The sequence below is a fragment of the Anomalospiza imberbis genome, chromosome 17 (assembly GCF_031753505.1).
Source record: "Anomalospiza imberbis isolate Cuckoo-Finch-1a 21T00152 chromosome 17, ASM3175350v1, whole genome shotgun sequence".
In the NCBI taxonomy this organism is placed as follows: domain Eukaryota; kingdom Metazoa; phylum Chordata; class Aves; order Passeriformes; family Viduidae; genus Anomalospiza; species Anomalospiza imberbis.
The window spans coordinates 4,371,324-4,515,502 of record NC_089697.1 but is presented as its reverse complement, the minus strand read 5'-3'; the positions used below and the strand labels follow the sequence as shown (position 1 = coordinate 4,515,502).

The 144,179-nt window shown below is 41.8% G+C and overlaps 2 long non-coding RNA genes across 4 annotated transcripts; both read right to left on the bottom strand.

Moving 5' to 3' along the window:
• Nucleotides 1-31,734: 31,734 nt before the first annotated feature.
• Nucleotides 31,735-106,857, bottom strand: LOC137484006 (uncharacterized). 3 transcript variants are annotated; one of them, XR_011004710.1, is made up of 6 exons: nt 106,616-106,857; nt 101,342-101,383; nt 71,772-71,947; nt 71,494-71,657; nt 70,646-70,692; nt 31,735-31,936 (listed from the first exon to the last, which is right to left on the bottom strand). It is a non-coding gene; the product is annotated as an uncharacterized lncRNA (long non-coding RNA). The 3 variants fall into 3 exon arrangements; XR_011004708.1 differs by lacking the exon at nt 31,735-31,936 and adding an exon at nt 69,108-69,733; XR_011004709.1 differs by lacking the exons at nt 31,735-31,936; nt 71,772-71,947 and adding an exon at nt 69,108-69,733 and having other exon boundaries at nt 106,616-106,856.
• Nucleotides 106,858-122,035: 15,178 nt separating this feature from the next.
• Nucleotides 122,036-125,959, bottom strand: LOC137484436 (uncharacterized). Its single transcript, XR_011004862.1, has 3 exons — nt 125,222-125,959; nt 124,310-124,424; nt 122,036-122,372 (listed from the first exon to the last, which is right to left on the bottom strand). It is a non-coding gene; the product is annotated as an uncharacterized lncRNA (long non-coding RNA).
• Nucleotides 125,960-144,179: the final 18,220 nt, after the last annotated feature.

Below are 144,179 nucleotides of genomic sequence, written 5' to 3'. Positions count from 1 at the left end.
GCCAAAAAAAACGTATAACTAATGGTTTATGAGCAAAAGATCCAGAGGCAGATAGAGGCACCAGGGCCTACTGTGACACAGACTCATGAGGAGATACTTTGGTTTGCCAGGATAATTTGCTTACAGTTGTAACATCTGGTACAGAAGGTTTTGAAAGAGATTCATGAATTGGAAAGAGGAGAAATGATGTCCTGCCTCTGATTTAAACTGCACTGTGAATTGGAAATAATCCATTGGAGTCAATGGAGATAACCTGGCACAAAACCATCCTCAATGCAAGCAGAACCAGAGCCAGAGAGCATCAACATACAGAGTTTTACTGTCTTTCTTTATCCATCCCATGGGAACGTTGGCAATACATCGGGTTGGCTCTGCTGTTTCCATGTACAAATGTCATTTCACCCCTATGGCACTGTCCAGCAGCCCCCATTCCCTTTAATTCCTCCCTGAGTGTTCTGAGAGGGTCAGACAGTGGCATGATAGAGGATGCCAACACTGCACTCCATACCTTTTGTCAATTACTGCCTCTCCTTCTCCCTTTGGGAATGGTTCTCCAGCCTGCTAGCTGGTTATGTTGAGCTGGTCTCCAGCAGAACAACCACCTCACACCTTTCTTCCCAGCCTTTCCTCCTTGTTGGCAAGAATCAAGTGTCATTCCTAGATGAAAGGCCCCAAAAGACTCTTTTCTTTTAAGATTTAAAAAAACACCCAGCCTTTAAAAACCCAACTCAGTGGGGTCTTTTTGTTGAAAGAGCTGATATCCTTAGAAGAGAAAGCTTCGTATCTTAGGGTTTTTTCAGCTTACCTTAGATTCATGGACTACTGCTAAGAAATCTGGCAAACATGTCTAAGAAAAGCAAGTCCACACATCCCATGTGGGTCCTTTGAGTGGCATTTCTAAAGGGGGGCAGTGCTGCCTATGAGTAAAAATTTGGGAAATTTGAAAGGGCTTTCTTTGTAACTACTGCTTGTGAACTGATGTTGTTCAGCCACCAGCAGAATGCTCTGTCCTCAACTTGAGGACAAACCCTTCCTGCACTGGTAGCTGTGCCAGATCCAGACTGGGACCAGCAAACCTTTTAGCTGAGAAGCCACTGAGCTGTCTCAGACTGACCCTGGCCAGACTCCCCATGACAAGACCAAGAGAAAAAGCTCTTCAAATCATTAACAGCATCCCTCTACATCCTTCAGGCTCCCAGTCCCCGTCCTCTCCTTCTTCCAGTTTAGACAGTGGGTTTCAGTGCCCTGTTTCCCTGCTATTTTCCCTGCCTGTGCTCCCTCTTTGCTGTTGCTTCCTCCCTTCTTCCTTGCCCAAAGACCTGTTTTGTCACCACTTTTCATACTCTGTTTTCCTTTTATATCTGTTGACTGCCTCAGATGTTATTAATTCTGTTAATAAAGATGGGAGACACAGGCAGCGAGGGAGATAATAATAGAAATAATATAAATAGATCAAACTTTCACCCTACACACTTCAAATTATGGGAACCTAAAAGCAAGGCAGTAGTTAAGGGCCTCAGCCACTTGTATTGGCAAACCCGTCTTTCATAAGCATGCAATTTAGATTTAATAATATGCTTAATGAATGGTAATTAAAAACAAATTGCAATTAAAACACTATTTAATGAGGTTTAACAGTGATGTGATAGATATGTATCTATCACCAAGTTCAACTTCAATAAATATTTTCTTAATAACAAACTGGCATTTAATTAGTATGGGAAAAATGTTGCTGCTAAATCTAAATTAAATTAAAATATACTTAGAGCACTTACCCACTTAATAGTATGTGTTAATAAAAAATATTTAAAAGGCTTTTCTTTTCTTAAAGGAATTTAACTGATTGCAGCATGTGAAGGCATGATCCAGCCCTACACAGAAACACTTTGTTGATTTAAGAGTTTCCCAATGCACAATAACTATATTAGGCCATGTAAATGAACAAACACCCTGGCTACAATTTGAGTAAGATTTAACAAATGTGACATTTTACAAAGTCACACTCAAAATTCCCACCGCACCTTCCCACTAACCTTTCCATGTCATTTTATGATCCCATTATCATAAATATCTGAGCACCTGCCAAAAATTTTTAAATAGAAATAAAGTGTTTTCTTTCTTCCTGCAGATATAAGGTTTAAATATTTCATAGATCATTATTTGTTTAGTGAGAGAGGGCAGGAGAAAAAGTTTAGTACTTTGAGCTTAGCATATGTCAACTATTTTGTTTGAAACTGAGGTTTGTGAAATCTTTATTTCTCATAAAAGGTATTTAAGTAGCTTAAACCCTGATCCTATCTGTCTCCTGTGCTCCCAAGGCTCCTTATAGTGGCTGATACTTTAATTGCTCCAGCACTCATTATGATTTGGACTAAATTCAAATAGAACATTTTATAGGGAAAAGAGAGCTTTTAGGAGAACACAATATTTTTTTGAAGAAAACATGGACCCTTAATACATTCAATATTTTTGATCAACTGATTGGAACCAGGAATGATTGGGGAAACACAAAATATAATCTGCAGTAGTATTTTATAACTCTTTTTTTAAACTATTGTTTACTGAGTATTTCAGGACAGAAACTGGGGAAAACCCCAAACCAAAATGCTTTGCCCACAGATATGACCAGGACTCCTTCTGTGTCTTCACAAAACTACCACAAGGGGTCTGGCTCATGAAAAAGACACAACAGTACAGCAGAGTTAAAATATAAACACAAACGGTTCCTTAAGGCAAAAAAAAAAAAAACCCAAAACTTCTCAATCTTCCACTTTGCAGATATTTTGTACATACTGGCACTGCTTTATAGCAACAGATGGGGCATGTACAGATGTGTTTCCTATTACCACTGACACTGTGATGCACCTATTTGCAGACAGAAACAGGCACACTATTAAATGTAATTTAAATAAAAGTAGGAAAATTCATTGGGACAATATTTGCCATGAATTCACTATAACTTCCTTTTCTTCTTTTCTATTGGAAAGGACTTGCAGGAACTAGATATTAGAGATACTATTTTAGCCCTTAGCTCTGTTCCTCTTGAAGACAACATCAAGAACAGGAGATGATAATCATAAACCTGGTCTCTCTGGACAGCTTCCCATTTAATCCCACCAGCAGCTGCTTGGCTCAAGCCTCTTCTTTTTCCTTACATATCACAAACACACTAGAATGAGGAGAACCAGTTTTAAATTTCAGTTATTTTCTATTGGACTGAAACTGCCAATCTTGGTTTTTAAGTGACTGGTGCAATGCTGCACAGTATTATTTTAAAAAACAAAAAAACAAGCCAAAAAAAAACCCAAAAACAGATAAGCAATGTGAGAACAAGTTACTAAATATAGGATATAATCATATGCAACACATAAACAGAGAGAAATAATGTACATACCCAGCCAACCCATGATTGGTCCTGAAAGCTTGGAAATATTAGTGCAGAATATGAAGGATGTTTTCCTGGCATGTTCCAGCTTCAGATATGATGAAGATACCACTTAGCATTAAACAGTGCTCCTGTGTTTCCAGTTTTCAAGCATTTGACAATTCCTTGCTAAATGTGACATCCTGTATGAAACAAATGACTTGATTAAGGACTTATTAACATTGAAACAGAACTGCCTTCATGAATGATGACAGGTCCTACGGTACATGTCACACTGCATCAGAGCTGAAGGCAAAGATACTGTCCTTCCTTCAGAAAAATGCAACTATTTAGTTAGGGAAATACCCATTCCACAGCAGTAGGCACAGAGGGAGCCTGGTTCCAGCAGGCAGGACAAATTCACATCCAGTTTCCAGTCCAGTGTTTCCTAGTGCACAGTGGAGGCTGTTGCACACCTTGCCACACTCCTAATTGGATGGAACAAAAAATATTTAAATTGAATAAAAATCTGAGCACCCTACAAATTTAATAGTTCACAGAACCACAGAATTGTTAGGGTTGGACATCAGCCAATGCCCATGCCAGGGCTGGCTAAGCTGGAGTGGGTTACACAGGAATGGGTCCAGGTGGGTTAAACTGTTGTGCTTGGAAGAAGAAAATCTTCCTCCACTTTCTTCATTTAAACTCGTCTCAGAAGACAGAAAGACTCAACAGGGACATCAGAAAAATGATTTATGATATAGACTATTCTATAATGATGGAAATGTCTCAGTATTACGCCCAGTTTTGACAGCTAAGGGTCCTGCTACCATAGAACCCACAGCCCAGTGTCACCTGTCCCCAGACATTCCAGGACACCTCCCTGTCAGACAAACTGAGGGATTGCCCTCTGAAAAGTCTGGGAGAAATTTGTGAGGTTTTGCCTATGTTACAGCAACTATGACGGCTCAGATAAAACTGGAAGTCAATCAGATTTGTCTTCCTAATCTCTTGAACACTTTTAAACATTCCACTTGAGACACCAGGAAAGAAAAAGAGGATGGGAAGCACAGAATCAGTTCTAAAGACTAATTGTTTAGGGTTGGCAGGACTGTGACAAACATGACAAACTCTGACAAACGTCCCTGTCAGCCAGGAGAGATGCTGCTCGTCCCAAGGGGAGAGCCACTACCATTGCTGATGCTACCAAATATCTAGACAGTCAGGAACTACCCCTCCTCCCTCAAGTATTTCCTACCAAAAAATGGCAGTGAGAAGCTGATAAAGATGGTGCTTTAACACCCTCAGCTTGTGGCCAGCAGTCTGGCATCTCTGGTGATGCTCAGCTCAGGCTGAGACAAACAGGAGGCCCATGCCAAGATGCTTTGCAGTCAGTGGCCTGTTGCCAGAGTGTCATTTTTCACAGAAGGGACACAATACCAGGAAATCTGGCTGAGAATGAATAAAAATGTCATCTGTGTTCGCTCCACTTCAAGGGCTCGTGCAGTATTGTTCTCCTCATGTGTAATAAAATTCCAATTGATCCAGGAGACAGATCAAAAGATGTTTCTCTGGGACCTATTGGTCAGTCTTCCAACCTTGACAAGGAACTTGCATCAAACCATTACATTTTATAGCAGTGATTAAAAAGGGTTCATTTTTTTTCATGAGCTGGGGCTGGTTTATTTTTTGCCTACTGGAAATTTGTCTCTTCTTTCACCCAGCAAAAAAGCACAAGACTGAGACAATGAGACAGCATGGAAAAGAAATACGCTTAGCAGAAATAGCAAACCAACAGATTTGCACATTGCTGGAGATACAAAAGGAAAGATGATTGAGAAAAGGCTGCAAAGCCAAAAAAGCACTGACAAGATTTATCTGCCATCTGCAAAAAAGAAAGGAACAAACAGAAATAAACACACGCATGAGAAGGCAAAAAGAATGAACAGGGGTTTATTATCATGGGGGACCTTTCAGTGACTGAACTTGAAAGACTTTGCTGAAACAGAGACATGGTTTTTGAAAGGGTTTATGTAATAATTTCTGTCTTCACTGGCTGTATATGCACGGTGTGACAACCTCAACTTGGGCTCTATCCTGGTAAAACCATGCAAGAGGTACCAAGGAGCACAAATATCATGGCTACTTTTGATGTGTTTCCCTAGAGGGAGGTCTCCGTGTTTTTCTGGCCCTTTGCACATCACCTGCACGTGGTGGAAGGACAAAGTTGGGTTAGTCAATTGTGTGAGGTAAAGAGGATCCTTTTATTTTTACCTGGTTAGGCTGAATTCACCACTTCTTGAGAGCTGTTCAGCCTCCTCACCTCTTAAAGACAGCCATGGATATTGGAGGTATTGAGTAACACACAGAAAATCCCTGACAAATGGGCTCTGCCAGCTGGTACTAATGGGAAACAGTAGCAGGGAGCTGGGAAAAGGGTAAAGCTCCCTTTGCCATCCCAGTGCATTCCTGCCAACAGCTCCTGATATGATCTGATTCTAAACACACCCCTCAAGACTAGATTTTCATGCTTGGAGAGAGATGAGGAACAGCTGACAAGTCTCTGTGAGCCATCATAGTGAAGAAACTGTAAAATAACAGATACAGCAAAACAGAAGCTGGCAGCAGAGGAGAGCATGCACTCCTCACCCATTCCTGAGCAGGGAACAGAAGTAATGGATATTTAAAATAAGGAGCTTTTCTCATTTTCCCATGAGAGGGTTCTCCATCCTCACTAGTGAGTTGGACGTGAGCAATAAAAATTTGTGTCTCAAAAAATAATGAAAACAAGATTAATAATAATTTCAGAGAATTCCAAAGAAGACCTTTGTGTTTTCAAATCTGAAGAATGCCCCAAGGTATCTATGCTCCATAAGCCAACCCCGAACATGACTTGGTAACCCCTGACTTCAAAAAAATCAGTACAGATTGTCCCACCTGCCACAGCCATTGGGATTCTCCTAATGCATGTGAATGGAGCTGCAGGAAAGATATCCCAGCCATAACTGTATTCAGTACCAGCTTGCTCTGTGACCTGAAGATTTACCTGGCTGCAGCTTGGGAGAGGAACAGCACAACAGCAGAGCTGGATTCATCCAAGGTGCACTGCACAAGGCATACATGTGATACATCACTTAAACAGGGGCTGCAGAAAGAAGTTACCATAAACTTTCCATTCCAAAGCACTAAAATCTTACATTTGCTTATTAAATTTCAGCTGGGGCCCCAGGCAATTGAACAGAACACAAGTCTAGCTACTGCATTTTGCTTTACTTACTGCTACTGACATGCAGCCGTAATTCACAGGGAGAAATCACACAGCTTAGGACTCTAATCTTGGCTAACCATCCCTTCCACCTCTGGCTGTTGGGCTAAAAATTATGGAATATCTAAAGTTTTTTTTTTTTTTTTTTTTTTTTTTTTTTTTTTTTTGCCTTCATTTTCTTTTAAGAGCGTTATGGGATTGTGGAACAAAAGAAGAATGGCATATCCTCTGTTTAAGAGCCCCTGATTCAAAGACCAGTTGAGACAATGGCAGGATCCTCATGTACTTGTAGGCGTTTCAGAATAACCCAAGGATTCCAGTTGGAAAGCCAGGACTCTCAGGGGCCTGCTGGGGATCTTTGTTCCCCGCTGCTTGCTGGTGCTCTCAGATGGCTGCAAATACAGAGAAGTGGAAGGACTGAGCCTGGAGAAATCCCTCAGCAGCCTGAAGCTCAGAGTGGCAGCATCTCTGAGTTGTACATGCAAGGAGCTGGGTGCTGCTTTAGGGCTCTGCTCCTGTGTGAATGCTGCAAAGTGGGGTCTGAGCTGATAAAACCTGTTGGAGTTGTGGTTCCTGCTCTTTGGCTGTCATTTTAATGGCAAAGACTTTGAAGCCCTTACCCGTTCTTGTGAGGTGTTTCTATAATGCTCAGCAAAGCAAAGAAGGATGAATTTCTGTAAAGTTCTATAGAAATCTGATCCCCCCATAAACTAGGCTTCAGGGCCTCAAGGAATTGCCAAGCACAAAGTGCTCAAAACCTGTCAGGTTACAGAAAGGCTTGAAATTGTCTTGAAAATCCTGAAAAATTATTAAGAAATACAGAAGATTTTTTAATGTGTTTTTCGATTTTGGAGCCTAGGACATAATAACCACATTATATTTTAAGCTTTCTTCCACCACGTCATGAAGACCAGAAACATGTGGGTTTGCACCTCTCTAGAGAAGCAATATATTTTTGGTATAATAAAAGTGTGAGTTCAAAAAAATAGCACAACTACAACTGCTCAGGCTTTAGGAAAACCCCCTGCATTTCTGGAAAGGTTCACAGTAAGATTCACAGTAATGCCACCAGGCTTGGTACCTCCATACTCTTCCTCCAAGGTCAAGTCTCCACTCACAGCTGTGGATCCTCTTCCCTCAGGCAGCACAAGAGTAAAGGGGTGTAAGGAGTGGCAAGGGGAGACCAACAACTTTGTAAAATATGTGGTGAACAATCAGGACAGTAACACCACTCAGCTGTTGTGGCAACCCCCTGAACTATGCTGGATAATTAATATATTAGCAATTCTTCAGAATCTGCTAATCCTAAAGGTTTATTCCATGGTCAAACCCAGAAACAGCCCAACTCAAATAAAAACCAGGAGCAGCAGATGCTGGAGTCAAGCAGCAATAGAGCAAAGAGCCTGTGCTCAGCCCTGCTGCAGAGATGCACACACGCTTGGAAAGTTATGCTTGGGGTTAAATATTTTACTGGATTGAGACCAGCTGAATTCTGTAGTTAGTTTATTGTTATCATTACTACCATCATCATTACTACTGAGCAGGGAACAGTTCATCTTAGAGCTGGCTAATCTTTTTCAAAATAATCTTTTCAAGTAATTTATCCAGAATTTAGTGGCATTTACACTTCTCAAGCTAATGATTCAAAAGGGTTGATGATTCAATCAGTGGCTATCCGATTTGTTATGACAAAGCCGAGCAGGTCTAATAACTCCTTTGGTTTTGGTAATCTACAGCACCTTAGAAACACCAAATGATGGAGCAGAATGTGCAACAAGTAAACACTGGCAGGAATATTTGGATACGCAGAGCAGAAGAAGGAGGGGAGTTTAGGCATTCCAATCTTGTTTGTTTTCAAACACAATGTTCCTGCTTTAAAGAGAGGGTTAAGAGCAGATGTTGACATTCAAAACCATTTTTCTTATTTAAAATACTAATACGGAATAATATTACAACATTCAAAACCATTTTTCTTATTTAAAATACTAATACGGAATAATATTACAACAGATGAGAGGATGGTGCTCCTCTAGAGAGATTTATCCTTTTCTTTTTTAAAACCAACGGGCATTTCAGATGTTCAGGAACTGTGACTGTAACACATCTGTATTTTTATTTAATTACCCTTTTCCTAAATGAGGTTACAGCATGGCATGTGGTGTCTTTCAAACCAGACACCTGTAGTCAGAATTAGAAACTTCACAACTACCTCCCCTTAAGTTCCCAGGGGTTGAGGGGGTGGTGGGGAATTGTTCAGCTCAGACATGGGGAAAGCTGGCAACCTCATCAGCAGCGTTATCAAGGCCTCTGCAGATCTGAATGGCTTTCCTGTCTGCATATTTTTATATGTATGTATATGTATTTATTTATTCATTCATTTTATTTTAAGGCTAGTTCCAACAGGAAAAAGGTAATAGAACAGTGAGAATTTCCTGTGACAGTATAACCAAAAAAAAAAAAAAGAAAAAGTAGCCCATTAAATAAAATAAACCTAGACAAAGCTTTATGTGAAAATTAAATAAGGCTGAGGTACCCCAGGTGCAGTATGGGTCAACTGTCCTTCCTACAGCTCAGGGCTGGAAGAATGCCCAGCTTTTGTAAAAGGTCCCAGAGCTACAGAGAAGGCTCAAGATGTTGACTGGCCTTGGGCTATGCACTTGGCTGCTGCAGAGGCAGCGACCTTTGTTCCCGACACAGGGCCAGGATTAAATAAAAAAATCTTTTTTTTTTTTTTTTTTCACCAGAGTTCTCTCTTCTCACAGGAAGAACTGCTTAGCAGTCTGGATTTGCAGCCTGACATTTTGGCTTCTGATTTTTTTTTTTCCAAAGGCAAAACCATTGTTTGTTCTGGTTTCACGTGGCTGGCGGCTTCAGGAGATTCTGAGCTGGGATGCAGTTGCAGAGGGTGCTGCAAAGCCCCACCAGGGTGCATTTTTCCTGCCCTACACAGTCCAAGGTACAGGGCACTCCTTGTGCAATGCCAGCCTTCTCCATGGAGCACCTCAACAAGATAAAAGGAACGGAATCAGATGTGGATCAATGACATTCCCCTGTCTCTTCTCACAAACTCCAACTTGCTTTCTGAAAGTCCCCAGCAGTGATTTCTGAACAGAGTGGGTAGAAGACCCAGAAGTAGAATTGCATAATGCTGGTCCTACCACTTATAATCTTGCTTTTTAATCCTTGCCCTTCATTTCAGTGGTTGATGGAGCAATGGAAAGGGCCTGTGAAAGAGATGTGGAGTAGGGGTGGGAATTCTCTCCACCACATTTTTTCCCAAGGAAGTAAAACCCACCAACTTTCTCCAGGACCAATGCTTGCTCAGTGTTGCAGGGGCAACAACAAACACAGTGCTATTAATACTTGCTTTTTTAATTATTATTATTTCATATTACCACAGCATCTGTGGATTCTCTTTGTGGGGCAGTAACCCATGGTGGCAGACACCATGCAAAGCCAGCACAAACGGGTGGTTCTGAACCAGGGAGCCTTCACAGCAAGCCAAAATCTGGCAGCTGATGTTCCAGACCAGGGACACCACCTCTGCTCACACAGCCATCAGAGCTCATCACACCAACAGCCCCACTGCTCTTACAGCCAGCTAAGAAAAAGAGGTTTTGAGGACAAACTGGGAAGAGAGTGATGCAGCTGCCTTAACAGCACAGGGAAACGTGTGAGGGTGCTTTCAGATTTTAATAGCTGGAGAACACAGAGTGGCACAGTGGGCTGATCAGAGGCCAAAACTGGCATCCTAACCACAAAACAAAAATACTGTATTGGGTGGAAATAGGTCCCCTTCCTGGGGGGAAAACCAAATAGATTATGTTTGATATGACCAAGAGCAGGCAGTTGCAAGAGAGATGCAGCAAGAGGGGTGACAGGCAGGAGAGGCAAGTGAATTTTTTTTTGGAGCATAAAGAACATATGTGAACAGGGTGAGATTGGATTTGCCAGGGCCACAATTAGCAATGTGGTACCATTGATTGAGGAGCACAGTCATGACAGCCTGGGCAAGCATATGAGCCAGGAGGGGGGACAGAAATGGCAATATTTTAGAGGGGCTACACAGAAACAAGTGGCCAGAGTTCGACACTGCCTGCAGGTATGAACCCAGAGACAGGAGTCAAACACCCACAGGCAGGTCTGAGCGACAGGCAGGACCATAATATTATCCATGTTGCTTGAGAGATCTAGGGGGAAAAGTCTTGTTTGGGGCATGTTGAGCATTAGCTGATAGCTGGTCTTCTTCAGGGAGACATTGTGGGGGCACAGGAACACCACAGAAGTGGGACTCACATGGTGTAAGTAGGTTGTCTCTGTGGCATCAGCACAAGGGCAGAACCTGAATTTGGGTTTGCAGAGAAAATTATCAAAAGATACGGAGTAGAAAATTAAGGGGCAATGACCAAAAGTGAATCCCTTTCAGCCCCCAAGAGACATTAGGACCTGTTCTGAACTCTGCTCTCCTTACACAGAGCCAAACTGCTCCCTCCTGGGAAGGCCCATCTCTAGTGCTTGGAAAAGTACTTCCAAGAAAGTAGCTGTGCTCTCCCCAGCCTCCATGCCCTCCCTTGACAGATGAAATTAAGTAGTGGAAAACAGGATGACTTCTCCAATAAACATGATTTTACAGCACAAGCCTCATCACTCATCCTTCAGCACTTATTATAATAAGAGTATTTTTGTTGTTTTAAATGGGGAAAACAAACAAAAGAATCCATTCCACAAAACATGTCCCTCTCCTTCAGCCACAGAAACACTCCTAAAACACAAAGTTTGGAGCTTGTGGCTTGAGAACTCCCTTTCATGTCAGTACCCACATTGAAGCCTTGGCAGGGCAAAGCACCTGAACCAGTGCCCACTCTCTGCTGTCACCCCAAATTTCCTCCCCCTGCCCTCTTCCTAAACATTGCCTCACCCTCAAAAAGTCCCCTGTGGAGAAAGAAGCCCAAATTCAACTTTGGCTTTATGTAAATTAAAAAGCAGAGTATTTGTCTGCTCCCTCAGCCACCATCAATCAGCCCTTTCTGAGGCTGCAGGAGTCTCAGTGACGTACAAGAAGCGATTCTGAGGTTGGTGCTGGAGGAGGATGTTGCAGGTGCCAAAACAGACGTGGTGTGGTACCTGCAATTACCAGCTACCTGGTGCTCCAATTCCTGCAATGTTTTGGCAACAGATACTGTGTCCAGTTCCACTTCAAAGCTGCCTCTGTGCTTTCAGAATCACGGTTAAGTGCTCTCTTTAATTACTGTGTGTTTCCTGTATGTTTTTAATCATCATCATTAAAGGATTGAACACAACCCACTGAAATGCTGAAGTGTAAGCATGAGTGATTATTCCAACGTCTTTGCTGGTTTCAGGTAATGATCACATTATATATTTAAAGCTGCTCCTTGGTTGATATAGTCTGTTTTAAGATCATGTTATCCTGGGCATTTCTAGTTAAGGGCAACTAAAGGTTAAGGTCTGTAGGGGAGGGGGAACCCTGTTTTAAAATTATTTTAAAGGCTTTTAGCTATTTAAAGTCAATGTCTGTGACTTGTTAAGAATCAGCAAAGATGAAGACATCTGCCTTATGCTATTCCTGAGTAAACAGATCTGCTGCAGAACTAGAAGACAGCCTAAAGTTGAAATTTCAGTTTAATTTATGGTAGACATACCACTGGAATTTCTCAGTGTAGAACAGTGATGTTAGTTTTAATCAAGCTAACACGGGTTAGAAGCACTCCAACACAGCAGCCCAACACTCACAGTTGTGCTAATATTTGCCCTAGTTTTCAAAAAACAAGTGGGAGAGGAAGGGAAGAGCTTGTCATTAAGGCATGGCTTTGAAAGGGCCTCTAAGGCCATCGGTCAGTCCCCACTGACCAATCCTCCCACGCAAGGACAGTGTCCTTTGTTGGCCTCCTCAACCCCTTCTCCCATAAACAAAGTATAGGAGGAGCAGCTTTTCCCATTTGATTTTGTAGCTCCTGATGATATTTTTGGCCACTCAGCTGACAAGGCCAGGCTGTGCAAAGATAAATAATCCAGAGCTCACCTTCAGCTCACCTACCTGGCATCACAGCCATGTGCAGCCACCCAAACATCCACGTTTTCTTGTTCTGGGACTATCCCAAATTTTACTATTCCAAATCTGATTCATCTGTCCTTCAGCAGCCTCCCAAATCTTTAGAAAAGGCTTGAGGGATCAAACACATGAAAAGGGTACCCAAGTGCTTTCTGATGGATAATAAATATCTGTATACATCACTCAATGCACAGCAAGGATGGTTGTGAGACAGATTGGCTGCTTTTCCTTTAACTGTTACATAAAAGATGTCACATTTGCCATGGATGCAAGCAGGAATGTCTGGCTCTGTGTGTCTAACCCTAAGTTAAAACCTTCCTGAGCAAAGCTGTTTGAATTGTTTTCAACAAGAGGCACGAATTGTTTGGGGTTTGTTGTTTGACTACTATCTTGTTTGTGTTTTAAAAAGTATTTTTCCTTGATTTCCAGTGAAATACCAAACATGGAAAATAATTGTTGACATGGTTTTAAAACCTCGTGACTTTTTTCTTTAATTTATTTTTCTTAGTAAAATATAAAGGAACTCTCTGGCCACTGGAAAGTTTGAAATAAATATAATATTTGCAAAATATCTTCTGAAAAAAAATTTTCAGATCATTCCCGTTTATCCTTGCCTCTGATGTGGAGTTCTTGGGTGACCACGTGACACAATTTTCTGTGCCACCATTCCCTATTTGTCGAGATAATAGGAATTTTAGTCTCCAAATAAGTGATTCTTCCTCAGAAAAGTGACAGTTCATCAGATTGAAGGTTATTGCAAAAATATATCAGCTTTGAATAATTACAGCATTTGTGGGAAATATTTCTCCAGTTCAAGATGGAGATTCCAGTGAAAAAAAACAAACAAAAAGCACTCAATCAACTTTATCACAATAGTGAAAATAAAACCCCCAAAACAGGCTATTTCAAAATATAGCAAGGCTTTGTTTTTCATCATCTCTGGCAGAAATATCAGGCCAAGTTTTGACCAGGGTTGTAAAGGTGGATTTTCATTGAAAGCGCACCAACACCGCCCACCAGTCGTGCCCAAAACATCCAATATGTAAATGAAAATCATTAGGCATGGACTGCAAGCAGGCTGACTCCCACTTCCATGGGTGCAGTCCAAGGCATGTCCCAGACTGCTGCACAAAGCTGGCAGCAGCACACAGAGCTCCATCCACCCCACTGCCCATCCGCCATCTGTGCCCACAGGTGGGGACGGGAAGAAAGGCAGGCTCCACCCTGTTCCCAAAGGATGGGTTCAACCTTTTCCCCCAAGTGAAAAGAGCTCAGCCAGGCTCACAGTCCTCAATTCATAAGTGTTCATCTATGAAATCGGATTCCCACCCCTCTCCACTAAGAATCTGCTATTTCAACGGAGCACAAGATGTCAGGATTTTTGCCAACATGAGCACAGCTGTCAAAATCTCATCCTTGGAAAGAATCCCAGATAGACACATGTTTTACCCCAGCCAAAATGGTCAAACTTTGCAGAGAAACATTCAGAGAGGAAAAAGGTTCCATATTGTCGCTGCGATAGCTTGGGATTGCTCACAGCCAGACAACTGGGATGTGGTGTTTTAATAGCTGAACCATTAAAAGCAACAGGCATCTTGCTATTGACAGCAATAAGAACAGATTCAGTGCCTTTGGCACAAGATTATCAAAAACAGCATTGCAGGAAAGGAAATAAGCTTGTTTGAATTTGGGAGACAACAAATAAAGGGGAAAATATGCTTGCAATTTTCTATTTCTCTAGCATGTTTTTCTAAATAACTTCAGCACTTTTGCTTGGTGTTTCCAAATGGACTCTGAGGAGTGTTGGGTTTATGTTGTCCTTGGATTCATGTCCTTTCAAGCCCACCTGGAAATCCAAGCCTAAGAGAACAATTTCTATCCAGCTTGAACAGAGCAAGATTCCCAACCCCCTGAGCAGGGGCACATCGACCTATTTCTTCTGATTTGAGATGTGAGGAGAAGAAATGACTTTGCTTAGGTCACAGGTAGGGGCAGTGGCCAAGCCAGCAGAGGCCCAGCAATGCCCTGATGCTTCCTGCAAACGAGACCTGCACGTGTTGCCTTTCTTAGCCTGGCCCAAGCAGCCCAGAGGCAAGAGGTGAATTCCTACAGCTGAAGGGGTGGGGAGGGGAGGTGGCATCAGGAACAGCAACCATTATCCTCTTTACTGGAAAACGTGTATCTGAATGGCCAAATTTACTAGCTGTTCAAGATCTTTATGAGATTTATGAGGCTCAAGAAAAAAATTTATTAGAAAGACATAAAACTTCAGTGGTTTGAAATGGAAATGTTTGCAAAGGACTTGGGATCAGCTGGTTTCAATTGCAGGCCTGTCTGAAGCAGGGAGGGCTTCACTTCAGGGCTGAGGACCTCAAATCTCTCCTGACCTGACCCTCCCAAGACAGCTAGAGATTAAAGCTGCTTGGAGAGCCAATGCTCCATCATAGGGAGGAGCTGTGGTACCCCAGATAAAGGAAACACACAGATAATGGAAATGATGAGGAGCACATGGCAGAGACACTCAAATCTTCTTGTGCAAACCAGCCCAGTCCTGCAGGGTCAGTCCTGAGCTCAAGCTAATGGTACCTAGTGAATCTAAACTGCTCCCTGATCCTGCTCCACCTCACCTGGGCACTCCTCATCCTGCAGGGCTTATTAAATGGCAGGGAAAGCTAAACCTGAGCCATCCTTCTTCATTTACACCCTGCTGGGAGCAGTACAGCCTGATCTCCTGCCATGCAGAGCTCCAGGGAGCACAGCCAGGGACACCTGCATAGCTTGGCCTTTCATCCCCAGCATAGCACTGGTTCTCAGCAAAGGCACAAACCTCTCTGCACCCTGCTTCTTCTTCACCTCTGCTCCCTCCGGGTCTGACACAGGACACAGCACATTGCCCCAGACAGCCTCTGCTTTCACAGAGGCAACCCCAAATTCTAAACTCCATGAAGAAATCTCCGCACCGAATTTGACCCAGCACAAAACAGAAACTGAATTCCCCTCCAAGCATAACAGACAGGACAACAAAACATTTGGAAAATATTGGTTTTACCATATCAGAAGGCCGAAACCACATTACACATATCTCTTAATGAGGGTAATAAGCTTTAACTTAACAGCCTCTGAACTGAGCTCATCATCCACTTAGAGCAATCCTCCCTCCAGTGCCTTGTAGGGCACGCTGGGATCGGTTAGCCAACATTTCACACCTTTGCATTTGCCAGCATTTGTTTCTGGCTCCTAAACAAACACAAAACACGCTGAAGATTTCCAAAGGGTATCCAGAGGGGGTCGAGAGTCAGTGCAGATGCTGCTGCTGAGCTTATTGCAGTGCTCACCCCCCTCCTCACCTTACAGGATGCTTAATGACAACGGGCTTCTGTGGGATTCGCACCTAGCAGCTCACAACTGTTCTGCTGAAAGGTGCATGGGGTTCTTCCCGCGTCTCTCCTCCCCCTGAATTACCAGAGAATATTTCCCTTCCTTCTTCCTCTTGCTTTATCTGCTGTCCTGCAGACCAGGTGTGCAGCTGCCTGCCTCACCTGGCTGGCAGATACTCACTGGAAACAGCCAGGCAGTTCCCAGTTCATAATCCTCTTCCCTGGGACTGCCTTCAATCCTGTCTAATTCAACACCCCAAATGCTACATTCTAATACATAGGACAGTTCCTTTATGCAAAGCCTGCAGACCACAAGGACAGCAGTGCTGTTGGTTAAGGATTTCCCCAGCAGATCAGCTCAGCTGCCTGAGCTCCTGCCTCCCAACAGGCTCACGCTCAGCAGTGCCACATCACAAAATGCACTTGTCCACATTCAGTGTTGCTGTCAGAAGAGGCAGAGTTTCACGTATTCCTGCTCACTCATGTATGTCTCAAGAAGTGATTTTTGGCTCACTTTCTCTAGCTTGCAAATTACTTACAGCACTTACTTCTGCACTGGTGTTTAGAAAATCATCTTGATCTGTTTCAGACATCCAACTTCATAGCTTGTCCTGATAGCATCTCCCAGGTGGAAAGTCCACAAATTCACTTTGCTTTCTAAAAAGACAAATTTACCTTTTAGAATGAACATCAGCTTTATCTTTGTGTGATCTCTTATCAGACAAGCATGGTTATGAGCCTTTTCTGGCCCTGAAACCAGTTTATTCAGGTAGTTTCACCGAGCAATTAGGTTTTGAAACACAGAAACAAACTTCACAGTCTACATATAGCAGTAGTTAAGAGCATCTCACAGGCTGAGCCAATGCTTTTTTGATTAAGATTTCTATAGAAATGGGCAAACATATCTCCTCTAAAACGTATTGCTTCAAAATCTGTAAGTTTTGATAGGGAAATGCAGATTTGTGGCATTTCCTAGCTCACAATACACTGGGTTATATTTTCTGCCATCAACAGCGTCAATGCAAGCTATTGTCTAGAAGGAAAGACAACTCTGGCTCTCACCTCCAGCTCAGTGCAGGACACAAAGTATTTGCTGCTCACTCTCCAGAGATGCAGCTCAGTGTACATCAGGCTGTAGCTGGGGTACTGATGTAGTTTCTCCAAAAAGGTAAATGACTTAGGGCTACTTGCCAAGGCATTCTCTCTCCCCAGGACTCCCATCCCCTTTTCCTTGTCTGTGATTTCAGAAGGAAAGTTTGATGTTACTCACACAGTGTTACAATTAGCTAAGTTGTCTGTAATGCACTGAACTGTGAACTGCTTCTCATCACACAAATCCTAAAATTAATCAAGGTTCACTCCCCTGTGTCCATAAGTGGCCATCCCATGGTCTGAGAAGGTTATCACCAACTTTTTTTTTTTCATTTCCTCAGTAATATGGAAACAGGTTTTAATTTCTTCCTTTCCACATTTCACTAGGTTCAGATTTCTTAGATCAATTCTTTACATGAACATATTTCAGCCAGCAGGTTGCTTTCTAACCCTCCACGCTGATTATTGACCACAGCACCAGGCTTGATCCATGACAGGTCCTGCACAACTGCTCACCTGAGACATGCAGGGCTGCTCAGTTCCTGGCTTACAAGAGCTGTAGCTACACTTGGAAGGAGAGTTTCAATAAATCACAGGCAACTACCGACTAGAGCAAATTAATTTGTCTTCTTTTCTGTGAATTTCCATAAAAAGAAAACTAACACTGATATGAACAAAGTGGAAAAGGGATGTAACTAGAGAAGTTTTTGTCCTTGAACTCATTAATATTTCCCAGTGAAAACACTCACACTATTTTCACTGTAGTACTATCCAGCCTATCAAAAGTGTTCAATGTGAACTTCTGTTTTTTACTCAAATATGCTTTTATGTTGTTTCAGCATTAAAAAATTAGAGTGCATTATAAAGCATGTGTGCATATTTATGCCTACCTGACTATAAATGATCAATAACTTCTTTATTTTTCAAATACTGCGTTCATGAACAGTGATGTACTCAGCTGCATGAAAGACATTGCACTTCATATTTTTAGAAAGTTAATGCACTTCTATAATCAAATTTAGCCTTTTTAAGCTGTTCTGTATTTGCCTGTGTATTTTTCAGACCCTTGACTAAATGCCCATACTTTATCCACAAACCTGAGTAATTATGAACACTGAAATAAGAAATAAGAAAGGGATCAACCAACTTCAAACCCTTTCTTAGTATTTGGTAACAGACAGCGTTGTTAATATTATCTCCAGTATTATTCTTTCTCCCTTTATCTCCATCTCAGAAGGATTTGCAGCTCAGGTCACTGTAATATATTGCACTCTAACACGTTGTGCCTGAAATTTCCAGTAAGGCACACGGCTCTTCTTGGCTTTCTACAGGCATCAACTACTATGTCTTTCAGGCCTGTCTTTAAATCTCAGCCTTTAATACTGCTGGATATCACAGCACAGATATAGATTTACTACTATAGGTCTCTTTAACCAACTGAAAATAAAGCATGACAATATGGCATTGCCACTTTGGGGGATAGGCTGCTACAAAGGAGATGTATGAGGCCTTGTAATTGATTGTTTGAAGAACACCAGGACATAGAGGGAGAAAAAATAAGAGGGGAAGAGAAAGAGGGACTGATTTGTAAATGTAGACAGATACTTCTTCAGATATCATTCAGGGGATATCTGGTTTTACTGGTCAGATATAGTTTGTCTAATGTGACTTCAAAATCATTGTTCGCCCCTTAAAATACCATGGTTGTATGAGACAAGATATGAGTCTCTAAGAGGCTGGCAGGGTGAAGAGAGGATGAGAAGGAGGGAGACAGAAAGTCAACAGATCAATAAAAGCACTTTAGGATAATGGCTCTACCTTGAGCAGACCAGGTCTGGATTCCAGGCCAGCCCCAGCACTGCCAGGAAATGTGGGTTTGCTTGAGTGAAATGTTGAATTCACAGCATTATGGCAGAAGGTGAGGTTCTGGCTCTGCCCCATCCTGTTCCAGGGGTGTGTTCCCCTTCCTGCTCATCCTTGAGCTCAGGCAGTGTCCTGAGTGTGGTCAGCAGGAACAGAATCAGGGAGCCCGTGGGTTTGCAGATTTTTGGAAAGACAGTAAAAGAAAGCACTAGGACAGAGGGCAGTGAAAGGTTGGGGCACAAAGGTATAAGAATATTGTTTGCCTTTCCCAGATTTTTAGCTTTTTTTCATGAGAATTTTCATGGAGACAACAAAGAGCCTGAGTCAGGTCAGAAATGATGTTCCAGGAGTCAGGTCCAAGATACTGCATCTGGGCACCACCTCCAAGAGACTTCCCAACTTGATGGAATTTTATTACAGTAAGGGCCCCATCTACTGCCAAAAATTTGCAGTGAATCAAACTACATATTAAAATATCTTTTCTTTCATTGAAAGACTTTGATTAAATAACTCCCAACCATTCCACTGCACTTTTCATCTTTCACTGTCATCCCCACAAGTGAAAGAACATCCATGAGCAACAGCCAGTTTCACCATGTTGCAACTGAGCACATTCATGATGCACAAGTCAGAAAAGGCTGCCCATGGGCCAGGAAAAACAAAAAGTCATGCAAAGTTTACCTTCTTACTGTACCACCTGAACTTAAAAACCTTCCATGCAGCACAAAGATTTGGGTTGCTTAGGAGTTTGTAACAAAATACGTGAAACCCGTAATCTTATGACTGTGGCACAAAATAAAGTGTTGGAAGCAGAAGAACTGAGACCTGAGTAGAAGAAAAAATACTTGTTTCAAACAGAACAGAATATTTATGCTAACAGAGGTGGTGAACTGTGTGGGCAGGTCATGCTCAAGGTTTAATTTACACAGTTTAAGCTACTTTTGGCCTGATGGAATATTTTAGAAGCTATCCATATTTTTCAGGGGAACCTCTTCTCCCATTAGTTCAATAAAAATAGTCACACAAGTGGATGGCTGTATAGGCTGATACCCAGAATTTCTGCTAGGTGCCAGCACTTCTGCAGGAAGTACCTGAATTCACTGCAAGGTGCAAGAGCCTGGCAGGAAGCAAATGGTGAATTCCTGCTGCAGAACTGCCTGTGCAGCCGCCCCCACACCACCCTCCCCAAAAGAAATCAGCAGCTCTGTTTCTCAAGACCAGGTAAGGGAAGAACAACAAAATGAGGAGAAACTGTAATAAGAGAAACATCAAAGATTGTTTCTTTTTAATTATCCTTTCTTAGTATCTCTGCTCATCAGCTGGAATTCCCTGTTGTTTTTTAAAGAAAATAACACAGTGAGAGTTTACATGCTGACCCACCTCACTCTGACTAATTGCTGAAACTGGCCATAAATTGTCCATTTTGTGACACGCTGAATAGCCTCATTTATTCTGGAGGGCACACATCTGTTTTTGTGTGCACACAACACACGTGCACACTTACACAAACACACCCCTCTGTCCCGCGGCAGGGCCGCCCGGGGCCGGGGACGGCCAGTGTACAGTTTCAGCCCCATATTGAGATTTGGCTGGTGGTGAGGTCCCTGAGGCTGAAGAGAAATAAAGTTCTCAGAAGGGAAATGGCATGTAAACATGGCTCTTAGATTCCTTTGCATGGAAAATGTTCCCTTCAGACAAAGCCGGTGAAGGAATCACATGAGGAAGGCTGGAAGCAAGCTGCTTGCAACAAGGTGGAGGGAAATACTACAAATGCATCTGTGCTTCCTCCAGTGATAGATTCCCACCAGCCTGGACAGCCAGCAAGAGGAGAGCACAGCCAGCCAGGGGAAGGCATGGTGCTGAGCCCAGAAATGGCTGTTCAGACCCGTGGTTCATCTTTCTGACATGAAAAAAATTGCACTTTGTACATATATCAACATACTGTAAGCTTTAATGAAGAAAAGTTCTAACCAGCCAGTCTAGCTTCTTTTTTCCCCTCTCATAAAGCTGAGCAACATGAAAGTAATACTTTCATCATGGTTGCTCCAACTGCTTTAGATGTAACAGTCAATAAATAAGCTATTTCATTTTAATCAGCACTCTCTCTCATATGCACACGTCTCAACTTGTTGCTCACTTAACACCTAACCTATTTTTTAAAATCAAACTCCACTATTTTTCATCAACACATTAATGACAGACATGGAGGAGGTGGAGGAATTCCTCCCTGTGTGTCATACACATTTCTGATGAACAGCAAGGCAATGGTCTTGGCTCTTGGGCTCAGTGGGGGCAGGAGAAACTTAAACCCTTTCCCAGGGCAATTTGGAGCATTTTCCCCACCTCCACCTTCTCTTCTTCACTGCTCCTGCAGGAGGCAGAGCAAATGGCTCGGAAAACAAGGAGGGATCTACGTGTAAGTGCAAAAATTCATTGGGAAGATGTTCAGATATCTTCACTCAATTCACACAACCCTCCATTAACACAGAAAGGAGAATTTCTCAAGAACTCTGACAGCACAAAACATTCAAGGGGTTTTATGAGGTTTTGTCTTTAGTTTTTGAGAGGATTTTTTTTTTCTTTATTCCTGGTGGGAAAGCTTGCACCTTTAATTCTATAACTAGAAACTAAATAAAATATCAGGGTGTTTTTTTTTTTTTTTTTCTGTCAGGCATAGCAATGGTACTGAATGTATGCAAAGTTTCCACTAAAGGTTTTTGTAACTTAATTTTCCTCCAGAGATTAGAGGAAGCCAGATATTCTGTTTCTTGCTGGAACTTGGCTGGTAGCCACGCTGTGCTCCCTCTCCTTGTCATCCATCCCCAGCCCCCGGCACTGTTAATCAGATGGCTGTATCTTCCCTATATTTCTCCTGTCAAGCTATTAAGGGGATATGGAAGAGAGAAAGAGGAGAATCAGCTGAGATATAAACCAGCCTGGGTCCCAGAGTGCCTCTCCCCCTTCTCAAGGTTGAGCTTGCTGTGTTACTGCACAGCCTCCTGTCAGAGCGGAGGAGAAGCGTGCTTTCCTGCCCCCGGAGTGCATGGCTGAAGTTTGCTTCCCAAATGAAGAGGGAATGCAGAAATTCTTCTGCATAGAGCCATCACAGCCCTGTACAAACACGAAGCTGCAGCACAGAGAGGGAATAAAATAACAGAGGCTGGGCTGTAGGCTGAAGATGTTCTTTCTCGGCCACGCCGTGCCCGTGCTTGCCTGGGGGAAGAGCAGCCTTGACTGAGGCTTTATGGATGTGATAGCAGAGAGTTATCACAACTCCCTGGGGTTTGGCAGCTTCCTTTGCTAGGGAATTCCTGGCACATGCTCAGGGGCGAGTGAAGGTGGTTGGCTGGAGAAAAAGCTTTGTAAGGTTCACAAAGAACCCCCATATCCAAGTCAAGTTTAGGGCTGAAAACACTGATTTTATCACATCGCTCCCTCCTCCTCTGCCTTTGAAGCAGAACACAAATGCTCGTCCAGCACACCCCAGGTCTGTGGAAAGCTTTACCTCCCATTGAAATGTTCCATGGGGACCCCCTATCTTCACTAGGAGACAAAATTAACTCCCCATTTGGGATATCTTAGGACTTTGAAAATATTTGGATCCCAGCATTTTTGGCTGCGTCTACCTCCCATCCTTGTACATATCAATAAATGAGAAAAAAAACTTGGCTGACATGGCTCCCACACATCAGAAACAACAACTATTGCATGATTTTGGCCTAGGCTCTCTCTTTGTAACTAACCAGGTAGCAAATAATCAGGAATACCATGAAAATACTCTGTTTTTCTAGTAATTTGAGATGCTGTGGCCCTGAGACTAGGCCTTGAACTCCAGCAACCAGCTGCACAGAAATTGATCTTATTTTAGGCAAGTCTACTTTGCTGACCAGTTTGATGATTTTAAAAAGCACTTAGGTATTTAAGAGACACTCAGTGATGTAGGGGCTCACCTGAGATGTTTTGGAAAATGCAATTTAGATGTAGAATAAGATTTACTTAGGTGATCCCCGAGTTCCTTTGAAAACAGAATGTTCATGTCTAGATAAATATCTCTGGAAAAGCATGATGGCTCAATGGGTCACTGGACAGATTGTTTTTCTAAACTTATGTTTAACAACACATTGACTTACCAATAGCCAAGTTTCTTATTCAGGCAAAACATTTACTCCTTTCACAAAGACTCTCAGATTAAGAAATGAGAGGACAACTTCTGAGTGCACCTTCTTGATGTGTTTACTCTAGCCATCCTCTGGCTGTGTTTGAGTTCATTTCTTGGTTTTGGACATGCTAATAAAATCAGTCCGTTCTCTTTGGATTTTTGTTTTTTTTGTGGATTTTTTTTTAATCTAAAAAGGGAAAACAAAGGCATTTCTATAAGCAACAGAGCTAGAGAATATTTAACAGATATGCAGCTTGTGTTTCTAGATAAATGTTTGCAAAAAGTCCACATAAAAGGAGGTGAGAAGGAGCACAGGAATGTGTGCCTGAAACAGCAGCACACCTCCACATCAGACATGTGAGGAGGAAAGGTGCCACTGAGCTCTTCTCACATCCTTCTACATTCCAGAGCAGCTCAGCTTTCCTGTTCAAACTCACCTGCTTGAGCCTCCTCCCCAGCCAGGCTGCCCTTGCTGCAACCTTTTGTCTTTCACTCGCCTTTCCTTCCTTTATCTCCGTTCTATAACCATTATCTCCATCAGCATAACTCCTTAAGATACACCTAGACATCATTTGGCCAATGAATGCATTTCACACAACATTAGTCATATTGTACTGTGGATAATTTTTATTATATTGCTGTGCCTCTCCTTGGTGCGTTGTTACAGTTTAATTTGTACATATCCTGCTGCTGATGTAGTGTCACTCAGCTGTAACCAGAGAGAGCATGATGGGTTTGTATTATTGCAACAAATTTTCCCTTAAAAAAACAAGAAAAGAAAAGAAGAGAAAGGAAAAAAAAAAAAAAAAAAAGAGGGAGAGAGAAAAAGAGACAGAAGGAAAAAAAGGCAAAGGAAAGGGGAAGGAAAAAAAATAAGGCTTTTTCTTAAGAGCATATCTGTCTGCTTTCTAGGATTAGTGAACTACAGACAGGCTGTCCTTCAGGGTCAGTGGAGAGACAGATCTCAACTCTGCCCTGCAAAAAAGGATTTAGATTCAGGGTTGCATCTCAGGCACATTGCATAAATAAGTATCTGCTCCAAATTTGTTTTTTGAACCAATTTTCCATAAAGTTCAGGGTAAGGGTTTCATATCTGCAAGAATTTTTCAGACCCAATGCAGCTACTCATCTTTACCAGATGAGCTAATACCAGTTATCTGCTTCCCTTCCAAATGGTGATGCCCATTCTGTGGTTGGTGTTTAATGTTACAGATCAATTTTCAGCCCCAGGCATCAGTTTTACATTTAGATGTGCAGGGCAGCTCTGCTGAAGCCTCTCAATTGTTCTGGGTATTCAGCAGCCCATATCAGCATCTACACAAAGCACTGACCACACTGTTTTCAGTGCATCTGCTCAGTGATAGAGTTTCCCATATGGAAATGTTTTGTAAAAATACAGGATTACTTGGAAAGACACTGGGCTAACCCTGCTGAATATCTGCTTTTCTTCTTCTTAGTTCTCCAGTGTGGAACGTCACTGCTGGTATTTTGGACAGTGACCATAAGGTCATAGGACTGAGAGACTGAGACTCCCCCAGCTCTTTGTTTACCTCTGAAAGACAAAACAACTGATAATTTCACCTAATAAGCAAGAGTTGTGTTTAATTCCTTAAAAATGCTAATTTATTTTGAAGCAGCTGAGCATGTCCCACATGTTTGAACCCAGCCTAACAGAATACGTTCCCTTGAGCAATGACATCTCGCTCTTGTCACAGCCAGCCACAGTGTAATCCTTTTTTCACACAACTAGAGCACATACCAGGGACACCTGCATGTACAGGTGGCTTCTCCAGGCAACTCTGACATCTGGGAGGCCAAGGCAGGGACCCTCCTGCTGCCCACAGAGTCCTGTGTAGGTCCCCTGCTTTATTTCAAGGGGAGAAATGAGGTCAGACAGTAGAAGAGTGAAGACTGCTCCCCAGTGTCTGTCACATTCTTCCACACAAGAACAAGCCCAGGCCATGCCAAAATGAGGGTGTTAAAATGGCCATAAGCACTTGGGCCATATAGAAGTTCTTATCATGCTTTGCCCCCGTGAATCAATCCTTTCAATTGAAGTAGATGGGGGATATAATGATGTTTTTATTTGCAATTGCAGCTTTAAATTAGGATCAATAGAAACAGCTACAGCCCTGCCACGCCAACAGTCCTGAATGGTTCATAAGTTTTCAGAAAACACATTTCTAAAATAAACTCATCAATTTTCTCTTAAAAATAAAATATCATAGGAAAAAGACTTAGACCTTAGTGCAAGAGAAAAACTCAAGGAATCTTACTTGATATTTATTTAGCTATCAACCTGTATTTCTGACTTCTTCAGTGTAAAATTGTGTTTAATAAGAAGCTTCTACTATAGAAAACTTTTGCTTGAGTTTTTTTATAGACTCTTCCAAGTAAGGACTCTGTGTAGCAAAACATGCAATGCTTTCATCTTGCACAAACTGTGATTATAAGGAAAAAAAAAAAGACTTTACTAAATTTAAATTTTAACAGTTTTCTAGGCAATTGAGGCTGGTTACCTCAGTTTTAAGAAACCAGTCAAAAAGAGGCATAAGCTTGTATCAAATGAGAGCTTTTCTGAGAATGAAATTGCAACAAAAGAAGCTATTTTTCATGAGTTTCAAATTTCACAGCATATTTCATAGTTGTTGTAGTAGTTGGGGTAATATCTGCTGTGATTTATAGAGGAGCGGCGCTGTAAGAAGCCTCCCTTCTAATTATAACTGGTTATGAGGTACATCACTCATATCAGCCTGAAATTTACTTCCATCTCAAACATGAGCTTTTTTTTTCCCTGTTTATTGCCACAAACTGGCCACAGAAATGCTGATAAAGACATTACAGAAAATGTTATTAACTTAATCCCTTCCTAGCTGAGGTTCCTTCTTTTAACATAAACTTATTTTGAGTCTTTGTTTAGGCGTTGCAATGTGCCAGGCAGCAAACATTATCTCTCTCATGGAAAGTTGTGCAATGAAAGCCTTTCCTGTTCTGTGGGCTCCATTAGGCAGAACTGACTTTGACAGAATGTGCAAAGGAACCTATAAATCCAGTGATTCCCTCCACTTTTACAGGCAGTGTGTGCAAAGGCTTCACACGTAGAGTAGATGTTTCATTTGAATGCAAAACATGCTAAAATTTGTACTGAAAAGCACTTAGGCTTTAAAAACATGCCATAATTCTAAGAAGAAAAATGCCTGACATATCTTTTGGCTGATTTCAAATTCATATATATTTTAAATGATCTATAGAGCCTAAGCTGTGCATTTTATACAAGAGAATGATAACCATTCCCATTCCCCTCCATCTAATCCACGGATGGTCTTGATTTATTAGCCAGTCGTGCATAGTGCACTGCCCCTCCCGAAATTCATGCTGTAATTTTAATTTTTGTTGTTGCTGCTGCTGCTATCTGGATGCAGGGCTTGCCATGAAGTTAGCATGGGCTTACCCTGTAAACATAATTGATGCTATCGAAGATAATGATTTAGGATATCATCCATCTCCAGTACAGCTTGCCATTACGTGACTTGTTCTTGCAGGTATCTGATTTGTATCATAGACGAGCTGGCTTGATTGCTGTTTTGCCATGGAGTAATAGCTCCCTGGTTTCCACTGACATGCTGAGTCTCCCTTGATCACCCAGGTGATCAGTCAACACACGAGTTACTTATGGGTGAAGGGGTGTCTGAAGCCCAAAGATCAAAAGATACGCACAAGGTCTTCTCCAAGCCATTATTCACCTTCTTAAGCATCAGGCAGCTAGTTCAGATTCCTGCCTCCTGCACTGTCCTTAAATAAAGTGATATAACAGTAAGAAACCTGAATTTGAGCCTCTATAAGACACAGAATGAAACATTCAATTTCTACACAAGAAGAGAGAAAAAAGCCCACGTGGGCATGTCTGCCTACATCGGATAAGTAAGGGGTACTCTCATTTAGATATCATTAACAAAAAAAAATCATTTAAGTAATTAGTGGTAGGTGTTTAGAGGTAGAACACTCAAAGTTTGCCAAAACGGTCTCATCAGCTTCCCTGGTAAAAATTCTCAGGTTTTAATTGGCATTTCAAGGAGATATTGTCTCAGCTGTTGTCATCATCTTTACATCCATGCACAAAGAATAGAATTATTGGCAGAAGTTAGGAGCTACTGGACAAAATTGTTAGAAGCCCTCCTAAAATGTAAAGGAAAAGCAGTTCTCAAAACCTTTTTTCTCTATTTCAACCACCCTCAAAACTCAAATGCGTGTATTAATATTTCCAGAAGCTAATTAAAATTATGGTCCTGGATCACCTCTGTGAGATTCACCCCTCTGGGCCAGGTCTTGTGTGACTGTGGGGAATGGGCACCACAGCTCCACAGTCTCCCTCCGTTTTTAAGACCCTGAGAGCCAAATCAACTTGTTGGACGAGTCTGTTGAGCAGATGAGACCTACAGCAGCAAAGAGCCTGTGGTGCCATGCTGCAGCCACAGGATTATTTGTGTGGGTAGAAAGAACAATCTCCCCAGCAGTAATTACCTGGACTCACGTGGGTATCAGCTCAACACCTGCACCACTGAGCTACACCTGTATTTGTCCACCAAGACTGGTTTCTCCACCTCTGTGGTTTTCATGTTACTCTATTAAAGGGAAGGCAACTGAGCAATACACCTCAAAAGGTTTATTTCCTAAAATAATATCATGATTCTGCCACATAGTCACCCTGCCTTTATTTTCAAAAGGAACCAAAATCAAAAGGAGGCAAAAGAAACCAAATCTCGCTGAGTTGCAGGTTTGAAGAGATACTTTGTAAGGTCAAACCCTCAAAGGGCTGCAGTGCAAGTGTAACTCAGTGCACACAATTCCACATATGTTTTCTTCCATATGCAAATAAATGCTATGGATGCACAGCCCACTTGCACGTATCTGCACATGCCAAAGGGATTTACACATGTTAATACTTGGAAAGCAAAGTGAGAATGTATATAAAATGGCATGCACAAAGTGCATTCATCCATGTGCATATCCCTCTGGAGGCAGCACTACTTGGATGTGTTTCTAAGTGGAAAAACAGTTAAAAATTGATATGTCACCCTCTCTCCAAAACCTAATGATTACAGTCTGTTAATTGCACCGCATCTGCTGGAACTTTCAGCAAATAAATTGTGGACCTGATCTATTATCTACAATACCAACAGAAACTGCAAATAATGTTTTAAAGTCTCACATATGCTGAGTGGTTGCAGAAGCAAACTATGCCATGTTGTCCCTACCCTGTCACTTCCCCAAGCAGGTACCATATATTGTGACAAAGCTGCTATAATAACTTTTCTAAATTTTACTTTCTGCAGATGGAGAGAAAGCAGTGAGAGAACATAAAGACTCACATAAAGGAAAAGAACACTTAAAAAATGTTCAAACTATCATGTACAATTAGTCTTAGAGTAGCTCTGCAATACTCTAGGCCATGTCTTGCCATTAGCCTGAGCCAAGATTCCCACAGCCTGGGATTCGCTCGTTGCTTTTGAATGCCCAACAAATAGGTATATGGCAGAGGTTGCTGGGGAAAGAGTCATTTTAGCACAACTATGCCTTGAATTTAGTCTTTAATTGTGGCATCTCTTCTCTTGGTGTGAAATCCATATGGATTTCCTGAATTCCTATGTTTTTTAAGGCATTTGAACACTGGTACAAATAAAGAGAGTGGCTGATGTGCTCTGCCTTGCACAGAGCCCTGAACCACAGCCCCATTTTCCACCACCTCCTGTTCTCTACAAGCATGACCTGGCCTTACCACTGCTGTGGTTTCTCCAATAGAACAATTGAGCCTTGAAGCAAATAACTGATTTTTTCCCCCCACAAGAGCTGCTCTAGCAAACAATGTAAGGTTTGAAAGTCAGGTTGTATCCCCTCTTCCTTGGCTCCCTCAAACCAGTAACAACATCTCCCCAGAGCAAATGGCAATTGTCTGGTGTAAACTGGAGCAGAATTGCCACCTTCTGCTGTGTAACAGGAACAAGAGCTTTGCACTCATTATTATTACTATGAGACCTGAGCATTAGTTAGCTGGCCTCGTTGCACAACTCTAGGCAGACCACTTATCCACCAGAAAGCAAATAACCATTCAGCCTGAAGTTTATGAAACTTCTGGGATTCACAAATGTGTTTCGTGGATTTCTGGCAGTTGTCTGAATGTTCACAAATAATGTGATGCCAGTAATCACAGCAAGTCAAAGCTTGACACTTCTATTCATAAATCAGGAGATGTTTTATTTTTACTGCTTGAACATTTCTGTTCCCAAGCACGATTGGATTTGAACCATCAAGCTGGAGGTGAAAGGACCTTTATTTAATGTATTTGTTTAGGTTTATATGAAATATAAAAAAGTGTCTATGCAGGACTCTAGCCACCTTTACCATATATTAAAAAAATCAGGCCAACTCACACAGACAAAAATAAACTTAGTAACTTTCAAAATGGAAAAAAGGCACAAAAAATGCCTCTTGGGCAGAGACCGCAAATCTTTCTATATAAACCAAAAACTTGCAGACACTGTTTCTCTCATCTCCAGAGCCTGGGACATGAAGGGATGTGTCCCTCAGGTTAGCAGAATTGGGACTCTCCCAGGCCAGGGTGGAAAGAGAGCACTCAGTCATGCTGCTGCTGAGCAGATCTAGCCAGTATTCTCTCCTTTAAACCAGGAGGACTTCAGCCAAAATGCCTCTGTGGCTTGCAGCTGCAGCACTATCACTAGGGAGACAGAGCAATCTATTAAGCAAAGAGGTTCCAAGATCCAAGACTTGATGCCAAGAACTATTTTAACCTCCCCCACAAGCCTGCAGACAAAGGGCAGGTCCTGCAGCACCAGTGGTGACTGCTGGGGGTGGAAACTCCCCCTCAGCACCCCATGGGCACAGAGAGCATCCACCCTGCCCTGTGCTCCCCTCCTCACTGCCTCTGGCCCCCAGCCACCCCTGGCACAGGGATTTCTCCCACTCATACATTGTGAAGTAGTTTCATTCAACCAGTTCCTCCTTCCACAGTCAGAAAAGAGTAAAGTTATCACTCAAAGAGTAGAACATGGAAGAGAAAACCAACCTCTTGACTTTGAAGCCTAAATGAAAATGAATCTATTAGGATTTCTAACACAAGGCAGATGGTCCCTGCTGCTGGTATCAGCCAAGAGCACCATCCACTGTCCCACCTAGCATTCTCTTTCCTTTCAGTCTCCTTTTGGAGTGTGGATAGGTACATGTGGGAAGGCAGGGACAGAGGAGTGAGACATACCTTTATAAAATTGGCTTTTCTCCTCTTATAGTCAGAATGCACAAATCTTTTAGTGACAGCTTGGTCTCTTCAGAGACAGTCCCAGTTCTCCTACAGAAACATCCTTTCCGAAGTAAACACAGAAGTGACAGAGGGTGAGCTTTTACTCTTTTGAAAGCTGCAGAAAGGAAGTGCCCAAAAGGCTGCAAAGAATTGTCACTCTGACATGCTGTAGGTGATATGCAAAACCAAAACACCACTTCTATGTTTTTTCACCCAAAGCTGGAAACTTCTGGAAAAGTTTCTGTTCAATACATTGAGTAGAGGTTTCTCTTGGACAAGGATTGCCAGTAGGAGACAGGTTAAAGGAAGACCAACGAGCCTGTCCCTTCCATCCCTCCTGCCTCTCAGCAAGAGCTGCATCTCATCAGCAGCTGCCAGGAGTGAGGGGAGGCTGCATGCAAGAGAACACTATTCCTGAGGCTTTGCTCTGGCCAGAGTATATTTGGATAAGGATCAGGATCCAGTGCAACAAGGCATGTAGAGCACAGTCAAACTTCCTCCCCTCCAAGCATCAGAAAAGCAACCTGACTGGATTTTCTCCTGGACAGCTCAGCTTTTGAACAGGCCAGTTAATCAAAAGCACCTCCCAACTGCAATTACATCCTGCTGCCTTCTGACACTTGCCACTTCCATAACACCATTTACAGCTCCATTGTTGTAACAGGAAGCCCTGAGGAGGAACTGGCTCCTACAACATGTTGCCATCACATTTTAGCCAAGGCTGAATGTAGCTGCAAATCTCTCTACAAAATACAGAGGAGATCTATTAAATGCATAATTTCCCTGGCACAAAAATGTTATTCTTTTAGCAGGTCTGCTTCTTCCCTGGGATTCTGATGAAGCGTGCTCTGCTATATTATGAAATACACCATGTCTGGGTGTGATACACAGAAAACATCTTTGTTTAACACAGTGTATCTTTTATCATGTCACCTTTCTATTGGATTTCTTTTCTGTGCACTGGAAACACATACTTGTGACAGTTACACTCCTTTACTGGGAAGCTTTGCTGTGTGACCTGCAGTGTCACAGGCAGGACCAGATCCTGCCCAAAAGCACAGGCTGGGCAGCTTGATACAACAGAAAGGAATATGGAGCAAATAAAGAACCAAGAAAAGCAATACTACACTCCTATCCAAGTGGGCTACAGAGGCATTTTCCAGTCTGAAACACAGATCTGCAATAACCAAAAAACCAAAATAAACAGCAACAACGACAAAAAAAACTGAACTGTGATTTCCTGTATGATGCTCATTATTCCCTTTCTAGACACTTACCAGAGTTAGCATGAGAGCTCAAGAAATCTGGGAATACCACCAGCACATCATTTTACTAGGAAGAGGCAACGTGGTAACAGCACAAACCAACCCCACCAGTCTGGAGTACGTCCCTCTCACAACTGTCACTCATAATTTCTTCCAGATCCTTCAGAAACTGCAAAGAGGAACACATGGTAAATAAAACTGCTTGGCAGAGGAGGATTCATTTTTCTGCTTCATTGTGGCCTTCTGCAAACACCTGGCAGGATGAAGTCCCACGAGATACTTGCTCTGATAGCTCCCCACTGCTGCAGTCAGTGTGGTGAACTGGTCCAGCAGAGCTCTACCAAGAGCTGGGTGGTACAGAGAGACTTCTCTCTTTTGGCAGGGGTGAACTGTCAGAGCAGCCCAGCCACTTTGCACAACCTGCCCTATGGCTGCCTTCATTGGAACAGGCAATGCTCCCAATCCCCAACCCTTTATGCATCCTTGTTTCCATCTGCAGCGCTCCCTGAGCAGCTCAGCATCTGGGCATGTCCCCACTTGAGCTAGGCTGCACACCAAGTTCAGCCCAGCTCTGCTTGGACTCCACAAACAGGTGTTCATCTCCCTCAGTGCCTTGCAGGAGCTGCAGGTGTGTACCAAGCGCTCCCAGGTGGGTGTGCTCCTCCCAGAGCCTGCTGCTGGGGCCTCCTCTGAGGCCAAACCACACCACAGAAATGCCACTGCTGCTTCACTGAGTTACTCAGCAGATCCTGAACTCCTGCAGAAATTCTACTCTCAACCAGAGGGCTTCAAATTAACACTTCCCATATCCCAGAAAGATCCTGCTCTTCACTTCTCCTCCTGTCAAAGCCTTGCTGCGTTCAAAGGAAGGGTTCAAGTTTCACTGAGTGAATGGGCAGAGGAAACACCATGATTTTCTTTCATCTCATGATGATGATGCTCACTCAGGGATTCCTGCTACTGCCTTATTTTCTGTAAATAATATAATGTGAAAGATGGGAGACATTATTAAGAAAGATGATGTCACATCTTATGCATCTTTCTGCTTTGAGCAAAGACACGTTATCCTGAACTTCTTTGGCAACATCACAAACCTCCAAAAGGAAGGATGGACTAAAGCTCCTTTTAGAACAGCCTAGAAAAGTCGGTATATTTTTTCTCCTGGATTTTACCTCCAAGTTCCTTGTACTCAAATTGAGCAACCTGAGATGCTGATTGAGGTCCCAAACCCTGGATGAAGTTAGGGGTTGTGGTGACATCATTGTTCACCCTTGACACTTCTGGTATCTGCTTGTGTTTTCTGAGCCTAGTAGCTTAAACCAGTCATGTGTTTTCCCCATGTGGATATTCAGGAGGGAACCAGCATCTGAAAAGCACATTCACCCAGTCCAGAGGCCAACCCAACACTTTGATAGTACAAAGATTGGGTTCAAACCCAAAGTCAGGGCCCAAATTCATTCAGTAGTGGGTGAATTTTTGACTTCCCCCTGCACCTCACTTGCTCCTAAGCAAAGTCCACAGTAGATCACACTTTCAGGAATGCTTTATGGAAAAGTTTCATTAAAGGTAATTCAGGTGCTTCTGGTAAAGACCAGGCAAAGAGCTGAGGCAGGAGGAAGGTGTGTTACAAGCTTCCTTCCCACATCCCTCAGCACGAGGGACTTTCCAAGTCTGATGTTGGATTTCAGATTCATTAAAGCCAGGCAGGAAGAGACGGCTCATATGCACACAGTGCTTTTCCTGCTGATCAATAAGCTTCCTTCCTGCCTGATAACTAAACCACTCATAATATTAACAGTGTTATTTAAGACCTGTAGAAACTCTGATTCAAACAAACCAGAAATATCTTGACCTAGATACAGAGAACAAAACAATATTGAGTAAACTTCGGGATTGCCTGTTCATCTATCATTGCACTTGACATTTTATTGAGGAGTTGGAGCAAAGCTATTTTACCCCAAATGTTCTTACACCAGTGTACTTATTCAGAGAGAAAAATCTTTTGGACACATTCCCCCTCTCAATTTAGATTAAAAGGGGTGCATTTTAGAGTCCATTAATAAGGGACATGAATTGCCCTTTCAACAACTGCAAAGAGCAAACACTATTATATCAGAAAACACAAATGAGGCTCAGCTCTATGTCCTTCTGAGGATAAAAGGAGCATGAGAAAAGAAAGACCACAAAGAGTATTTCCACTAGGTTACAAATGCACAGTCTCAAGAAAGTGACCTGCACTGTAAGAGATGGTCACTGATGCAGAATGGTTCAATAAATGTTTTCACCATTAGGCTGTTGCTCCTTTGGGCTTTAAGTAATGCTGGGCACATTTTGCAGCACCTTTGCAATCAAATCAAGGCCTTGCTTTCCTCAGGATCTGTACCAAAATTCATAGGTTTCCACAAGAAGGCACACCTACACAGCTTGTCTAACATAACCAACTGCAAAGCTCAGGATGACTTGAGCATCCAACCTTCTGTCCAGAGCTGGAGCCTCACTGGACCTCACAGTTTAATCTAGCTTATTTCTGTTTATTCCTTTTATCCATGCAAATTTTGGTGCTTAGCTGTACATGTTTCAGTAGATGAAGCATTTCAAGTGTTTACCTACCTGGAAGACAGTCTGCTTAAAAAGTAGCAAAGAAAAAGAAGGACTTTCAGAAAAGATCAAATACATCATAAGCTTGGCAGACACTGTAGCCCTGAAACAGCAGTTTGAAACTTGCACCATAACAAATCTTCTCCTATACATTATCTCACAGGAAACAACACATGATAAATTCTTAGCACAATGTGATTCCCCTCCTTCCTCCTCCTCCCCACTTCAGAAAGATTTAACATCTAATTCAGCTTTTGACGAGCTGCTTCATCACTGCGGGAATGCTGTTGATCTCTGTCGGAACCCTGCGGCCTTGGACAGAACAAACTGAAAGGGGAAAAAAAAATTTTGGCCGTCTGTAATGATAAATAAATACATTACAGGATACAACTCTGGGGAATGGAGGCTGACACTGACTGAGCACCATGACCTCCACACAACTGCCAAGTCTCCACTGCTTAACAAAAGTCAACTTTTGTTTGCCTTCTCCCCCCTCAATGACAATTTCTTTAAGAGCAAATGCAGGATGGAAAAGGGAAAAAAAATAAAACCAGTAAAAGATAGAGAGCTCCAAACTCTCCTCATCTGCTGCCCAGAGGCATTTTGGATTTGACAGAACAGTATTTTATTTCTTTGGTCTCCTGGAAATTGGGGGAAACCAGTCCATGCTGCATCAGCAGCAGCAGGACAAGGAAGCTGTGCCACAGGGAATGCTCAAATCCCTTTAAATTTTTTTTTGCATTAGGATGTGCCTGCCTTCAGGCTAGTTCTTGGCTCCAATTTGATTTTCTGTCTACTAAAGTCCCACTCACAAAATCAAATATGTATTTCAGCTGTTGGGTCTTCACATTGATGGCAACAATAATTAAGTAGAGAGGAAGCAATTGGTTAGCCCATCAGAGAAGCCACCTCCTCATCCCTCGAAGCCTCACCCACTTGTGTCAGCCTGTTTCCTAGACTCTCCTTTTCCATATCTCTCCAATCTCTTTCCCATTTCTCTCCAATCATGCAGAAAGCTGATACCTGCTGCCACTGCTCCTCATTTTGCAGATGGACAAAGTGATAAACAAAGTGTCATGACAAAGTCAAATCAAAAGCCAGGTAAGGACTGCAAGCATTAACTCTTGTGTCTGCATTGTGCTTTCCATAAGGTATTCCATTTACTCCATGCACTTTATTGGAACCACAGAGGACTCAGCCTGATCACAAGTCCATGGTCAAGCCCTGAAGACCCATCAACACCTTACAGCAAAGGACAGCACAAAAAAACCCTCACTAACTCTGACAAAGCTCACTCCAGCCGAGGAAGAGAAGCTAATCAGCCCCACTGGCTCACTGAGTGATCCATTCCCAGCACAAAGCTGATGTAGCTACACCACTCCTGCAGCCCACACCAGCATCGCTTCCAGAGCTTCACTGCACTGTGCAGAGGCTCCAGCTCACCCCGAGCTGTCTCAGGGATACAAGGCACAGCTTGTTCCAAGAGTTTGTTCTGCTCCCCTCACTCCCCTAAGAGATGTCTCCTGCCAGCTCACCCCGTCTCACTGCCGCCGACACCGGGCTCTATCTTCACAGCTCTGGGCTTGCAGATCATTTAACTCAGCTATTCACCAAAGCACCTATTTAATCCACTCTGCTCACAGTTGCTACTATTAAAATACTTCGTATTTTCAAATGCCCTGTGACTACTTATGCTTCATAATGTCCTTCTTATTTCCCCCGTCGCCTGTCCTTTGTATACACAGCAAAGTGGATAAGGGAGAGATGATTACACTCACCCAAACAGTGGAAGACTCATGATTCAATCCCTTTATCTTCTGTCTCTGGTTGACATTTTTAATTTCTCAATCTATCTTGTTTTGTTCTCCTTAGGTTTAGAGGATTTGAATGGTTCACTTTCAGTTAAGGGTAGGATCTTTCTAACATATCTTTTTATATTTGAATATTCTCCTGAACATTTTCCATTGCTTTAAAATTCCCTCTGAGAGTAACTGGAGAAAAGTAGTTTTCTTCAGCTTCATCAACTCTCTAAGACTGTTCTCCTGGGGAATACTTATTTCACATTAATTATATTTTTGGTTGTCCTTGTAGTTGTTTCCTGCAAGTGTAAATTGAGTGCATTACAGTCTCTGTTAGCAAAAGGCTGTTTAAGGCATTGTGGGGGCTGCACTTACAGACAGATTTCCATAAAATCAGGCAGGACATCTAAGTGGTGTACAAGCGTTCCCCAAACCACCACTGAGCTCATGTCTTGACCTGCCCATCAGAACAAGATTGACACTTTCTAGGAGAGAGTGGATAAGGAGAAAAAATATCAGAAATAACTATGAAATCAAATTTCAAAGCTATACATCCCAAACCTTTCATTGAGTCAAATACACAAAAAACCAAAAAGCGGGACAGAACAGAAACCAGTACAAGTGCAGAGAAGCTCTGCCTCTGATGCAGGTATAACAGAAACATGAGCTCCCCTGTCTCAGTCAACAGTTTTTAATGTGAATTCCTCCCTCCAGAAACCAAAGAACCCTTTGCGATACTCCACAGAGAGTATCATCCCACCACAGACAGCAGCAGCAGAGGGGATGTACTGTGACCTGTGTGTGTAGCTGAGGGGAAATGCAAAGCTTCTGCAGAAGTCAAAGTGGGTGGAAATCAGCTGTGGACATCTGGGTGGACATTATCTGCCAGCACAGTCCTCTCTGCTGGCCTGCTTCTCCCTTGCTGCTGCACTTCTCCACGTGTGCACGCTCTGCCTGTGTGTTTAAACAAAAAGGCTGATAAGGAGTACTTGTCTGTCAGCAGTATCTGAAGCCCACGGCTCTTTGAGAGCATTTGGGTTTACTTGGCGGGTCATGCTGACTCCTTGTGAGCCATTTATCATGACAAAAAACTCCAGAGATTGGCACCACGCCAGGGTCTTCGCTTCTCTTCCCTCCCCCCACCCCTTTCTCCCCTCCTGGGTATTGATGCTACATCAAAACAAACCTCCAGTTCACATAGCAACAGAACATTTTTATATAACCCCTGCACGGGAACGCTGCACAAACCACTGGACAATCCCTTGCAAGCACGTTAGGTAATTCCAGGATATTTTGCTGGTTTTTGTCAAAAACACCCCTGACTAAATGAACTATAAAAAGGGAAGAGGATCTTTTGCACATGGGCCAGATTTGAAACACAACTTGGCACCAAGGACATCAGGGGATTAGGGCACCTATTGGTTCCATGTTCTAAATTTTGCCATTTTCCATCTCACTTGGAATCAAACTTGGGAGTCCAAAGCATTTAAGCCAGTTTTTGCATAATGTAATTGAAAGCAAAGCAGTGCTGGAGGGATCTGCTGAGTCAGGACTTTAATAAGACAAAGACAGAAATTTAGATTTTGGTGGACACTGAAAACTCCCATTGCTATCCAAAGCAGAGATATCTGTACAGATTGTATAGTTAAACAGCTATTAACCAGCCAGGTCATCTTAACTTCACTTCTCTCATCCTGTCACAAAAGGTTAATCTTTTCAATAAGGACATAATAAATATGCTACTTTAAACCTTTTCACAACATGCTTACCACATATTTACTTTGGGTTAATCCCATCTTTCAGGTCTTCCACTACTTTGCTGCAAGGATCACAAAGGGGGGAAATTGAGGATTTTTACTGCTTTCCCCTGATCCCTATCTAGAACAGGACACCAAGACAGGCAAATCAGGACCTACAGTAACATTAGAGCCACTGTTTACCCATTGGTATCTCTTACCTGTGTGCACTGAGCTCAGCTCATCACAAGATCTTGGATTAAGGACAGAGCTTTCCTCCAAACCCTACTGATAGCAATCACTCAAGATTTTTTGCTTGCACTACCAGCATCCCAGGATTTCCTGGGAATTTCAGCAAGTTGCTTGCAGTTCCCAGGATTTAGGACACTGCTGATGACTTTGACTTCTCCTGCTCTTTTCCTCTAGTGTAGTACAGCCTTTTGATCTTTTTCATTAGGTCTAAAGTAAGTCACTGGAAACATTTTGTGGTGAGTAGGTGGAATGGGAAATATCTTCTCTGGACCTTTCCGACCAAACATCTACACCCTGATTGCTTCAGTTGTGGTGCAATGCATCGGTCCAGTGCTCCTGCACCATTTGGAAAAGATAATAGTTAAGGTGTATCTATCTATCTAGGTTATTATACAGTGCACATCATTAAAGGACAATTCATGCAGCAGCTTGAATACAGGTAATGTATGACAAAAATGATGGACTGTAGCTCTAGAGAAATTCTTCTATGCACCATTTTCTTGACTGCAATGGTAGGAGTAGAAGGATGTCTCAATTAAGGCATTCTGTCCCCCATGATCTCTTAATTCCTTTGGATCATTCCCATCTTCACTGTACCCCTTCTCCTCTCTGCATCAGCGAAGATGAGCAGGTCACTCATGCAGCAGCCCAGAGGTTCTCTCCTCACATAAAGCCCATACACAACATGCTGGGCTTTCATGCAGAAAATTATTTAGACATGTGTGTTCCAGTGTCAAACTGGCTCAAAAAATCATCTGAAAGTCTCTAACTAATTTTGCTGCCCCAGGAACACTCATGACTTCATATGGGCTTCAGCTTTTTTGAGTCCTTACTCTAATGCCTTTCAGGTTCAGCAAAGCAGAGCCATACAGGATTGCTAGGAAGTGTTAATGGGCTGCAGTGGCTCTGTAAGCCAGCACTGGCTGGTGAATTATCACACCCCATTGTCACTTCATCAGCTGGCAGCCTGGGACAGCTAGAAAAACACAGGGGCCTCTGTGCTCAAGGTCCTTCACATTGGTGTAGAGTCCAGGAGAGCACCCAAGGCAACTCCACCCTCAGGATCAATGCTAGAGTCCTCAATATGCTGTGTAATCTTCGAGTTTCAAAAGAGAATCTGCTTTTTTTCCCCCAACAACTTGCTCAGTAGTAAACTCATCAACTGCTTTGTCAAATTTGCCTCCACACATATCTTGTCTCAAGCTTTCAAGAAATTCTTGTGCTTTTGTTTCTGGGAAGAAACTTGGAAAGCCTTTTGGGGAACACTCAATTCCTTGCTTTATAGAGAAGAAACAGAACACAACCAGCATCTAAAAGGCTGACCACTACTTTAGGTACATAACACAAGAGCTATGCAGAGAGAAACATCTAGGAGGATATTCAAGGCCCTAAGACAGGTTCTGTGAATCAGCATGAGCAGCTCTCTAAAATGTAAAAATAAGAGAAACCAAATGTATGCAGCCAACTTGGTGAAGCTCCATTGGCAACCAATTATGCCCCGAGCCTTATTTTCAGAAGTGTGTGCATGTAATGGTGTGTGCAAAAATGAACAATCAATAGTGTCCTTCATTTATATGACTTGCCATGATTGCATCCTGCAGGCATGGTAACTGTGCCCCCACCTGAGGGGCTGCAGGAATGGACATGCAGATTTGCTGGTGGGTTCCCATCCTAGCTGCTGGGAACACCTCATTTTAAGGAACCTCAAACCCCAGAGTTGTGTGTGATAGAAGAGGCTCCATATCAGCGAAGGGGTCTGCGTGTGTTACATGGATATAAACACACACGTGAGGGTTTTTATATGTAAACAAACCAACGTGATTCACTTCTTCTGTTGCATTAGTGGTGACAGGGAGGAAGAAGCATCAGCTGAATACTTTGCACATGCTGCTGCTGCTGCTCACAGGATCAGCAAGGACTCCTCTGTGGCCCCCTCCCCACGAGCAGATCTATGAGCAGATCCTCATGGGGACAAAGGAGTGACTCCAGATATGCTCCAGACCAGGGGACAGGCAAGGCAGTGCCTGACTTCACTGAGGAGCTCAGGGAGTGCTGGCAAGGCCAAACAAGCAGGCGTACAACTCTTCTACACAGCAAGAGCATCCCTCAGGGCTCTGCTCTGGTTAAACAAGTACAAGACTTCTGGAGAGTAAAGAAACCTTTTACTTTACCTTATGTTAAAACAAGGATAAAAACCATGCAGAAAACAGACGTTTGCCTCTGACTTTTTTTAGAAAAAGTCCTGCTCACATTCCCAACAAGGAGGAAAGGTTGTCCAGTCCCAGCCAGTGCTGTTTTTGGAATCCCAAATCTCTGTTGAGAGAAGCCCAAAGGTATGATGGGGAGAGTTGAAATTACTGAGTGATGCAGACACAGCTGAGTTGACCTTTTCCTTTTCCCCTGGAACAGGCCAGGAAAAAAGCAAGAAGGAACAAGAAAAATATTTATTGAGTCTACAAATGCTCCCTTTCTCCATGCAATGGAAACCCTTCATGTCATAGTCAGTGAAGAGAGGAGAGAAAACCCTGCAGAGCTATTTCAAGCCACAGCATCTCTGTTCTGGTGATAACTGTTTTGAGGAGGAGCCTGCACACTGGGGGAGTCCAAAGAGAGAGACAGGCACTGGGTGGGTGTCAGGAGCATCAGAAGTGGTGAAAATGGATTGAAAATCACTGCTGACTCCCTCACAGCATAGATTTTGCTGTCTGCTCTGCCCCAGAGTTTCTGTCCTGTGCCCTGCAAACACACACACTTGGCTGGCCTTGACACTGCCCAGGTCACTCAGCTCCTCCTGGGTTTTGATTATTGCCTGGTATTTTTGAGAACAGTGCACAGCACCTTTGTGAAAGAAGTCCCAACAAGCAAAACAAACCTTGTTTATCCAGTTTAACCACTGGATAAAGCCTACACACATTGGATAAATCATTCTACAACCTCTACATGCATTACCAATTAATTATTGAACGGGTATCTATTGCGTGTTTTTAATATGCATAAAAGTAAAGACAATTCCAGTTGCCATGCAACTGGCTGAGGATCATGTAAACATAAATGTAGTACTTTCATTTTCATGAATAATCTTATGTACCTGGAGAGAAAGGCTCAGCAGAGCCACAGACCAGAGCAGAGGAGCAGCATTAAGGTGCAGGGGAATTAACCACTTGGTATCTGTGAGCCCCCTTTTGGGTATTAATTTGATTATCAGTGTAGCAAAAAAGGCCAGGACCCAGGATCCATGGACTAAGGTACAATTGTTTGGCCCCTGGAATTGCATCCTGAGAGATTGACATGGAATATTTATATACAATGCAATCAAGAGAGGTCTTATTGACAATCAGCCATAGCTCAGCATGCAGCTTGATAAGACTTGTAATTATACAGATGAAAAAAGAATTGAAAAAAGATGTATGTGATGATTCCAGCTGATCTCTACTGCTTCACACAGACACCATCAATCTCTGCTTAGTTTGGTTTGAAGTACAGATGGTTCCACTAAGCATCAGAGATTCCAGTACATATCCCAAATAAGATTGCATACTTTCTCTCTCCAGAAATTCACTCAAGAGATGGACTTTAGAAAAACAAAAATTTTTGTGAATTCAGGCAAAATGTGGGTATTATTGCTGTAAATAAGAAAATTGCAAATAATAAAAAAGTTTTTTTTTTTTTTATAAAATAGAATTAAACAATACATTTTTATTTCAGAAAAAACTACATTTAAAGTTGACAAAAAAAATTTTTTTACTTTCTCATTGCATTATTCTTTCAGTTTTCTCTGGAACAAACTACTTCTTGGCATGGTTACAATGAAAAAAAACAAAAAACTATTTGCCAACTGCCTAGACTGAACAACATAAAACCAGCAGAAATATCTCCCACATTTAGAAGCAGCAAGTAAACACATAGTTTCAATTCTATTCCATCTCTTTCTCCAAAACCCTTTCTCCTGTAGCCTAAACAATCTGATTTAGTCATTAGTAAGCCCAAGTCCTGCTTTTAAAGCTAATTTACAAAGTCCTGAGGTTGTTTATTTTCCCTGCTCCACTCCTGCAAAGGCTGCAGGGTGCCTTATTCCCATGAAGACCTGCATCCTTCAGGTGATGTAAATGTTATTCTCTTTATCTGTTTCACAAAGTTTTTTCTTCCACCTCACTTTTCCCTTCCCTGCTGACAGACCTGCCAGGGAACACACCCTCTTAGGTTGTAGTTTAAATTACAGGAGCGAGAACTTGAACCACATTTATGTAACTGATTGATAGGTTTAATTGATATATTTTTTTTCTTAGGATTTTGTTTGTTGCTGGTTTTTATACCTGCATACAATTTATTAGAGTAGGCAGTATAGTCTTAAACACAGCTAATATTACTCCTAAATACACTCAAAAGAAATGTTTGGCATTTAACTTTATAATAAAAGGTATCAATTAGGATCTGTCAATGTTTTCAGTAGTGATATCTAATTACTGTAACTTGCTATAGGCTATCTTGTTAAATTCTAGTTGAATGACTAAGTATTCCTGACAAGTTTAATGCATTATTAAAGGTGTAATTACTTGGTTATTGCTCATGTAATTCTGAGTTAATTACATGACATATAAATTCATCATTTTTATGTTTATTGAACTTTGGTAAATTCAATTTTAGCTTTTGCTTGGTATTTACACCATGACTCTCTTCCACTCATTTTGGACTTAAAGGAGATTGGAGCTGCATTTTCTCAGTACAGCAGGAGAATCCAGGAAGGGGAAAGGATCTACAATCACAAGTCTAGTTTTCCTATCAGTTTTTCATTTTCCTATGCTTTCCTTGCCTGCTGCCATTTAACCACATTGTGGTTTGCTCAGTTTTCAACAGAATAAAATGAGACTACAAGTTTTCAGATGGTGTGAAATGCTGATCCTACTGAAATCAGTGGCAAAGCTCTCACACAGAATAGTGACAGGAGTTTACCTTTGTGAACCTTTGTTCTGGGGGCAGAGAAAGAACCTCCCCAAGGGCACTGGGATATGGGATTTCCTCAGAGCTGGCATCAGCAATCAGATGCTAAAGGGGTGTCTCCAAGAGTCAATCATTGTAATTTCCACTCACAGCACTCAAGAGAAATGTATAAATAAACAATGCATTTGAAATTCCCTTCTTCTGTTCTGCCTCCTCTCAGTATAATGCCTTGTTTCCCACCTTAGATTTGCAAACACAGCCTCTTGTGCTTCACCCAGCTCATACCTCAGCTCTTTGCTCCCAGAGCCCTCACTGTGCTGACCCACAGCAGGTGGGAAAGTAAATGTTGTCCATGCCACGGCTACCAAATAAAAACCTTGACAAGCTCAAGTGCCATCATTATACAGTCAGTGAATCCAAGGTTATAAATCTTGCTTCATTCCCATTTGGAAGAAAGATCTTCAATTAAGCAGAAATTGATTTTCTAATGATTTTTTTTCCTGCTCACGATTGGTAAATTGTTTGAAGCTGTTCCAGCCCAACAACATAGAGGCAGAACAATTATACATGTATCGCAGCTGACAGCAGGACTGATTTTAAGTCAGTGAATTGAATCTAGCCCTTTGATTTTTTGGCAAGAAGAGCACCTTGCAACAATTATGAAGGAAAAAAAAAAAGTTATCCTAGCTAACCTTTGCAACTCTCAAGCCAGTCAGAAAGCAAGGAGGAAATGCAATGGGGCTTGGGAGTTGTTTCTGATCTTATGGAATCCCTCACTACTCTGCAGTGCCTGTAACACTGAAGTTAGTGCAGCTTCCAATTAAATAAATTACTTAAGTAGCTTGTGATGACTGAGATATTAGTGGAGGTTTGAATAAGTTATTTGGCAGATCAAATGTCACATTACTATTGTTGATAATGATACTTAGGAAATTAGGGACCCACAATCACAGTTTTCAAGGCATATCTGAATTTTAGTGTTGATGGAACTCAAAATGGATCAATTCAAAGCCAACTAAGCTTACTTGGAGTTTTTCCATTAATTTCAAAGCTTTCTACACCAAAATTTAAGGCATAGTACTCCTATAAAATAATACTTTCTGTGCACAGAGAACAATCAGAATAGGATTAAAATCCTATTAGATATGAATTAAGCTAATAATTTAAACCTTACTCTGTAATGATATGTTGACAGGCCCTGGTTTACCTTCTAAACTCTCTAGATGCAGTTTTGATCCTACTAATTTTGTTAATAAGGTATAATTAAAAGCGAGATCCTTCCATCTACAGGACAATACTGAGAGCAATTACCCATGTTGTGCTAATAATTAGTGGAGCTCACCTTGACTCACCATCCCTGGAGGGATTTAGAAGCTGTGTGAGGCCATGGTTTTGTGGTGGACTTGGCAGTGCTGGGTTGGTCTTGGTGATCTCAAAGGTATTTTCTAACCTGAATGATTCTATGATTTCATGACACTGCTGTGAAAGGGAAGATACAAGCACAGGACAAAAAGACAAACTGCTCCAGTAGAAGTTAAAATGTCACTGTCAAAGCAACAGACAGCAACCTCAGAAAAATTGAGAATGCAAAGAAGCTGAGAGGCAACATTATTTGTCAAGAAATACAAGAGTCAGTAGCTCACTAGCAGTTTAATCCTTGTTGTAAGTTTGTGGGCATACCAGACTTGAACAAAACCACTGGAGCACAGGCCAGTGCCAAGCCAGCCTGCACCACAATCACAGTCATTTCAAAGCTGGACCATGGTATGTCTCCAGTTTAATCCAGTTTAATCTTTTTCATCTGCAGATGACATTGGCCAGGAGAATCTAAACCTTGCTAGAACGAGTCAGTAAAAGTAGGTGCCACATTTCCTTGAGGCAATCAAAGTAAATCCTATTTTCTATCAGTCTAATAAGGAAAGTTTGGAGATTTTCAGCTTGCATTTCCTAGTATGTTAATTTCATCTTTGCCCACATATTATTCTGCTTGATCTGACCTGAATCTGACTTATTGCATTTCCCAAACTACTTTTCATTCAGCGGTTAATTAAAAGATTTGGTCCCTGACACACTGCTTACAGCCCTTATTGGCACCCATTAGCCCAGCTAGACTAATTCTCCTGAAAAGCAAACCTCCTTATATTCCCAGGGTCAAAAGTTCACAGACAATTCCCTAAATCTTTAACATTCACTATTAGTTCATTATTTGAACTTACTCCGCTGTAAGAGGCTGTATTTAAATGTAGGCATAAAAAGTCATTCAAAAAAGACAGTTTCTCACACAAATTCATCACTTGCCAGTTCCCTCCATCTCTGTCTGTACAACAATAGGACTGTACAGTGCAAAAAATATTAATCTTTTTCAACTTTCCTTTAAGCACTTTTTTGTCTAATATACAACCAACAAAGAAATGTTGTAATTTACACTAAGCAATTAGCACATGTATTGTGCCTCTAAATTACCCCAGCAGTTTGCTTTCCTGTGCACACACCCAGAGCATGGCAGTGCCTTTCAGGCTCATACAGGACTAAAATCCATGCATGGACACCAATATACACTGAAAGCAGCAGCACCTGTGTTCTCATAGTCCCACTGAAATGAAGGGAGTCAAAACTCAAGAGCGGATCTCAGCTGAGGCTGTAAATAAACACACACTCATATCCACACACACAACACCACATTCTCTCACACACATGTATGTGAACACTTATAGACACATTGAAATTCACCCTATTTTAGAGGTAAAAGATAAACCAGAAAACTGAGATTTGGATCTAGGTGATGGAGCCCCCAAAGCCCTGAATTTCTGACAAATCTGGCTCTTGGGCTTAGGTTCAAGCCCATCTTTGCTGTACTGAGATGAAGCTAGAAACAAAGTCACTTGGGCAGGTGTGTGGGAAGGGAAAAAGGCAAAGTTTAATTATTAAAACTATGTGGCTATGCATGCATCCCACTTAAGTTAAGAGGAGTTGTCATTAAACTCAACCTTTCCCCCTTGAACCTGGTGTCTGGAATAGCTCAGACACCAATGATGACCTTATGTATTTCTTTTAATTATTCTGAAGTAACCTCCTCCAGCTCACTACAAGCCCTCAGCTACTTCAAGCAAAGACATTCTAATGATTTCGATTAAATCTTGGCCTCTCCCCAGCAGAGCACAAATTAAAAGCATTACTAGGAGGATACAAGCTTCAGCGCTTGGAAGTGTTATATAAAGAATGGGGAAAGCTGCCAAGAGCTTGTTGTCATTTCATACAGAGTGGGGGATGATTAACCCCTTGGTGGCTTTTCAAACCCTGCCAAGATGACACATCTCACTCCTGGGGGCTTTGCTCCTCATGACCGCCCCCCACATTACACTTTACACCCTTTTCAACTTGGTATTTGGATAATATATTCTTCCAATGAAGCACTGTCATATTTAGGCTCTGAAATGAGCTGTTATACTGACAGAATTTGGAGAAAAGAGCTCTAGCTGGGCTCTACGAATCCCATTCTAGAGGTCTTCTGCCTTGTCCAATCCCTGGCTGCACTTCTACACAAAAATTATCATGGGTAAACCATGATGCATACCTGAAATAAATGCACAAAAATCTTAAGTAAAACAACTGTCTCAAAGTAACTACGAAGAATGGGAGCTAGGCAAACGTGATTTAGATTCTGGTGTCAATATAAGCAACAAATTTATATGTTTACCCTCTCTCCACTTTATTTCCCATTTTCTATCTTGTCAAAATGCAAAAAATGAATCTAAACGATTGAAAAGTACTTTCTGATATTTGGATAAAAAAATTAAAAGATAGATACAAGACCAAACTCTTCCTAGAAGGGAATAATCATCACATCTGTAAAAGCTGCATTACCCAGGCTCCTATATGCAAAAACTACATAAGCCTACAAATTCTGAATCTTCTCCTTTACACATGGCCAGCAGCACTCAGGCAAATGAAAAAAAAACCTCTGAAATAGTAACCATCCATCCACTCCACCCACTTTGCACAGCACTATTTGAGTACCTGGATGCCAGGCAGCAGCTGTTCTGCCCTCTGAGATGCTAAAACCCCCCAATATTCAGACATGCCACAGGCTCTCCCGGGCAATGCAAATTAGGGGGTCACAATTAATTAGTTTCCAGTAAAAACAAAGTGAGAGAAAAGATTTCTATGGTCAAGCTTTTGGTCCAGTATTAAACAATCAGAGAGTGAAAGCAGACCAGCAGAACCTTTTAGGATTAATTTAGAGAATATATTTTGAAAGGTAGGTGAGATGAGACACTGTTCTGGGAGGTGATGCGGGGGAGCTGACACAGCCTTGCAATGTCTCATCCTCCAGATTTATACAAACGAAATCAAGGAAGCACTAAACCAGCAGGGGATTATTATCTCTAGAGATAACTACAGACAGTTTCATTTTAAAAACAATCAGCGTCATCATCACTATGTATTTTCCATTTATTGAAACACAGGAATGTGATGGAATATCCAGCTCCTTCCAGAAGTCAGAGCAACATCCTCCCTGAAGAAAAATTTCCATAAAAAGAATCAACTCACTTCATTTGTTTTTTTTTTTTTTTTTCCTAAATGCTGTGCTGAGCATCTGCTCGCCCCCTGCCTGCATCTTGACATCCCTAGTCCTCACGGGTATTCCTATTTCCACCCAACAGCAGAATACATTGGCTGCTCTTTGGTGTGGTCCAGAGGAGGCCATGAAGATGCTCCATGGGCTGGAATGCCACATCTACAGAGACAGAGAGTTAGGGATGTTCAACCTGGAGAAGAGAAGGCTTCAGATAGCCTTAAAGCACTTTCCAGTGCCTAAAAGTGCTTCAAGAGAGCTGGGGAGGGACTTTGGACAAGGGGCTGGAGCGACAGGACAAGGGGGAAACAGCTTTAAACTGACAGTCTCTATTTAGACTAGATATTAGAAAGGAATCCTTCCCTGTGAGGGTGGAGAGGCCCTGGCACAGGGTGCCCAGAGCAGCTCTGGCTGCTCCTGGATCCCTGGAAGTGTCCAAGGCCAGGTTGGATGGGGCTTGGAGCAGCCTGGGATGGTGGAAGGTATCTGCCCATGGCAGAGGGTTGGAATGAAAAACCCCTAAGGTCCCTTCCCAACCAAATCAGTCTATGATTCCATGATCTTGATTTCGAGGATAAGGATGTAATCACCCAGATCACATAGTTTAAACCTACAGTAGTGGTACAAAACCAGATTTCACCCAGCTGAGAGGTGTGAATATTTCTTTGCACAGGATCTTTCCTTCGCTACCAAAGAGCTTTTCCAGTGTCCCTCCTGGCTTTTCCTTTATCATCCATTTGTTATTTGGCATTGAAAAGGGAGGGAAGAATCTGAAATTCAAAACCTTACTCCAGGTTTTGCAGTGAAAACATGCAGATTGTCAACTTTTTACATGAACACACTTCGTATTTTTCAACTGGCAGTATTTTAAAATTGTTTTTAGAAGTTCCACTATCTCTCAATGGAAGCCCTGAAGCCATGTCAGAAAACAGAAGGACAAGATTGAACGTAACAATAGGAGAGGGCAAAAAGATTATTAACCATGTGTAATAATCACAGCAAAAAATATATGCTTAAATATGTCTCCTTTTTGTTTGATCCCTCATTTTTATCCTCCTGTTGCAATGCACCAATGTTGTTCCTCTGAGCAATTCAGGATGAATATTCCTTAATATAATAAGAAATCCCCAATCAATTAGCATGTCAAATCAAGAAACAATTCCCTACCCCACATCAAAAAGACCCACTCCTACCTTTTGTCAGTAAGTGGGTTGAAATAAAGAGATAGCTGCACGCAAAGCAAGCTGTCATGTCAAACAATACATCCTTCACTCACTTGAGATATAAACACATTAAAATGTGGCAGAAGAAGTGTCAGTCGAACCTGTTTAATGGAATTGGCTAATTGGATAAATTACACTTTGATAATGATGATAAGCATCGAGGAGATATCCTGTCCCATAGTCCTGTGCAGAGCTTGGCTTGCTACTTCCCCCTTTTCACTTGATTACTTGTGTTAGAAAATGCAGTGTAAAACACCTAAAAGTCCCAGGTCTGTTTGACTGAAGGTTTCATCCACAGCCCTTTATGTTACCCAGGATTCTGGAGTTGTAAGAAGCTCAGTAATTTGGGACTGCAGTCGAAATAAGCAGACAGAGTTCTCAAAACATGGTTCCAACACATGATGGGAAACTGAAAAATTACTTGCTCTGAATACACATCATTTTTCATGCACACAAAATTCCTTCTATGAATTCATATTGCTGGAGAACATGTAGGCTGGAATAAATAATATTAACCAGCCTGCCATTAGCATATGGCAGGCACACACTTTGAGAAAACTTTGACACTAAGCAAACATTTAATAATTAGTGTAACTATCCATTAATAGAATTGATATATACATTTAATAATCAGTGTAATTATCCATTTATGGAATTGAAATATTGGTTCTAAAATAATATTTTTTAATAAAGCATTTTTACTAAATAATCTCTCTTCCTTTTACAAGCCAAGTAGAAATTTAACAAATACATCATACAAACTACATATCTTTCACCATCATGCTAATTCACACTCATTAACACTGCAGAGAAATCAGTACGGCATGAATGGGGTTGACTTCCAACTCAGACACGATTCTTGAGCCCAAAGTATGAAGAGCAAGAACATTTGGAGGCATGTATCTCTCGGTTTCACACTCCATTCGCCAGGGTGCAGTCAGCATGGGCAAGCTCCACCTTCCCCTGCCCAGCATCCCCCTCACCCCTGCACTGCTGCACTGCCAGGCCAAGTTTGAAATAACAAAATTCCATGTATTTATTTGCCTTTTACAACAGAAGCCCAAGAAGAACAGCCACCAAGGGAAACTTAAAATGAAACTGCAGCTTAGGGTCTGGAGGCAAGGAAAAATGCTGACCTGGTTGGAAATGAAGAGATTGCACCAGCTTTCTGCTCATATTCTTCATGCCCCAGCCATCCTAAATGACTCTCAATCACAGCGCCATTCAGAACCAGACAACTCCAAATTGTACACAGAGTAAAACATTATGAGGAACAATGTGAATCCTGTTATGGGTCATTGGATTCGTTGTGATTATTAAGATAAACTCTGAAAGACAAAAGCATTCTGCAGAAAAGAGAAAAGGCCACGTGATAATTGATTTAAGATGAAAATTGATCAAGTAGTTTTTATAAGGCATAAAAAGATGGCATTTTCAAAGAGTAATAAAAATTAAAAATATTCATTTCTTATATCCCCTTAAGCCACATGAGGAGTAGTCAGCCAAGATCTCCTTATCAGATGGCTGGCACCATCCAACAGAAGCAGACTTCATTTGCAATTTGATTTGTACAGCACAGGGTTGAAATGAAGGCCAGTGAATTTCTGAACTACTACATTATATGCATCCAGCCTGGAACCCCATTTACCAGAATGTATTTCATGGTCCAAAGTATCTTTTAGTCACACAATATTTGACTAAAAAGTGAATGGTTTTAATGATGTTTACTGCTATTACTTGGTAAAAGTAAAGGGGAAGATGGTTCATTGGTTAATTCAGCCAATTTTATTTTTCCTGCCATTTTGGAAATGTGTAGAATCTCATGCTTGGCAAGGTTCAGGGTCTGGCAGTTCTGCAAGATGCAATCTTTTAAAATCAGGGGCAGGGAGCACAGAAGTTAATGTTTAGAGGGAGCTATCTTATTTGGCTCCTAAGGATTCCTCAAGATGCAAGAAACATCTTGCCTTTCCTCTTCCAGCATCAAAAGCATCTTACACCACTATGTAAGAGCAGATAACCAAGATGAATAAGTTACACATAACACGATGGTCTAAGGAGACCAATATCCATGAAAAAGCAGTTGAATAAACAAAGCCCACATTAAAAACATGACAGTGTTCTAAAGTAAGGGGATTTGTCTTCCTTTCCCTCCTTATTCACATGTGATTTGCTACTGCAGTGTCCAGGAAACACCACCTAGAATAAACTGTCAGACCAAATCTGTTTTTCCTTCCTTCCTTTGGCCAGAGAAGGAACTTTGCTCCTCTTTCAGCCACACATCAGTTGCAGGCTAAAGTGAAGCCTGTTCCTGTTTTCTCAGTTATTCCCCAAAAAAAAATCTCTTAAGTGACTCTTTTTTTGCTCTTGGGTATTTTTTCTCCATCTTCAAACAGGCAAAACAAATTAGTGATCAGACAAGTCAAACAAATTAGTGATCAGACAAGTGATCAGACTTTGAAATGCCTAGAGGTGAGAGGAGGAAACAGGCAAGGGAGAAGTGGGAAAAGAGAAGGATTCAACTCTACAAAATAAACCCTCCTAAGAGGGTTGGGATTTCACTTCCATTGAAAGGGTTGTGCTCAGGTGAGGAATCCCTGGGATGATTTTCCTTTGGGTTCCCAGTGAACAGGTAATATTTCAAGGAAAGACAGGCTGCCTTACTGGTATTCTCAGCCTCTTTCCCATCCCCTCCTGACAGGAGGTGTTTGCAGGGTGCTTTAGAGAAACACAACCACTAATCCAAAAAAACAGTTGGGGAGTGGGAGTGGAAAATTCCTAAATTCTTAACCGTGCAACATGCAGTGTATCAACAGCTTTTGAAAACATCAACAAGCCATGCAGCTCCCAGCACTTTGCAAAACAAATGTACTCAGATATTAAGGCCGCAGAGGTGACTTTGTCAACCAGCAGAAAACATGACAACAGCAAAGCAGGGAATGTGGGGGGAAGTTGTTTGGAATTTTTATTACTGTCAACTATGGAGATGAAAACACAGACAGAACTTGGTATCTACTCCCACAGGAAAATTGCATTCAGCCTGGAAATCTACTTGAAAAGAAATACAACAAATAACAGAAAATGAGCAGGAAAAAACAAAGGCTTTTGAGCCAACTTCTCCATTCCCTATTTGGCACAAGTCTGCAAGGAGGAAAGACAAATTCAAGTTTAAGGTATCTTTTCACCTTCTGTGCTCACGACCAGATCAGCTAAGAACAATTTAGCAGCTTGAGCTAATCCTACCCATGTGTGGTTTAACCCAGACCCTAAAAAGGGAGGTCCTACATCCGTCTAAGTTGGGAGGTGACCTGAATGACCTGCAGAACCCCTTCAATCAGCACTTCGGGGAGCAAAACCAATACGAAAATAAGCTTAATAAAGTATTTTCCTGCCTGAATTACCTCCACTCAGGATTTGAGTGGAGGAAGTGGGAGCTTCCCAAAGGAAGGGCAGGAGAGGGGATGGAGGGGGGCTGTTCCTGTGGGTGCCAGGAACAAGCTGCTGTGTCTCCTGGGTTGCAATGCCATGGGTGCCCTATTCCCTGTGACAATGACACTTCCTAGGGATGCCAGAGGTCAGTGTATCCCTGCCATGCCCCTCTCACACCCTGTCCCTGGAGATACTCATCATCACACAGAATACACACACTGTTCAAACACCAGTCTGGTGAGCTGATTTATGACTCCAAAAACATCACAAAAAAGTGCAGGTGTAATTTCAGGGTTGATTCTGGTACCAGCCCCACCACTACCCACACTTACTGTCCCTCCCACCCGCAGTTGTTAGTGCAAGTATTTCTAAGGAATCACTATGAAATGATACCACAGATAAATAAGCTTCATTAAATGAAAAGAGGTAAGTGGAATGCAGATATTAGACATGATCACTTCAAAGATCTGACTCAGGGATCAGATCCACAAATGACTGTCAGCTCAACCAGGGTGAGGAAAGAGAATTATCAAGATGTCAGTGAGAGTGAGGCCCATGGGGGCCACAACCTCCTTAAACCATCTTCTCTACAAGCATCAGAGCAGCTACCCCAGAGCAGTTTGAGATGGGCTTTTTAGACCTCCCCAAACCCTTCAGTATCCATGCCATTAAGAGGACTTTTAAATCAATCTTCTCCAAAACCCCATTTTCCTCAGTGCTTAAACTGCAGGTCAGCCCAGGAACAAAACCAAGTGGGAACTCTTTGCACACATATTGTTTTAAAGTGGGTGGGGAGAAACCTAAAAGGAATTTCAGTTCTTTGGGGCTAATAATGTTCAAAGGCAAGAGCAGCTTTTTGTATCAGGCTTCCATCTGGGCTGTACCCAGGATTCCCATCTTGAAGTCAATGAACCTTGCAATGTTTTATCTTATAGTCCTCAAAGGCAGTAGCACGTTGAGTATAATCCATTTTATAAATGTACAAAACAAAGGAATATATTTTCCATATGTTTGTCACATGTTTCATTCAAGTCCCTTTGCCAACTCTTAGCACAGCTGATGTGCAGTGGATTTTTAGGGCCTGACCTTGAAAGAGTTGGGTCTTAGCTGTGCATTTCTGTTTAATTTGTGCACACCCACTGCAATTGTTTGTAAGCACTGAGCAACCGTGCCTGAAAATACCTAGTAAGTAAAATCTAGTGAGTATGTAAGTGAAATCCCATCATATAGGATATGCTGTACAACACAGCTAGGAAAGTTTGTTAGTTCTCTTTTATCCTTTTTAAAGAACATATGTACATTGAGTAAGGACTACAGAAACTACCTACAGGGAAAGGAATTCAACATTACAGACACACACGCACCTTGTGTACGCAGCAACGTGGGTTTTATCACCACAGGGTTTGAACTTTCTCCAATTAAACCGTTCCTTTCTTCTCCAAATATAAAAGAAATAAATCTTATTACTTTACATGGATTTATATAGTGTGTGGAAATGAATTCATGTTTTCACTTTTACATTACTGAGTTTCATTCAACTGTGTTCTGACTACAAGTATCTTTTCTGAAACCAAAGCTTGGTGTTTTTTACATAAATTATTTAGCTGATGAATTACAACATATTCAAACAAAAAGTAGTATGTTGTTCCATACAATTTTTTTTTCATTTTTCTCTAGCAAAATTCAACAAAGTTATTGTTTTTTCCTTTGGCCTAAGAATAGAAATTGAAATTCCTCTTAGGTAAAAGGGAAACCAGAGACACTTTCCAATTGGTTTTCATAGTTACCTTCCCAATAAGAACCAGCCTTGGTGTGAATGCCATTTCTAATGTGTCTCTACTTGACAAACCAAACAAAACAACCCCCAACCTCCAGGAACCCATGTACAGAACTCTTCTTTCTAAATCTATAAAAAAGTAGAGCAGAACCAGTAGAGAAATTCAGCTACACTCTTTTGAGTAAGGAATAGAGCAGATTAATCTAATCTCCTCCAGCACTCAGTTCTGGTTCTGCCACCAACACTGCTGCAAGGTCTCAAGCGAGTCACATCAGCTGTCATTTTCCCAAACCTATTCCCATTTGGGGTTTGATTTTCTGTTTAGATTGGAGATTTTCCAAGTCAGGAAGTGGATGTCATGATAAACCAGTTTACCACTAGCAAGGGTCAGCTCTCCACTATGGCCCCAGTTCTTGGGACAAGGATGGCACCACACAGGCATCCCACTGCCTTCATATCTGGTTACAGAGAGGAGAGACCCCCTTGTACCTTTTCAAATAATTATCTTTAACATGCGATGAGTGGGCACAGACCAAATAATTTAATGATCCTGAAGATGGTTTAATGATCCTAAAAGGCCCATGGAGACTCGAGAGTGCAAAATTATCTTGGGCAGCCAGAGAAGCAAGTCACTGGGCTTTTCTCCATCTATGAGTGATGGGGAGCAGGAAATAAGTTTCTGATCATACACATTCATGTATCTTCAGAACTAGGGATGTTTCAGTTTGGGATATTTTGGGGAAAAAATTACCTCTGTATAGCAAAAAAAAATAACCCCAAGCCCCCAAGTTCAGCCCAAGCCTGGTCACTCACACACAGCTGAGCTGGTTGCTCAGCCTGTTTGGGGTTAAAGGCAGTCATGCAGCAAACTCCTGCCTGGAGTGGGTGTTTTCAAGCCTGTGTCTCTTCACTTCAGCCAAGAACAAATGTCCTCCCACAATTCTCTGAAGACTCTGTCCATTCCCATCACCTTTCCTGGTACTTACTCCATGTTCTTACTTTGGGTATAAATCCCCTACATAATAGAACAGTGTACAGCTCCTAACCTCACAAAAATTCTCTTACTAGTGAGAATGGATATTCTCTTACTGGTGAAAATTGGGATTCTGCCCCAATCAAACCAGAATACTCCATGAACCAGGGAAGGATGAGTTGTTTCAGGCCCTGCTCCAAAGGGTTAAGAACTTTAAAGGCCCTACAGGCAACTGCTGCTGAAGCACATCCTGATGCACTTCTGGTAAAGTACCTGACAATAACACAGCTCCCTTGTTAATCAGGTATTTTCTCTTTCATTTGCATATGCTTCAAGCTGCTGTGAATGCCAGTGTCAGTACTATAACTGCATACACAATCCTTCACTATACCTCTGTACACCAATTTTTGCAACAAATCCTCATTATCCAGCACGAAGGTGGACACTGCACCTTGTACTACAAGGTCCCTGTGCAAGTATTAATGATAAAAAGCAATTTCCTACCTTTATGTTCACATCTCCATTGCCTATGCACTTTGAAAAACAGAATCTAATACAAATTACATGGCTTCCAAAAGTTTTTGCTTTACCCCTGGGCAAAAAACAATAAACACCTTGATGGAGCTTTTATCAATCAATTTTCATTTAGTTTCTTTCTATTAAAAAGTCTTAAGATGCTATACTGAACACAGGGAGCAACAGCAATGTACTTCAAGGTAAAACAACAGTATTACTCAAAACAATGTGAATGGTATGTTCTGCAATTTGTGGAGGTAGATCCCATTGATCAACTTTATTGCAAATCACAGCCTATCATGGGATTAATTTGTTTTTTCAAATATAAAGCAGAGAGCATTACTCTGACTTGAAAGGATTTTATTTTGCATTAAATTGGCAAAGTAACAAATACTATTTGATATACATTTACCAAATAAGAGCAGCTATACATATTGGGCGGCACACAATGTCACAAAATTATGGCTTAATTTCCTGAGGGAGCAGCCATGAAGGTGCAGATGTCCTATTCCTAATAAAATTCTAATTATTATATGAATAGTCAATGAAAATCAAAATCTGGTTCCTGAATTAATTTAAAAGCTTGACCTAGTCTGAGCCAGTGGTGTAAATCTAGAGAAGTTCCTATGAAGTTCCTCTGGTTTTGCATCAATCTGTTTGAAATCAGGAACTTGTCCCAAAATGCTAAAAAGCACAGAACACCTGCCTATTGATGTCTGCATAGATTTGAAAGCTTGATGCAACAGCATTAGCATATTGATTCTTTCCCCCCTAGGATTTTGCGAGAAAAGAAATAAAAATTCAGTGTTTGATCCCAAATCTGAATAAACTTCAGGGCTTGCTTACAGTTTGGTGCAGAAAAACAAAGCAAGGAAGATAAGAATGTACAGATTTCAGCTCATAGCAGACAGATACAAATGGGCTGCACTGACCACAAAGAAGACAAGAGGCTCTTTTAAGTTAAAAGAAGAAAAGAAACATGGGTTGGAAATTATTTTCTTAGAGTGAAACATCTTGCAATGCAATGACTGAATACTGAGGAATCTAATTACTATTGTGGGGAAAGAAGCCTTTACAAATGGGCTGTTTAAACACAAAAGCAATCTTATTAAAGATTTCTTCATCAAACTTAAGGTCTCACTGGAATTACAGATCACTTAGGCACCAGTGCGACATGCATCTAATATGGGGCTTAAGTAAACTGAAAAAGTCCCACTAATTTCAAAAAGCAGGGCCTGAAACAACCAAATCTGGTCAAAAAAAAAAAAAAAAGTTTGGATTTACAATTAATCCAGCTGCTGGATTAATGTGAGTCCATTGATTGTAACTGAGGATGAATTCAAAACTGGAGCAATTCAAGGGAAACCAGTTTGCCTATGTCCCTTTATTTGAGTAAAAGCAGGTTCTTATCTAGTCAAACCCCAGCGATCTTTCAAAACTACTTAGCACGTTCACTTGGTCACTCAAATTCTTGGCCATACTTTGGGCTAATCATCCAGAACTGTGGGGGCTAAATTCCCATATACCAGAACTGGCAGTGGGGTAATTCTAAGAGTCTGCACTGAAAATTATGCCATGATTCAAGAACAACTTGGAATCCCAATATTGTTCCTTCACAGCACCTCAAGCACCAGAATATTAGACCTCACCCGAGGTGGGAAAATTGCAAAGATAAAAATTCAGAGACTGGAAACTGCTCCTGAATTTTTTTTTTTTTAACAGAGTATGCAGTGAAAGGATTGCATGACATAAAACTTTGTTTCTGCTTCTGTGAGCCCAGATAAACCAGTTCCACAAATCTTTGAGCCAGTATCACTTGTCAGCCACAAATATCAGCCACCAAGATGGAAGTTTCCATCCTGCCTCTCCTCTCTGCTCTGTCCCTGGTCAGGGTCCCTCCCAATCCTTTTCTCTCCTTGGGCATTCACCACTCCCAGCCATAACCTGATAAAACTCTCTTGCCTTATTTTTCCATCCCATGGTCATATTTTACCTAAAACACAGTAGGAAGCAGAAGCCCCCTGTGCAGAGGACTGCAAAATGGAGACAACAAACAATCTGCTTTCCCGAGAGATCACACCCTCATAGTCACTTTTTGCATCTCAACACATATTAAACTGTCCTTATAAGATTTCAAATGTCTTGTCTTTTGTTTTGCTTTAGCCATTTACTCCTCCATCCCACCTTTATCACCATAGAAAATTGCTGATAATTGTTTATTTATTTGAATAAAAATTAGAACACATAAAAACACTTACCATCATGTCCTTAAAACCAAATCAGCCTGGCCTGTACTTGAATAAACAGGAAACTGATACCATGTAATAACCACAACCATGTGATTTCAAAGCTCTCTCTCATCACATACCCTCACCCCGTGTTGGGAAGAGCACTTCAGCTCAATCATTGCCCATGGGAAGTGCACCAGCAGCTATTCGCTGACATGAACAGAGTGATTAAAAATATTTTCCTGCTCAAGTATTTAAATCTTGGCTACTTCTTAAGTTTACCCACCAGTACATGGAGTAGCAGCTCTGAGCATGACCCACTATTTCCAGGCATGGCTCTGCAATGTTCCCTGAGGTTTGCAACTCAAACAGCTCATTCTGGGAGCCCTTTACATGCAGATACAGGCTGTGGTGAGGAATTCTGTGAGGTTCAAGAGCAGGTTAAGCTGTGTATGTAGACACAGCTGAGTGAAATCCTCATCTTCAATTGAGAAGTTAAGCATTTCCTCAATAAATATGATTAAAGTGACAGCAACTCTGTGCCAGCTCCTCATTCTGGTACTGACACAGGTGTGGAACTGTGCTTGCACCTGAGTTTTCTGTGAACTAGTTAACATTTTCACTGGACTTTTCATAAAAATAAAACAAAATCATCAGACAACTCTTCTAGCATAACTGCACTTTCCAGAACAGCTTCCAAAGCTGGAAACATGGGTCAACACTGGAAATATTTCACATGGCACCTAACTAGTGTGGAAACAAATGCCAAACATGATCTAGTGTCATCCAGATTAGCTCCTGCTGGTGCTTGGATTCAAATTAATGGGTTGCCCTCCCAGCAAATGTCACAGGAAAACCTTGCCAGGAAACAGCTTACAAAAAAAAAAAAAAAAAAAGACCTATTTCATCTTGAATGAGAGATTCCATTTCACTGAAGGTTCCTTCCCCATAGCCTCTGTCTGAGCACAGCTTGGGAAATACTTTTGGGAAATGAGATCAAACAGCATAAACACCAATTTACACAAGGAACCAAAAAGGCACCCAAGAACCCAAGAGTATCAAAAAATGTCCTGCCCCCTAAGCTTATTCCTGCTCTTTAATATTTGTGATTACTTTCAAATATTAAAAGCTATTGCACACCATTCAGAAAGGACAAAATTACCACCAAGCCCCTTTGAAAGACTTTGTCTTTTTCCTGTTCCTGTTAAACTCTGATAAACATCTAGGATGGGAGGATACTTCACACAGTGTCTAGAAATTGAGACAATTTCCTGAAAATCTTAATGACCAGAGGGAAATGACTGTCAGTTTTTCTCACTGTACCTTAGTTACAAACCTTCCACCTTCAAACAGACAAAATTTCCATTTTAATTAGTTTTGTATACCTTAAGGTAGCTAGGTTTCCTCTTTTGGATCCAAAGGGCTAAACTGGTAGGGAATTGGTCTTTTCCCTACAGTATTCCTCAGCCAGTTTAACTCTTGGCCTGGCTTCCCTCTCTCAGAGATGCCAATGTGCACCAAAAATGGGGCAAGGATGGGCAGGTGTGGATAAGGATGGCAGGATGTTGGAACCCAGAATGTCCCTTGGACACTCTTGGATGTTCCAGGCTCAGGTCAAAAGCATCTGAGACCCTGGAATGCAGCCGCAGACCCCTGTGGCTTTGAACCTGATCCATGGAACAATTTACCAACCTTGCAGGAAGAACAAGAAATCACAAAAGTTTAGATATTATAGTAGAAATAGTCACAAAGTGAAAGGAGGAATTTTTGAGTGCTGTACAGGGGGGTTTTAGGCCTTGTACAGAGGGGTCTGAGTTTTGTACATGGGGGTCAGAAGTTCTAAGATGCAGGGACTTGGATGTGCCCTGTTCTTTTTTTCCTTCTTCTTCCTAACCTCCATGTTCTTGGTGATGTTGGCACTCACAGACTGGCTTAGAGTAGAAAGTCACTGTTCAATACAGGTGATGGGCATTGGGGTAAAACCATAAACATCTAACACGTAATGTATGATATAAAAGAAGGCACCAGCCCCCTGGGTGTTGGAGTGTGCCCTTGCCTGACTGCTGAACGGACCACAGCAGCTCAGGGAGAAATCTTTTAGATAACACACAATAAACTACCTTGAGACCGGACAACAGAAGACTACTGAGTCTTTCTTTGGAGACACGGGTTGGAGGAGAGACTTTTCCACCTTTCCGGGCCACCCCAACCGAGGGGTGAGGCCTGACAACACAACAACGTTCCTACAGCAGGACTGACTCCTTTGACTGGAGCTGGGCATTAGAATTTCACACTCATAAGTGGCACCCTGAGCTAATCCCCCTTGTTCCCTTACAGCCCAAACTCACCAGCTGGGTTTGAAGTAATTCTGAAGAAGTGAAAACCTCAGCACAGCCACATGTAGACTAGAGCTTTCCAAAGGTGCCACAGCAAGAAGTAATGCTTGTCTGGTATAATTCCATGGGCACGATGGAGCTCCTTTATCTACCACAAAATAGGGGAACTTAAGTTCATTAAGTTAATTTCTTTTGTTGGGAAGCCTGTGTGATGAGATATTCTGGGTTTCCTCTATGGACAGGAAAACTAGAAACTTCTTTTCTTTTTTTGAGTGAGATTTCTTCAAAATGAGATTACAGCAGAAGGAAAGACATTAAATATTGCAGTACTCAATTAAATGGTATGAGCTCTACCAGTGGACCTTGACTACACACATTTGGACTACCCTAATAGAGCTCTAACTCTGTGAAATCAAATGTACTGTTAATCAACCATAAGAGACATTTTTCAAAGACTTTTTGATGAAATACAGAACCTTTCTAGCTACTCTGAGATACAATTTCTCTGAACCAACACCAGGAATTCAAGCAAGTGGGTGCAGTAACCCTTCTGCCAGACTCTCCTTAGCAAAACCAGGAAAGAAACAAGTTTGGGTCAATGTGATTTCCCACCCTGTAGTGAAATTCTGTGCTCAGTGTTATGAAACAACACTGGTGAAATGCTGCAGACCAGTGAGGCAGTGGTGACCAATGGACATTCTTCAGCAAAATGATTATAACTTCTCCAAGTGACACCAAAAATTGTGCCCAGAGCTGCCTGCACCAGTCCTAGGTATTCAGGGCTACCCAGCTGCATCAGCATCACTTCAGAGGCCTGGCAGTAACCTTGGGAAGGGCTGAGCTCACCCATTTCCTCACTAAGCTGGAGCTGGGAGAAAACATGTGCACAGCCTTCTGAACAAAAATAGGAGATTCCTTCCTGCAAGGTGGAAATGTCACATTCACTTAATATAATTTCATTATATATAAAATGTAATCTAAATACATTTAGATCTAATACATATAGATCTAAAACATAAAGATCTCATAATTTTTATATTATTTCACTTAGTATAAAATGTAATCTAGAATTAATCTCTTTCAGGAATCAATATTCCTTGGCTCTTCTAGTATTTAGACTGGGGAAAAAATAGTTAAAAACCAGTTTACTTATTATATTTTCTGCTGTTTGTTTACTCCTGTATGCCAGATGGCTTGGACTGTGAAAACAGATCCACGAGATGACACATAATCCTGCAAATATTCGGTGCCTGGACCTCCAAAGGAGCTCACTAGAAGTCCCATGCACATGGTGCCTGAATGACTATTTAATTTCTGTTTATAATCAGCTTCACTTTCTCATTCTCACAAATTAACAAAGTATTGCCACATTCAGGCTGCAGATAAAGAATGTACATCCCACACGTAGCTGTTCTATAAATTGTCTTGAATAGGATCAGAAATCTCTGTTTATGTTATGGTTCCCCACAGCCTACTTTGCCTATCAAACCTCTGGATTTTTTCCATTTTTTCCTTTTTATTACTTATCAAATTATTTCTAGAGGTCACTTCCCCTTCCTGGTTTATCTGATCTTCTGCTGTGAATTAACAATGATGTTGCACATTTGGTATCACAGTGATTTCCATTGCATAGAATCATTTAGGTTGGAAAAGACCTGCTGTCAAAATAGACAGAAGGATGGGAGCAGCACATCCCCCAGGACTGCCAGACACCCGTTTAGCACACGCCAGCACCAGCAAGAAATGAGTCTTCCTCTTCCCCTGACCATGGCCCTTCCCACCCCCAGGGATCACCTCAGCAGGGCTTTCCTGCAGCTCTCAGGGAATTTCACACAGCCTCTGCCTCAGTTTGAGCTGCTGCTCTGCTCCTGCCTTCCCTTTCAGCTCACCCTTCCCAGAGCAGCCCTGGGCAGGTACCTCCTGCATGTCCTCCTCAGGGCCCGAGGACCTCATCTGCAGTGAAACCCCCACCTGCAGCAGAAGCAGCTGAGCTGGAATAGCCTCTCTGACCAAACACAAGTGTGTGAGGTGCTGAGAAACCCAAAGGTTACGACATCCTTGTGCACGTGTTCTCCAGCTTCCCCTCCAGATGGGGTGAGGCCTCCCAGACAAGCACCTGCAGCACTTCTGCACAGCCCTGCTCGCCTGGACTGCCCGAGTAAACCTTTGAGCAACTTCACAAAAAACCTAAATAGTCTGTAAACAAACTCGTGCTCCCTCAAAACACTAAAGGAAAGAGGCATTTTCAAATGGATAAGGTACAATTAAGCACCCAGAGCTTAGTGGTCTTTTAAGCCACAGTGGTAGTTAATTATTCCTGTCTGTGGCAAATTAACAAATACAAAAGTCTTTCTTGAAGATGCCTTCCAGGATTTCCTTGTGGGGAAATGCCCTCTCCTTTTCTGCCCACCTGGCATTGATACTAAAGTGATTCCAAAGGTGTCAGACAGAGTCAAGACTAGTGCATGTTCAGTGTTTTATAGGCAGAGGCAAGCATCACCTCTCTGCCCATGGGAATATTGCCTTCTTCATTTTCTGAAAAGCATTGAATTATCAGCTGAGGGTGTTTGATAACACCAAAAAGAGAGTGCATGTGTACCCATCATGCTGTGAGGATGCAATCAGATTTCCTTGCAATTACTGTGGAGATCTACAACTATCAAAAGCAAGAGAAAATAACAGGACAGGAAAAAAAAAAAAAAAAAAAAAAAAAAAAAAAAAAAAAAAACACCTAGAGGGCAAGAAGAAGATACTGAGAGTAATTCTAAGGTATTTTGTAGGTGTAAATCTGTAAATCACACTTAATAACATATTAGTTTTAAAATTATATGCCAGCTGCATCTATCCAAATGTATCAATGCCTAATGAAGTCAAGGCAACTAAAGTAAAACAACACCATTTTGTAAGGTAAAACTTTTCCTTTCCATTACTTTATCTGCATTTAACCTCCTAGAGGCTTCAGCCCAGCACAAGCCCACAGAATTAAATTCATTATTATTCATTATTCAAACACCATCCCTTTGTTTTCTGGAATAGCTTTGTAGCCTGGAGTCAAATGAGCTAAAGTAAAATTATGTGACTTGGCATTGAAAATATATTACCTCAGCTGCCAGAACGGATTTAGCAGAATATGTGTGCAGTTCGTCACTTCTTCCACAACTGCCTTCATGCACACAAAGGGGTATGACAGCCCCTGAGTTATGAGAGGCCATTCTAGGGGCTGTGATGGATTAGATTGTTTCATGCACTGACTTAAGATCTCATTTCCTGCAACATTCACAAGTGCTTTCTCCACGGCTGAATAGAAACCTGTTCTGTCCTATGTATATTGCCTTCCCTTGTTAGCCAGGGAAACTATATGTGGGGAATTCACACCAGAAGAGCTCCCACTTGCTCAGGGATTCAGGCACAGGCTCCAAACAGGCTGAGACATTTAAGAAGTGACAAGCAGGTTCTGCCCATGCTTTTTATTGAGTCCTAATCGATTTACTCTAGAATAAGGGGAACAGTGAGTTGCTTGCAGTGGGAACAGAGTGGGAAGAAAATTCTAATCACAGCTTTGACAGGTCTCACTTTGCAAATCTTAAACTACAGAACTCCAGCTATTAACAGGGGGACAATGGGATGAACTCTTCATCTGGGGTTTTCTGCACATTGCTAAACCCACTCTTACCAGACCCTACAATCTGATGAGGTATAAAGTGTAGTTTTAGGTGCAGTACTACCAAATCAGGAGTGCCCAGACACAATACTAACTTAGCTGGGCATCTGTACGGCATAGAATCAGAGAATTGGAATGGTTTGAGTTGGAAAGCACCTTAGAGAAAATCTAATTCCAGACCGAGCTGTGGGCAGGGACACCATGGCCAGGTTGCCCAGTGTAATGTGGTCTCAGCTGTGCAGGTCCAAAATCGTACAGTCCCTCCTGGAGCCTGCAGGCTGGGAGGAAAACAGTGCCAGGGTGGCTTCCACCCTCCAATCTGGTGAACTCCTCAGAGGCAGCAGCACTCCCTCTGCAGATCCCACTGGAATCTGTGCCCTGGGTGATGGGGCAGTGCATGACTGTTGCCAGCCAGAGCTGAGCCACACTGCAGAGAGCCACATGTGAAACACAGCTAACAGCTCCCCTCATCCAACCACTGAGATTTATTCCACCCAATAAAGCATTAGCAATTGAAACGGTACTAACCTGACAAACATTGCCACTGATAGTTTTTTTAAGTCCTAGAAACTCTCCAACTGCATCAAAATAAATACAGATGGGAAAGCATAACCACTCAGAAGTTCTTGCATCATGCAGTGACAACCAACCAAAGACCACAAGCACAGGCTAACACATAATCACAGGCTAATCAGCTGGATTTCCCCCCTGTTCCCTTTGCTTGAGTTATATCATAATAGAATCTATGAACTGCAAGGTACATGGTAATTAATCTTTGAACTACTTGTTAACTTAGAGCGTGAGTGGAATATTAAGTCAAATGTGTTTGCAATCACTGTCTTTAATAAAGGTGTGTGGAAAAAATACCAACAGAATGGAGAAAGAAAAAAAAAAAAAAAGACCCAAAACAAAACACAGAGCATCATCCTCTCCCAGCCTAAATAGGGGGTGAAGGGGGCTAAATAAAGTCAGCAGTAAAAATAGTCTCTTGAGAAGTTCTAGGCTTAATTTAACTCAGTGCATTGTTAGCTAGACGTGCCCTCCAGTAATACAGTTACAAGAAGGCCACCAAAACAGGCTTTCCCTCTGGAGAATTCACTGTCTGTTCACTGCAAACCTGGCACGTGAAGGAAGGAATTTTTAAAAGTGTCTTCCTCCCCCTGCCTCTGAGTTAGATGAGGAAAGGAGGAAAGGATATCACAAACACATACACACTTCTCTCTGCTTCATGCATTTTTTAGTGCAAAGATGGCAACAACAATATTAACAAAAATTAATGCAGGCAGGCGTGGAGAAAATATAATACACTGGGAAAAAGATGTTCAGGGAAGCCAGACTAGTTTTTAAAGAGGAATCTGGAAGGCTGAGCAAAAAGAGACCTTGATAACTATTTTTGTGGAACATGAAAAGTTTGAAGACTTTTTTTATTCTCCCCAATTCTGAGCAATGCTGGAGACCAGAATGCCAAGCTAATGTTTACTATCATCAATATGTCTTTCATATGTTTCTAGTCCATCACTGCATGTGTGCATGTGCCACAAGACAGACTCTGTAACATGTTTGTAATTTGCATTAACAAGAGCACCATTCTATACATATTCAATAGCCCAAAAGATACTACATAATCCAGGCTCATTTTAACCCACCTGTTTCCCACCCTCCCTCTCTGCCTTTCCACCACGTTTTTAAAGTGTTTAGCTCAGGGCTCATTGGGTTCAATGGAAAGTTTTCTATATAGTTCAATGAAGAGTAGGTCTAACCATAAGACAAAAGTTAATCAGCTTATTTCTAGTTAGCATGCATTTAATACTGAACACATGGGCAACAGATTTTTCTGAAAAGATAGATTTAAGCATGGGCTTAAAGGCTTCCTAAAACTACAGCCTAGAAAAAAAAATCCTAAAATGACGGACAACCAAAATATTCCACTGTTTCAACAGGCTATTTGACACACATTTGTTAATTCTGAACAGAACATTATGAAGATATTTGGATTTTATACTTAAATGTCCATCAGTATACAGTTATGGTACAGAAGCATGACAAAAATATCCAAATATATTTGTGCACATCTTGGTAGCAGAATATAAAGTTCTGGAGTTGGGACTATCAGATCAAATTTGTAGAACAATCAAATATTCTGTGGGACCTGTTAATGAAATGGTTCATTTATTGATCACAACCAAAAATCAGAGACTTGTGTGCATAAATGCAGAAATATCATGTTTACACACAACTAGAAGCACAGTTCCAATAAGGATTGATGGGGTTGGCTGCTCTTTTTCCAGCAAATGTTTCCACATATCTCTTCTAATTGTTCCCCTTATTTTTCTTTGTCCACTTTCTTTCTATTGAGTCTGATAAAAGCATCCCACCAGTCACCAAATATACAAACATAAGGTGGAGCTTTGCTCTGTGACACCACCACTTTGGATATACTCGGGATGATGACCTGGGGACTTTGGGCTGTTACAGGACATGCAGTGCAAACTGCCAATACAAATTGTTTCCTCTCTAAGAGGATAACATTTGGGGGACTGGGATTTGTTTTGTTCTCTTCCTTCAGGGAAATGATGAGCTGAACTAAAGCCTCCTCATTTTTCAGATGATTTATATATCTATATCTATATATATCTATATATATATAGATATATATATATATATATAGCATGTATTATACAAACTTTGGTATATTGCCATGAATATGTTATTTATACTATCCTATATTACTATAATTATATTACCATAGTATCTTATTAAATGCAAAGAGATATGCCTAGTTGCAATGTAGTTATTAGATGTTCAATTCCAATTCATTGTCAAGAACATAGTCATTAAGATTAAACATCTGTTTAATAGGTATATCTTGTTACATAGTTGTACTTAAGTCCACAGGCAAAATCTGATTTAACATGAGACATAGTTTAAACAAACTAATTATGCGAGCATGATCTAAAACCAAGCTAAACATGGACCTTTGAAAATGACACATGAATTTAATCAAAGCCAGGGCCTCAAAGTGAGCAGAACTTAACCACTGGCCTGACTCATGCATGTGTTTTGATTTCACAGCTGAAACCAGTAAAGCCAGCACCCTCTGGGGGCTTCCTGACTCAACAGTGCCTCCCCCACCCACAGATTACAAAGCAGCAAGTTGTCTCTTTGGTTCGAATTACAGGAAACATCGCTGTGCTTTGTTTGGGAAAGTGCAAGCCACCACCTCTCCAACAGTAGTGGAGTCTCTGGAGGCTGGGTCTGAAGGCTCAAGGCTGGCTCAGTCAAGGGGCTTGCCACAAACACAGACAGGTGTTCCCACAAAGCCCTCTCATTCCATCAGCCCCCCACCCTAGGATCCCACCCAACAGGAGATACCAGACCCATCACAGACCCTGTCCTGTGCAGTTTTATCATCTGTCCAAACTACCAACTTTGTGCTCCCACCCGAGGAAAAAAAATCCAGGTGTGAGAGGGTGGGCAAACCTGGCTTTCTGCAAAAGCCTGGCAAGGAAGATGCAGTCTGGCTGATCGACAGACTAATTCCTGTCCCTACAGCCCAAAACCAAGGTCCAGCAACATAACATACAGAAATTCTTTACCCAGGCGAGGAAAGCCCAGTCTGGTTTATTTTCTGCTAAATTTAGGATTTAAGGGGAATAAATCACATATTTGGATCCAATAGGACTAAAATGTGTTTCCACAAACTCAAAGCAGGTCTCGGACAAACCTCACTAATATTTTTTCCTGTTTTATTAACGGCCACACTGTCAGAAGGCTCGGCTCTGAGTCTCCAGGGAAATAATCCTACGTGCCTTATTGACAGTGGGAGACTGGCTGAGCCTTTTGATACGCCCAGTCCTCAGTTCTTTCGATCCTTGATGATTTTCTCAAGAACTATAGCTTATTGCCACAGGAGAAATAGAGCTGGTCAGGAAACCAGATATCAATTATTAAAGTTTTGGAATTTTTTCCATATGGATTCAGAAATCAGCTTCATGTCATGGAAGTGAAATTCAACTTTAATATTGAAATATGTCATTTCCAGGATGAATTACAATCTCTCAGATGTCCAAATACCTTCCTAGAGGACTACAGCAGGTCAAACAGCCTTAGTCGCTACAGCTGAAGCCTGACAAAATTTTTGTTGGCTTCAGCATCTCTCATCCCTGCCAAGCAAGGGTGAAAAAGCATCTCAGTAATTTTGCCATTACCACTCCACATTGAAAAGTGCCACATTCATTTTCAAATCTGTCGCAGGCATTTGGCAATTAAAGACATCTGAGATCCAAAGGCCTGTGAAAACCACAGGTCGCTGGCAATAGGTTAAAATCACAGATATCTCAGAATTGTTTGGTTGGAAGAGACCTCAAAAACCAATTAATTCCAACCAGGGGTACCTTCCACTAGACCAGGCTGCTTTCAACCCCATCCAATCTGGCCCTGAACACTTCCAGGGATGGAGACTACACAACCTGTGCCGGTTCCTTTCTACTCTTATAGGAACGAATTTCTTCCTAATATCTAATCTAAACTTTCCATCCCTTCTCCTTCAGGACTTTTCACCTTTTTTATCACTCCATACCCTTGGGAAAATTCCCTCACTCCAGAGGAAGACAGGTGAGGATCTGGGAGCCCAGAAACACCATTCCCCCAACCCCAGGGCCTTAGACCAGGGTGATATTCCAAAATTCACTGATTCTTCTTCAGCCCACCAGAACTTGCCAGGCTCAGGGCTGAAGTGACTATGGACAACTGTGATATTGGATTGGACCAACTCTTTGCTTCAGGTTCACAAACAATTGAAACAAAATTTGATGGAACCTCAGAAAACCAAACTTTCTACCAAAACTTGTTTGTTTCCCATGGGAAGTCCTCAAAATTTAATAGTTTCTATAAAATCTTAATGTGTATCAAGTCAGTGAGTTCTAATGGATGAAACAGAGAGTTCTTGTGATTTTTTTTCATTTGGCTTCAATTTTTTTTCCCCAAAACAGCTTAATCTTTTTCAAGAACGTTTAGTACTATAGCAATGCTGAAAACCTCCAAAACAAATGCGGGTGCACCCTCTTGATACATAGGCCAGAAAAATGTCAGATTTTTGTTTTCATGGCTTTTAATTGCTTAGAGATGGCAATGCTGGCAATTGATGCTATGGAATGCTACTTCTTTTCCCACATCTCAGTAATTGTTCTAATGATCTCCTTGCAACATATTGGTGGAAATGTCAGGAGATTTCATGACAGATATAAAATTCATGTGATTGCCAGTAAAGCAGTATAAAGACTCCAGAAAATATCCCACAAATATTTCCCCACATTTTTTAATACAGCCATGTCAGGACTATTCACAAGCTTTTGTATTTGTTGCATGAATTGGGTGCCCACATCCCATCAGAAGACAGTGGTTTCAAAGGGATTCCAGAAGTCAATGGATACTTTTGTATAGCTTTATGAAACAAATATTAAGCTCCCATTTGCCAAAACTGTGCCTTTTAGAATGAAACATATAATAAACATTGAAAGAAAACGTATTATCTGAATTAATAATATAAATAATACCTATGTCTCAAAAAACGCTTCCAGTGTTATCGACCCAAACCATTAAACTCACTGAAGACACCTCTTCTTTCTGCATTCTGAGTAACTACACCAACAGGGAGAGCAGAAATAACGTAATAAGATACCCAAACTCCAGCCTGTGACGTTCCCTCAGCTGAGCAGGAGGATATCAATGAATTTCTTAGCTGCAAGTGAAATAAGCTATTCATAACAGGTACACTGCAGAGATCAATTCATAAATTAATGCTTATATGGCTACATACACTATAAAACTACCTCAGGCTCAAGCTTGACGTTGTGGATAAAGTTACATATTTTCTAGCTGGTTTAGGGTTTTGTTCTATTTTGATTCTCCTCATCAGATACAACGCACTGAAATAAAGAGCCAATAATTCTCCTCAGACTGTTTCAGAACTCTTTTTATCCAAGACTCCATCTCTCTCCTACCTTTTCTTTTCCCAGGCATCTCTACTTTAAAATAAATTTTAAAAAATAGAAATAAAATCCTCCCCCACATCACAAATCCCTGTTTCCTGCAGTAGAAAAGCCCGTGTTCCCTGTGTCATTCCACTTCAGTGCTATGAGTGTTGTGAAGTACCTGTTGCACTTTTCTCTAGCAGCTCCAGCTCCAAGGAGCTTTAGGCACAGCTGTACAAAACACCCCAGCTCAGTCAGTGCATCCTCTGACTGATTCCAGGAGCAAGCAGTGAGTTTTGGCAACACCTCAGATAAATAAAGATGCTATATCCAAGGGTTGAAGTCTAATAATTAATTCAAATTGGTGCTTCTTTCATCACATTCTTTGGAATCTTTCAGAGATGGTAAAATTATGCAAGCTCTCCTCAGGAGTAACTGAAAATAAATGCAATGTCCAAAAAAATATTCAAGAACAAGTTTAACCTGAGTCCCTTAACTGGTTCCACTCACACCCTGCCCCTTTGCAGCACTGCCAAAGCCAACGGAATTTATACAAATTTACAAGAATTCTATCTAATATCAGAAAAAATCCAAACCAAACCCCTAAACTAGTATGGTTTTTCCAACATTTCAAAAACATCATTTTACATTTGTCCCAATATAAATGGAATTAGCAGCAAAGTCCAAATCTGAAAGTGTTTGAAAGCCCATCCCAGTCCTGGGCCATTTCTTACCTGCTTCCTTCATGCTTTGGGCCAATGTCTACAATATGCCAGCACTATTTTCCCAGATTTGAAGATTCTCTGACTTTCAGAGGAGAGCTTTCCATACCTGCATCTGGATCTGATTGCTGAGAACCTGGCTCACCTCTGTTAAAGATGTACTAAGGTCTTGGATTCACATTCTGCATTCCTCTGCAACCCAGAGAGCCTGCCATGATTAATGTGCTCTGAATGAAAACCACAAGAACCAAAAATGATTTGCAACTGATTCATTAAAATAGCATTCATCATAATAATTGATTGGTTAATTAATTATGGCCGTAATGTAGATGCTGTCTGTATTTCCATCGGAATTCTTTGGTAGTTTCCGAACTCATTCATTAAAGCCTGGATAGCTCACAGTACTGCACCTTCTCATGGGGAGGCTTGCTGAGAAAGCAAATCCAAAGAACTCTGGTCTCTGAAAAAAGCCAGTATCTTCTAATGTTTGACAGAATTCCTTCAGCAACACCACCTCAACCTCCTCTCATGACTAATACTGGATTCAGGGTGATCCGGTTCTGTAGAGTTGGGCAGCACAGGAGCCACAGACTGCTCTGACCCTACACCTACCCTGTCCACACAAACAGCACTGGCCGAGTACCTTTGGAGATCCACTAGGGTGACAGCACCCACAGCACTGCAGCACACAGGAAGGATTATTACAGAACAGAAAACGTAAAGACATATTCTTGTGAAAAATGCCAAGGGATCTTTCTGGCAATGTGCATCAAACATCAGCAGGTTTTGGGGCTCTCATTTGAAAGAGGTGTGCACAGGCAAAATGCACAGCTAATTGACACAGAGTTTTCAAGTTTCAAAGTACTTGCTGTCCAGATGTCCAGTAGACTGGTAGGCAGAGCTGTTGGAATCTCTACCTTTAGCGTGGTTATTCTCCAGCATAGATTTAGAAAGCTGGACTCAGCACAGCACAGATTTGATGTCTGAACCCACCTGAAAGTATTACAGCTCAGACAAGCCAAAGGCAAGGATTTTCTTCCAGCTATGATCTGATATAGCAGATTTTGAATTATGGAAATTCATTTCTTGACTGTGCCATAGGGTCTTCTGCATGGCCATAAGCAAAACCTTCTTTCCTCTGTTGCTCCAGTTTTCATCTGTAAGACAGAAATGATGGCAGCCCTCTCTCCAAGGCTATGGAGAAGATGCACTCACCATATTAACGACTAGGAAGTGCTTAGATATTACAGCTTCAGGGGACACAGACATACACCAAGAAGTAATCGACAAAGAGCAGCACAGAAAGAAGAAGTTGCTGAGGCTATGTTCTTCTTAGTTCTTCCTGTTAACCTTTTTTTGATTTTTTCCAATCTCCTGGTGCCATAAGCACTACTGCAGTATTTGCATACTGCTGCTAGGCAGGTGATCCCTCAGGCTGAATCTTTAGCTATAGAAAAGCAATGTCAGCCTGTTGACTTCAAACACACCTACATCCATTTTCACCCCTGAAGACCCCGCCCACCACATTCTCCTCCTGCTCAGGACTGATGGACATCTCCCCCCAGCTCTGAAAATAAATGTTCCTGCACAGGAGAAATCTCCGAGTGCAGGGTGGAGAGGGGGCCACTGTATGGACCCTCTTGCCACAGCACCACCTGCTCTCAGCCAAGCAAAGCACTGGCAGGTACTTGAGGAGCACCATGGCCATAAACTCATCACAAGGCTACATATGGCCTACTGCAATTTGATGAAGCTGCTGTTGCTTGAATTCAGGTTTAAAAGGGGAGAAACCAGTAGAAATGCATGTGTGCTCTCCTCTTTCCTTTCCCTCCCCCTGAACCTCTGAACTTAGTGGGATAAAAACCAAGTCAGGAGCAAGAAAACTCTTTCTGCACCGGTAGCCTAAAAGCACAGGCCTGTTAGAGCTTCCCAATGCCAGATGAGAGAGGGGGGCTGACTCTGATTTACCATTCCCCATCTCTTCCTTTGTTCTATCTCCACCTCGACTGTCAGCTGTTTTGCAAAGGGGCTGGCAGTCAGGGGGAGAGGAGAGAGGCTGGTGTGTGTGTGTGTGTGCGCGCGTGTGTGTGTATCCAGTTCAGGCTGGTTCCTGGCTCAGGGAAGCATTTTATTGGATTTGTTACTCTTTGATGCTGATTAAGCCCATGGGGTAGAAAAAAGCAAAAGAGAGGGGGAGTTTGGGGGGAGGGGAGAGATGCAGTTTCCCTGTGGCTGCGATGTTTTTAATTTATTATTAACCATCTCTCATGTGTTATCTGACAGCTCTGATGAATTCTGGATGCAAAGGAAAGCAGTGCCTGCATTTACGGTTTTCTGGGGTGTAAGTCCCCAGTCTCCCCAAATCAAAGTCCAGGCTGCTCACAGAGTTATCTTTGTAGATGCTAATTTTAAACAAATAGATTAGTAAGAAATTAGTTTCCTAGGAGTTGGAAGGCTGAACCGTTTCAAGGCCAGGATCACACAATGGAGAGCTCAGAGACAGCCCAGGAGTGCAGGGTGAGACACAGAGGAGGGAACATGCAAAAGGAATCCAGCAAGGTGACCCCAGAACAGCCCAGACTGTGCTTCTAGCTTCTTCCTTAGGTTTTTTGAGCATGCCCCCCAAAAATGGCAGGATATCCCCAGTTTCCGGACTCTCATGTCACAGGCATTTCAGTCCCTAGACACAACACAACCACGAGCACCATTCTGATTAAGTTTTTATTTAAGTAGTGCTAAGTTTACCCTTTCAGATGGCCTTCCAAAAGGATGTTTCCTCCAGGCACACAAGTCCTCGTGCCCTGCTCCTACCTGGACACCCACAACAGCTGCGCATTTCCCCAGCTCTGACACATAAATGCCAGAAGTCAGAAAAAGCTCAATCTTTCACCTGAAAAGCAGATTCTGGAAATTGGAAGCCTTGTTCTCTCTTATCTTACACGGTTATGCACAGAGCAAACTTGCAAAGCTCTGAGCACACCAGCAGAGCACCAGCATGCTCATTAGGTGCATATTGCATGGTCACAAATGGCTGTGCCACCTGGAGATGCTGGAGAACCCAACTTAGAGCTTCAATTTTCAAAGCCACCAGCTGGTGACCACAGCAGATTGGGATCACCCCTGACTGGTGTTTCTACACAGCCAGTCAGAACAGGCAATTTTTCCTGACATCTCTTTGAAGAGGCTTGGAAAGAGAAGGCCTGAACCTCATTCAGTGGTTACTGGATATATTTTATGCTGTGCTGACTGCCAGAGCGCCAAGGCAGGGTCCTTGTAGAAATGGACTCTCCAGTCTTGTGAAAAATCATGGCTGATATGAAATAATACTTAGTATGAGAGAAAGTCAGTGAGGTGGGGTTTCCTACTGCAGTACACACAGCTGCAAGCTGGGATGTGAGAACTACAAGGTCAACATCTTTGAACATCTTCTTGAAACAGTAGTTCAAATCAAAGACCACCACAACTGGCATAAAGAGGTTCTTCTGCAACACAATCTTCTGTCCATCCTTGGGTCAACCCATGGTTCTTCTCCCCTTAGATTACTACCAGGATATTTGCAAATTCCTGGTTGATGAGGACCAGGGTTGGTGCAAGGACAGGAGGTTCCTGACATGCAGGATGCTCTGCTCCTGCTCTTAAACACTGCCATCTCCTGGGGCAGGGGAGGCAGCACAGCCCCTCCTCTTCCTCAGGACGTTGTTAATTAAAAACTAGGGTTTGTCTCACCTCTGTGGGCATCAGCAGCTCCAGCACTCAGTAGGGCCTCAAGCCAGACAGAGCCAGCCACTAAACCAGCGAGCATCTGGAAGGGACATGCTCATTGTGTCTCTCAACAAGATCTACCTACCACCAATAAGTTTGCTGAAAGGATATTTTTCAAGGCCATCTGAAACATGGTGCCATACAATTTCATGCAATTTTAGCAAAGTGTGTGTATTTAGTGCACTGTGCAAATGGGTGCAGGAGGAGACTCCTTTAAGTTTGTACCTCAAGGAAAAAATGGAAAAATAATTTTCACTTGATCCCAGGCTCCTCCACAAGTATTACTCCCAAACCATCTATATCTCTGTTGGTAAAACCCTTCACACCATGTTTTATCTTATTGCTAAAAATAAATCACTTGTAAATTGTTTTATAAATTATGTATAAGAAGAGACCTTATAGTCTAAGATGTGCTACCACTGTATTCTACATGATAAAAAAAAGTAAAAGGATCTCCAAGGGTGGAAGGGGGAAGGGAAGGGAGCACTTTTATAAATAATATATTCAGTGGTCAAAGAAAGTTATCACCTTTTATGAAGTGTTTGGGATTCATTATGCATAAAAAGTGCAGCACTGCTTCTAGTGTGCATGATATCAGGATGTGATTATTAAGCATTACAGCCACCAACTAAGTGATTACTGGTGTCATCATTTGTTTATCTAACCAAAACCTAGACTGCCACCTCTCATCAGTGGAAACAAACAGCTGATGTGTTTGACTAGTGCCAAAGGAACGCTGTCGATTATTCCCAGAGAGATGATGTCCCCATCATTGTGGGTTTCATTTGGTATTCATTGTAATAACGCTGATCCTAATGAATTCATTTGGTATTCATGTGGATGTCACATGTATTTCCAGAGATGTTCTGCTGTAATTTAGCATGGGTTAATGGACACCTCTGTTAAAGTGTTATTGAAAGTTTGACATTCAAATAACCCAGTTTAAAAATCAGACAAACCTAGATATTAAAGCTGAAGGGGGGATGGGGGGAGGGTACTGGAGTAAGAGGCAAGACTGAAATGCCGTGCTGAGACAGTAACCCTTATCTGCCTGCTGGCAAGGGAGCACTGTCCTGCCCCTTCCTCCTTTCTGCTGCTCCCAGCTAACCAAAAGCAGAGCTTTGGCTGTTTTCAGAGACTTTGTGGCAGGGCCTCTTTCCATGCCCGACCCAGATCTCCTATCAGGGATGGCCTGGCTAATTCCTCACCTGCAAAACGCTATCCCCAGGGGAGGGAAGAGACTTTGGGGGCACACAAAACCACAGGAAGGGTGTGACAACACTTCTGCTTGCCTTGACAGACTAGGCTCGAGCCCAGCATATCCAAATGCCTCACTAGGATCCAGGGGTGAGGTTGAAATGAGCAGTGCTTTTATTTCCCACATTTTGAAATACTGAATCTGACCTTTCTGCTTTACAAATTCAGAGAACAGATGATAAGGATGGCTGGATGAACCCAGAAAGTGGTAGCAAGTACAGTGTCTTGTGAATTAAATGTGCTATGAAACAGTGCAATTCCCAGGGCACTTTCAAGAAGCTCAAACCACTTATCTCTGCATTGCCAAAAATCTTGAGATGCCACAGAGAATCACATTATAGAGCAATAATATCCAGAGAGTCTTAAAAAAATGAACATTTTCCTTTCTTCTAACAGTTTATTGCACAGGATTTTGACAATGAAGAAGCCAAGCTTTTCAGGTAGAGTGCCACAAGTGCTTTTAAGGACTCATCAGATACTGAATTTATAATATTCAGGATATGCCAACAATGGAATATATTATGAGAAACTGGCAGTGTAAAGGTTTTGCTCACATTCACTTGGGATGACCTGCATATATAGTAAGCATTTGACCTAAGGGAAAGTTTGAATTGGTGAGGAATGAGACAAGCCCAGACCTGATAAAATCTCAGTACCACACCACACCACCACATTATAACCACACATGCAAGCCATATACAGTAATTGTTTATATTAAACATAGAGTCAGTGTACCACATGCTTGGGGAACATAATCATCACTTAAACTGATATTTCCCCAACCATGAAATAAATCGTAAGCCACAGAATAAATTGATTTTTTTTCCTGCATTGTAGTAACACCACTTGGCTCCACCCCTGCCAATGCAGCCCCGTTGTTTCCATGACAAGTTGAGCATCTGGAATACTAGAAACCTAAGTACAATATCCATCCTGCAAAATACGTGAGCCTGTGGTAAACCCAGAGGTTTGAAATGCCACTTGTTGCTCAGCCTTCTGGCTTTTGTTGAGTACTTCCATTATACAACACTCACAGCAATGCAAACTTCATCCTATCATGGATTTTATATGTTCCTGCCTGCAGATTAAATTGCCAGCTATAACACAGCATGTGCTGTTTGTGGCCATTTTCCTAAATGCTACTTTGGGAACAAAATACACAGATGCCTAATGTAAACTAACCTCCTCCTGTTTTCCTGGTGAAGGTTGAAATTCAACCCTGTGCAGAGGTTCTCCACAAGCCTATTTATTAAATCCCACTGAAATGCCCCAAACTGGAGTTAATTAGGATTTAAGTGGCACATAACTTTATGAAGGCCCATTAAACAGCTTTGACCTTTATCTCTGTGGCTGTATTTGCACATTTTTTCTTGTTTTTGTGATAGATTACCTTGTTTTGTTTTCCACCAGGTGCCATCAATATCTCTTTGAGAACATCAGGGCTGAAATCCTGACTCTAAGAAGTCAGTGGTGAAATTCCCATTGACCACAGGAAGGGGGAGGCTTTTTCCTGATCAGGTCAGGTACCTGCCACTACCTTCTGTAGCTCTCAGATGTGGAGGGGATGAGGTCTGGTTGGTTGAGAATTGCACAGATGACAAACTCTCTCACAGCTACATCCACAAAAAAGGAATTCTCTCTCCAAAAGAAAAGGAAAGCAAGGTTAATAGGTTGGTTCTGAGAAAAGAATGAAGCTTTTCTGAGCAAAGCTGAGGTTTGCATGAATTGGAGAGAACTTGCTTTGTGGCCAGCCCCAGACTGCCAAAGTTTCCCCAGGAAAAAATAAGGACTGTCAGAAACTTCATTAACTTCTACTCTTAATTGCAAAGGATACATTGCACATTAGGTAAGACCTTACTATTTGGGAATTTAATGCTAAATGCTTGGCCTTTACCCCATTTCTGCTATATCTTGCTTTGTAAGAAGGAACTGTACAGCTTGATGTAGCAATAAATAATTTTCATAAGTCTTATTGCAATGCGGTGTGCCACTAATGGACAATTTGGTACTATTCTCAAGCAAGGGCAGCAGGCTGAATCACAAAGCAGCTGTTAGTGTTTCATTAGAAGCAAAAGTCCCTTCCCTACTTCATTTCAAACACCAGTCAGTTTTCTTTGATCATTTCTCATCTCTCACCAAACGATGGGGAGATCCAGCTCTTCCTATCCAATAGTAATGGTCTCACAGTCCCCAGCCCTTATGAGGGGCTGTGTAATTGGGCACTGCTCAGTTGAGGTGTTTTAATACAGCCATGGCTCCTGACCTCCAGCCAGCAGGAGGAAAGAAAAGCCCTTGCCCAGATTCATCTGGAGTGGCTGCACACCGGCTGAATCTCTCTCATCTGCATTTTTCCTTGAGATTAATGAGCAACAGGGAAGGTCTCTAAACTTAAATGAGCTGGAATAAAACTCTGAAATAAGCCTTGCCTATTAGAGATGGTCTTGGAAAGAGGTTTTCAGGGAAAGTCTTTCTCTGGGAGCAATCATCACAAGGGAGGCAGCTGGTTCAGGAGCACAGCTGAGATGCTGTGGATGCAGGTTCCACATCCATTCCTGCTTTTCCTGCTTGGCACGTGCCCTCTTTATCCCTGTACATCTCTGCTGGCATTCTCATAGACACTGACTGTACTGTAATACTTCAAAATGCCAAAATTTGGCATCCTAACATTCTACGGAGCCTGAGGTAGCTGCAAGGACCTCGAGATGATAAAAACAAACCCAACAAAAACATACAGCCTATTTTCTATTGCCTTCACATCATGAAAACTCGAGGGTACAATCAAATCAACTTTTTCAGTGTAAATCTGAAGTGAAAAAGTTCTTCTGTAGCTACAGATTTCAAGTCATAAAATCTAATTTCTGATTTCTGATTCCAAAAGCACAGGATGTGGAAAACCCACAAGCAAGTAATTAAAAAAAATTCTGCATAAAAGGTTTAAAATTGTCCTCATGAAATCAGAAACAACAAATGAATGAAAAGATGACTCTGGGAAAAAGGAGAGAAGAGGTTTATTATGAATATATTTGGTTTAGATACAGCTCATAAAAATTCTGCTATTATATCCAGTTTCAAAGTAAAGAAATTCACTTCCACTGTTGTTTGGAAGATGCAGCATGTTGTGGGTCTCTGTTGAAGTCTAGGTTGTAAGGCTGCAGGAAAACTAGAATTCAGGCTCAAAGTGCAATTCCAAAAGCACAAAACAAGAAATTGCATGACCAATGTTCTCTCAAATGATTTATCACTCATGGAAGCACTGTAGCTGTGTTTTAGAGCTAAATCTACACTCCTGTTATAGGTTTTACTTTTTAAAATACAAATAGCCAAGATCAGTTGAAGGAATACTGGCAGGTTTTCTAAATTAACCAGATGTAAAGCACCATGTCATCATCCCACAGTACACTGCACCAAGTTACCTCGTGCACGGCATCCCCAGGATGTTCAGAGAGAGGGGGAGATTTATTGATGCAAACACAGCCCTAATCAGTGCCCCCTGTCTGTGCTATATTTAGCACAAATGCAAAACCAGCTTAGATGGAGAGCAGATGCAAACAGATCAATGAAACACAGTGACCTAGGACATGACACCTGTGGCTGCTTGGGGGTCTGTGTACAAATCACCAACGGGACGGGGCTGCTGAGGAACCCGTCTCGAGCTGTTTATTTTCCAGCATCAGTCTCATTACATGGTTATGACAACGGGAAGATGCCAGCATCCCTGCCACATCCCCGGCAGCAGACAAAGAACTTAATGTCACAACTTACTTTAAAAGCTTTTTGACTAATCACACAAAGCCAAAGCATACTGACAGTAATTCTGTCCAACCACTATAAGCACACGTACCTTTGGTTAAAACAATGCTTGCGTACTTCAAATACAATAAGTCTTGTAAGTCTTAATACACAATGCACAGAGCTCCATGATTAAGCTTAGAACGTCCTAATATCTCACTAGATATACTTTTCTGTAACTTAGGGAGTCATTCTAGCCAAGCATTAATACACTGACCATTGTCCTATTTGTCCTTACTTTCTACTTCTTGTATCATTTTTCTGCTGACAAATCTTATGTCTACTACTTAGCTCTAATCCCAGTTCTGCTGTCTCTGAAGCCTGCCTTTTGCAACTTGTCCAAAACCTTCTGATTTTAAGGATTCCCACAGACAGGCTGCTCTGAATTACAGGGAGCCACACTGAGCACCTGCACGTGCCATCTTCCTGGGGCATTTAATGTGCTCTCAGACATACTGAGGGTATTGGGTTGGAGGGCTAATTTTAAGGATAGCACAAGATCATAAAAATCAGCTCAGCTGGGCAGCCCTCATCATGCCATCACCAGACAGCAAAGTATTTTTTGTAGCAAGAGGAGAGATCTGCCATGGACAAACTTCATTCTCTCACAGGCACTACATGAGCAGGGCAGCCCCTCCTTTCCCCTCTCATCTGAAGAGTCTCAGCACCACCCTCATTTTGCATCCTTTCTTCTTATCAGGGGTTTCACATCAGCTGGAGGCTTTTCTTACTGGGCAAAGTTTGAAACACAGCAATAAACTACAGTGGCCAACAACACAGCCCCCAAAACCCTGTTCCAAGTCAATAACATATTTTAAGTTCTTAAAAATCTATACGCCCAGCTTTATTATGAAATAACCTAGTGACAGTACTGGAAACATGACACAGTAACTGAAAAAGGCACTTGGGTTGCAGAAATTAGATTAAATCAGATTTACAAGAGGCACTGTCAGATGGGCTGCCTGCACTTTCTGCTCTGGGGGCCTGCAGGGCTGTGTCCCACCCAGAGCATCCCACCTGAACTGCTCCTGCAGCAGAACAGGGCTGCAGAGGATGTGGTACAGCTGATTTAGGGAGCCAGCTGCAGGTCTGTAAACTGAAGGGAGCTGATCTGTGCTTACTTAAAAACAGATTACTGAGCTGTAGTCCACAAACCATAATGAGACTTGGAACAAGTCAACTGCCATGCTGCTCTCAGTGTAGCTTATTTAGCCATGAAACACAAGAGCTGAGCCATCTGAATTCACGTTCACATACTTAAAAAGTTTGGAACAGTTTGGCCCCCAGCTTGTTTGATGCATGTTTTTGGCAGCAGCCCTCTTCCATCCCATTCATTTTAAATTTAGACCACGCATGTTAACCTTGTTTGATACCTTTGAAATAATTATATGAATAAGTACGCCTGTCTTTCTATGTCTCACATGCAAAAACATTCATTATTTTTGGTTCCCTTTGGGCCATATCCAGAGGTCTTCAAGTCAACAGGAGCTTTTCATTTATGTCCAAGGGCTTTGGATCAAGCCTTTAATTATTATTGCATTGCCCCTTTAAGATGCAGGACCCTCTCATTTCCCCTGCAGGTTTCTGCTAGCAACTCTAGAATCCAACACAAGGCTCTCTTAACACCTGATTAAATATTAATCCAGAGGTGGGGGACTCACTCTTTTATGATCCTTCCCCTAGAAGCTCCTATTAGTAAATCACAGTCCAGCACAAGAGGAAACGTGGCCATTCCATTATCCTCTGTTCATGAAGGGGCATTAATTCTTAATAAACTGGCCTGATTATAATAATAATCGAAGGATGCAAAATAAGGAATAGACAGGTTTACACCTATGTCTAAGATTAAACACATGTATGGTGCTGGAAGAAGAGGTGGGGAGGGAAAGGATATAAAAGAAGAGGCAGAGAGAGGAGGGAGGGAGGGATGTAAACTGTAGCTTGAATTCTCAACACAAGAGACTAAAGTGACAGTGGGCTGATAAGTTTTTCTGTGCCTCATTCATAATGTTTCTAAAAGAAAAGAAAAATAAAATTGAGCTTTTGCCTTTCTAATTTGAAGCAGGGCAGCCCTCCTCCCAAGAAGTGACTACTTTCAGATACAGCCTTTCAGACTCCAAGGGAGGCAGTTCTCAAAGATTTGAGATAAAGCCCTGTATTACCCTCTCAAATGCTGGGTAATGTACACAGCTCTGCTAAAATACAAGGACCAAGTTCAAAAAGAGAGATGAGACTACTTCAATATTCTTACAGCATCATTCCAAGCCTTTTGCTGGTTTGCAGGCAGTGATCCTGAGCAAGGACCATGCTGCAGGCCACACACTGCTTTGTTCTTGCTGCCAGCCTGGGCTGCTGTGAGAGCAGCCTCTTTCAAGTGCAATTTCCCATGGCTGCAAGCAATGCTGGAAGGTCTGTGGGGCAAGCCATTGCAACAGTTTATGGCACAGGAACCACTGCATCCTCTTCTGAGGTCCTGCAAAAGCCTATCTAAATACTACCTAGCAACAGGGATTTGCGGGCCACATCCCAGAGGTCCCTTCACGTCCCTGCCAAACTCAATGAAAACTTGCAAGACTCCACAAACACCTTTGTAAGATGCTGCTGAAATACAGGAGTCACATCAACACTTATCAGCTGCTCCATGTGGACTATGAGAGCTTAAAGCACTCCTGGAAGAGCAGCCCAGAGCACACTGGGAGCTGCCACTGCCAGCCAGGGTGTTAATGCAGTTCACCTGCAGCCCCCTGCTGCCTTCCTGCCCTTTCTTTTAGGGAAAGGAACAACCTCACCAGCCTGCTCTGGCAGTGTGACACTACTCATGGCATTATGTAGCTGGTAAAAGAGGTGCCTTGATGAAGAAAATGGCTTTATACCCATGCCTGTAACACAAGCATGCTTGAAGGCATGGAAAGAGGAAATGTGAATCCAAACTTTCCCCATCCAGTGCCAGATCCCAGCCAGTCCTCCTCTCGTGGTGGCCTTTCCTCCAAATCATTTCAATATGCAACAAGTTTGGACTTGAACGTGTTCTCATGCTTGGAAAATGATATATAGGCAGGGCCATCAATGAGAACAGCCCTCAGATGCTATCATAGAAGAGAGCCATTCCTCTGACATGAGTGGTAGTGATGGTCCTGGCTGATTACAGCAGTTAAAACTTTATAGCACACCGTGGAGAGAGGCTGTTACAGCCTCCTAGGATGGACATGCAGCTTCTCACATGCACTTTCCACATTCAGCTGCTCCCAAGAGCATTATTATCTTTTTACTGTAGTGACCAAACCATGCAATTCCTCAAATCCTTTCCAAATGTTAATGAAATCAAATAAACCATCATACACTTCAGGGAATTGTACAGAAATAGCAAGCATTTAAGAGGAACCAAACACTGGCAAACCTCTCTGGAATCAACTCTTTAAATATGGGAAAGGCAAGATCCTCTTCTTATATAGGGAAAGCCTGAGGCTGTTTTAAATTTTGAAAGAAATTTTGATGGGTATGTAAAAGAGATCAATTATGATGCAAAGATATTTGAGGCCTTTGATGCCTAGTCATTATCTAGTTGTACCAGACCTAAATTCAGAGTTTAAGCCAGAGGTTTTCAGTGTTTCCACTGAAGCTTTAGCAACAGCTGTGGTTTAACTGGGCAGGCAGTGGAACACCCTACAGCTGCTCACTCCCTCACTCCCAGTGAGATGGAGGAGAAAATCCAAAAAAATAAGGTGGGGTGAGATAAAGACAGTTTAATAGGACAGGAAAGGAAGGAAAAATAATAATAGAATGACAAAAGAATATACAAAAGAAGTGATGCACGGTGCAATTGCTCGCCACTCCCCAACCGATCCCCAGCCAGTCCCTGAGCAGTGGCCACCTCTCCCTGTTTATAGATTAACCACAAAATCCTGGCCTGGGACAGCCCTTTGGTCAGCTGGGGTCAGCTGTCCCAACAGTGTCCCCTCCCAGCTTGTTGTGTCCCACATCCCCTCGCTGTCAGGGCAGCGTGAGAAGCTGAAAAGTTCTTGAGTTTGCACAAGCACAACTCAGCAACACCTAAGCACCAACCCCTTCTCATCCCAAATCCAAACCCCAGCACTCTACCAGCTGCTGGGAAGAAAATACCTCCCTCAGCTGAAACCAGGACAGCAACATCACATGTACACAAATTAAAATATAAATAGAACTTCCTGGTCACCAAAGGCACTAAAGTGAGAAACCTAAAAAGCTCTAGGGTAAACATTGAGTATATTACTTAATTTCAAGGCATCAGTTTCAAGGCAATATTGAAAAATGCCTGATGTTTAAATTATAAAATTTATAAAATTATAAAATGACAGTTTTAAAACCTGTCATTTTATTTTTTTCTATTATTTTTATTTGTAGCTGGAATAACTAGTATGTGTAGGATCCTTTCCTGGTCTTGTTGGGTATCTCTAGAAAATATACTCCCATTTAAGTCAAAGCTGAAGTGAAGGAACAAAGGAAGTAGCTGCAACAAGGTTATACTTGATATACAAATGCAGGACCTCATTTACCAGCCACCTGAGCAGTGGTACCACCCACCAAAGCACTCTTGTTTCTCAGGATGTCCAGTTCACACCAAAGCTGAGCCATTTCAGAGCTTCAGCTGCTCTGTGGAGCCGTGGCAGCAGTGTGACTGTAGCAGATCTACCTGAGCCCTCTGGAGTTGGTGCCAAAGGCATTGGCTCCCTGGATTTCAGCTGAACTGGGTTTAAACTGCCACACTGCAGTCATTTTCCAGTGCTCTGCAGACCTATCCATCTGCTTTCCTGAGGGAAGATACACAGCCATCAACAAAGACCAGAACAACCATGGGCCTTGAGCAATCACCATGAAAAAAATGCTGATTTTTTTTTCCCTATTTTTTTAGGTTTTCCCCATACTGGGGTCAGTCACCATCTGTAACTCTTGCTGGCTAAAACAATGCAGTTTTGAGGTACTAAGGGACCTGTTGTAAGCAGCACAGAAAAAGATGCTGTGAGCTACCTGAGCAAAGCCCAAAACCCAGTAAAGTCACCACAATTTAGCTCTGAAGGCATCTTCTCATTCATTTCAGTGGACTCTGTGACAGAGCCTGTGAAAGCACCATGGAGATCTCTGCAACCCACCCCACTCTTGGTGTAGAAAAAGCAGTTTGATGGTGTCTGTTGCCCTGTTCTGGGTAGTTTGATGTAAATTAAGTGGTCCTTTTAAAAGGTCACATCTCTTACACCACTAGCACCAAGACTATTGCTGAATTCCACATCCCTGGTCTGAAGGATTAAAATAGAGGCTACTGCTGTTCTGCACTGAGCTTTCTTGTTCCTCATCTCACAGTCTACTCAAGGTCTCATAAATAGCATTGGAAGGATTCCACTGAAATTACAAATAAACACAGATTTTCCTCCAGTCCAAAAAGATAACTGTTCTATCACCAGCACTGCACACTCACAGAGAGGGAAACCTGGGAACACACCACACCTGGGTTCAGTGGAGGACTAGTGCCCTCTTTTGATGTCAGTTTTACCCAAAGACTAATTAGGATTTTGTTTTATTGCTGTACCTGCAAGACATTTTTCATTTCCCCATATGCTACACTTGGAATAACAATAATTAACACCTGAGTTTGTTTTACCTGACAGGACCAGGAAAATTGCTAAACATTTGAGATAATACAGCACTAAAGTATTTGTAAATCAGCTTCAAAGCCATTAAGGTATGGCAACTCTGACAGGTGCAGAGCTGCTAATGGCTTTGTCTGAACAATTACAGAATCTATGGGGAGTTTTGCCTTCACTTCCAAGGGGCTGAACCAGGCCACCAGGGATGGATGGCAGTCGCTTGGTATCAGGTATGGACAACACCTGACCTCTGGAAGGAAGTAAAAGGGCAAATGGAGCCAAGAGATTCACATTCTGCACATGCCTGAGAAGTCACACAAGCTCTCAAGCAAAGCCTTGGACAACTTGCAACACATTTCACATAAACCCCAAGCACCTGAATTACTTTGTACTGTTTATATGCACTGGGAACCAAATTCAAATTCCAGTTGAAATGCCTGTCTATAATCAGCATTAATATGATTGCCTGTTATGTCTTAGTGAGGGCTCAGACCTGGTTATGAAAAAGGCAAAATCTCCTTGATTAACTTAAAACTGCTCCTTCTGCTGTACTTTAGTGGTTGTGAAATATTTAGACACATGGAAGGATGAACTAAAATATTATAATGCATTACAAATATATGTTTCCATGTAGTCTGAAGGATGTTCTCAACAGACTTTTCAGTAAGTGATTTTGGAAAAAGACAATTTTATAAAAAATATTACTAAAAAAACTCCCAACTAAACAAAAAAAAAACAAAACAAAACAAAACAAAAAAAAAAAAAAAACATTAAAAAGAAAAGCCATGTTTAAAACACAACAACCTCACATCTCTGTTCTCTGGCAGTGAACTGAGCTGGACAGATTCTACTAAGATTTCTTCTGCCAACAGAGTTTCATACCAATTTTAATAGTCTGAAAATCTTATTAATAATACACTGGTAGAGCTGAAGGTACCAGGACCTGCCATTTTATTATGTTTACTTGTGCTAAAACTAAATATTAACTCAGGACAATCCTGAAAACATGAAAAGACAATGTCGAGTGACATGGCAGAAGTCAAAGCGAAATAAAAATTGGAGATGTGAAAATTCAACCTTTAACTATACAAATATGAATTATTTAAATATATAGGCTTTTCTTGGCTTTCTGTATAGCAGGGTACAGTGTATCACACTCAGTAGGCTGCAGACTATTTAGTAAATGTATCAAACAAATTGCCCATGACCATATATTTGCTTGATTCCAGCCATATTTATATATCATGGACTTGCTTTGTTCACCAAGCTTTCACTGGTGAAAACAAGAAGAAATGCTTTTAAAAGGGAATGAGAAGAGTTAATCAGAGCCATAACATTCTCTGTTTCTTTCCTGATCACGTAGACAGTGACCAAAAATAGAGCAAGCGCGTTAGCATCACTCGTGTCTTCTTGCTAATTGGTGTGTTTTAGATGCAGATGTTCTTCACTTCCAGAAGCTGATTTTTTTTTTGTGTTTTGAGGAGTACTAAATGTGCTGGTTTGGCACTTCTGAACCCAGTGAAACTTTGAATTGCTGTACAGAAATAAGTATCAGACACCAGTAAGGAGCAGTGGGTTTGCTTTCCGTCATCTCTTACTGTGAGGATCTCAACTTTGCCAAATTCTAAACACCAGTGTGAGATATCAGACACTGAGACAAGCACTTTAGAAACCTGTCTGCTCATAACACAAATCAGCAAACCAAGATTCCTCTTCCACCCCATGAAAACCAGTGCTTTAAAAACTGATTATCAAAAGTATGTTGGGTCTAACAGCCACAACCTGCTCGCACCACATGACAGGGGACAGCTGTAGCAGATTTTGAAAGGTTTGTTTTCACAAGGCACCTCCATGATCAGACACTTATCTCACCTCTCTGAAACTTTAATCTATGTAGTTGCAATGCTTCCAGTATTTCCAGCCAGAGTTGGCAGAGTTTAAGTCAGGTGTTTTAGCATACAGTATACAAACACCGATGAATTAAATGGAAACCTGTGAACATCTTCTTCTAGCAAGAGATGAACTGAGAGCCAAGCAAGCCACACTTTCATCCAACTCAGCTTTTATATGAGCCTGAAATTTACAGACATCACTGCAATATAATAATATTGTGATAGAGAATAAAGCCCTTTCTTTTCTGCTAGACATTTTATGCACTAACACTTAGGCTCACACTTCTGCCTGTCAGTAGTCTGCTCAAAATGACTTAAAACAGACCTTTAAAGTGTGGACACAGCTACTTAAATATGCAAATGAATTGACTTTGTACATCTAGACAGAAATTGGGCTTGTAGGTCAGTTAACTCAGTGCAAGTAGGTACGAGGCAGACAAATGTCCAGGTGAAAATGATCACTGATCATTTTTGAAGTCTGACTCAGGTCAAAGGCTGAGAAGCCACTTCAGCTGCACCCTGTAAAGCTAAACTACTCATACAATGCCAAGGGTAATGTTATGTACAGTGGACAGTCACTAAGGTAAAATAGGAGGGGGCTTTTAAAATCAAAATAGAACAACAGAAATCTTTCAGATTCATTCTAATATGAAAGAAAAAGAGTTGAAGAACAACAACAAGTTGATATTTCGTTAAAAAGCTAATATACCAAGTTGTATACACTCTGAAGTTCATAAGAAACATTAATTACAATTGCTACTGGCAACAGATCATTCAGAAAAACACACACATCGTTCATATGGAATACAAATACAGCTTCTAATCTTCAGATTGACATAGAGGGAAGACTTCAATCATAGGACATGAAAGTACAATCTGAACCTCCTGATCTCTATGCTTTTAAACCCAAAGGGAGAGCTGGATGCTTAGGTAACCAACTGCCTGCAGAAAACACTCAATACATTTATGCACCCACCAAATTAGACATGGAAATTATATCCAAATTGCACAAAAAGCTGTAATCCAGATTCAGATCTTCTCTTTGGAAATGCCAGCGAGGATTTCACTTTCCAAAGCATCTCACAGCTCCCATTCAGTTCAATTGTAATCAGTTATGCTCAGGACTTCGCAAAACAACGTGATCGCCACTGCAAATGCTTTCCAAACTCTGTTCTTTGTACTACATTTATTCTATATGTTGAATTATATGCCATAAAGTGGCTCTGTCAGGCATTCAGAGCACAGCTGTGATGAGCAAGAGCCCATGATTAATTCTGTCCTTGCTCTTCATAAACTATTTGTCTTGTCTAATTAGAAAAAAACACAATAGAAGTTACAAACATTTTCACCATTTCCAATTGGCCGTCAAAAACACAAGAGAAGCCAAGTCGCCTTTCATAAGCCATGATGAATAATGTATAGAAAGACAAAGTCTCAAAGTTTACCCCATTTTGTATTACATTGTTCCCATTGCCTTCTTCCACACCATTTCTATTTTTCAAAAACTGTTCTGAAAGCCACTGCAACACTGCTACATGGACCTTTATAAAACTTACAGAAACCACTTTTTAGCTTTTTTTACTAATTTTTCAAGCTTTTTTTCCCCTGTCACAGGCATCAGCTCAGGTCTCAAAATCCGGTTTTGCAGAATTCATTGAAAAACAAGCAAATTGTCTCAAAACCTGAACTCTCTTAAATTCAAAATAAGCACAACATGCAAAAGTAGCAATGTCTTTACAAGTGCAAGCAATCAACAGAATTCAGCACAGGGGTAACTTTGCCACTTTTGGAACGACCAGGAACAGCTTAGCAGGACAAGGACATGGCAAACCCTGTCTGGAAGCAACCCTGACCACTTCATATTCCTGGGGTGCATTAGACCACCCTTAGCATGCCCAGGCTCCCTGAGTTACTCCCTCCAGTATCTGATTCCAGAGAAAATGTGAGTATCTTGCATTGTCTACATCTTTATCACCAGCCATAGTGACAAAACTGGAATAAAACAAGCATATTTTCAATGATATGCATTTTGCCAGATACTACCTAAAGAAGCCACAGGGAAAAGCATTAAATCTGCAAGCCCTGAGACATACTCAGTTTCTATAATTATTTTGTAATGTAGATAGAAGCCTGAAACATTATTCTGTGTCATAAAGCTGCCTGAACATGGCAATCTTTGTCTGCTGCAAAGAGGAATCCAAAATGTTGCCAGAATTTCAGTTGCTTAGGCCTGGGACATTTGCTCAGCTCCTTTAGGAAGTCAGGACAAGCTGCCAAGTCTGGAGCCTGACCTGCACTTTCAAAAAAAAAAAAAAAAACAACAAACAAAAACGTTCAGGATGTTTCAAATAACATGCATCCTTTTTAAGGGAAAGAAAAGGAGGCTTGAAAAAGTCTGATTTCACTTTCAGAGTGAGGAAGGCTCAGCTGATGTACCACGCTCACGGCAGCATCACAGTTTTGCACCTCTGAGCCTCTCAGAGCTCTTCCGCATGGATTGCAGCAGTCATTTGGGCTCACAGGCTGTGGGAGCACACGTTTGGAGGCAGAGCTGTCAGGGATTAGACAGGCAGAGAGCTTTGCAGTGACTTTCTGCGGAGCACGGGGTAAAATGTGCGGTGGAGCGCTCACTTCCATCAGAGAGCGGCAGCCATCTGCTGGCAGGCAGCCGGCAGGAGGGCAGGCACCAGGGCTATCCCAAACCCCTGCGCTCCAAAGCACGCGAAAAAGCCACCTCAGTGCTCCACTGAGCAGCCCACTCCGCTTTATTTAGATGAAATCCTTGAAACAGACACCGGAGATAAACATAACTGGGGAAATGCATCCTTAAAAAGTAGGGAAATATCGTAAACATCATCAAACAGCCCTGGAGAACGGGATCTAAAGTCAGAAGTAATTTTTTTGAATTCTCGGTCTTATCTAAAGAAAGAAAGATTGCCGTGTCTTTAATCTACAGACGAAAAGGAGCCAGCTGTACATCTGAAAATCAGCTGCGTATTGATCCCGCTGCCGTTAATATTCATGAAGGTGTATCGTAAGACTGGAGATTTTAACACAGTGCCCCCGGACTCTAAATCAATTCCCATTGATTTCAATTGGCTTCTCCCATCCATGCATCGACCTTACCCCTCCCTTGGAAACATGCTCTCAAGGTCCTTTGAAACACACTTGCTGTATAATGAACTCTGAAGGATTGCATGTGCTTACTGGTATGTTCTTTCCTTCTCCACCCGTGGAGCTTTTGAGGGGGCGGACACCGCTATCTGATTTTATGTGAACATTTAAAAATTTGAACCTACGCCCCACAGGGCTCCCATCAGTTCCTAGAAGCCAGGATAAACTCCTCCTCTTCATTTAGATCTGCCTGAAAAGTTCAAGGCTAATGCAGTCATCTAACAAAATTGCATTTCTTGACACTGCCTGCTTCTGGGAGAAATACACACTGAAGTGTTTCTGGTTTCTGTCAGACTTTTGGGTACTACAGCTAAAACGGGTTTACAGGAGTGGCAGATTCTCAGAAGAGAGGGTTGAAGGGTGAACTTAATCTGCTTCTGTCTTTGAAAATGCTGGGCCCTTGAGTCTGACCTTGCTCCCTGCTGACCTTTCTAGCACCTGACATTCGAGTCTGTTCAGGGTGAGTTATGAGGAGTTAAGGCAACTCAGCAAATAAGCAGATATACACCAAAACTGTTGCTTCCATTAGGAGTTTATATCTAATGTGATCATTATTTCACTTCAACACACAAAGCAGTAGTCGACTATCCATGCTTCCAGTTGTATCTTGGGTGAAAAATGGACAGAATAATTTTAAATCAGACATTTTTCTATCAAAACAGTTTTCTGAGCTTTTACTTGCTCAATTGATTAAAAAAAAAAAAAAAAAAAAGTAGAAATACTAGTAGTACTTAACCATATGTAGCTACTGGAAGGTTTAGCTGATGTTTCAACAATAGTGCCTGTGTGAGCACAGGGCTGGCCCTCAGCTTCATTTACCAGAGCAATTTTGTTTTACCACACTGGGCAACATCACAGCCAAGAGGACAACCCTGCGTATCCACTGGTTAAAAATTCAGCTGGAAACATGCCAGATGCTCTTCCTGCATTCAACCATCCTACCTTCCCTGATATCAATTAGCTGTGTCTACATCTTATTTACTCCACATAGAGAATTTGAGAATGATGCATTTCGCAGCTATTCAAAATAAAAATTTTTTTGGTTGAGAATACTATGATGACCAAATAGCTTTTAAAAAATTAAATATATGGCTTTTGCCATATATGTTGAAGCCTAAATATCTCAATGTAACATTGGTTTCTAGCTGCCCTCAAAAGTCTTTCATATGTAACTGATTGAGTTACACTTTGTCACTTCCAATCAACCAGCAGGATTTTTCTTGCATTTTTGAAACAAAATGAATCAATAATATGCAGGTTTGCAGAGGAAGAGTGACATCTGAGATTCTCCAAATTGTAGAGCCCCAGCAGGACTGCCATCCAACTCAAACCAGCGAAACACGTCACCATCATATCTACAATGAGGCTGAATAGCATGGAAATTTAGAATAGCCAACACTAATCAGAGTTGTAAAAATAAACACACAAAGGAAAAATTTGGTTTTCTTCTACAATTAATTTTCCTTCCCAGTCTTGACACTCTACACCAAGGCAGTGTAAATGCTGACCCTTTCATGAAGATTTGCTGTCAATCTCACTTTCTGTAGTGAAATTCCATTTATGACTACACAAAAATCCTATGTCCCTTGAGAAGAGGCACCTGAGCTCGAGCCCTGCTCTGTGCCTGAGAGCACAAAGTCCCACAAACGCTGTGCCAGGGAAAGGCAGGCTCCACATCAGTGAGAGCCATGACTGAAGAGGAGAAACTACAGACTCAGTGAGAGCTGTGTGGGGAAAAGCAGCAACACCAGGGGTTGGCTTGATTTTTTAACTCCCCTAAGATTCAGGGAGTGGCTCTAAGTTTGGGGAAAATATTTGGGTTGGTTCTTAGCACGTCAGTCAGTGCTAAGAACCAACAGTTCAGTACAGATTGGGGAATGTGACACAAACCCCAACATCAATGTTTGGTGAGGACTTCTGGGCCCAAACGCGCTGGTGCTACAACCCTGGTAACCCCAAAGGAGAGAGAATTCAGCTCTGGAATCCCAGAATTGCCTCCCACAGCTTCCAAAGACCAAGATGCTGCCTGTGCCCCAGCTCTGTTTCACTTTTCCTCAGTGCAGGGCAGGCTCCCACTGCCTCCTCCCTCCCTCCCAGAGTTTTCCCTCTTTGCAAGCTCCTTCCTGTCTCCCAGTGGCTTCTCCTATCGCCCTGGCCATCAGAGGAGGCCGGACATCGCTGTGCTCAATGGGAGGAAGGCTCTGTAATTAACGGGATCCTTTGCTGTTTACACAAACACTCAGGATATACAGACAGCTGAAAGGTCAGCTCCAGCCAAGGAGGGCAAACTAAACTGAATACGAGGTGATTATTACAGAGAGCCTTTTAACTCATGAGGTACTGCTCCTCTGGAAAAATAGTTGAGTTTTTCTTGGATGCTATTGATATTCTGAATTAAAAAAACAAAACAAAACAAAACAAAACTTTAAATCTATCTAAGAACCCAACCTACAAGCAACACATAAACCAATAGAGCACAGCTGGTTTCTGAGCAGGACTTAGCTTGGATAGAGGAGGACAAGTAAGAGGATTATTTGCACACTTTGAGTGAATTTCAGTTATGAATTGTTTTGCTGTTATCTCCAAACACTTACTAAATTTCTTGTTATTAACAGGTTCATTTTATGAAAAATGTTATGCTTAGGGCAACTGTGAAAATAAGCTTATAATCTTTCTTTAAAGGTAGGTGAAATAGAAAATGGTTGGAAAATTATACATAGACAACCAATATCAGAAGTGCACCTGGTATGTTTTGTTATCAAAAATAACAAAATAATTTGTTTGGACTTATCTCAAAATAGCCCAAACATTCATGACAATATCTCAAAAAGCATTGTTTCAGAGTATTTACAAAGCCAGAAATTTAACAGAGATTTGTTCTGTATAAAATAACAAATTAGAGTTTAATTGCCATTAACTAGAATCTGGAAAACCCATCTGTTCTTATTTATACATCCACCACAGCAAGCCATGTTCATGTCATCCATCTTCAGAACACTGAAACATATACTCCAGCTTTAAGGAGATATTTAAGCACCTCTCAAGACTACAGGGTATAAGCACATACAAAAACTTGCTTCAAGTCAGGCCCTCATCAAATGATTGCAGACATTTACGACTCAAAGAGCTGCAATGACATTAATAGCTCGCAGCCTGCACTTGTGTCTACAGCAGAGTCCAGACATGACCAGCCTTCAGCTCAGAGTGTTGCTGAAATTCTCTGAGTCAGAGTTGCAGCAGAAAAGCAGCATTGAAAACCAAATTAAAAACAATAAAACGCATTTATTGCAATACAGTTCAAAATTAATAATGACACCACCTAAACACCTAGAAGCTCTCATGCTGTGTTTTTGTTAAGCAGCCAAACTCACCAGTGGAATAGCTCATAGAAAAGAAATCATGAAGCTTATTCAGCTGAATGTTATGTAACATTTTGAAAATATTATTTTAAAAGGAAAGGCATCAGAAAACCTGTGTTTCATACAGAGACACAAAGTAGAACAATCTTGCCTACCTACCCACTTAATATGTTAAAATTAGAGATGAGGAGGCAGTGTGAACATCTAAGCTAGGTTTGATGGAGGATATCAGAGCTCACGATGAAGCTCTGGGTAGAGAGACAACTGGGATTTAGAGGCTTGAAAATGCCAAAGGAAAAATTTTAGTTGCTGATTTCCCTCAAATCAGTTGTTCTAATGTCTATTTGCAGGTGGCATTTTAAAGAAAACACTTTGCAAAGTCAAGCTGTACCCAAGCATTGCAAATATTTATAGTTTTTATTCTTCTCTTCAATGGAGCAACCTGCAGGTATAAGGACACAGGTGGCAATGCCACCCCTCCCACCTCATTTTCTCCTGACATAAAGCAGACAACAACCTTCCTGTTGGAGACCCCTCCCTGCTGCTTTGTCTGATCCAGGTGGGACATGCAGAAGGAAGATTCCTGCCTCTGACAGTTGCTCCTGGGCTTTGCAGCTCTGCCACTGTGCCATGACGGATTTTAAATTTTGATAATCCCTTTTTAGCCCTTTCAGACTAAGGCCATAACATGCCACAGCTCAAACAAAACCGGGCCCTGTCGGCCCATGTTCATACAAATAGCCCAAACCAATATGATTTATTTACAACAGTTAATACAATTGGTAGTAACGACTTTATAGGCAACCTCTAAGTGCAGGCGAGATGAAAAATTTACTAAATTGGAGTATAAAAATTCATAAGAAAATGTACAGAATCAATATTTCATGGGACTTGCTTTACCTTGCCTTACACAAATCTACTCCAGAGCTCACATTAAAATTTAAACCAGCTTCGTGCGACAAGTTCAAATGCTGGGGCTGTTTCATATTAGTTTAACTTCGGAGGGATTTTTTTTTTGTTTTGTTTGTTTCATAAATTGGAAAAAAGCTCTTAGGGAGCTGCTCAGTTTGAGTGCTTGTGTGCTGCTTTTTCTATTTTCCTCCTTTTAAGAATAAACTAATTGCTGTCATAAATAGGGAGGACAATGCTCAAAGGAAAGAGACTGAAAATATCTTTGTATTCTCTTTACTACAGCATAGGAGATGAAATCCCTTTGCATCCCCTTTACTACAATGCACAGAGACACTGCTTAGAAATAATACCTGCAGAATACTCCTAAGAGCCCCTAACCTGGGAACAAAGCACAAAAAACCACAAGCCAGCTTTGGTAACAGCTCTGCTGTAGGAACAGAGAGCTGTAGGCATGGCTGCAAGGCACAGCTCCCATTGCCCCAACAGCTCCACACAACCCAGGAGACTCAGCCACTCTTCAAAACGCCAGCGCCAGCCACAGCACTCAGCTGGAACCTGAGGCTGCTGAATTATTGCAGGGAGAGTGTCCCTTCTGGTTTTGCAAAGTTAATTTATTCGCACTCACTTCACCAGAAGGCCTCAGAGGAGTGAAAGATCTTTCACTGCAACAGGACCAGATCCCAACAGCATCATCATCATGGAATCTGTGCAGCCCAGGTTTCATTCCAGGGGTTCCTCACAGGCTTGGGGAGGTCCTGTCCTTTGCCTCACCCCACCTGACCCTGCATGGTTTTGCAGCTTTAGGCACCTCTCACCTTGACATAACCCAGCTTGTCCCAAAGAATGAGCTTTCTTTCTCTTCGAGGATAACAGAAAGGATTGATTAAAAATCACCTCCTTGATGTTTGCATATGGTTCTCAAATAATAGAAAGAAAGGATGGAGCCCAAACGTAAGTGAGGGGGAAATCACCTCCAAGTATTTTATTTGTACCTGTATACTCATATATATTCTGTTGTGGTTCATGCAAATAATTAAAAAAAAAAAAAGAAAAAGGAAATTAAAAAGTCACAGATGTTTTTAATGTTTCTAAAGGACACCAAATACACTTGGAAAAATATACTTGTGCTACTGCACTCTGAAATTCCACAATAATATTTTCATCACTTTGAAAATGTGAGGCCAGATTTTCAGTTTAGCTGTGCAACTGCATGTGAAAATGAGATTAATTACATCACCAACTAATTGGAAGAAATGGAAGTATTTGCAAAATTTAGGAGAAAAAATAAGTTTAAGAACTTTTTCAAACATGTGACCTTTAAAGGGCAATCTCAACTTTTTCTTGTTGACATTATCCTACTGGACCAAAAAAAAAAAAAAAAAAAAAAAAAAGAGAGACTGTAGTCTACCAGTTATATTACTTTAAAATTACAGTGTTATTAAAAATAATTCTTTCACTGGCACAAACAACTGTCCTAAGAAAATTTAATGTTCACTTCCTCGAGTTAACAGCAGACTTCAGCATGCTAGCAGAAACTAGTGATCATTTCTTACTTATTATATTGTAATTCATTAAGGTTGTAAGAAATATTTAGACACTTAATTGGGATTTAACAAGATAACTGTAGAGAGTAAATGAGACATTAAATCCTTTTCTAAAATGCCCATTAGGTTTGGGTTGGAAATTAATTGATCTAATTCACTTGTGGTAAACCACTGTGGTCTGTGCCAGTTTAGAACTTTGAGATATTAATGACCCACAAACCCAGAGCTGCTGGATGTCCTCACACAGAGGATAATACCCTGGTCACCTGTATTTATGATGCCAGGGGAAGCATTTCTCTGAAATGGCTGCTGCTCACCCCCTGGCTCTCCATCACAGCCAGGATTCTCCTGGGCACCATCCCCACTGTCAGAAGGGCACTCTGAAAGCTGCAGAGCTGCACCTGCCAGCCCAATTTACAGCTTCCAGTTCTGTTTACACCTGATCTCCTCCTGCAGCCCCAAAAGACACTTGTAAACTTAAGGGATTTCTACTCTGAGAAGCTCCCATTTGGCCTTCATTCATCCTTGAATTTTTCTGAATGCATTTTTTCATAAAAATTCATATTTTCGGAGCCCATTTCCTCTTCAGTAAACCCCTTGTTTCTTAAATAAGTATATACAGCAGGTGAGAAAACCTGCAAGAGCCTCTACAAGTCACTGTTAACTTCTGCTTCTCCCCAGTCTGAAGCAATGTGAGCAATCCCCAGGAGAGCCTTAACTCTTCTAATGAAGCCCCCATTAGTATTTCACATCTGTACATGGAGACACTCATATCAATCACAACACTACGTGGGAGCCGTGTTCCTTGTTAATAAAGTGCCTTGAGGTCCATCAGCTTCTGCCTAATAGGTATTAAATAATTTTTACATTCTCAGCGACTGTTTCTAGGCAATTTATTGCTCATTTTTAGGAATAAAACAATCTCAGTATTTATCCACTATTAAATATCTATTTTGATCCTCAGAAAATGTCAGGCACACTTTTATTAATTCCCAAGAAACAGGGGACGCACAGGGGGCTCTAATGCTGTCATAACACCACAAGCAACATAAGACTTGCACAAAATTTACATTTGGTTTCCAAAGACTATTTCCAAAGTGAGGCCAGTGACTATCATGAGAGAAAACCCCAAATCTTTGCCTTTGCTTATATTTTTATGGGACCTAAAAATAATGTTTAAAAGACATACGATTATCTCCTTATGACCAGAATGTAAGTTTGATTTTTTTTTTTTTTCCACAGCTCTAGAAACACTAGCAAGCCTTGGGAATAAAGCTAAATTCACCGAGACAGTCAATTACTTCCAGTGGTGGAGTTACTACAGACATCAAGTCATACCTACACTGCACAATTTTGCTAAGAACCCAGTGAGAAATAGAGGGACACAGAGTTTCCAATGAACATCACTGTGCCATGGATGCAATCACAGCAGAACTCACTTTGGGTCAGATGTGGCCCTCTGGGTTTCTTACTGCAGTAGGAGATGTTGGAATATGAGGCCAGGAAGAACAAGATTTTGCTGGCTCTGCTGGAGGAAGTTTGCCAGTACATTTACCAGTAGACCAACACTGACAAAACCTCTGAGAGCTGACAAGGCCACGAGCACATATTCCTGTCAAGGACTATTTACAATTTATGAAGGTCAGCTCTTCCTCTGGTGTAAATAACTCCTGCTCCAGTGACAGCAGCAGAGACCCACCAGTACACACCAGTGGAGGAACTGGCTCCTTCCATTCCAGGAGTCACACTGCTGACACTACACAAGCACAGCAACTCAAACACAAGGAAATTCAAACATAGGCAACTGCTCTCCCTTTACTATCAGGGCAACTGCCGGTCTTTCATGTTCTTTATTTTCCTTCAGGGAAACATTAAGGAGCTACTGTTGAATTTTTAAGGTGGGTCGTTAGTATCTGGTGGCACCAGAGCAGCACCAAGGGCCAGCTGTGATGGATTTCTCCAGCTTGGAGAAAAGCAGGAGGATGGGCTGGGGCTGCCTCACCTCGAGTCCTGGGTGCAGTTTTGGGCAGCACAGTGTAGGAAAGGTATGAATTTACTAAAGGGTGCCCAAAGGAAGAACACTAAGACATGAAGGGTTGAGAGGGGAAGCCATCTAAGAACTAGCTGAGGCCAGACCTCAACAGGGTCTGCAACTCCTCCCAAGGGGCAGCTTTGATCTCTGCTCTCTGTAACCAGGGACAGGACCCAAGAGAACAGCACAGGTGCCGTGCCATGGGAGGGTTTGGTTGGATGATAGCAAAAGATTCTTCCCCCAGAGGGTGGTGGTCACAGCCCCAAGGTGGCCAGAGCTCCAGCAGTGTTTGGATGATGCCCTCAGGGACAGGGTGAGATCTTTGGTGTTGTCCTGTGGATAGCCAGGACCTGGACTTGATGATCCTTGTGAGTCCCTTCCAGCTCAGCATATTTTAGGGTTCTGTGCTTTAGACCTTCCAACATATTACCTGAAAAACATTTCACAGCCTGTAACTTCCATGAAGCACTGCACAGGGGCTATTTCCATAGAAAATACATGCTAAAAAACTATAACACTCCAAGGAAAACCAGAGAGAGCCAACAGCATCACCTGCATCCCCTCCCCCAGTTCCAAAGTTATAATTTCTGAAGAAGACTTGAATTTAGCTGAGTCTTGCAGGTTTTTCCACCTGCCAAGTCCTGTGTGAGGCCCTCTTTTCAAATGCCATGCCCTTTGCCTCCCAGGCCATTTGAGGGTTAATCTTGCCATCTCAAGATCTCTCTAAGATGCCAGTCAAGCTCATCATCAATTTGACACAGATGTCTTTTGGGCAATCTGGGTTGTTTTTTTCTGGGAGCACAGTCCATTTGACAGACAGGAGGCTGTTCTGCAGCAGCCCCATCAGAACCCTTAGCTATGTCTGCTGCTGAAATCTCTGAATTAAACATTTAGAGCTGCAATTAAGTCTTAAAAAAAAAAAAAAAAGAAGAAAGAAAAAAAGAAAAAGGCAGCAAAGGCAGCAAACATGTTTACAGAACTTCATAGCTAATTTATAAACTTTTCTATTTAAGCTCCCATTTTGCTTAACTACTTTAATTTGTAGAAGAAACACATCTCTGTGCACAGTGGTGGATCAGAATTTGCCCAGGGACAGGTAGTGAAAAATGCAAAAGGCTGAGCTGACATCACTAAGGTAATTTTTGACATGTATCTAGTTTTAAACAGCTGCTTAGAAAATTAGGGACATGTATTTTTTAAAAGTTTGTCACTGTGTGTGTCTGTCATGAGTGTGCTCTTTCAAAAGTGTTTATCCTTTCTTGCAACTAGAAACTCAGATTGAAAAGAAATTTTCACAGGGCATGAAGATGTATTTCCTACTTCACACAGATATGATGATAAAATCATATCCCTATCCACAGTCATGTTTTAATTTCTTTCTCATGCTGCATACACAGAATATGCTTTGCAGCTCAGGTGGCAAATAAATCTTTACTACACACCTATGCACATGGCTGGATTTTCAGAGATGCCAAAAATAAACATCCACAATTGTTTTACAGCAAATGCTCCCTCTCTGCTGGAGTCAATGCAGTTCAGGGCTGAACACCACTCAGTGCAAGTTCTTCTGAGAATAATGGCTTCAGTTCACTGTGGTTCATGGAAAGTCTGTTTACTTTTATCTGAGCTTGCAGCCCTTGAATTTCGAAGTCTGAAAGAACTTCAGTCAAAAACCAGCCATCAAATCCTGTTGAGCCCATGCACAGGCTGTGGGTTGCAACATAGGTTGGCATAAATTTTTAGTGCAGGTTTTCCACCAAAAACTAGAGCATTGTTTAACTTCATGCACACAAAAAGAGCTCAAGTATTATCCAAGCTTTGAGTTTTCAGAACAGAAGCCTCTGTGTTTGCTGGCACACACACACACTTTCAAAACAACGCTCTGCAATAAAGACTGTGATTCCAAGAAGTATCAGTGGGATTATGAGAGATCTTGGGATGCATGGGAACACGAACTATAACATAAGGAACAGACTTGCAGTGGGACTAAGCTAAAATGAACAGAAATCCCTCAGCCCCCAAACAAAAATAAAAAACAAATCACATTGCTGTATACTGGTTTTGTGTCCTGGTTCTTATTGCCTTTAAACTACACAGCATCACTTGAGTCACCTTGGCTCTCCAAAGTTTCTCCAGGTGAACAAGTCCCTTGTTTGCAGTTTTTGGCTACTGCAAATTTCAGTCAAGATCAAATAGCTCAGCCCCACCTGGAGGCACAAATGGGGAAGCAGCAACAGCAACCAGGAATCACAGAGAAAATTAAAAGCTTCACCTTCCTTTGTCAGGCAGAGACAAAGAGAAATTTCCATATACTCTTACATTTGTCAGTACTTCAGAAAGTTGCCCCTGGTGTTCAGCCATTTCACACATCAATGTTCCCTCCCTCCACAGTGTGGCTGTTTAAATTTCTTTTTCAGGACCTTGTGGATTCAGAGTCTATCCTGGCAACTCAGCGAGCTTGGTCTGACGAGAAAACTGAAGTATTTTCCCAGCAGCTCTTATCAGGAAACAATGTGTCAAACAAGATGAAACCAGCTCTCTGTTCTTGGAAGATTTACTACAATTCCCCCAATGCTCACGGAGGCAATGTTAACACTAACCAGCTACACAGCCCAGCAGTGTAAATCTGGGCTGCTCTCCCAAGGAACAGCTCCTAGAAAAGCCTGGACAGGCTTTTCCACCCTGCACACTGATAAACATCCCCACAGGGTCTATATGTTGTGTTCCTCAAATGTGTCTGGGGAAAAGGGACACTGATACCTTAGGATTTTAGCTTCTATACTTTTCATGTATTTGTAACTCTGCAACCTTTTAATGTATAACTTTAAACTCCACAGTGTGAGCTGCTGCTTTCCCATTTTGGTTGGACACAACTCCTCTCTAGGTCTGGGAATGAAGAACACCTTACTGCCTCAGGCCACAAGAAATGTAAACAAAAGTGAACTGGGACGGGAGCAAACTTGGGGTCAATGACTTCATTACCTGAAGCTGTAATTGGAAGATTAACTCCCAGTATGCAAATGGACCAAACTTATAAAAGTGTGAAAACTCGTGGTCCATTTTGCGTGTAGCCAAAATAGGGGGCTACACCCAAAATGGACTTGGGGGCTTCCTCTGCCCAAAATGCAGCTGAAGGCCCTTCAATAAACATAACTGCTTTTTATTCTCCTAAGTTTGTCTGGCCTCTGTTTTTAGGTAGCCCTGAAAAAGCATCAACACAAATGGAGTTTTCCCTGGGGGCATCCCTGCCTTGCTCTCCCTTGCCCTGCTCCAAGCAGGCAGCACCCTGGGGGGTTTGGATCCTCCTGCTTGGAGCAGAGGCCAACGTGAGAGTTTGGGATATTCCTGCAGGGAACAGCCAAGGTGGGATGGATAAAGGGGTGGCCACTCCATAAGCGACTGCAGAAGCAGAGGGGAGGATGGGGACAGAATTTGTTTTCTGGGATCCTGGAGCATCACCAGCACAAAGGGAGGTAAATGGAAAAAATATGCAGATGCTCACCTGGCACCAAGTCTATTACACTATTTATGACCGGTGTTCTTCCTGCTTGGAAGCAAGGATGTGAGTGATTATTGACTCCTTTAAAAATAGATGTCTGTTGCTAAATAAATAAAATAAATGCAAGTGTGTTCTGTTCTGTGAGATGTCCCCAGATTTGGGTTTGCTTTTATAATCCCATTTTCAACAGTAAAGCACAGGGGAAAACAAAAATTAGGGGTTAAATGAAGGCTGGTAAACAAAGCAGAAACACCTAATCTTGTATGCATCTTGGTTCTGAACCTTTCTTCTGAGATTTATTTTTTTGTTTGAACACTGGGGTCTTTCCAAATCCAAGATCCCTGTTTACACCAGCCAGAAGAATGTTAAATTATGACCACCCTCATTATGCCATTTGATAGGGCCCAAAATACAGAATGGGATAGTTTAGGATCCTGAATCTCCAGGGAAATTTAACTAATGCTATAAATTAAGAACTCTGTTCATGCCAGAAACTTCAACTTCCAAAGCAAGCAGAAAAACACAGCCCCAAAATATCTTGCTAAGTGCTTGTCTGTACTAGACTGTGGGGCTGCAGGAATTATGGGTTGATAACACTGGAATTTATGAGGGACTGGATGGTTTCTGGATTTGTTGGGAAATCAGGAAACATGGGCGTATAACACTTATCTGGCTGAGGCTACTGGCCAGAGCACGAGAGGCAGCAACATGGAACCCACAAAAAAATATTCACAATTCCCAAAGTAAAAATGACCTGTTGCCATATTTGTATGTGCTGTCAGGATTCTTGTGGCATCCAGACAGGGTAAAAGATCAAATCTTTGAGCATATGGCCCAGATTGTTGAGCTTAATAAAGTGAGATCAGAATTGGGCCCACAATGCTGCTTGCAGAACTCTGGTTCCATTCCCACTAAAACTATCACCTTCCCTTATACTGTCAGCCTTCTTCCAAACACATCTGACAGCTTCTTCCATGTAAAATGACACCTGCTGAAACTTAAGCTATGCATGCAGATAATAGAGCCATGGAGAGCATTCATGTTTTCCATGTTGTCAGAGTAATTTGTTTTGCTGTTTGGGATAGGTTCTACTAAGCATAAATATTTATGTCTGTGTGGATGTCAAATGCTTTAATTAGGAAGTACACCTAGAACTGGGCTGGATTTAATTGAATCTTTGAGCCAGTTTGACATTTTAAGGCTTCAGCTGTTTGTCATATAAATATATTGGATTAGACCTCTACTGGGATAAGTTTTCTTTAAGAAAAAGATTACTTGTCATTATCTGGGGTATTCTACAAAATGTAATAACTGCTAATACTGCAGGGAGAGCTACCTTCAGCTAAAAGAAGCATGAGGTGCATGGAGGAGAAGCAACAAATCAGAAATATGGATAGTGAGATTGCCCAAGTCTCCCTCTTTAGATGCCTCACTTGTGAGCCAAGCTGTGCTGCCCAAGCTCGATGCAGCACGGCAGGACCCAGCTGGGTCAAGAAGCCAGTTCAGTTACTGGAAACATCACAAGAGCTCATTTTATTGACAAAGAGTTACATTAGTGCAGAGGTGCTGCACTGCAGAGCCTTCCAGTACTATATTAAAATTAATCTGGATATAACTGCCAATGTCTCCCAATTTAGTTTGCTTGGGTACTGCTGGAAGCAAGTGTGAGGTGCAAACCAATCACCAGCAGCATCCAGCTTCTGCAGTTCCATGATTTTTTCCTAAATTCTCTGCAAAGAACTTAATCCTCTTCTCCTCATCGCCTCACCTCTGCTTCCATTTTATCAATCTCCCTAAACCAGCCTTTCATCCCCTGTCCTTCTTCACAACACTTCTTAAAATTGAAACTTTAAGTCTATCACCTACATACCTCACAAACCCTGGGCCCTACCTCTCCCTGCTCCACACAAACCAGATGTGACAAGCTGAGGTTTCTTTAGGCACCCACACAAGGTTACAAAAGAGAAACTGGAGGCAGGAGATGCTCCTTCACACAGGAACAAACTGCTGCCCCATAACTGCCCGCAGAGAAGTCCTTACCTTGGAGCAGTTGTAAAAGCAGAATCTCCAGATGTCAAGAGCTGCTGCTGTATCGCAGCCAGAGCATGGAAGGGAAAGGCACCCAAGCACCTCCACTTTTTGGAAATGTTTTTAAATCCAGAGGACACCTAAGAGACAAGGAGTTAGCACCCTCACTTCAGCCACAGAGGAGTCAGCACCAAACTCCTGCTCTGAAGGAGTCAGGGAGGAGATGTGAGCCCCAGCAGCAGGTGAGGGCACTCATCCCCATCAGCAGCCCAGGCTGTGCTTGGCCCAGCAGATATCACAGACCAGGGCCTAGAAATGAGCAATTCCAGAGAAACTGGCTGAGCTATCATTCCTCAGTGATAGTGGGTTTTTTACTTGCACAGATTTTAAGATAAAATTCATTATGACCCTCTAGTCTGGTTCCTTGGTGGGAGCACTGGGTACTGCTCAGCTGTGGTTTCAAAACACAAAAAGCTGTCATAGGAGGAGCCTCAGAGGTGCTTGATTCAGTTTCCACCTAAGCCACAGATTTTTATGTGTTTGTGGGCAATTCTATTCCACCCCTTTGCCTCAGTTTCTCAGTCTTCCCCTAGGAGATACTGGGTAAATTCACCACTTCCAGCAAAATGTGGATGAGATGTTATTCAGGTACTTGAGACTGAATAACCTCCACTCAAATCAGAGTGCTGAGCTGACAGACTTGTTGATCCTTAAGGTGTTTTCCAACCTTAACAATTCTATGATCTTACTTCATTAGAAAAAAAAAAAAAAAAAAAAAAACCAAAGGAAAGTCACTACAAAGCTCTGCATTGTGAGCCCTGTATACAATAAAAGAACAGTAACACTCCAAATGCCAGCCCATCTCTACAGATGAAAAATTTTAGGATTTAAAAGTGTCATATATCAAAAATAAGATTCCTCTTCTGAAGTCCAGCTCTGCAAGGCTTGGAGCACACAGCTCTGCTGGAGATTTCGCAATGGCCAAGAAGTTAGACAATTACTTCATTTTAAGATGGCTTTGTGTTTGGGACACATAATCTCTGAAAATTACATAAAACTGTATTAAACACGCATCACACACTGTACTGAATATCCATCAAATGATAACAGCTGTCATCATGCTGCCCTGGTCTGAATTTGAACCTCAAAACTCTCAGTGAAATAGTTTTTATCAAAGATATATCTACAGAATACTCCAGACACAGAAAGCTATCACTGTGTAATCATGGTCTGTAAAACAGTTGATGACTTCAGTATGCTTTTGCTACTCCTTAAATAATCCTCAATCCCTCTCAGAAGCATTCAAATCCATCCTTTGGAAAACAAAGTAAGATACAGTATTAATAAAAAGTTTGAGGGCTGTTCTCAGCTCAGTTTGTGCTTCTATTGACCGTCACACATTCAAAAAACATTAGAGGAGGTTGGTCCTCCAGAGACGCCACCACGACAGCAAGAGAAAGCCTCGGCAATTATGTAAAGGCACCATGCTCCTGTTTTATTTAGCAGAGAGAGGGTTTTTTTTATCCTTACAGCCCTTTTGTGCTCCCAGATGTTTTAATTACTGAGGAAAGGGAGCGGATGATTCTGGCCATATGTCTCCATTCCGCATAGATAAATATTGTCGCCAGCCAGCGAAGATTCGTGGAGCTGCTGCTGATCCCGCTGACACTAAAGCTGTCGGGCCTGATAAGCATCTTCAATCCTTCAGTGAGCATGCTAATTCCAGGAACACTGAGACTGATATCCCATGAAAATATTCAATCTAAAAACAATTAGGCTCATATTGCTGCAAAATGGTACCTCTAGGAATTTGGGTGCTCGCTTGATTGGAGCCTGGAGCTGAAGCTCCAAGCGGAGATGCTGATGGGAACAAGCGAGGAGGAGAGAGCAGGTGAAATGGGCTCTTCAGAGTAACAATTGCTCTGTGAAGTCTCTGTGGCTCACATTTGCTTTTGTCCGGCCTGTTTACAGAGTCTTGGGGTGCAACAACTTAATAAATAAAGGGATTTAGTTACAACTGCTTTATGACTTTTGTTGATGAATGCATGCAACATCAATTGTTTTTATTGCAGGGTGTTTTGAAACAAACAATGGTCAAGCTCTGGTGGTGTTAGACAGCATGAAAACACAGTTGCAAACCTTCCCTTTGCAGCTTTCAGCCTAAATAAACAGTCTAATATATCCCCCAGAAAAGAATACACAACCACAGTGGCTGCGGGTGGTTGCAAACAAGTTGTGAAAGTTGTTAAGCAGGAGGGAGTAATTTAAGAAGAAAGGAATTAGCTAAATGAACTGACAAGGAAGAGGGAGGCAGGACAGGGCAGCCAGTGACAGTGCCAGGCTGTGAATATGCCTCATTTTTGCTACATGGACACAGCACCAAGCCCTCTCAACAGGGCTCAGATCTCACTGTTCATCCAAAGGTAGATGGGCCTGATGGAAGGAATTGGAGGACAGCAAGTGAGGGTGCTTTTTTGTCAAAGGAGAAAATTTTTCAACAGCTGAAATTCCAAGACAACAAATTAAAGCATTAGCAATGCAAGTACAATCCTAATTTCCACAATCAGACTAATAGGTCATAATCAGGGCCTTCTTTTGAAGTAAAAATGCCTTTTTCTTTTTTTTTAATTATAGTTTTCAAAATAGTCTGGACCCATACCCTTCAAGCGTGTGATCCACAGCAATCATTGTCATGAAACAAGAATCACTATTTGTTGAGCTCTGTTGACACCACTTTTATTAGGAAACATGCAAAGCCAAAGAAAGGTGCAGGGGGACTCATCATCCCACCACAATGGGATCCAGCTGCTGAGGACTCCTGGGGTTCTTATGCTGATCCTTCAGGAGTGGCAGAACAAGAGGACCTATGCTGCCACAGCTGTCCTTTGTGAGCAGACAGGACAGCACCCTGTCCAAAGTTGGGTGGAAGGGTCCCAGTAGGCCTCCAGCCCCTCTCACAGCTGCATATTTTAGAAAATGCTCAGCTGTAGGCAATGGTTGTTTATTGTTGCCTCCTGGCTTAATTCTGCACCTACCAAGTCACAGGTGAATCCTGATTTTCACTGGCAGTACAGAATCAAATTTTTGTTTCATGTCCCATGCAGAAAAAACCCCACAGGACTGAGACATGAATGGAGAGATTAAGAAAAGCTGGGCAAAGAAGGGAAAAACCTGCAGCTCATCCACTCAACAATTCTGTATTTGTTCTCTAGGTCACAACACCAGAGAGTAACCCACTTTAAAGAATACTTACATATGGTACACACCTCAGCAGAAGCTCTGTCCAAAAGAGTCTGTGTGGACAGAAGACAGGAAACATTAATTTGTTCTTTTCAGTGAAACTTTTTCCACCTACTCTCATTTTCAGAGCCAGCTCTCTCCAAGATAACACTCCAAGTAAATCAAGCTGGGATAGGAGCAGGAGCCAGGCTGAACACAGCGTTTTGAGGAGCATGCCAGTGCTGTCTCCCATTAGCACAACACACATGGCTGTTCTCAGAGCCAGTTATATGTCAGTGGAAACACCTGGGGATAAACCAAAATTCAGGAGGTCCTTGTTGAAAATGAAAAGACTGAAAGAGCCTAAAACATTAGGCTCACTTAAATCACCTTTTGAAGTAGCACATTCTCTCACCTCCCTTGGACTGAACCACAGTTACGAGACACAGAAAAAATCTGAGTGCTCCTCTTACACAAGAAAAGGAGGCATTCTTGAGAGATTAAAGGATATTTTGAATCATGATTAAGACCATAATAAAGGAGGAACTCATGGCTAGGCAAGCAGTGAGTCCAGTCTGCTTGAAAAAGGGATGGTTTTATCAACAAGTTAAAACCTGAAATGCACCGACAACTGAGCTTTACCTCCTTGCATCATCACTACCTGTGCATGCACACAGAAACACAGAATCCGAAAGACAAAACAGTTTTATGCATAACATCCTGACTGTCAAACTACTGAGTATGAACTTAAGATCTGTATTAGATGTCACTGACTTAAATTTTACCCTTGGTGTTCTGAGGTAAACATAGAGAAATTAAAAATCACTTGTGAGCTTGTCTCCAGCTACATGGCTCTATTAAAAAATATGAGTGTTTTCAGCCACCTCTGAAGCAATCAAGGAGATTTCCCTTAGTCTAAAACACCAGAATGTAAATTTTGTTTTGTACTTCCTGATATTGTGAATGGGAGCAGAATGAGCAGCATTGAAACACTGCAAAGAAAGCTGCTCCCAAGACATTTCTGACACAGCCAGAATAGAAATCTCCAGCTGGGATTTCCAGTTCACTTTTGCCAAAAGAAGAGACTGAGATAAGCATCTGATTTTAAAGCTCATCCAAAAAATAGCATATGGAGAAAGAATTATTTTCTGTTGAGCTAAAGCACAGGATGAAAGTCTGGAAATCTGAATTTTAATCTTAGTGACAGTAATTTTGTATAAAAAGAAAATCTACTGACATTAATGACTATGGAAGATTTAAGATTAGCTTAAGCAAGGTCAGAATCAGCATGTAGGTTCTGGGCCCAGCAGCATTACAGACTCCCACTGTGATTTTGGGCAAAATCCATGTAGTGATGGATTCCATGGAGTGATTTTAGGAGCCTTGAATTTTAGATGACTACATTAAGCAACTCAAAGCAAACAACCACAAAAATGATGTACTTAAAGTGCTCTGAAAATCCTGAGCTTAGCTTTTCTATGATTTAGATGTCTTGCCTTTTAAAAAATTATCATTGTTCCACTGATGACCAGTTTTATAAGTGACATAGTCTTGAATTCTTTGCTAAAAGCAAATTACTTTAAGATTATCAGAAGGCAATGAAGAAGCTTAAAATTATGTTTAATTTACCAGTATTTCTTCAGATGTATCAATTATCAGTAATGTAGATGAGAAAGAGGCAGGGAATGTATCACTTCTCTCAGAAAAAAAAAGCACACCATAAGGAAAAAAAGTAATTTTCCTTTCCTATTCATGTCCCTAGTCATGACAAATGTCCCTCAGTTCAATTATGACTGCTCAGAGTACATTTTTACACACTTTCAGAGATTATATATTAATATACATATTTATGTATATGGTACCCATCTTGCTACAAATTGCTGGTACTCGCAGATTTGTTACAGTTGGAGATTGAGTGCATCTGCACAAAACTTAGAAATTTACATTTTAGAGTGACCAGCTCATTCCTGTGACTTACTTCCAATATGTTTTTACTTTGTTGGTGTTTTTTAAAGATTTTTTTCAAATTGAGAATAGGGAAAAGCAAGGTCTAAACCTCTGTTCACCCCTAAAAATTTGATACTTGAGCTGTGAACTAAAATTATGACCTTGATAAAAATACATTTCAAACACCTTCAGCCATCAGTATTTATACATGTATGATAAAACATGTGAGGATGGATGATGCCTTCTCTAGGAGCAGAACTTATTCTCATCTTGTCATGTTTCCATTATGCCTCTTGCAGCTTGTATTTCACCCAGCTCAAAATTTGTATAATAGGAAATTTTCAAATCTAAAACCCACCATCAAAGGTACATCAGTAACATCCATTCCATGGGGTGCTGAGAAAGAAGGAGATGATTGTTGGCACAGGAGGATTTTTACTCCTACAGCAATGGCAGTCAGAGATCATCAAAGCACAACCACCACATCAGTAACACAATAAAGTCCTGGCCCAGCTTAAAACCTCAAGTGAATTCACATGTAACTTAGCCCTGAAGACTTTGAAACATATTGGAGGCAGGAGGAAGATTTTTCACATAGACTACAGAAAAATAAAATTAAAATCTGTTAAATGCTATGAAGCGAAACATCTGAGGGACTCTGAGGACAATATTCCCACCTTCCCAGCAGCATAAAGGGGGTTTTGTTTGGTTTGGGGGGGATTTTTCTTTCTAACTGCCTCCTCCTGCCAAGATTTTATACCATAAATTGAACTACATCTCATGGGAGTATCAAGCATAATACAAACAAAGAAACTGTGCTTTTGATGAGCAAACAACTTCAAAGAGCACTCTCATGTTTATCTTGAACACGGGGTTCCCACCAGAGCCCAGATGAACGAAGTTCAGTTTCCAACAGGACATCTCCCTGCCAGAGCTCAGCCACAAGCATTTCTGAGGGGTGGGGGGAAACTTTATCATCAAATCAATTCTAGAGTCATCATTTTCTCTGTGCTGCAAGTGTGCTTCAGGATGCCACTGGGAGCAGAGTGGATATGGCTCTCTCTTAACCAAACAATAGCTGCCTTCAGGAGGAAATCCCTCAGGAAAGTGCCCTGAAAACTTGCAGTGTGCTGTGCCTTAGCACCTGCCAGCCTCCATGGACCCCCACTTTGCCCAGAGCTGTGTGAGGTGATTCAAACATAGATCTGCACTCACAACATGAGGGGTGAGATTTGAAACCAAAGCTCATTAATACAGACTAAAATGAATGATATTTAGTATTTCCATCAGCCTGAAATCTACTTATACCACCACCAATAAATGAAATCTCAACAAAGCACGGAAATATAGTATTTATATGTGTCCAGAGAAAGGAAATGTGGATCATGAAATAAGAGCAACCTGGTCTAGTGGAAGGTGTCCCTGCCCATGGCAGGGGATTGGGATGAGGTGATCTTCCTACCCAAGCTATTCCATTAAGCTATAAAGAAAATGCTGTTTACCTAAGCAAACTACTCTTTGAGCCCTGTACCATGACCCATCCTTTCTGGGGTAACAACACATTTCAGGAAGTTAATACCAACCATTCATGGAATTTTCTTGTCCTGTAAGCTCACAGGCATGGACTGCCCAGCTCACATTATCAGCTATTTCATTGCATAAAGGAGGGACAGAATTAAGAGTGGAAACTGCTCTCACCCCGTGATTCTAGAGCAAAGACTGCAGATGTGCAGAGTTACTCCATCAGTGCCATGCTGAGAAAGGTGGTGGTGTGTCAGTCTGTGGCACCGAGGACAGACAAACCATGTTCAAATGGATCTTCTCACAGTGTTTGCCATGCTGCAGCCCCAAAACATCTCTCTGTCTCTGAAGAGGCAGATGCAATCATCTTATGAATTCATGAGGAAGCTGAAATTTTGTAAGAAGCTGATGGCAAAGAGCTGTTTTAATTATTCTCCAACTCGCTGACTCCACCTTAATCAGAATATATTAAATAAAATGTATGGATGCTGGAGACTGGAATGCTGCAGTTCATAACTACAATTAACCACTATTAATTAATATCTGAAAGATAAATGAGCCATGGGATCCATTTATTCCTGGGTTGGGAGTATTTAAATTCACAGTAGGATGCCAGCCCATTTTTCACAGCAGTGAATTAAGGGAAGTGTGAATCAAAGCTCACTGCTGTAAGATGCAGGAGACATTTTCAGATCTCTTTGGTTCTTATCCTTTAAATGGGGAAAGAGGAGATGGACACAGACACACAGAAATTTCACCTGGAGAACAAAGAGAAATGACAGTGATCCCCTCCAGAGAGATGGAGCCTGGGTCTCAGAACTTCCCATGCTCTTACCCAGTTCCAGCTGTGCAGGTTGGACGAGGAGGATGGATTTCCCTGAGGCTGCACAGCACAGACACTGCTCTGCCCTCACCTCAGCCCATGTGCCAAAACCCTCCTGGCCACTGAGTTTGCTCAGCGTGACAGCAACACAGCCGAGCAAACATTCTTTCTCCTCTGCATCAAGGACATACCTGCCTCACATAGACCCTTAAAATTCAGTCAAGACTTGTTTTGCCCTCTATTGTCCACTAATGCTTGGAAAATCCCATCCAAGGCTTGCCATAAAACACGCGGGTGCTTTCCGTGTCTTCTCCAGGACAGCTAAAATGTGAAGTGTCTCAGAATTTGTTGCAAGATAACGATGTTCTTTCCAGAACTGTAAGGAAAGCTGTCATTCAAGCTTCAATAGAGCAACAGTTGCCATCATTATCTGCAATTGATTTGACAGCAGCCTGAGGCTTGCACAGGTTAGGAAGGTAGAGCCCAGCTCCCCGTGTTGGAAATGCCAAGTGAGGTTTTCACATTCTCCAGCTGATTCTGACAGAAAGGGAAGGCTGCCCAGAGAATCATCCTGTGATGAGCTAAAGATTTCGGTTCTATCCTATGACTCAAAAAAGTGTAGAAAGGAGTAAATGAGACTCTATATTTAGATAATCTAAGTGTTAAAGTAGAGAAATGACTGAACCATAGAAAGAATAAAATTCAGATTCTTTCCTACATTTTCTGTCTTTCCCAACTGGAGTTCTATTTGAAGTCATGTGCTCTGGGAACTCCAGCATTTTTAAATTTGATTTTTCTTCCCAATTGAGATGAAAATAAAAATATTTGTCAAGGGGAATGGGTAGAGTAGCAAGTCTCAGCACAAATTTTACTGGAGAAAGTAGAAATAGTTTTTTCTGCTGTTAACACAAAGCATTTTAATATCCCTTGTTAGAATCAGCTTCGAGTCCATTCAACACTGAAGTTCATCTTCTTCAAACTTTTTGATATCTGAAAAGACAGGAGGGGCCCTCAGTCTCCTGGGAGGTCAATGTCACACCTCCTTAGCAAAAAACCTTTGAGTTTTAAATACTTGATTTTCTACCAAAAGGTCTTTCACCAAAAACTCCTAAAGAGTTTTCTTTCTAAAGCTGCATTCTGGAAAAGGTTCTCTATATTCTCACAAAAGCAGGCTCTTCTGCAAGGTTTATAATAACTCCCTTTTGAGAACAGAAACAACAGACTTATGAGCAGTATGTTGGCACTTTCATTTCTCCAGTAATAACAAATATGAAATCCAAAAGTATTTATAGATAAATACTTCTCAGCACAAGATTTAAATGAAAATTAAAGATGGTTCTTATTGCAAAACTCCCTTATTTTGTTCTGAGTCCTTGATACCTGAAGATCTTCTCAGCATCTCAAAATGTTGTGGTGGAAGAACACGTCAATGATAGAACCTCTCAGAATCCAGGACATTGCTTTTGTCCACACAGAACTGTCATTAATTCCAAATAATTTTAACCTGAGTTACTACACAGTGATAAAGGACTTAAGTGTTCCCCAACAATACACAGATGTTATCACTTCATGCAGGAAATATCCAATCTGCTCATTTGTTCTTTATATGCAACAAAAGGTGAGGAATATTCATTTAATTGCTGAGGATCCTCAAAAGAGTCTGGTTACATTAACACCAGACTCAGAGTATGCTGCATTCTTTCCCCCAGGAAAAAAAAACAAACCAAAAACAAACCCACCAAAATCAATATCTCCTGCCTCAATATCAAAGAGGAATTATTTTGTCAGGAGCTTTTTTCCTATGCAAATGTGGAAATAAAAAAGAAACCAGATTTCTCTGCTAATTATTTAGCATGTTCACAAGAAAACAAAAAGCACGTGGTTAAAATGATTGGGCCAGAGTCATTCCTCCTTTGTCTGTGAGGAATGACTGTTTCCAGCAGCAGTGTGAAAACAGGACTTCTTGCAGGCTGAAGAAGTAAACACACAAAAATGTAGCTATTCTTTTCAGAACACCTTCATTTTGTTCTGGACACCCATCGTTCCTACAAATACTTTTTAGCTTGGGTGGATTTTCTGCAGATCTGCACAGGCTGGACATGCCAGGCAGGGTTTGCTATTCCAGCTCCTGTTCTGCTGTAGGGAATGCCAGGGGCGTCCCTGCTGGAGTGTGGAAGGAGGAACTGGCACCAAGGGTGGGACTGGACCCTGCCCACACCCCCAGGGGCTCAAGAGCTGCTGTTCCTCTGGGTTTGGGGCTGCCAGAAGTGACCCTCCATGCTCAGGTGTGCAGGGCAGAGGTGGGACCTCACCAGCACCATTCTTGTTTGGTTTGGGACCTAAGGAACTGTGTCTGTCACCACCATGTAGCCTTTGGGACCGGAAGGGCTCAGCTGAAGAGAGCAGGAAATGCTGCCCTGCTGGAGCCAGAATTTCCCTATATGAGTGAGGAAGACAAAGAGAGTGGCTGATAGTGCTTCCTTGTGCCCATAAATCTTAACTAACTTAGGTCAGATTCTGCCACACTGGTTGGAGGCAGAGTCTGGAGTTACTTTCTCAATTCTGCTGTTTTTTCCAGTGAAGTAGGAATACACTGATTTATAGCCTCTAAGCCCACATGAAATAGTGAATATCAGTTAATGTTTGTACAGCTCTATTGTTGGAGCTTGTCTCTTCTCTGACCCTGAGTCAATGGAACTCCACTTCCGAGCTGCAACAAGAAGGAGAAATGTAAACTAACAGCATTACAGATCATTAACCCAGAATACAACTCTCGACACAAAACGCACAGGACAAGATGATGTTAAAAGGACAAAACTGAACACTCTGGTGCTCATTTTTAACCTCGTTGCCTTACCTCCAGTAGCACAACCAAATGTAATTACAGCCAGCAGCAAAAGGAAAATCAAGATCACAGACTCAATCCCGATTAAAATAAATAAATACGGAAAATATAGAAAGCATATGGGCACTGAAGAGCAGCATATGGATCACGTCCTGAAGTACAAGGCCTGCCATATGCTTCCAGAGCCTGGTTCAAAGGAAAACCTCGCTCCCTCCTCCCGATGTCTTTGGCTAGGTCATGAATCAGCTGCCTCCCAACATCTTGTGCCATTGGGCAAGTTTGCTTTTGAATAATGAAGCAAGTTTCAGCTCAGCATGGGGAGAATCCCAGGTAGAAAATGGGCAGATGGCTGGTCCTAGTTAAGCAGGCAGAGGCTGAGATTAAGCATTCCCCTTTTGCTTCTTTCAGGCCAATCTTTGCATTGTGTCCTACACCAGCTGTGTGGATCTAAACCTCTTTACCTCCTGTTTCCTTAAGAAAATAGTCCTTAATTTTTTTGACCTCTTGTGCTGACCCACCAGCCCTGTAGGGAATGTTAATGAGCTGTTAACATTGCTTGGGACGTGGCACTCAACCAGTTTCTGGAGTTCTTCAGCCTCTTCCTACCCAGGCCCCTGTTTTTTCAAGCTTCGCTGGCCCCAACCAACCCCATCTGCCTGTGGATGTCCAGCATATGCTCTGTGCCTGGCAGTGCCCGGCAGGAAATCATGCCTTGCAGCCATCCCGGTGTCTGGCATGAGATAAGGACAATTTAGATCACAATCAAGGAACAGCACTGCCCAAGCATGGGGCTAGGAGAGGAGGAAGGAGACAGCAATGACTGGTCCCCAAAGAGAGGATTTCCTGCCATGCTGAAACTGCAGTGATGAAGGGCAGAGATAGACCCTCCTAGGTGGATGCAAAGCCAATGCTGAGAACTTAAAAGCACCAGGAAGCACTAAGGTCTGCACTGCTGTGTGAATTCCGTGGATGTCATACATGAAACGTACTTGCAATTATCGATGGTGTCACTATGATCAAGGGGAGCAGAGACAAAAGCTCCTGCTCAGGGATTCTCTCTGTCTCCAACAGATTGGGCCAGAGAACCCTGCTGGGAGCTGGATGCTGGAGAGGCCAGGAGCAGCCTGTGCTTCAGGCTGGGGTGCTGCTGACAGCAGCACTGCTGCGAGCCAGCTGCCCCAGCACAGCCCGGAGCAGGGCAGGGCTCACACATGAGCTGAACATATGTCCAGGGAGGGCAGGGTAGGAAGGGCTCCTGTCCCGTGGCTGCACTGCTGGCCCAAGCTGTCCAGGGAATTGCTTTCTTCCTCTGGCTTTTGGCAATGTTAAGCTTTGATGTCACGCTGGGCCCACTTACAGAGCACACACCATGGCAGAACAGGGAGTGCAGGTCAGCCTTCCCCACCAGGAATGGCTTTCCAATATAAGTCTAGTGCTGACAGATCTGGGCTTTCAAAAGTCAGGGTTCAGGATTTAACACCACAAAACAACTTAAAAAAAAAAAAAAAAAAAAAAAAAAAAAGGAAAAAACCACCACCCACCTCCAGCCCTTTCATTTTCAACCAAAAGCCATATCTTTTATATCTTTTCAAGTTTTAAATCACTTATTTTGCTCAAGATCCTAATTTTTCTCTTTTGGAAGGACCAGATATTCACCTGGTTCTGGGATACCAAAAACAAAGGAAAACCAAAGTTCTACCTGATAAAATCCTGGTAGGACTCTCATTTAGCCACAGCATTGTCTGGGTTTTATGACAATACTAATGTCGAGGTGAGAAAACTTGTGATTCCTGCCTTATGCTGTGCATTCAAATGGTTTTAAACTTTCCCTCATGTGGGGAAGAGGTGTTATTTCACTGTCTTGTTCCTTTTAAAATTATGCTTTAAAAAAAACAAATGGAGGGACAAATGAGTACAGAAAAGGAAAGCTGGAATCCTAAAAAAGAACATCCTTTTGTTAAAAAAACTACATAAAAACCTAATCAAAAAATTAAAAAAAAAAAAAAACACCGAAAAAACCCACAACTGCTCACAGCTTGAAATAGCCAGAGCTAAAACCAGGAAGAAATTTCATATTGTAGACTTTGAATATTGAAGATTTATTAAAGATATAACAATAGTACAAGGAGGAATGATTTTAAACTAAAAGAGAGGAGATTTAGATTAGGTTTTAGGAGGAAATTCTTCACTTGGTGGGTGCTGAGGCCCTGGCATAGGGTTCCAAGAGAAGCTGTGGCTGCCCCTGGATCCACGGAAGTGTCCAAGGCCAGGTTAGATGGGGCTTGGAACACCCTGGGATGGTGGAAAGTGTCCCTGCCCTTGGCAGGAGGTTGGAACAGGATAATCTACAAGGTCCCTTCCTCCCAAACTACCCTATGATGACGTGGTTTGGAGAGGACTAAACTTAAAAATACAGCTCTACATTCTGAACCAGCTCAGTGCTGAAGCTCCTTTCTGTTCCTGTGCTCAGCCCTTAATTCTGGCTGGAGCAGAACCCGTTTCCTTCCTCGTGACAAACTGTACTGTGCAGGGTACTACTGAAGCCTGCAGAACAACACCCCCAGCTCTTTACAGACAGATCCACCTCCCTCACAGTCTCATGCACAGCAAACCAGATTGTCTTCACACACTCCCCAAAGTTTTGCAAAGGAAAAAAGGAAAACCTCCAAGAGTGCCAACAAAAACAAAGCCTGGTAAGGGAAGGTGACTTACAGCTTCAGTGCCATGGAAATTAATCCCCTAGGAAAGGGAATGCTAGAGCAGAGTTTAAAATTTTGACATGAAAGTTCCCTGTGTTATCACTTTTCCCTTTGGGATCAGCTTTTCCACACTCTAGAATGTTTCACAAAATAAGTTGTTTTCCTACGTATGACAGAGGTACAAAACTAACCAATTTCTATTTAACAGGAATAGGTGCTAGGAGAATATGATTTAATATATTTGTATATGAAATAGAACATCCTGATCTCCCTTTCTTGCACAGATCAAGACTCTAAACCAATCCTGATTTCCAATAATACGCCATACATTGAAAAAAGGCCTATCCTAATTCTATCCTTAACATCTAATTAAAACACAGTGAAAGCATAGGAAATGTTACTAGGTTAAATGACTGCTAGCTGTAAAAAAATATACAGACTTTCACAACATTTCTGATTAATTTTCCATCAGAATTTAAGATTTATATTGAAAAATAAAAGCATTATTTTGCAAATTAAGCTAAATGCATATAATCCTAACTGTGGCTTACGAGCTCACATTATCTTTTTCCTTTTTTTTTTTTTTTAAGAGAGAGAATCAGATAAATTTTGACACATTAGCTTGCCTAAATTTAGACAAGGAAAAAACAAATGTGTCATTTACTTAGTTACTTAGTTTGAACCTCATATTCATAAGTGATTGGATAAAGTTTGCTACTTGTTCCCAGTGAAGACATTGTGACATTTAAAGGGAGGATGACTGAAGGAATAGTGACAGCACTGAACTTTGGATTTGGAATTCTGGTTAATATTTTCAGTTCTCTTGTAGACTTCTCATATAACCTTGTAGGAAAAAAAAAAAAAACAAAACAAGACATTAATCCTGTCTTAAAATCCAAATCCCAACTAATCGACCAAATAGAACACTTCAATAGCTAATTGAATTGGCTTTCAGCCCCTCAGAAAGGTAGAGAAGTGCACTAATATTTGCAGATTCTAGATTATGTTCTCATAGCCTGACTCCCTGTGTTCAGATCCCCTGACACTCTGGAGGTGTGAATGCCTGCACACATCTAAAGCAGCAAAGAATAGAGGTTCCCATTTCAGCTGGAATGTAAAAAGGTAAAACTCTGTGCCTGTCAAATAGAGGATTAGGAAAATAAGCATGTAATTGAGTGGGAGGCAGCAGAAGTTGGAAGGTGTCCACAGGATAACTTAGTTCAACTGGAGGATCAGTTCATGACCGTACCTTCCTATTAAACAGAGTGGATTTGCCAGTGAAACTTTATTTTCTGGTTGTGTAGAGAAGTGACTCAAACAACAGCAGCCCTAGAGATCATGTTTTGATGTGAACCTCAAAAGTTTGAAGCTTCATGAAAAAACCATTAAGTAACAGGGAAAAAAAATGCAGGTGGAAAACAAGGTCTTCCCAAACAAAGAAAAGAAATGATGATGAAAGAAAAAAATACTCATTGTTAATAATGTTCTCTTGGAAGGTGGAAGATTTGTAGAAGATGATAACTAATTCTCACTCAAGGCAATTTGTGGCCCAAGAGGGAGTGGAGTGTGCACAGGGAGCTCAACGTGTCTCACGTAATTCTGGTTAGGAGGAGTGACTGGGCAGGAGCCAGACCTGGATTATCTCAAACTGATAGAGGCAGCACACGTGTTTAGAGAGAAGAACGAGTGCCAAATATGCAGCTCCTCGCTCCCACAAAACATAAGGTGTTTTATTTCTGCATCAGATGTTTCAAACACAATTGACTTCTATTAAGTTTCAATGTAAACCACTTTGCTTTCCTAATGTAGCATGAACTTTAACTGTGGCCATTTCAGAGACATTACATGGATACCATATTACCAAACAAAAGATACACATTTCCTGTCTCTCAGAATTATGTTTTTTTTTTTTCCCCTTCTCTCTCACCCTGTCTGGAACCTGGACTTTTTTCTTCTTTTGAGCTTTTTCTCATTTACATCCATACATGTATTATATGAATTTTTCCAAAACATTTGTCATAAATATTATGTCCTTGTTAAGAGACAGAAAAAAAAATACATTTGGCATTGTTTTATTTTATAGGATGCCAATAGAAAGGAACTGAAATAATGTTCTAACTAGAAGGTATTTACTGGTCAATGATAAGTATTTTGTGGACACCAAGAAAGGCAATTCCCCTTCCATCCTAAAGGCTGGGCTAGTCAGGGCTATTTGGAGGGGGCAGTGCAGTTGTGCTGAAATATTTCTGGCAGAAAGCTCATTGTTCTTCATTCACAATTACTGGAATATGCATCCCTTTGCATTACTGATCAAAAGGCAGGACAGTATGAAGGATTTCATTTAATCAGGCGATGAGAAAAGCTGCTGATTAGTTGGCTAATTCTGGCTCACAGACTAAAACTTGATCACAGGTTTTCTAACAGCAAATTAAAGGTAAAGCCAAGGAAAAGTCAGAAGTTTCAGCTGGCAAGATTTCACTGGACTTCCTTCTCCAGTTTTGATTCATAAATAATTTTGTGTAGCTCAACTTTCAGGTTTGCAACTGAAATCTTACAAGCAAAAACTGAATGCCCTGTTTCATGGCTAGAAAAAAACTCTGTACATTCCTTATGAGAGGTGCAGTGAGAGCAGCTTCAGATCATGATCTGCAATTCTTGCGGAACTCTTTGCCCCACAATTTGCAGGCTGCATTTTGCCTGGGTTTTGGTACAATGAATCCCATTTCTTTATCAAGCAATCAGAGATAAACAGATCTATAATAAACTTCTAAAGAGGTATCCTCTTAAGAAAAGTGAAGGGAAGGAGACAAAAAAGCAGAAACCTCACCCTGAAAACTGTTATTCTATCTTTCAGGAACTTCCCATCCATTCCATCAGAACAGAGCTCTTGGGATGTGCCACATCCAGCTGGAAAGGGATGGCCACAGTACACCCAGACTGGCTTGTGCTCACCTGGGCTTGTTTCTCCAAGCTGTGCCTCTGTGCCCTGCCCGCTTCCAACTTGTTCTCCCAGAGGACGTAAGCACATCTAGCCACATTTCATGTCAAAAATCCTACAATTCAATTATTTCTCTGCCTGAGTTCTCAGAGCCTTTTCAAGGATCTCCAAATTGGTCAAATAATCTGGAGCCAACCTAAAAGAGAAGCTGTGGCTGCCCCATCCCTGGCAGTGTTCAAGGCCAGGTTAGATGGAGCTTGGAGCAACCTGGGATAATGGACAGTGTCCCTGGGATAGTGGAAGGTGTCCCTGCCTATGGCAGATATGGAACAAGATTATCTTTAAGGTCCCTTCCAAGCCAAATTATTCTATGAAATTAAACCTCTGGAACAGTATTTACAGCCTCTTAAGAGAAAGGAAGAGCTGCCAATGGGATACACATAACAGGCCCTCGCCCTCTGGACCAGGCTCTTCCCATGTAGCCTGTATCAAATCAGGAGAGGATAACTATGTCCTGTCTCAGGAGTCTGCACCAGCTGCAGGAGCAAACAGCAAGTGAACCCACTGCGCACAATGGATGAAGTGTGAAATTAGTTCTGTCATCTCCACACACACCACAGTGAATCAGGCCTTCCTGAGGGCTTCAGCAGATCAAAATTTCCAGTTGTTTAATATGAGATCAAGGCAAGAGCATACAGGACCCTGCCCCACTCCTCTCCATCGGGCTAAGGCCGAAATAAAAACGAGGCTAAACAAACCTGCTAGGAGAAGAGATGAAGACGTGGGGGGTGGAAAGAAATGACCCCTTCACCTTTTGCTGCTTTTAGTGGATTCTAATTAGGAATCTGGCAGTGCCACCCACTCAGCGGGAAGCCCACATTATTAACGCTGGCATCAAAAGCAAGCCGACTGCAATCTGCAGGAGCGGCTGCCGAACTGGCACAGCCTCCCCTCCGCTCTTGGCCGAAGCACCACAACAGATGTCTGAAGGGTTGGTGTTTCTTTTCCTAGCCCTACCCCCGCTTCGCGTGACCTTATGCCAGAGATTACATGTACAAGTGCCAAGGTAAAGGTCCTTAATGGGTCAAAGAAACATCCTTAAGAGGCTATTTCTTTTAAACCTCTCTAATTTTAAACGGTACATTGAGGCTGTGAATGAGCATAGTCTTGTGGGGGACACAGAGAAATGTATAACCATTCAGCTGTAATTATAGTAATCTAGTATAGTCAGTGTGAAAAAACAATGGCCTTTCCTCTCGTTATTCTGAATCATTTGTAGATGTTCATGTTTTAATCATATTTTCCACATGAATCGATATGAGAGAGAGAATGACAGAGAGATAATTATGTGCGCTGAACAAATATTCTACCTAACTGAGGTTGTGCTGGGAAGGGCTGCTGGTAATTAATGAAGTACTGCCACACACTTGTCAAGTGCAAGCAGCTCTTTAAGGGCAAGCCATCATTTCAAATTGGGAGCTCACTGAGATTTAACAGAATTGGAAAGAAAATAATAAAGTTTGGTATCATCTCCTTCAGCACCAGCTTCCAAGAGCGAGCGAAGGAGGTTTGCACATGGAATGCAAAAGGTGCCTGGTGCCTGCTTGTGCTGTGTGAATGCAAAGCACGGCCTTGGCTCATTTAGAGTGTGATCAAGGGGCACAATCTTCCCAGAGAGATGTGGAACTAAAGGAAAGTGTTACAATTGCAGGGCTGAAACACTAAATGTTTATTTCAACTCATTTCTCTGTCTCAGAAAGTCTCTTCATACCAAGGCAAACCTCTCAAGGTACTGAGTGGGATTTTTAAGGGCCCACGATTAAGCAGAATTTTTGCAAGTCCTCTGTTGGTTTCAGACCTGAGTGGGGGGAAAAAACCAAGCCCTAAAACCAAAACAGAAAAACATTTATTTTTCATACAAATCCTAGAGGAAAGCAGAGAAGCCACATTCCGAACTCCCAAGCTCTCAAGCAGCACCCCAAGTCCAGGGTTTTACAATCCCTTCCTGTTAAATTCAACTTCTAGCATTCAAATGAGTTATAATCACTGTGGCGCAGCAGACAGCGAGCTTGAATTATAATATACTACCAGCTCAATGTGCCAAAAGCATTTCCCTCTCTCTCTCTTTCCACACCAGTTCTCTGATTTCTCAGCTTTTAAATACCCTCTTGTTCTTTCTACGCACTCATTGTGCAACACAATTTATTTCTGCAACCCATCGTTACAGCAAGGGAAGTGTGAGAGGAGGTGGGGACAGTAGACACGCAGAGGTGTGAATGGGTGGTAACAAACTAAGTGCTATAGTGAGCCACCAGTCAACACCTTGAGGTTTCAAAAGAAAGGGGAAAGGCGGGGAAAGAGAAAGAAATGTATCTTCATGTGCTTTCTAACTTCCATGAATATTAGAGAGCCCCTGTGCCAAGGCAGATGCTGCATTACCGAGGCACAGTGCACTGTGTCAGCCACAAAGAACACAGACCTGTACATGTGCCAATATCAGTTCTCCATCATCCATCCCTTACAGTCTCTTTGTCTCTCTTTGACTCACTTCTTTTTGCAAAGATTCTTTCTCCACAAGAAGGAAATAAATGGTTTACAAGAGGAGGAAAAGCCCCCACCATTTCACACATGCATGCAAACCAGCATTCCCAGGCATAAGATAAAGACACTAAACAACCACAGGGAAAACCTCTTACATTTTTATATTAATAATATTTCTAAACCAATTTTTTAGCATTCTTTTTCCATCCAACATGTTTAATAGCAACATGAATTTTACTGGGGGTTTTAGGGAGAGATTTGAAGGACCTCAAATCCTCTCTTACCAACCATTTAAAAACTATTCAGGAAGAAAACACAGCTCAATACAAAAGCTACAAATTCAGTGAAATATTTGTACAGAAATAGTGCACCACCAACCATCATTTGTGTGGGTGTGATGAAACTCTACTCTTAGTGACTATACCGAAACTACAGCTTCATCCTACACCCCTCCAAAACCAGGAAAGGAAAACCTGTAATGGATGAGGAAAGCAGAAAAAGCAGAAAAAAAGGGAAAAAAAAAGAAAAAAAACCCCAGCTTAATATTATTCATTATATTAAATAAATATTACCCAAGCAGTCAGTGCTAGACCTAATATTGTGCTACCTTCACCTCTCATTGCTTGTTGGACGAGGGGAACACTGCCACTCGGAAAAGGCTGAATCCCACTTGCACACTGTGCCCTGTGTTCCTCTGCACAGGGGAAAAAACAAAATGCAGAGAAGCCAGGAAAGAAGCTTTTAGCTGTGAATCAGGTCCTCAATCCCCATGAGACAAACTGACCTGCAGTCTGTAGGCTGAGACACAGGAGCACAAATTGGGAGGAAAATAATCAGAAAGTAACTAGGCAGGGATGATGCATCACTGGCAAAAGAATGAACCCCTATAATATCCTGCACCTTCCAGCACAAGCACTTGTACCCCACATTCCTTGTCTGGAGCTGCTGCAGCAGAATGCCTTGGCAGTAAATGGGCAGCAAATGATAAAATCTATTGTGCAGGAGACAAGTTAAGGTACAGCACACAGGGAGAAGGGGAATTCATGGATGGGCAGCCTTTTCCTAAGAACTAATATCTCCACACTCTGGGTGGCCCCATTCTTTCCAAGGCGGGGGGCTTGGTGAGCTTTAGGGGATCATAACTCACTCATAAGTATTACAATGACAGATAAACTTGGGCCTTCATGCAAGTTTCCAGCCCCAGAAGCAACTTTTTTTTCCACTTAGGGTTTAGTACAGAAAATCACATGCCTGTTTTGAAGTTAGGATAGTTCAAAGCAATTGGAGCTGATGGTTTCAAATGGTCTCAGCACTAACAGCCAGTTTGGGAATCACTTTTTTTCCTAAGAAACAAACCCAGAGGATGGCTCAAGGACAATCCAAGCCTTGAGTTGGCAATGCTGTCCTTTTCTTTCTTGGGGACAGAATTTCACCTGATGTCCTTATCTGGATATTGGCCAAATTAAGATAACATCAGCTGCACCAGATTCTGGGTACAGCTTGGGGACCAACCTGCAGGAAACTATTTCACACCGGGACACCATAACTTGAAAATTCAATATAAGGACTAATAGTTATTTTCTTTTTTTAAGGTGAAAAATATACAAATATTTCTATATTATTTATCACATAATTTAATGAGTAATGTCTCCTACTACCTAATGTTTACAAGGTCATGAAAACCATAGTTTTTGCGTATATTCCAAATCACAGCGGTCATGATTCCCTCATAACATCCAGCCACAGGTAAGGAGTCACCAGGGGCACAAGCATTAGCCATGAAACCCTGGAATGTGAAGTGTCCAGAGACAGGAGATCTTGTCCTGTTCTGGGAGATGAAAAGCAGTCTTAGAATACAAAACAGAAACAGGATGGATGAGAGAGAGACAAGAGAGAATGGTTTAAATAGGGCATCATTTTTTATGTTCAGTTTGACAAACACATCTCCAGTAAGACCAGGAGAAACTGCATCCACTGTTAACTGAAACCAAGGCCTGGATTCCCTAACAGAGTTATTTTCTGTGAGATTCTCCTTTAGGAGAACATCTACAGCTGTATTTATTTAGTTGTAGCCTCAGTGATGTCTACTGTCATCGTTCAACTACTTTATAAGTGGATCACCCTTAAGAGAGAGCAGAAAACGCATTCCACTCTGCCAGAACCACAGAGGGAACCACTTGCCTCTGTTTTGCACATTAGCAGTTTACTGCAATCACTGCAGAATATTTTAATTTTCTGTCTGCATTCTCTGTTCCTGCTGTGGAGACTTCCCTCCCAGCCCTGATATTCCTGTTGCTGCAGAACCACGAGCTTCTTTGCTCACCACTCTGCCTTCAACAGGTATTTTTTTCTTAAATGTAGGAATTCTTCCTTTCCAGCTGGGCCATCATCCAATCTTTACAGAACATACCTTACACAAGCAGGTGCTTCATATTGAGCACAGATGCCCAGAAATGCACATTTGGGTAAGAAACATTGCCAGCACAAGCTTCCTCATTAGATTTCAGTTCCATCCTTAGCTAGCACTGCAAAAGTGAGGAAAACAGAGTTTTTCATAGAGCCTCACAGCTCCTGTAGCAGCCAGAAGTGGTTATGACTGAATATGCATGAACAAAAAATAAACAAATCTGGTATATTAAAAATAAATAGTATCCTAGTCCTGTTTTCAAAGAAGGATTTCCTGGCAACAGGTTGTGGATGCCTTCCCTACCTAGCACTCAGTGGCAGCCTTACAAGAGCAGCACATATCCTTGATACACACATGCAATATTCAGTTTCAAAATCTGATCACTGGAAAGTACCTGTGCAGAGAAGGAAAGTGTGTGCACAGAGCTGTTTGTGCCTCCAAACTGAGCAACAATCAGCTACAACTCAGCCATCCATGGCTTGTACACAAGGGCTCCTCTTTGAGTGCCAGAGATCAATTAGAAAACTCTGGCCAAGCACAACTGGGAGCAGTGTTGAGGCTCATGTACATCCCCACACTGACAAGCTGGCACGTGAGCCAATGCCACATCATCCATTTGCAGCACAACCATTTTTTGGTATTTGCAAAGCTGACAGTGTGGCACTTGTGCAGTTTCAGAGTTAGAGGGAAGCCATTCACACATCACATGCAGTTTCCCCTTCTGTGAGTAGTGCTGTAATAACAGCAGCTCTCAGTGCTGCTGTGGCGTGCAGGAGAAGCAGGAAGAGAGACCAGGTGGATTTGTGGGTGACTTAACTTTAAAAATAACACTTTAAAAATATAATAACAATAATAATTAAAAAAATATTTCCACTGGCCCAGCCTCAGAACTGCTGGAATCTCTTATTTACTCACATAAAGAGGAGGTGATGGGGGATGTAGCTTCTCTCAGTCACTTTCTTATTCAGCTGGAGTGAGGCTGAGGAACAGAAACACTCAATTAAATCTTGTAGTGTGGCTGCTTGGGGTGTTTTTTCCTCCCCCTCCTTTTTCCTTCTTTTCTCAATCCAAGATTCAGACAGGAAAGCAGCACCACTTTCCACTGAAGCCAGGGTGCTTTGGGAAACATCTCAACTGGTTTTTAAATCACATTTCCAGGATCTGGAAGAGCTTTCCAAAAAGCACTCTGGCCCACCCACATCCAAACAGCAGAGACTCCAGAGGAGTCCTCGCCAGCCCCAGCCTCTTGCAGGACACATGTGGGTGTGGGCCTCTGAGTTTTGGACACTTGCTGAAAAAAAAATAAAAAATAAAAAATAAATGGAAAGGGAACTTCAAAGGGAACTAGCTGAAGCACTTCAGAAATTAATCACGCCTGGTGGAAAAGATGATTAGTAGCTTCTTGTGCTCTGGTTTTAAAGCTATTGATCTTGGACACAGGAAGGAGCTTTCATATTCTCCACAAGCCACAGATGGTCAAAAGGGTCCTGAGAGGAAAAGACAAAAAGAAACCACAAGGGAACTCCAGGCAGTACCAAAACTCAAGGTGTGTCCCAGGGATCCACTGAAAAGGATGCACTGGAAAATCAGACACAGCAGCAGCAGCAGCAGCTTTTGCTGTTTTTCCTTTCTCCCAGTTCCCTCAAACCATTATCTAAGACTATTTCCTTTCAAGCAGGTACGAGTTAAAAGTCATTTTCCAACACTTCAAATACACCACACCAGAAACACCAAATAAAATAATTTGCCACAGCTTAGGTGCTGTTTTCTGATCCACAGACTATGACTACATGGCTCACAAGCAGAAAGGTTGAAGAAACTGTAAGAGGAAAACAGCAAGGCTTTTCATCTAAACCAACACTTTGGTGATTGAAAGTAATGTAATGTCTCTCTCTCATGCTCTCTGGCCAGTTTTACAGCCTTTCTGCAAGCTAAATTTTCCACACAACAGACAATTGTATCAGAAAATACAAACTATAATCCCTAAATTGCCTCCAGTGTAGTTGTGTGCAGGGTCAAGTTTTCTTCTGGGAAGCACTGTCCATTTTCATCTCCAATCAAAATAAAATTAGATGTATGAAATAACCAACATTTTTCCATAGCAAAAATTATACATATTTTAGCTCTTATTATAGAAAAACACATATCTTTTAATGAAATTGCTGAGAAAACTTGAAATTGCATTAGGTAATAATATTATGACAAGGTAAACAGGCCAAAATTTCCCAGCCAGGAGGGGGTGGTGGTAAAAGACTTACTGAACTTCCCATTGTGGCAGGAAGAGGTGGGATCAGGTCCTGTTTCTCACATCATTTAGAAATTCAGGTGCTGTCCATTCTTTTTATGAAATATAGGATATCATATATGTGTGTGTGTGTGTATATATATATTTAATACCTTTTTATTACCATACCCATCCTGACCCTAATGAAAATCTGGGCAATTCCATCTGTCTGTCTTCTATTTCCCTTAAATTACCTCAGCTTTATGTACCCAGCTCCCTTGTGACAATGAGCAACAACTGGAATGGCACAATGACAAGGCTGGATCATAGAGAAATAAATAGCAGGTGTGTGAGCAGAGAGGAAAACTGGGGGTTGTTTGACTTGGCAAGTGTTCCCCCAGCTAGGACTTAAGGGAGGAAGGCAGAAGCTCCAGAATGCCTTCATGGAAAATAAAGCATATTTAAACTCCAAGGAAGGAACTGCTCCTCTGATCAGAACCCTCTGAAATCAATTCAAATAGCTGAGGCAGCCTGGGAGCTCTTGATGACTGTATTAACATTTTGACATTTCTTTGCACAGTCACTGGAACTACTTTATTAGCAAGGATCTAACAGCCTTATGCTCCACTGTGGAATAGTGGAGCAGGAGAGTGGAAAGAAAAATCAAATCAAATCACAGTAGATGCTTTCCTGTCCTGACAGCAGCATTCTTCCCACAAGAATATGCTCCCCTAGGAGGAACTGTTTGAGGAAACCAAAAAATACAAACTGCTACTGAATTTTTTTTCCAATATAAATAGGAAAATTTAAGAAAGCCATTTGTGTGCCATCCTACTGGCTGTTTCAGAGACACTTATTCCTACTTCAAGTGCCATGCAAAACAAGAAAAACAAATCAATAGCCAGAATGCACTACCTGCAAAATTCTTTTAGTTATTTGAGAGCAGACCAAGGGAGAAGAGAGAGAAAGAGAGGAGAAATGGAAAGGCAAGAGTTCCAGTCATCTCAAAGCACAGAACAAGCACACTGAAATACAGGGTGCCACAGCACAGGGTGGCCTGAAAGTCTCACCTGGGGAACAGTGTGGAATTTTCCTGCAATGCATCCAAGATGCTCAGAGAAACTGGGCTGCAGCAAGCATGAAACAAGTTCCTAATCACGACATGCATGACTGGAAAGCACGAAACATCTAATTTTATTACCGAGCAGAGCTGTGAAAAGTGTTTCTCATCAAAAAGTAAAATGAGTAAGGTTTGGCTACTTTACTGTAAAAATGTGATAATGTAGGTATAAAAAGAAAAATGGGCAAAGGATTTTTTTGCAGGCAGAGCAGTGCTGTCTGGAGGTGAGAGCAGGGAACCTGGGAGACCAAGAGCCTATTCCTGGCACTGCCACCTGCTCATGGCAGCACACCCAGCCAGGGCCTGGGCACCCTGCAGCTCATGTCACCCACCTGTCACAGGTTGTACAACCACAGCCAACTACAGCCCCAGGGCACTGACCCACTTCTGCAAGGTATAACCTTCTTAATAAGAAATTATTACCCCTCATGCTGACATGAAAGTGTCCTAAATTTTTTTAAATGGCAAAGGAAGTCCCACTATCACAGTGTTTACTAATTTTATATAGTGCTTTCAGTGTTATAGAGTTAATTTAAACTGTTTGCCCTTTCCCATGTGCTATAAAATGCTTATTGGGCTGTCTGTTTTTCTACTTCCAAAACCATTTCCTCCTCATGGCATCTTTTGGATTTCTGTACTTCTATAAGAGACAGCAAACAGCAAATCAGTTCCCAATGTTTCCAACACAAGATGCCAATTAAAAATTTAATAATACACCAGTTTCCCCTAACCAGGGAATAAAATGGTGACATATCCCCATGTGATCCAAGATATTGCCAGACCTTTCTACTACAGCTGAAATTTCCTTTCCTTCCTGTTTGACACTGCTTTTCTGCAATTCCTGTTCAATGCACGTTTTGTAGCTCTCTGGTTTCACTCTCTATGCAACTGTGTAAATTGATGTTGTTTACACAGTAATTACCCAGACTTAAACTATTAAGGCTAGTCTAGAGTTAACAAGTGCCCCAATCCTGCTATCAGACCCTCTGTGTTAATTTGTTGATTTGTTATCTCAGGTCAATGTGGCTTCAAGGGAAGTCAAGCAGGGGGATGCAGCTGCCTGATCAGGAACAAAGTTCTCATCACTGAGATGGGAATGCTGGCATGGGACAAATGAGTAACTCTCAGGAGAGAAGCTGTACTGAGTGAGTACCTCAGCCTCTTAATTTTCCTTGATCACAGCACTTTTGGTAAAGTATCTCTCAGCAAAAGCTTGAGACAATTAATTAGGAAGCACCCTGGAGTGTGAACAACAGAGCATTACTGTCATTTGAAGCCAGTCTTTATTAATCTCTCCAATTTCTCTAAGGCAAGGTTACATAAACCATGTTCTTCTATATTATACATATTTGCTTTGGGTCTTTCTTCTGCAGGGGGATAAGACTTAAATGCAGAGGGATTTTGCAATCTTTAAAAGTCAGCTGTTAAATATCCCTTTACTAATAACTTACCCCATTTTGCCATCTGAGCAAGCACTTCAAACGCTTTAGATAGGCTGCAGTGCAGGAATCAAAGAAGAAATATTGGGTCATTTTCCACTAAATTCTAATTTCATTTTGAAGCCCAGTAGGCATTACCAAACTGATGACAACAGAGTTACAAAGAGTTTGATGCTTAAAGCATCTACACTGAAAAAGGCAGAAAAATAGAAGAGACCTTTAGACTGGATGTCTCAGCTTTTTATATGAGTGGTTGACAAGCTGGGCTATAGGGTAAACCATAATGTGCCAAGCACCATGGAGCCTGGAGCCAAAAAAGGGATAATTTCAGACAAGACCCAGTCTCTAAAGCCAAAACCACTGGCCTGAAAGCTTTTCTCAGAAGGTTTGCTGTTCCCATCACTGCCAGGATGAATTTTAACTCATTATTGATCAAGGGAATTTTAAAATCAATTTTAATTAAATGAAAGATTTCTATCATGGCTTGTTCTGTGTGGAAGTCACACAAACAACATATAAATATATGGAGGCAGATCATGCAGAGTAGATTTGTAGCAGTTAGGTCCTAACCAGGTGAGAAAGAATCCAAAATTACATCTGAAATCAAATTAGTTGTAGTGAATTATCTAGAGTACCTGTCTATTCCCCCTCTCTTTTTGCCTTTGCTATGAAATTTAACCAAGATCTGCACTTTTTTTTAACCAAAGGAAGCATTTTCATTAGGTTCTTTCTCAGATCCAAATAACTGAAAAGGGTTCAGGAGGCCTACTACATGCTGACTGCCCAGAGCCCTCAGTTGCTCAGCTTGCTGCTAGCAGCCAGGTGTGAGCAGGGTGAGGAGGAGAGCCAGCCCTCAGCTGAGGCTCAGTCTCCACAGACAACACTTTTCACATCTCCAGCCACTCATATTTCCAGGGCAGGCAGGTAACCAGATCTGCTGTGCAAGATCTTACAGAAAGGATGGAAGCAACAAAATCAACAAATGAAAAGACTGATCACAAGCTTCGGGTGCTGAAGCAAACCCACGTACTCCTTGCTGCACTGGAGGGAGCCCGGGCAGGCAGGTTACACCCCTGTCCCTGGGGGAGCCTTTGCTTCCCCACTCCCTTGGCTAGACTGGGGGTTTATCCTCAGGTGCCTGAGTTCCCCCAGACTGCACCACCGAGGAGAAGAAGGATTTCACCTTGCTCCAGGTGCTGCTGTCTGACTGCGCTGCTCACAGAGAGGCTCTGAGGGACCGCCACAAAGTTAGGGGACTTGAGGCTCTTACAGCATGGTGTGGGGCTCAGAAAGAGCAAAACTGCAGCTTTCAACACCTGCTGACTTTTAAGAGCCCAGTTCCTCGTGCTCTGCCTCAGGCTGGAGGTCACCACACTGCTCCTGCCATGGGTCACAAGTTCAACCCTCAAGCTCAGCCGTGGGCTCAGCTGAGGCCCCAAAGTAAATCAGTGGGAGGTGACTTCATCATATACAGACAATGCTGAACAGACTCACGAGACTCCTCTAACATTCACCACTAGTGTAAGGCTTTGCATGGACTGCGGGCTTTACAATTATGAATTCATTAACATTAATTCATTAGTCATCATGCTGTCTGAGCAGCACAGTCTTAGCCCGCTTCTTTGTGTAAGAAATCAAAGGGCCAAAGGGTTAAATGACTTGCCAAAGGTCAAAGAGAAAAATCAATGGAAAAATTGGAATTAGAACCTAAAGATACCCAATTCCTTGCTTTGTGTTTGTTTCACTTTACCTCACCCAATCATGGGCAACAAATAAAATAAGCAAGATCCCACAAGACCCCTCATAGCCAGGAGAGATTTTTTTTCAGCTGCAAGGTCTCTACCAAGCCCAGCTAGATTCTACAAGGCTTTACTGTGTTTTCAAATACAATGCACACTGCAGTAAATAGGTTATTTTACAACCCTGGCCCAGTTTTCAAAGTGGCCTCAATCAGTGCTGTGCAAAACATTCATGTCCAACCACAAAATTACAATCAGCCTTTGTTTGAATCCAGCCCGTGTCCCTGGCCAGCGGTGGTTAGTCCCAACTCACAGGGTCTGTGAACTGTTAGTCAAAGGTTTTTGCAACATTTTTGCCCTGCCTGGATTTCTCGGAGTATTTATAGGCTGCTCCAGTGACTTTCATACTCAAACTGTGCTGGCGGGCAGGGGTGGGAAGGGGATGTAAATAAGGGAGGGAGTCACATGTTTTCCACTCGCCCCACTTGTTTTGCTTCCAGTAAGAGACACGTGTTGCAAGAAAACAACTGCAAGGCTTTGACTGTGAGACATTTAAATTAGTGTCACAGTATTTCTACACACTCGAATGTTTTCAAACATCCAGCTATTGTGAAATCAGAGTCAACTGTTTGGATATTCAAGCAGACTTGTGGAATTAAAATTTGTAGCCCTGCTCATCAGTTCAGGAGTGGGGGTGAGACACATCTCTTTACAAACTCTTGAAAAGACTGTGAGGTATCAGCAGAAGGAATTAGCTTGAAAAATCCATGCCATGATTTATCCTGCAACCAAAGCATTCCAAGACAGGATCCACAAAGTTTAGTCACCACTGTGTGGAAATTCATACAGTGGTGATGAGAGCAATGGAGCACATTGAGCACACGGTGGTTACTGTCACTGGTCCTTACGTAATTCCAAACACCATGAAGAAATCAGGAAAGCATGTGGATGTGCAAATAGCTCTGTCTGCTGAGAATAAGATATAAACAAGCCCTTGCATCATATGTATCTCCTGCTTCACTAAAAGGTGGCATGCCTTGGGCATGAAGGGAGGATTTCCATCTCTCTCACAGGGTTGCTTTAGATCTGAGGCACAATGGGGACATGTCCCAGCTCTGAAGAACTCCAGCTCCCCAGAGATGCAGGTCTGCCATCCTTAGTCTATGAATCCTCCCCTAAAGGTCTGTACATCCAGCCTTGGCTGGGACATGATTTTCATCTTAAAATACAAACACAAAGCCAGTTCTGTGCAGGAGGGAAATGAGCTGATGGCACAATCTAGAGCAGTTTTGGAAATCAGGTCCTTTTGAGCTTTGTCTGCTCAAAACATTCCCAACAAGGGCTAAACAAAGGAAATATCATCCTTTCTTGTGCTGATGACAAAATATTCTTTATTCCAAAAAAAATCTGATGAAACAGAAGTCTGTCCATATGGATGACAATTCATCTTAACTGTCTGCAAACCTCAAGTGGAAGCTGCTGAAACCATAAAAATTAACTGTTGAAAAGTCACAGCTAAGAAGCAAAACAGAAGAGAGAATGACAGCCCATGGGCATCTAATGGAAACTACCTCCAGTGTCAGTGCACAAAAGCTGAACCACACTAGAAACAGAAAAGTGTGATGTTGACTCAAGCCCTTTGTAAAATACCCAAATCTCAGAGGACTGCATGGAGAGAGGTTTCCTCTGAATGCAGCTTTATGCTGAGATATTTCCAGTAATTCTTGTCTCCCACCAGGACAAAAATACCAGGACAATTGTCTGGTTTACAGTATTTTTACTCTGTTCTATAAATCTATTCCAAAATCTAAAGTATACAGGGACATAAGAGGATGAAACCGAAGGAAAGAGTATGAAAGAGACAACGAAAATGGTTTTGTTTTGATTATTTTCTTCCCAAAAGTTTTGTTACTTTTGGTATAACTTGTGCAGAAGGGAGATGGATTTCCAAAGCTGACAATTGCATACTCATACTGCTCATAAAGCAGCTGGATAATTGCATTAGAGGTTCACAGAAATATTCTGTTAATGCAGACTATATTTTGTTTTCCCCTGGAAATTCAAACAGACTGTTTGTCCCTACAGCTTTTCAGTTTTGACTGAAAAGAGAAATCTTTGTGTTTTGTAGCTATGATGAAAAGACAACATGGAAACTACTTTTTTTTTCATTTGACAAGACTGCTTCTTTAGTAAAAATCTTTTTTTTTTTTTTAACTCACAGAAGACAAAAAGTCTTTTCTTGTTCCTAGCCCTTTGCTAATTCACTTTTAAGTATATCAGAGAGGGAAGGATCTTTCCATTTGTTGTCTTGTTCTGTCCATCCTTCCTGCATGAGAACATAAGAGGATTTCACATTCATTAAAATTGCAACACAGCCTGGCTGAAACATGAGTTGGGCTGCATATAGAATAAACCACAGTTATATTACAATGACCTTTCCTGATTATCTTGTACTCTGTCACAAGTTAAATGAGGTCATTACTGATGTTACTGGCATTCCTCTTCCTTGGCCCATGACTTCAAAGACTAATGGGCCCCTTTTGTCACTGAATTCTTGTCAAAATGTTGAGTCCAATCAGACCCCTAATAACTGCACACAGGGTAACATTCGCAGATGAAAAGAACATGCAGACACATGCCTTATACATAATTAATCCTTCCAATGAACTTCATGAATTTCAAAATTACACAAAATGGAACAAATCCAACACAGAGTCTCCTGTGGGCATATGAGGTCATGTATCCTGCCAGGAGGGTGAAAAAGCCTTATTCTAACATGGATACCCAGCAATGACTCACACAACTTCATTAACTGATTTATTTTCCCTTCCTGCTGTCATCTCTGTAGCTGTACCTGAGGGCTGACAGTGTTAATCAAGGCACCTGTCTATCACACCAGAAAATGAGCACACAAAACTATCACTGGAGTCAAAAGAGGTCCCAGCCTTGCTATCAGCCCTGCTATCATCGAGGCAGCAAATTCTGTATCTGTCCAGTTCTAGTTACTCACACGACCAAGAAACCAGATTTCTGTCCAGAAAGTTTTCCTCCCCTCAAACAACCGTATTGGGGGTGGGGGGTGGAGGGCAGGACTCGTTCTTGGAAGCCTGTAAAAGCAGTGGTTGACAATTTTCTTTCTAATGAGAAGTTTGCCTAATTCGGTGCTGGCAAGGCTGTGCACATGTGGCAGCCACATCAAAAGGATGGGCACTGGCACAGAGATCAGCATGGCCTGCTGTGGTTTTTGGGATGCTCCCCGCCAACTGCGTGCTCAAACCCCACTCTCACACTTGGGGCTGTCATCCAAACACACACCAGCACTGCCTTAACAGCAGCTTTGTTGGATTTGTTCAAAATCAACAATGTGGACATCGCCTTCTAATAACAACATCAGTATTTCCTCCTCCCTCTTAATTCCACATCTGTGTCTCCATGTGTTGTTTCTGATAGGCATCAAAACATGCCAAGCATATCAAAAGGAATATTTTAGTTTGGCTTTCTCCCAATTTTACGGAGATTGTTTGAAAAAAATATATATTGTTTTCTTTCTTTATAAGTAGATAAATTTGTTCTAGAAATCTCAATATTTTCAATATAGGAAGCCACCATTCTCCTTCCAGCCAGTCGTAAAGTCAACACACATCCACAAGTGTGAAGAAAAATCAAACAAATTATGGAAGAGAAGAAAAACAAAGTGGGAAACAGTCACAAAACCAACTCTATGCACATGAGGATTTTAGAATCTGAGCTCATGTAAGCATAATAGAAGAAATTAGTTTTTGAGTCAGATTATCATAGAAAAGGAACACTTGAAAGGTCAGCAAGTTCTTCCCCTTGCACAACAGTTTGATAAATATTTCAAGACCACTCCTGATTGATTTCAATCTAATTTGTTGCTAAAAATGTACAGTAAAGGATATTTGAAGCCTCCTTGGATACATCTTTCAGATGCTTCACAACTTTCATCATTTAATTTTCCTAGTATCTTACACAAATCAGCTTGCAACTTTGCAGTAACTGAATTAAATTACTTTTTTAGTTACTTACTTTATTTATCCAATTATTTTACTTTACTCTATCTGACATAGAGAAAAATGTCAATGTTCTTTTTAAAAGAACTTCTTACTTAGAGCAAAAGTAACCAGCTCCTAAGCTCCATCACAGCTAGACCCAGTACAAAGTCTTAGTTCTAAATATTCCTTCTATTTATCAGAAAGTTTAGAATTCCAGTGTCATGCTAAAGAACATCTGCAATTCTTCCCATCCCCGCTCTTTGCAAATCTCATACATCCTCTTTAAAACACACAGCCCCAGATACTAATAGCCAGAAAAAGTGTTGACCATATGTGAGCCAAGTGCAATCAGCTACAAAGTTGCTCTTTTGATAAGCCCTCCAAGCCTGACACAACACCTTTTTCAATCATTAATTCAATGTCTGTCCCCATCCCCTGCCACCAACCACGTACCGATTTTCCAGCCACTTAACCCTGACCAGATTTCGCTCCCTCACCACAACGTAACCTGGCAAAAGCCCCACTAAAATTGGGACATATTACATCTATTTTTTTCCTCCTAACCTACTGAACTGGTTTTCCAAGAAGGAAAGAAACTACATTATAGCAAGATGATTCTTTTTCTCATTTCACATTTCAGTGTTAGAATGACTAGGAAGCTGTAGCAAAATTTAAGGACCATTCTTGAAAGAGAGATGCTGTAAGTTCAGCATGGGAAGAGTCTGAGGCAAACGGTTTCTGATGGAAAGATTTTTTTTTTTTTTTTCAAGGAGAGCAATGGTAGATAAGTTTCTCCAAAACAAAATATAGCTTCCACTCCTAATAGAAATCATAGGAACTGGGTTTGGTACACACAAACCAGTTAAAACTATATATTTTGCCCTCAACAATTAGAAGGACAGAACTATAATCTGGAGAAACCACACATACATTTGCCCTGCATCAATGGTATGTCAGTACAAGAGCCTGGAAAACAGTAGTTTATAGAAGTCTGCACTTAAATTTGAGGTTTTCAGTTTCTCAGTGGTTAGATGCAATTCAGACAAATAAATTCAGAAAACAAACATCAAAATACAGAAGATTGCAGCAGCAGAGATGTTAATGCACTCCATAGTTATTGGATTTGTCCCCATTATAAGTGAAAAACAAAAGTCTGCATTTTGAGAAGTGAGGTTTATAAAATTGACTTCAACTGACTATGACACTTCTGTAGGAAAAAGATGTTTTCAAAACAAAATCCACCCTCCGTGGAAAGGAGATAGAAGGTCATAATCCTCCCAGAGGAGCCATCAACAATCCAAGATAAGGGCAGGGAATTTGCTGAAAGTGTGCTCTCGTGCTCAGCCCAGCTCTCCTCGTTGTCCTTTCCTGCAGATGTAACCTTGAAGGACACCGTCATGTGCCGCTGACTCATGGCAATGCTTATGAAAAATCAGCAGAGGGGTTTTTCCTCTGCGTCTTGCAATTCATCATCTGCTTTAATTCATACAGAAACTCCTGACCAGTTCCTGAGAGCACACAAGGCCAAGCTCAGAGTCTTTGGTCTATGCAATGGATGCCTGACCCTCACATCCCAAAGAATTTCCTGAATTTATAGGGAGGCAGTTGCACACTTTGGTGTGAGATCACCATTGTCCCTGGGCACCTTCCAAATTATCTCAACCAAAACCCTCACTGTGGTGGTACCCATGAACTCCACACTAGCAATGGATCTGACATTTCAAAATGGGCAGACTGTCCTAATGCTGGGGTAGCAACAGAGAAGAACAAATCACTGTAAATCAGAATTCTGGAGTGAGTGAAACCAGACACATGACAATCATCAGATAATCCCTCAAATCACTGTCCTCAACCAAACCATCTCCTCCTGTCTTTGACGACTGGGAGTCCCCAGCAGTTACTAACAGGTTTCAGAGGAAAACTTCTTCCACACCCTTCAGTGTCCCAATGAAGTATTTCACTTCAGCATTTCAAAAATGAAGTGTCTGTGTCTGCAGAGATAAATATTGCTATTGAGGTTCTATCAATAGGCTTGCTTTTGCTCCATCTCAGCACCTTCCATTAAGGAATGTTAGCCTCACATCTGGAAAGTCATGTCTAGTGACCAGGTGACAATTTATAGCTCTGCTGAGATGACCTAGAAAAAAAGCATCTCTTAGTTGAACATAAAAACCTTTAGTTCCATAGCTGCAATTTCTAAGAAAAAATGAGAAACTTCTTTAAAAATATACATTACAGAGATTTAAAAAACTGAAGCCAGGCCAAGACAAATGACTAAATATTTAAGTTCTGTTTTAAAAGCAGATTTTTAACACCAAAACCATCAGAGCATTTTTCTGAAGAGATGCACATAGGCCTTAGATCAGACTAACTCCAGGGACAGACCTTCCTTTCTGCTGTCGCTCTTTTGATAATCTCTGAGGTTAAGCACAGAAGAGGATTAGCCCCTGGGTTTCCCCAGAGACCCTTACAACTCATAGTGGGGGATCTCAGGAGGCTTGTATTCAAAGAAAATGCCAAGATTCAGCTCGAGTTTAATAGTTTAAAAGACTTTTAATGAGGCCATAAACAAAAAACGTCACTAAGCACAGAGACTTCAAGCACCAGTCCCGTGCCTGTTTTCCAGCCACAGATTCACAGGAAAATCTCTGGAGCCTGCACAGGAGACAGTGGCTATTAGGCAACTATTTAGCTTTTTGTACTATGTTTATTGTGGGTGGAAAAGGTCATGTCATAGAAGCAGTGACAAAATTACAATCTGGGAGTTTTGTCAGTACAACTACTCTTACACCAGTGACTCTTGTTGGAATAGCTGAACTGGCCAAAAATCACAAACCAGCCCATCTCTGCCCATCATGGCTCTGTTAGCAGATGTCAGTACTGTAGCACAGGCTCTGTTTACAGAACTCTAACCATAGGTTTTCTGTTACAAAACACAGCCCTGAAACAAACCTGCAACCAACTCAAAAGTCAGAAAATGTAGGATTAAAAACAAAAAGTAAAAACAAAAAAGTGAAAGCAAAAAGTGAAAACAAAAAACAAAGTGGCTGGCTCTTTGTTTCTTTTAGTTTCCCTAATGGTACCAGATGAACTTTGGAAGTAGCCACATGGAAAAAAGGTAGGGAATGAAAGCTTCCCAGTTTAAATTGTCAACATCATAATACCCCTGGCAGGGATACGACATCTGCAGAGCCCAAGAATTGGAGGCCTTTCAGTTGGAAACTTCTGTATGTGAGACTAAATTCCTGCCCACTTGTATTTGAGAAAATTCTGTGTGCCTATTTATTTATTTTAGAGAAGGGCTTGGTTTTATCTTTCAGGCCAATTGCCAGTGCTCCTCATTAAGTTCTGCCTCTAAAAGTTTCTCCTGCAATTACAGTTAAATCAAATCCTGTTCCCTCCCTGTCCTTAATGTTGAAAGCAAAACCCAGCTAAACTGCTTTAATGCTCCTCAGTGATGGAAGGGAAGGATGCAATATTTATCTCTGAACAATGAATTCAGCTATTCAGATTTGTTCAGGTTGCCATGAAGTCTGAGACCGGACAGTGGTGACAGAAAAAAAAAACCAGAGGCTTACTGGAATGCAGAGAAACAGAATGAAACTTTTCCTACACAGAGAAGAGGAGAGATGCCCAGCACTTTTGTACATACACGTAACAAAGACATGGTTTAATTTATCATAAAACACTAAAAACAAAGTTATGAAATAGCACAGCTAGATTTAGTCATTTTTATACCTCATTCACCTGATTTAAAGACTAAAGTGACACCTGTGAATTAGATTAAAGGAAAAAAAAGCCTTAAACATTATATTGCTAATCATGCACAGTGTTCTGTACCAGTATTTTAGGAGGACTTTCCTCCTAGAAAAGAGAACAAACTTTCTAAGTCTATTCTTTCTAAAGCAAGAAGGGGTTCTCAAACTCAGCCAATTCCTCTGTGTTACATGGTCCTATTACAACCTTCACCTTTGTTAGATTCTGCAGAGCTCAGAAAGAGAAAAAAAAAAAAACCCAATTAATTTATTTGGGAATTCAGCTTTTTAAACCTTCATCTGGAAGAAGAGGGCACTGAAAAGGTATGGAAGAGGAAATAGTTCTAGCCCAAGTAGTTCCCTTTATAAACTCATTTTATCAGTGGTCTGTGCTGGTCTCCTTACACCTCTCCCTGTCCTTTAGCCCTGGGGTGTAAGAGAAACCAAGCCATTAGAAGACATGGCTTGGGGCTCTGGATAGAATTTCGGCCGGCTCAACACGCCCCGGGACATCTTATGGAGACTTTAGATGCTCTCACAAGACACAGGAAGCAGAATCGAAGTGAAAAATCCCTTTTCTTTACAAGTAGGAAGAGGTGAGTTTCCCAATTCACTGCTAAACAGCAACAGAGCAATCCTGTAATCTCATTTACACTAGTAAATCATTTGCAATCAGTGCCTTTAGCCCAAACTGACACCAGCATACTCAAAACAAAGTAGACATGGTCTGCTTAAGGTAACAGTGCTGAATATTCATTAAGTACAACCTGGATGAAGGATTGTCAGCAGAGAAATCGAAGGGAAATCTAGGACCTGAAAAGTCTTATTTTCAGAAGACTGAAAAGAAAAAAAAAAAAACAAACTGGTTGCTTTTTTACTTTACTGACTGTAAAAGGAGAAGGACAAGGATAATTAGACTTCTAATTCAGGTGAATTATTTAGAGCCTGAAGGTGTGGTTGCACAAAAGATAAAACTCTCCTCCCTCCCCATGATATTTTTTATCACCCTTCTGTCATTCTTGGCTGAATTTGCAGTGAACCAATGCGGGAAGCAACACCAAAAGAAAATTAATCACACTAAAGAAGGCAATAGTTTGCTGCCAGCTTTGCTCCTGAAGCACCTCCCCGAGCCTCCTGAAGGGAGGAGAGTGCCCAGAGCTGGGAGTGCATCAGTGTCCATGGAAGGATGGGGCAGCAAGACCAAGACTAGCTTTAACTGCTGTGGAAACAAAACTCAAGTCAGATGGAATAAATCCAGGCAATGTGTTCCTTCCAGAGATCATCTCAACATCACACTGACCTTACAAAGTAAGCTGAAACTTCTACAGCTGCACATGTGCATATAAACCCTCATGGGGTGTTTATTGCAGTTGGTACAGGGGGTTTTATACCTTCATCTGCACTACAACAAGCATGTACATCACTGGGTTACATTCACAGTGCAAACTCTGTCTGCTGGAGAGTTTTTGGGTTGCTTAAAGAATTTAGGTCAAGTACATTCCACACCTCAGGTTTTATTAAAGGCAAAACAAATTCTTGTTTCCGTAAAAGAAGTTGTCTGTTGTAAGGGTTATAGCCAAAAGAAATGTGTTCCTATTTTTTAATAACAATGTGGTTGAAGCAGGAGTTCTTTAAAAATAGTTTTTTTTCTAGCATTTGGAGCATTAGATCCAGATACGAAGTCAAACACTGAAAGGTTATGGACAAATGGTTAATGAAATGGAAATGAAACTGAAGCCTCATTGCAAAACTAAATAAACAAGTAAGTAAAGTAGATATTAAAGGACAGGAAAAAAAAAAACTGTGAGGGGAAGAATATTGAAAATATGAAAAAGTTGAACAAGTATGGGATAATTTCAATCACTGCAGGAAGAAATAGGCATAAACTAAACAAGAACTTTTCAAAGGTGAAATAGATAAAGAAAACCATTAGAAACTATAAAAATAAAATTAAATCAGTGGAAAACAATGAAAAGTTTCAGGGAGCAGTTCAGATTACCTACAGGTAGAAACATGCTGAGAAGTTCACCTGTCCCTCCTAAAGGCACTGAGAGGGTAAATCCCTCTGTGCTTATAAAAATGTTGGTTATGAGACTTCAGCCAGGTATTTAAATGCAAGCCCTAATTATGACTTCTGTAAAATTCCTTTTAAACATTCCTATTCCAAGCTCAGTGCATGACACCTGCACCTTTGGCATGAGCACCTTCTGTGCCATTCATTCCACACATCAAAGCCAAAGCTCCAATCCACTGAGAGGAGCAACCTGAAACTCAAAGAGGTGAAGCAGCTGGGGAGATGTAGTTTGCAGGGGCAAGCCATCAACAGCTGCCAGGTCAAAATAATGTTTCAGCCTGGGCCTCTGCTGGGTCAACAGGCCCAGGCAGAGCCCAATGGGCTGCTGAAATCAGATCTAGTCAACTTTAGCTTTTGCACACTTGCTTAGCTCGTGTCTATCTGAAGGATGATATCCGGGAACACCATCTCTGAAGTGCTCTCAGATGGAGAGCATCCTCACTCCAGCAGCCCGAACAGGAAGATGTTTATGTCTCTTCTCATCTCCCATTCATCTGGATTTTTAACACACACAAGCCCAGTCTGGTTGCCAGGAAGGCGAAGAAAAGGTCAACAAACTCCTTTGCTGCACGTTAGTTTGTCAGACTCCATTCTGGGCAGCATGACTTTACATGTTAATGTGAGTGTTTGCCTCTGTGTCAATAGTCCCTATTGTGTGCATTTGTAACACAAGATTTATGGTAAAGCTTGCAACATTTTTCAGGCATAATAAGCATTTATTCACCATCCCAGGTCTATAAGCAGAGGCCTGACAAGTAATTATTGACACATTGTGCAGAAATAAAAGCAGTGGGCGAGCTGCTGTTGCGAATGGCAGCGTGGGTAGGGAGAAGGAGGGGCTGTGTCAAAGGAGTGACAGCCTTGGTGCCCAACATTGTCAAAGCCGACAGTGACTTGCACTGTTCTGTGTGCCTGACTGTATTTGTGCTCCCTGTCACTGGGGTGTGACATGCCAAAACACGAGGAGTGCTCCTTTTCTCATGCTAATGCTTTGTGATGACAGTTGTGTGATCCCCTGACTTTGCTCAAGCTCAACAAGTCAAGGTGTGACAGGCAGCAGAGCTCTTTGTCAGTGGGGGCTGTGCTGCCCTCATCCAACACCCCATTTCTCCTGGACTAAAAAGGACCTAATGCCTCAGGGAACACTCACACCCCCCCACCCCTCCTGGGGACACCACCTGTGCCTGGACCTGAGCATCATGTTCCACCTGCCACCCCAAGTGACCTCACAGTGCCCATCACAGAGCCTTGTGCCACCACTGATGAGGAGGGAATGAATTTGAAAACCAATTCTCAAGTAATTTTTCGTGAGCAGGGGTTCAAATCTGCTTTGCTCTGTTGCACAGGGAACAACTTGCTAACTTCAAGCTAAGCCTAGGAAAGCTCTGCAGAGATTTTTTGGTGGTTTAGCACAACTAGTAAACACTGCTCAGGATTAATTCAGCCTCTGGACTGCACAAGATATCACCAGACAGGATTAGAATGTATTAGCAAAGCAGTGTGAAGGAAGGTTGCACGACGCCTACTTATATTATACTTGGCTGTAAAACGGAAAGTCACATTAGCACCAAGTTCACCCAAAACACCAAAGCAGCCCTAAAACAGTATTTTATATGTGAAAGAAAGCTGGGCATGAAAGGGCAGAGTTCAGGCTGCCTAGACTAAGCAATATGTTGGCTTCTTGGGATTTGGACTTTGCAAATGGCTTGAAGAAGTTCATGAGCTTGGCCACTTACATGCAGCTTATTCAAATGATCCAAAACTCAATGATCAGCAAAGCTGGGCTAGGAAACTGGCCAGAACAGGTTTTTTTGCAAGATTTATGGTGCTTCCTGCTTCTTGTTCCCAGGCATAACCAGGAAGTGAACTGAGTAAAAACGGAAAATAATTTTTAGAAAAGTTATGAATCTCTTTTCAAAGGTTAAAGAAGTTCACGGCAAAAAATTTTGTGTCAACTTTCAGACCTTTGTTTTTGTACTTATCCAAATTCTTCCCAGCAGCTGAGAGATAGATTATTATTCTGAAATGTAACAGTATTGATGAGAAAGACAAAGAACAAGTTAATTATGATCCAAAATCAAAGCCATGGTATCAGAAAGCACAGGTCACTTACTGTAATTATTTTGTCTCCCTAGTGACACCACTGGGAATCAAGGATCCCATTACATCAGGCATCCTGAACACAAAATGACAATCTGCTCCAAACAGCTCCAAGATTTCAGCACACTAAGCATGAGGTAGTTAAAGGGGCAAATGGAGGGTGGAGAGGAAGACTTGAATGAAAATTATTTTAATATTTGCAATTCTAGCATCACAGAGGTTGGGATTTTCAAAGCTGTCTGTGACATCTGGACACCATTGCTCTGCACAGAGGTACCACCATCCCAAGAACTCTCAGAGCTGTGCTATAACGTTTTTCCTGCTCTCCCACCCCACATGTCAGAGGCAGCTGAACTTCGATCTGCTGAGCAGCTGAGCCAGGGAGGGAAATGCAGCAGTCCTGCACAGCGGGAGGGACGATGCTCAAAGGGCCCTGCTGGAAGGGACTCGCCCAGCTGCAGTGCAGAGCTGAGCCCCAGCCTGCCACACAGCCCAGGGAGCCACTCCTGCCGTGGGAAGGAACCCAGCTCACAGGAAACTCAGGTGTCTGTGCTGACAAAAAGCCTGAAGAGCAGCAGTAAGAGCTTCAAAATAAGGGGTTTGGTTTGAACTGCAAGGAAAAGCACCCACCCTTCAGTATGCAGAGATGATTACTTTGGCACAGGCTGTGCAACAGAACCTGCAGTTTTGCATTCCCACTCCTTGCTTTACCCAATATCTCAAGGTTTCTGTACATCTTTGGCTGGGTTCCAGCTGCATGGGACATGTCTGTTCTCCCTGAGCAGGGTATTTGTGTTTCAAAGTGGATTTAGGTCATCTAAGTGTTAATAAAGACTGAAAACTTCCATGTTTTCTATCAGATTATTCTTTAGCTCTTGGAGTATTAAAATGCCTGTAAAAACTTTGATTTAGTCTGAGGCTGGTTTCAACCGATTTGCACAGAAAGACCTTTACAAAGCTTCATTCAGCCAGATCCACAGTCTGAGCAGTTCAAACAAAGAAGGAAACTTCTGAGATCAGTGTAGGCTAGAAATGAGCACTCCATGTGTGAGGGAACCCAGGCCTCTTTCTCTACCTGAGAGCTGACCTGCATTTTCATCTGCTCTTTCAGTCCTCACTCTTGACTAGAATTTCCCTAAGCCCAGTGGTCTTTCCCCGTTTTCACTGAAGATTCAACCATTCTCTTGACTTCTGAAGTCCTCTCTTTTCCAACAATCAGCTCCAATCTGTGCAAATACTAACTTGCAGTGAACTATCAGCTGTGCCTGCCATTTCCACTCCAGCACTTCCATATACTGAGAAATTTATTTGAGGGCTCTAAAGGGTCTGCAGTGCTATCTGTACCTTTCATTTTGCTGACATCTCTAACTCCCCTCTACTTTTAGGTTTATCTTTGTTTTCATGGAGCC